We start from the raw sequence: 144179 nt of genomic DNA on the forward strand, positions 1-144179 counted from the left end.
GGAGGTAGTGGAACGAATGCCTCCGGCGATTGAGTCGCTGGCTGATGCCGTCGTCAGTGGCGGATGTGATGCGGGCGCAGACCAGGGCAACAGGGGCACTCACTGCTGCCACACGCGCTGCCTCAGCCAGGCATCGCCAGGACACCCGCCGCGCTGCAGCAGCACAGCGATCCGCCCTTCGGCTGATTGGTGCGGATCGTGCAGTGCGTGCCCGGGCGAGTGCCAGCGTGCGACATCACCAGCCAGCGCCTCCAATACGCCAGCTTGCCCACATTGCGCCATCCGTCGCCGCCACTCCCCCAGTGGAGCGTCAACGGCAAGCGGCTGGAGCTGATGGTGGGCATGCACATGTGCGCCAATCAACAGCCGGCCCCTCGAGGCCCAAAGCCCGTGTAGGCCGCCCCCCAAGGCCATCTGGCGGAAGGACATCTGACCCTCAGGCGCCTTCCCCCAGCCTCGCAGCAGCCACTGGGCAGAGCGGTCCTGGGCGCGCGGAGCGGGGTCATGAGCCAGGTACACAAAGGATAGCCTTTGTCCCCGAGTAGCCATCCTCTTGGGGGAGGCTGTGCCTCGAACATGTCATGCACAGTACTCTGCCGCAGGATAAAGGCATTGTGGCAGCTGCCTGGAAAGCAGGCATTGACAGCCAGGATGCGCTGCTTGTGGTCACACACCAGCTGCACATTGAGAGAATGGTAGCCCTTCCGGTTGCGATACTGCTCGCCATGCTCCAGAGGTGCCCGCAAAGCCACATGCGTACAGTCAATGGCGCCCTGCACCAAGGGGAAGGCCGCGAGTCTTGCAAATCCCACTGCACGCTGATGCTGGCTCTCCAGGGCCATGGGGAAGGAGATGAATTGGCGTCTCCTTCTGAAAAGGGCATCGGTCACCTGGCGGATGCAGCGATGCACGCCGAACTGGGATATGTTAGCTATGTCCCCAACAGCGGATTGGAAGGAGCCGGTGGCATAGAAGTTCAATGCCACCGTCACCTTCACTTCCACCGACAGAGACGTCCTGCATCTGAGCTTTGGACGCAGATCTCTGCGAAGCAGGTGGCAGATCTCTGCAACCACCTCCTTTCGGAATCTCAGCCTTCTTACACATCGCGCGCCACTCATGGTGAGGTAGGAGCGCTGCTGGCGGTATACCCTGACTGGGTAAGGCCTATGTTGCCGACGCCTGTTGCCCCCTCTGCCTCTAGCCAGGGCTGCCCCTCTGACCCCGCGTCTGCGAGCCCTACGCACATGGCGCTGAAACTCCGCGTTGGCACCCCATGCAACCCCCATCAAATGCTGGCAAACAGTCAAATTTCCAACAGGGCACTTGCAGCGCTTTGGCCTGAGTCCAAAAATACCTGAGCTATTGCTGCACGAAACCAGTTAGCTCTCCTCCTTGTGTGTCCAGAAATCCGTTGCACAAGAGTGTTTGCTGCAAAATGGCTGCCCTTTATACTGCAGGGTACGTGCCCTTTAATTTGCGCTCCCCGGGGCCCGCGTCGGCTGTGTTGCGTTCCATTTTACAAACGCTCTGGCCGCCAGCCGCACAATGGGGCGGTCCGACTGAAGTTTGGAATCGGGGCGCGCAAAGGGCGTTGCACGAGGATGTGACGTAATTTTCTGTGCGCGCAGCCGGGCGGGCGCTAAACTTTGCGCCGGTGCTAAGGGTCAACTTAATTTGGGGCGAGGCGCAAACTGCGCTGCGCCCGGGCGCTACACGCATAGCGCCCGAAATTCACTTCTCTTAAGGCGCTAACTGCTGACACAACCAACTGAATTTCTAGGCCCCTGTATTTATGTAGTTGCAGCTTACTGTAATTGATAATCATTTACTGGAAAAACAATGAATCATTGTGAAACTGAAACAAAACTGAAAGATTTTAAAGAAACAAATATATCTTCCCATAATATTATTTAGACTTTTTCCATAAAAAGACTTTGTTTTAATTTCTTTTCTAAAGCCAATTATAAATTAAATTCCATTATTTTTAACATTTTGCAGTGTTTTGTATTAACTAAGACACATTTCATTGGGTGACTCAAGGTTTTGAGCCACTCCCCCTTAGGTAAAAGGAGACTGTCCTCACAGTTCTGAAACAGTTGAGCAGGACATGGCTAGTCAAGATGGTGCTTTTGCTGTCTTCGTTACTGGTTTTTCACATCTTGCAAAAAAAGGACTTGAAAACAAGTTAGTTGCATACTTTCAAAGTAAGAAGAAGTCAGGCGGTGGGGAATGTAATGTTAAGATCATTGAAAATGGAGATGCCCTGGTGAATTTCTACAAAGAAGATGGTATGTTTTATTTTACATTCTATTAATTTTGAATTCTGGAAATCAGGAGCGATTAATGATAAATATATAAAAAATAAACAGTTAGACCCTATATGATGGATTAAATTCATGCGAGGAGGGATTGCATATAATGAGGAGGGGAAGCATGAAACTGAAAGTAAAAAATGAAAGCTGTTCAGCCATTAAGAAACCAAATTAATATCTTTTTTTTAATAAGTCTATATAATTTTGATTAACTTAAGTGTTCTCACTAATATAAGCAGTAACAAAATACTGAAAGTTGCAATTTGTGTATGGAAAGAGAAAATAATTTTAATACAATGGTTTTTCAATTGTTTCTGTGTTGGATTACCCCCTGAAAATATTGGCCCAGAAATTCGGGTCTCCACGGGTGAGTACGCACGAGGTACTCACACGTCGGCCCGATGGAAGTGCCGGTTTCTTGCATGCACTGCGCATGCGCGGGAAACCGGCACTTCCGTTCCTCTGAACGAAGGGATTCAGAGGTCGAACGCGTGCGCGCGGGAGTCTGCGCGTGCGCTTCGAACTTACGTTTTTTTAACAGGTTTCTCCGGGAGGGTAATTAGATTTTAGAAATGTAAAAACCAGGCGTAAGGCCTGCATTTTAAAAGGTAAGTGGTCAATTAATTAAAATTAAAACATTTTTTCCACAGGTTTATTATTTTTAAATATTTTAAAGCAAGGTAAGTTTATTTTTAGCCCCGTTAGAATATAAAAAAAAATTTTTTTAATTTAAATTATTGTTTAAAATAGTTATTTAATGTAATTTATAGTTTATTTAAAAAGTGATGATTTTTTAAAATTTATTTGAAGGTTTACTACTATTTTGGGGCCGTAGTATTTATAAGTTTTGACAGGTCTTCCTGTCAATCTTATGAATGGGCTTTTCCCTGCGCCGATTGGCTGCCCATGGCCCACGTGATCCCAGGGGACGCATCGAACTAACTGCGCCCCGGGACACGCAAGCACTGCGCGCCGGCAGCTGGGCCAGGCCCCGGATCGGAATTCCACGGGGCCCTACAGCTCAACTGCCAGCGCGCAAGATAAGTGCAGGTCAGGGGCTTGCACCCGCGGGAAGCCCCCGACCTGAATTTCTGGGCCATTGTCACCTTTCTGTGGGCCACAGTCCGAACCTCTGAAAGCCAGTGTCAGCTACCCAAAGGGAAACAGTGCTGTTATCGGAGGCAGTATTTATTAGTCTGCAGTAACAAAAATAATGTAAACAAATTCAGAAAAATACAAAAATCTAGGTGTGGGATGGGTGGGGGGGAATTAACCCCCCAAAATGGGTGAATTTGGATCAGGTGGCATGTAAAAATATAAAACCCACCCAACCTGCCCACTTCCGGTTTTAACGGAGGTGGGATAGGGGACAACCAACCAACCCGCTCGCAGCCCAAAGAGAGGCGAGGACTTCTAGATCCAGGATGTAAGTGCCTTTCCACTTACCTGCTGGATCCAGTTTACCTGCTTCACCCAGCCCCTGCAATCGGGCATCCCCGACTCTTCTGATCTTCCCCCCCCCCACCCCAACTCTTCCGATTTTCCTTCACAAGGCCTCCAATCTCCTCCAGCATTGACTCTTCCAATCTCCCCACTGAGGTCCTACCGATCTCCCCCCACCCAACCCTTCCAATCTCCCCCCTGCCCCGACCCTTCTGATCTCCCCCAACTCTTCCAATCTCCCCCAAGGCCCTTCCGAACTCACCTCCCCCCCCCCCCCACTTAAAGCCTCCGATCTCCACCACCGACCCTTCCGACCTCCCCCTGAAGCCTCCGATCCCTCCCTCCCTCCTCTGCGTTCCCTGGCTGTGGCTTGTTGCTGAAGGCCTATCCGCCAGTACACAAAAAATGTTAATCAGGTCCTGACGTTAAGTTCGGCATTACCTGAGAAGGAAACCCATTCTTCCAGGTTTCCCAATGTCAAAACAGCAGCCCCCCTCCGAGCTGATATCCAGCCCCAAATGCCAGATGGACAGAAATCTGATGAGCTTTGGAGCCCCTAGAATTTCCTTCCAAATTGCCTTTTTATCTGAGATTGTTGTTTTGAAAACCTATTACTTACCAGAGACGTAGCTAAAAACAAGAAAGACATGAGTTTCAGTTTCATTTCTCATTGCTTGCCTTGTTTCCCAGAACCAGGAAACAGATCAGCAGAAGAGTAGTATGAAATTTATCAGAAAAGTTGCCTTAACTTTGGATAACAAGGAGCCAGTTCAAACACAATGGGCTGAATGACCTCCTCCTGTGCTGTAAACCTCTATGGTTCTAACATCAGAGCTACGTCAATTACATCAATTAAAGTAAATTAATAGAAAACAGAATTGTTATAGAGCACAGAGAAAATGAAAAATCAGAGGTAAATTTTCTGAGATGCAGCAATGGATGGGAAATTGGGGGCAGCAAGACTATGTGTGACGTCCTGCTGGTGGTGTGGGGTGTTGAAAAATCTTTGGGTAATTTTTCATCTTCACTGCCTGACCAGTAATCTGGTGGAGCAGATCACCTGCTGTTATGGAACCTGCCCAATTTTTCTTCTGTTGATTTGCCCAAACAGTAAAGATGAAAATGCACCCTCTAGTGTCTAATATGGAATTATTTCCAGAAGTGAGTAGGGTCGATTTTGACTTTTGGATGACCAACCGGCAAGTGCACTGGTCAGCTGTCTGTTTCGGCAGCGAAAAACCCCAGCGATTCTGACAACCCGGCCTCATTTAAATGTGACAGGCGAGCTTTGGTGCGGCAAACAGACGTACCGTGCAGCTTGCCACATTGAGGCCTCGAGATCAGGCAGGGGCAAACATCAGCAAGGTATGTTGCCGGGGCGGGTGGAGGGTCGCGATCACGGAGGGTGGGCGTACTGAGGCAGCAGCGGTCCAGATTATTTTTGTGGGTCCAGGAGGCGCTCTCTTGCTCCTCCGGAGCCCACAAAAATAATTCTATGGAACTGGTCAGAGTTTGCACGGCGCAGTTCTGACCTAAAATGGCAATCGGGGGGGGTGCTATTGATGTCATAGGACCCCAATTTCCTTATTAATAGGGGCCTGTTGCCTGAAACAGACAGGCGCTTTGGACACCTGGTGATAGGCCCCTTTCAAAATTCCTTGGAAGGTAGGAAACTAATGGGTAGAGGAACAAAGAGATCAGGGAATACAGAATCATAAATCGCTAAAAGTAGCAATTCAAGTTGATAATGCCTTAAAGACTGCAAACAAAGTACTAGGATTCATTTCTAGAGGAATAGAATCCAAAAGCAGGGGGTAATGTTAAATGTATATAGAACCTTGGTTAAACCACACAGTTCTCTCTGGTCAGAAACGATTTACAAGGAGGTTACCAGAATTTAACAGGCTGGGGCTCTTTTCTCAGGTAAAGGTAAGACTAAGAGCAACACTGATAGAGGACTTTAAAGCTATGAAAGGGTTTGATAGGGTGGACATGGAGAAACGGTTTCCACTTGTGGGTGAGTTCACCACTAGGGGGCATAAATGTACAATAGTCACGAAGATCAAATAGAGAACTTAGGAGGAATTTCTGAGTGGTGAGAATGTGGAATTTTTTTTTAATCGTTCATAGGATATGGGAATTGCTGTCAAGGCCAGCATTTATTGCCCTTGAGAAGGTGGTGGTGAGTCCGTGTGGTGAAGGTACTCCCACAGTGCTGTTAGGGAGGGAGTTCCAGGATTTTGACCCAGCGACGATGAAGGAACGGCGATATACTTCCAAGTCAGGATGGCTTCTTGAGTGTTGTTGGAGCTGCACTCATCCAGGCAGGTGGAGAGTATTCCATCACACTCCTTACTTGTGCCTTCTAGATGGTGGAAAGGCTTTGGGGAGTCAGCAGGTGTAACACTCGCCGCAGAATACCCAGCCTCTGACCTGCTCTTGTTGCCACAGTATTTATGTGGCTGGTCCAGTTAAAGTTTCTAGTCAATAGTGACCCCCAGGATGTTGATGGTGGGGGATTTGGCGATGGTAATACTGTTGAATGTCAAGGGGCAGTGGTTAGACTCTCATTTGTTGCTGCTACAAAGAGTGGTTGAATCAAATAGCATTGACACATTTAAGGGAAGCTTAGCGCTTGCATGTGGGAGAAGGGAATAGAGGATATGGCAGGAAGAGGTGCGAAGAGGGATTTCGATAGAGTAGGGAGAAACTTTCCACTGGCAGGAGGGTCAGTAACCAGAGGACACAGATTTAAGGTAATTGGCAAACGAACCAGAGGGAGATGAGGAGAAATCATTTTACGCAGCGATTCTGTTATGATCTGGAATGCACTGCCTGAAAGGGTGGTGGACGCAAATTCAGTAGTAACTTTCAAAAGGGAATTGGGTATATATTTGAAGGGGAATAAATGTAGGACTATGGGGAAAGAGCAGGGGAGTGGGACTAATTGGCTAGCTCTTTCAAAGAGCCAGCCCAGGCACAATTTGCCGAATGGCTTCCTTCTATGCTGTATGATTCTAAGAGGTAATTAGAATGCAAGGAGGCTCGTATGGAGTATAAACACTGACAGATCAGTCGGGTTGAATGACCTGTTTGTGCTGTTAATTCTATGTAATTCTATGAATGGAGGTATTAGGCACGAGGTAACTCCGGTAATGACACTGAGGAGGAGTGCTCCTCTGGCACTCACAAGGAAACCTTGAGCCTCCCCTGCCCCAGGTTTCCCTCCTCCTCCTCCTCCCCACCCCCCTGCTCGTGAGGCACTCCTGAACTCCGCCCAATCACTTACCCGAGTTCCAGGGTCCGTTACATCAGGTCCCTGGTGGCTGCCTCCTGCCGGGTTTGACTATTTGGTGGGAAATATCAATTGAATGGCACATTTTCTTCCTTTTTTAATGGTGAGACGAATAATAATAGTAAATATTTTCCTCAAAACTTAAATCATTTTTACTGTTCAACATATTTTTCAAATTTTTAAGACAACACAACTTTCACCAAACGTTTGTGTACATATCATTTAATTTTATAGATTACTTTTTCTACCGCTCTACAAACATTGTGATAGTGAAAGTTTTATGACTCAATCTTCACTTTAAAAATAATTTTCTTTTTCTCTTCTGAAAGCAGTGACTCGTGAGGGGGATTGGTTCATTGGGAATCACCAGCTTCCCAGTAATTCACAAAAATGGCCATTCTTTATGTGTGAGCTTCAATAAGGAGCATCTTTAACCCTGGGGGTCATCACAGCATAGCCTGACTGACCCTGTCCTCACCTGATCGTTACACATGCATACTGTCCAGAGGCTTTGCTAGATAATGATCAGGAATGGAAACCCTGGTTGATGCTTTTGCTTCTATAGCCCATGAAGGATGAAGCTAGCTGTTACATCCCCTGCTACTGTAGCTTTCTTCACTTTTCCATCTGGATATGCTATTTGACTGACTGAACTAATAAAATTAAAAGAAACAGAAAATGCTGGAAACACTCAGCAAGTCAGGCAAAAATAACGTTTCAGGTCAATGACCGTTCATCATCAATTTTTAAGCAACTATTAAATCTCTAACTTAATTCATTTCTGAGGAACGGTCGTTGACCTGAAACGTTAACTCTGTTTCTCTCTCCACAGATGCTGCCTGACCTGCTGAGTGTTTCCAGCATTTTCTGTTTTTATTTCCGATTTCCAGCATCCGCAGTATTTTGCTTTTGTTTAAGAATACTTGTCATTTGTTTTTAATTTTCATTTGTATTTTTCTAGATATTCATAAAAGTAATATTCGAATTTTTCTTTACAAATTTAGTACAAAAATCTGTCCTGGAAAGAAAGCATACCATTACCATTAATGGACAAAGCATTCCACTCTCAGTAACTCAGTACACTGGCAAACAAGTGAATTCTGAAGATGTCCAGAAAATTTCCTCAGCAGTAAGTAGACACACCATGTAATAGATATTCATTATGCAGCATTTCATTGTCATTTATTAACAGAATTTCAGATATTTGGTATGCTAATAGATTTCAGTATTGAGTTTCAAGGTATTAATAACTTGATGCGCCATCAATTACTCAAAAGACTGAGGTTAAGCGAGTAACAACCAGGCTTTTATTAACTAAAGAATGAAGGTCTAGTCTCGAGTGGTCGACCCGTCCAGAATACTAAGGGACTGGGAGGTAGTCACTTATATACCTGGAATAGTGGGAGGAGTCAGCCGAGGCATGTCCAGACCTGTACCTAGTGGAATACACATACACATACAGACAGGTATAACCGTGGTTTACCACATTCACCCCTTGTTTAAAAATGAGTCCGGCGGGGTGAAGTGTATTTAAAAGTTCGTGTATTGGAGTCTCTCCGGAGGTCTTGTCTGCCGCTGTGATCGACGTGGCGACGGCAGGGGTGGTGGAGCTTCCGGCGTCGCGTCCCGTGTAGGCTGGGGCACTGGAGTGTAGTCCTCGTGGGTGACGGTCCAAGGCGAGCCGGCTGCTGGGGTTGGATATCGGGTCGTGGGGGGGCGGTGGTAATGGGTAGTGGGTTACTGCGGTCCCCGAGGGTGCGAGGTCTCGTATGGAGACTGTGTCCTCCCGCCCGTCCGGGTACACAATGTAAGCGTACTGGGGGTTGGCGTGGAGGAGGTCGACCCTCTCGACCAGGTGGTCCGTTTTATTGGTCCTCACGTGTCTTCTCAGTAGTACCGGCCCTGGGGACGTCAGCCATGGCGGTAACGCTGTCCCCGATGTGGACTTCCTTGGGAAGACAAACATTTTCTCGTGAGGGGTGGCATTGGTGGCAGTGCAGAGCAGTGACCGAATCGAGTGGAGCGCATCGGGGAGTACCTCCTGCCAGCGGGAGGTCGGAAGGCCCCTAGACTTTAAAGCTAGTAGGGCGGCCTTCCAAACTGTTGCATTCTCTCTTTCCACCTGCCCGTTCCCCCGGGGGTTGTAACTGGTGGTCCTGCTTGTGGCTATACCTCTAGCGAGCAGGTACTGGTGGAGTTCGTCGCTCATAAACGATGAGCCCCGGTCGCTATGGATATAGCTGGGGAAACCGAACAGGGTGAAGAGGCTGTTCAGACATTTAATGACCGTGGCACTGGTCATGTCCGGGCAGGGGATAGCGAACGGGAAACGGGAGTACTCGTCAATGATGTTGAGGAAGTACACATTGCGGTCGGAGGAGGGAAGAGGCCCTTTAAAATCGACGCTCAGGCGTTCGAAAGGGCGAGTGGCTTTTATCAGGTGGGCTCTGTCTGGTCTATAAAAGTGCGGTTTGCACTCAGCGCAGACTTGGCAGTTCTTGGTCATGGTCCTGACCTCCTCAATGGAGTAAGGCAGGTTGCGGGCCTTGATGAAGTGGAAGAACCTGGTGACCCCCGGGTGGCAGAGGTCATTGTGGAGGGCCCTCAGCCTATCGATCTGCGCGCTGGCGCAGGTGCCACGCGATAGGGCATCTGGGGGTTCATTGAGCTTCCCAGGCCGGTACAAGATCTCGTAATTGTAGGTGGAAAGTTCGATTCTCCACCTCAAGATCTTGTCATTTTTGATTTTGCCCCTCTGCTTGTTGTTGAACATTAAAGCAACTGAACGCTGGTCAGTGAGCAGGGTAAATCGTTTTCCGGCCAGATAGTGCCTCCAATGATGCACAGCCTCCACAATAGCCTGGGCCTCCTTCTCGACCGTGGAGTGTCTGGTCTCCGGGCCCTGGAGGGTTCGTGAGAAGAATGCCACAGGTCTCCCCGCCTGATTAAGGGTGGCGGCCAGAGCGAAGTCGGACGCATCGCTTTCCACCTGGAAGGGGATGGATTCGTCCACTGCGTGCATGGTGGCTTTGGCAATGTCCTCCTTGATACGGTGGAAGGCCGAGCGGGCCTCTGCCATCAGGGGAAAAGAGGTGGATTTGATCAGCGGACGGGCTTTGTCTGCATAGTAGGGGACCCACTAGGCGTAGTAGGAAAAAAACCCTAGGCACCTCTTCAGAGCTTTTAGGCAGTGGGGCAGTGGGAGTTCCATAAGGGGACGCATCCGGTCCGGGTCGGGACCGATGACCCCGTGTTCCACAACACAGCCAAGGATGGTGAGGCGGTCTGTGCGGAATATGCACTTCTCCTTGTTATATGTCAGGTTCAGGAGTTGGGCGGTGCGGAGGAATTTCTCGAGGTTTGCGTCATGGTCCTGCAAGTCATGGCCGCAGATGATCACATTGTCTAGGTAAGGGAAAGTGGCCTGCAGCGCGTTTTGATCGACCATCCGGTCCATCTCCCTTTGGAAGACGGAGACCCCGTTGGTAACGCCAAAGGGAACCCTAAGGAGTGATAGAGGCGGCCGTTTGCCTCAAAAGCAGTATACTGGCGGTCTTCGGGGCGGATGGGGAGCTGGTGGTACGCTGATTTCAGGTCAATGGTCGAAAAGACGCGGTACTGCGCGATCTGGTTGACCATGTCAGCTATGCGGGGGAGTGGGTAGGCGTCCAGCAGGATGTAGCGGTTTATTGTTTGGCTGTAGTCGATGACCAGGCGTTGTTTCTCGCCGGTCTTAACGACCACAACCTGGGCTCGCCAGGGGCTGGAGCTGCCCTCAATAATCCCCTCCTTCAGGAGCCGCTCCACTTCGGTTTTGATGAAAACCCTGTCCCCGGCACTGTATCGCCTGCTCTTTGTGGCGATGGGCTTACAGTCGGGGGTGAGGTTAGCAAACAGTGGGGGGGGGTGGGACTCTGAGTGTGGAGAGGTTGCATCTGGTGCGCGGCGGGCAATTTGGAGGCTGCTGGCTGCGGACTGTGAGTGGGGGGAGGGGGCCACCGTACGCCATCGTAACGCTTTTGAGGTGGCACTGGAAATCCAACCCCAGTAGAACGGCAGCGCAAAGTTGGGGCAGGACCAGGAGTTTAAAATTATTGAACACAGACCCGTCTACTACTAGTGTCACCACGCAGTAGCCGCCGATGTCCGCTGACTGGGACTCGGCGGCCATAGAAATCCGCTGGTGCGCAGGCAGGACTGGGAGAGAGCAACGCCGCACCGTGTCGGGGTGGATGAAGCTCTCTGTGCTCCCGGAGTCAAAAAGGCAGTTTATTGCATGGCCGTTTACCTTAACGTCCATTTTGGACCGAGCTAGCTGGTGCGGTCTCGTTTGGTCCAGCGTAACAGAGGCCAGCGTAGGGGTCAGTGTGTCGCTGCGGGTATCAGATGGGGGGGGGTTGGCGGCCTGCTGCGTCCCAGCTGGTGTCCAAGATGGCGGCGTCCATGATTCCCATGTGGCTGGAGTCGTCCAAGATGGCTGCTGCTGCGGTGGTTCGCACATGGCTGGGGAGGCCCAAGATGGCGGCCCGCACGGCCCACGCGGCGCTGTTGGGGGCCCAAGATGGCGGCTCGCACGGCCCACACGCGGCGCTGCTGGCGTTCGGGGTGGCTTTGGCCTTGCAGACGCTAGCGTAGTGTCCCTTTTTCCTGCAGCCCGAGCAGGTCGCATTCTTCGCCGGGCAGCGTGCTCTGGGGTGTTTGGCCTGGCCACAGAAGTAGCATTTCTGGCCTTGGGATACTGCTGTCTGGCTTTGGGACACTGCTGCGGTGGTTGGGCCGTTGTTGGGCTGTGGCTGGGGTGGCACGGTGCTATGGGGCTGTCCTACCGTGTCCCAGGTTGTCGTTCCCCGCGGCGTCCACGGTGCAGAGGAGTAGGCATCCATGCCCCGGTAGGCTGCGTCCAGCGTTAGTGCGATTTCGGAGGCTTTGTCGAGGGTGAGGTCACTCTGCTCCAGCAGTCGCTGTCGGGTGTAGTTGGACCTGTGGCCCGCTACGAAGGCATCCCGGATCAGTTCCTCCGTGTACTTAGTGGGCGTTACCGCCTTGCACCCACAGGCCCGGCCAAGCACGGACAGTGCTTGGAGGTATTCCTCAGTCGATTCCCCAGGTTGTTGCTTGCGACTCCCCAGGAGGTGCCTGGCGTAAACTTCGTTCACAGGGCGCGTGTACTGGGTCTTGAGGAGCTGGAGGGCGGCTGTGTACGAGGTCGCATCCCGGATGACTGAGTACACTCGGTGCTTCACCTTGGAGATCAGGACAGACAGTTTGTTCGCATCCGTTACGACCGCAGTGGAGGCAGTCAGGAAAGCCTCGAAGCACATGAGCCAGTGAGCAAACTTGGTGGAAGCGTCCACTTCCCGACTGTCCAGGTCCAGGCATGCTGGTGTGAGGATCTTCTCCATTATAAAAAATTTAGTTAATAAAATTGATGCGCCATCAATTACTCAAAAGACTGAGGTTAAGCGAGTAACAACCAGGCTTTTATTAACTAAAGAATGAAGGTCTAGTCTCGAGTGGTCGACCCGTCCAGAATACTAAGGGACTGGGAGGTAGTCACTTATATACCTGGAATAGTGGGAGGAGTCAGCCGAGGCATGTCCAGACCTGTACCTAGTGGAATACACATACATATACAGACAGGTATAACCGTGGTTTACCACATAACTATTATATAAAATTTATTGCAGTCCCTTAAGTGCCGATGCTACAATTTGTATTATTCTGTACAGGGAAACAAGTTGGTTCTAGGCCTCAACTATTAAGCGATGCATGAGAGCAGACATGATCACTTGACCCTGGGAGTTGCAGGTTTTCTGATGCCTGACCAACATTTTGAAGTACAATATCAGAAATCTATGACACCACACTGAATTTCTACACTAACATTTGATGTCACTGAACTACTGAAATGAGTTAATTGTGTAGGTTACTGTAATGTATATGTTCACCGCATCAACTTAGACTAAAGTCAAGACGTTGGATTTCCCTTTGGTATACTGGCCAAATTAGATAGTATAGTGGCAAAAAATAAAGAGAAAATGTGTGGGAAGGCCTACTGCTGCATCCCTGTCTTTAACACTAGTGATCTGAATTTCTCTCTACCCTGTCGCATGGAAATATCCTAGCTGAGTCCAGACCACCCTGCTGCATGCAAGTAATGACAGGGAGGTGGGGCCCGGGTAGCTTCCCAATTTCTTTCTTTACATCCCATGCCATCATTGACCATAGGGATTGCCAAGAGAGAAGTGCCGTTCAGCAGAATGTTGGAGGGAGAGAGCCCAGTAGTAGATTTCGTTTTATCCCTTAAGGCCCTGTACCTCTTCCCAACCAATCTGCTCATAGAAAACTTTCTTGAAATTTAAAAAATGAATTATTTGGGGCTCTTCTGCCCTCCTTAAGATGCCTCCTCCTCTGCACTGACTTTTTCCACCCTTCTAGTGGCAGGCCCACACTGCATGCAAAATTAGCCCTGATCCAGGAAAAAGGGTCGACCATTTCTTACCTTTGATGGCTCCATCCTTAGTCCTTCTTCATCTGTTAACATTCTAGGTCTCACTATCTCCTGTGATCTCAGATGGAATTCCCACATCTCTTCCATTGCTAAAATTGCCTCCAAGAAGCTGAGTTTCCTTTTTTGTGCCAAACATTTTTTCCTCAACTCTTACTCAATTCTCTGTAAAGTTGAAGTGAAGGACTTCCAGCAGCTCTCTTGCATTCTTATATGGATGTAAGTAAAAGTTTGTCATCAGATTGGCGATTCCCTCCTTCACCTCTAGTCTCCAATCTCTTTCTCCACTGCACCCTTTCATGTCTTTCTCTGTTTTATTGTTACTACTAAAGTCTGCACATCTTGAACTTTACTCTCTTATTCCATTTTAACACCAAATACACCATCTTATAAGACATTGTTCTTCCCTACTGTGTTAGGATCAAACATTGGACAGTCTCCTATTCTAACTCATTCTTTCCTAGGAAAACTGTTGACTGGTTTACCTCCTCCCTCCTAGTTAAGACTTTTGAAACCAATGTTTGCTGACAACCAATTGCTACATTCTGATTTACCTCATCTTCAACTGCAACTGGGGCCTGGACCCTCGAAGATCAGGGAAGGGAAACTTGTAAAAATAATTTTTAAGCGTGCAGTGAAGTTATTTGAGAGTTAAGTGAGAGAACCAATTCCTATTCATTTCTCATTAGTTTGTCTCTCCAGTCTGCTGTTGAACATTGCAGATTGAACTGTGTTTTTAAAGGCTGCACGGGAGTTTCCACGCAGTTCAGATGCTTACACTGCTTTACATGGGTTTTATGCCACTATCTACTCCAATGGGCATGCAAATTAGCTGATTCAGGAAACCTGCGTGTAGCTCCCTCTACAGGACACTGGCGGGCTCAATCATTTTTTCAAAGATGCATAAAAGACTTTTTTTCAGATCATAACCTCGTCCCCTATCACATATATATATTTTCTTTTTTTTATCCACACTTTTTGTTTGGCCCTTTTTTTCTTCCCTCCCACATGGCAGCTGTCCTTCATTCTACCAGCGCAATTTACACATCATCTAGAGCCATCCGTTGTTCCTTAACCTGTCCCATTACCACCTCCGCTTGCCTTGAACATCTCTTAATGTCTCTTACTCTCTCCTGTTTTCTATCCTATCACTGACCTTCCCTTTTGTTCTTTCATCCCCTCCCCATTTTCCCAGCCCCTAAACTTGCTTTCCATTTCCTGTTTTTTTCCAGTTCAGACAAAAAGTCATCGACCTGAAACGTTAACTCTGTTTCTCTCTCCACGGATGCTGCCTGGCCTGCTGAGTTTTTCCAGCGTTTTCTGTTGTTATTTAAGACTTTTTTAAAAATTAGTTTGTGGGATGTGGGCATTGCTGGCAAGGCCAGCATTTATTGCCCATCCCTAATTGCCCTTGAGAAGACTTGCATTTATACAGCGCCTTTCACAACCTCAGGATGTCCCAAAGCGCTTTAAGCCAATGAAGTTTTTCTGAGGTGTAGTCTCTGTTGTAATGTAGGAAACGTGTCAGCTAATTTGCACACAGCAAGGTCCCACAAACAGCAATGTGATAATGACCAGATGATCTGTTTTAGTGATGTTGATTGAGGGATAAATATTGGCCAGGACACTGGGGATAACTCCCCTGCTCTTCTGTGAAATAGTGCCATGGGATCTTTTACGTCATCTGAGAGAGCAGACAGGGCCTTAGTTTAGTGTCTCATCCGAAAGACAGCAGCTCCGACAGTGCAACACTGCCTCAGTACTGCACTGGAGTGACAGCCTAGCTTTGTGCTACAAGTCCCTGGAGTGGGATTGAACCCACAACCTTCTGACTCAGAGACGAGGGTGCCATCAAGTGAGCCACAGCTGACACCGTGCAACAGCAGTGCAACTCACTTTGAAGATATTTTCCCCCAAGTACCAGGGTCAGCAGTTTTCAGAAGGATCCAGCAACCTGGCCACACCACCCCGCGCCCCCCCCCCCCCCCCCCCGACCACCACCGCTGGCCTGCAAGCTTATGCTGGCGTTTCCAGCTGTTTCAGACGGGGGTTGGGGGGGGAGGGGGAAGCCTGCTCCTCAGGATCCTTCCCCCTAACCCTGTGTAATTTAGCTGGGTCAATGACAGAGTTCAGCAGCAGACAAGATCCTAGCGTCACTGTCAGGATCACACTTTCGTGGAAATTCTGGGCCAGTATTACTTTTACAGAATATACTATAATTGGCCTGTTTTACTGTGCGGAACAGTTTCTTTAAAACTAGCATCTAGAAGTTTTTCTAGTGACTATTTTTAATTTACAGGTCAAAGAAGATTCTACCTGTAGATCTGAAGGTAAGACAGGACATTCATCAGTGTTCACTTCACAATGCTTGTCAATCCACATCAACTATAGCATTGATGTTTTTGGAAATCAACGAGGCAGAAGAGAATTTCTAAAATGTGTTACATTATAGAAACATAGAAACATAGAAGATAGGAGCAGGAGTAGGCCATTCGGCCCCTCGAGCCTGCTCCGCCATTCAATGAGATCATGGCTGATCATCCAAATTCAGTACCCTGTCCCTGCCTTCTCCCCATATCCCTTGATCCCTTTAGCCTTAAGAAATATATCCAACTCTTTCTTGAATATATTTAATGAATTGGCCTCCACCGCCCTGTGTGGCAGAGAATTCCGCAGGTTCACCAATCTCTGGGTGAAGAAATTCCTCCTCATTTCGGTCCTAAATGGCTTACCCCTTATCCTTAGACTATGACCGCTGGTTCTGGACTCCCCGGCCATCAGAAACATCCTTCCTGCATCTAGTCTGTCCAGGCCTGACAGAATTTTATAGGTTTCGATGAGATCCCCACTCAATCTTCTAAACTCCAGTGAGTATAAGCCCAATCGACACAATCTCTCCTCATACGTCATTCCTGCCATCCCAGGTATCAGTCTGGTGAATCTTCGCTGCACTCCTTCCATGGCAAGAACGTCCTTCCTCAGGTAAGGCGACCAAAACTGCACACAGTACTCAAGGTGCGGTCTCACCAAGGCCCTGTACAACTGTAGCAAGACATTCTTGTTCCTGTACTCGAACCCTCTTGCTACGAAGGCCAACATACCATTTGCCTTCTTAACCGCCTGCTGCACCTGCATAAGATAAGGTCAGTGGGGGTTTAAAGCAGGCTAGTGTCTGAGTCATTTTACCTCCAAACATCACTTGGACACAAGTTCCAGTAAAGATGGTATCAGGAAGTCATTAAGAGATTCTGCCTCACAAATCTGCTATAATTGTTTTGTGCAGATAAGTAAATTTGTAGATGACTATCCAGTATATGTAATATTCTTTGATTTTTGGCAGGCATTTGATAAGGCTCCACTTCTCAAGTTCTTAAGGGAGATAATGGCCCCGATATTGACAGCAGCGGGTTTTCCGAGCCGGGAGTGTGGAGTTTCAGACGGGGAACCCAGAATGCTGTGGAGTTTTAATGCAGGGAGTCTGCAGCTGCTGGGGGGGAGGGGTGGGGGGGAGGGTGGGCGGGGGGGAGAGGGGGAGGGATGGGTCCGATCCACAACCCTGGGGGTCCAATCCCTGATCGGGGCTGATTCTCTGGATGGGGGCGGGGTCTGATTCCAAGGAAGCAGGTATGTTTGGGGGGCTGGGAGAAGCACTCTTGCTTCTCCTGGCCCACAAGCAGTGCTATAAGGGCACTTACATTTTCTCCAAAGCTCTCCTTGCCTCTCTTGAGCTGTCGTGTTTCCCGAAGCTTGGGAAGCCCGGTCGGCCAGGGTTAAACTGGTAATGGAAGTTAAACGTGAGGCTCCCAGTTTCATTATAATATTTAACTGGCCAACCTGCCTCCTGGGAGCGAGTTGGCTGCCCGCCCGCTGTCCCGCCTCCGTTAAACCCAGAAATGGGCGGGTTGAGGTCGGGTTTGAGGTTTAAAAAATTTTTACATCTCACCCAACCCCCAATTCGCCCATTTTTGGGGGTTAAAATTCATGGGAAAGTAGCTAGAAGAAAATAATTGGGAAGGAGGGGCGATCGGGATTGGGAGGGAGGGCAGGAGATCAAGAGGGAGGGAGAAGGTATGGAGGAGGTTGGGCGGTGGGGAGGTGATCGTGAGGGAAGGGCGTGGTTGTAAGGGCCGAAGGCAATTCTGCTCCTCCCAGCTCCATATTCAGATAATTATTTTTTAACAAACGTACCTTTCTAGTGGCGGCCTCCAACAGTCCCTTTAAAGACCACTGGTTAGGCCGAATGCACGTAACTTTTTCCTGAATGCAGCCAGCCCAATGCTGGTTCAGGGCAGACTAAATTTGTAAAGGGGGCATCAAACAGGCGCGAGGCCCCTTATTTGCATATGCAAACGGCCTGCCTGTTTGAGGCACGGGCCCTGGATGGCTCTTTTACTAATATGGCACATTGGACACCTGCACCTGCAAAACGGGCACAATATCAACCAATTTCTTTTTTTTGAATACCAACCCCAACCCACAGGAAGATCTAAAGTTCATGCCCCTTCAGCATCACCCCGAAGACTCTGATACCTTCAGCTGTGATCTTCTTTCCTGCCAGATTTTCAGGCACAAGGTTCAGCCAGGGAATGGGCCTGTGCTGGTAGTGCACCTGGCCTGTGCAAATGATGTGGGGCAGGAAAAGTCCTGGATCCTGCTTCCTCACCGACTACATACCAGGAGTATACATTTGGACTATCATACCTTTTAATGTTTTGTTTTAACTGTTACTTTTCTTTTTCTTTAAACTACTAGTAGTTTTACCCGGTAAGGTACAGGATGAAAGTAACAAGCAAAGTGATCTTATCGACTCATCTCGAATTTGTATTAAACTGCAAACTGAGAAGTTTGATCCTGAAGTCTTCAGCTTTTACATTGCATGCTGCAGTGACACTGACTCTTTCCAGGTTTTACACACCAATGAAACTTCAATTTTTATTGTGGAATTTACAGCTAACATAGGTAAGGTTAAAGTGTGTAAAGGGCTGTTGCACAGTTTAAATTACTTACGTGATGAAAATTCCCGTTGAAGCTATTAGGTCAGGTCATTTAAATGTTTTGCACTTGTAAAGGGTATATTGGGCAGGGAGGCCCGTGGAATCAGGAGAATGCTGCTCACAATTAATGGGATGCAGTCATTTAAAGGTAAGAGGCTGTTTATGGGGTAAGAATGTTGAAGGCTAAAAATAAAATGGAGGCAGCCGGTTTCAGCAAAAGCAATAGGTGGGAGGGGTGGATAATTGGCGAGTGAGGTTGGAAAGACAGACAACACAACATGGAGGCACAAAATGGAGTCTGAGCAGACAACAGCATGGCACTGCCCTCCATACCCTGTTTGATGGAGTCTTGCCCTAATTGGCACTCCAGGATACCCACTCCCAGAGGTCAGCAGTGCGCCATGCCTGTCAGGAAGTGTAAACCAGACTGAACGCTGTCAATGGTATGTGCAGTACTTGAAAACAAATGTAGGAGAAGATGGCACATTTTAAGGAATCTCTCAAGATAAGACTACAGTACCATGTACCAGTTGGATGGAACATGCCGCAAAGTATTTCTTGCAACTTGTTCTACGTTTACCACTTGCCTATGCAAAGCCCTCATACAACCTCACAATTCTTTCATTGTTTCCCATGCATACTCTACCTCAGCAGGATACACAGACAAGATGCAATCAAAGCGTCATAGTTTCACATCTTCCAAGGGCTTCAAATTGGACACATGGCTGCAATCAGTAGCCTCTGCACCAATTAACCAATGTGGTGACATTGGGCATGCTTGCCTTGGTGCTGGGAAAGGGTATAAAAGTGCTGACCAACATATCAATCACCTTTTTGATGCATATATAGTCATCATGTTACCTGTTATTGCAGAACTGAGCCACTGGCACTACAGTTGAGGGCAATGCTAATCCTGCCAACTGCTGGTAGTGCCATTCCTATGTAACAAGTTTGCTTGAGGTGTCTTTGCTGTGCATGACAATGCTCTCTCATGATCTGGAGCAAGCTGAGGCAGTTGTCCTGCATATTTGGCAAGTAGGTGCGACAAAGAATGCAAGATGGTCTGGAGTGTGGCGATCTCCCTGGCACTTGGCAGGGGGTTGGGGTACAGAGTGGAGCTATAGTAGGGGGTGATTTACAGCCAAATACAGAGGGGAAAAACAAGTCAGCTGGGAAGGCAGAGCAAATATGTGAAGGCAAAAGAGAATATGGCAGGGCTGGAAGGCATTTATTTTAATGCAAGGAGTCTTGCAAATAAGGTGGATGAACTGAAGTTGTTGTTGAACGATATTGTTGCTATCACGGAGACATGGTTGAGGGAGGGTCAGGACTGGCAGCTCAATATTCCGGGGTATAGAATCTTCAGGCGAGACAGAGGGGGGTGTAAAAGGGGAGGGGGTGTTGCAATATTAATTAAGGAGTCAATTACTGCTGTAAGGAGGGATGATATATTAGCGGGTTCCTCTAATGAGGCCATATGGGTAGAACTTAAAAACAAAAAGGGGGCAAGCACTTTGCTGGGCGTGTACTATAGGCCCCCAAACAGTCAGGGGGAGATAGAGGAACAGATATGTAGGCAAATCTCAGAAAAGTGCAAAAATAATAGGGTAATAATAGTGGGGGATTTCAACTTCCCCAATATAAATTGGGACAGTCAGAGTGTGAAAGGCTTAGAGGGTGCAGAATTCTTAAAGTGCATCCAGGAGAGCTTTTTGAGCCAACATGTAGAAAGTCCTACAAGAGAGGGGGCGGTACTGGACCTAATTCTGGGGAATGTAGCCGGGCAAGTGGTGGAAGTGTCAGTAGGAGAGCATTTTGGCGACAGTGACCATAATTCGGTGAGATTTAAGGTGGTCATGGAAAAAGACAAAGACGGCCCGGAAATAAGGGTTCTAAATTGGGGGAAGGCCGATTTTAATATGATAAGGCAGGATCTGGCCAAAGTGGACTGGGAGCAGCTGCTTATAGGAAAATCCACATCAAAACAGTGGGAGACTTTCAGAAGGGAAATAGAGAGAGTACAACGCCAACATGTTCCTGTAAAGGTCAAGGGTGGGACCAACAAGCAAAGGGAACCTTGGATGACAAGGGATATACAAAAATGCATTAGAAATAAAAGGGGGGCTTTTGGCAGTTACAAAAGACTAAAGACGGAAGAAGCCCTAGAGGAGTATAAAAAGTGCAGGGGCATACTTAAAAAAGAAATTAGGAGGGCGAGGAGGGGCCATGAAATAACACTGGCGAGCAAAATAAAGGAAAATCCTAAGATGTTTTATAAGTATATTAAGGGCAAGAGGATAACCAGGGAAAGGGTAGGGCCCATTAGGGACCAAAGTGGCAATCTGTGTGTAGAGCCAGAGGATGTAGGCGGGGTTTTAAATGAATTTTTTGCATCTGTGTTCACTATGGAGAAAGACGATGCAGACATAGAAATCGGGCAAGGGGACTGTGACATACTTGAACATATTAGCATCGAGAGGGAGGAGGTGCTAGCGGTTTTAGCAGGCCAAAAAGTGGATAAATCCCCAGGCCCGGACGAGATGTATCCCAGGCTGCTGTGGGAGGCAAAGGAGGAGATTGCAGGGGCTCTGACACAAATTTTCAGAACCTCTCTGGCCACAGGGGATGTACCAGAGGACTGGAGAACAGCTAATGTAGTACCATTATTCAAGAAGGGTAGCAGGGATAAACTAGGGAATTACAGGCCAGTGAGTCTAACATCTGTGGTGGGGAAATTATTGGAAAAAATTCTGAGGGACAAAATTAATCTCCACTTGGAGAGGCAAGGATTAATCGGGGATAGTCAGCATGGCTTTGTCAAGGGTAAATCATGTCTGACAAATCTGATTGAATTTTTCGAGGGGGTGACTAGGGGGGTGGATGAGGGAAATGCTGTGGATGTGGTTTACATGGACTTCAGTAAAGCTTTTGACAAAGTCCCGCATAGGAGACTGGTCAAGAAGGTAAGAGCCCATGGGATCCAGGGTGCCTTGGCGCGTTGGATCCTAAACTGGCTGAGTGGCAGGAGGCAGAGGGTGATGGTCGAAGGTTGCTTTTGTGACTGGAAGCCTGTGTCCAGTGGGGTACCTCAGGGATCGGTGCTGGGTCCCTTGTTGTTTGTGATCTACATAAATGATTTGGATGAGAATGTAAAAGGTATGATCAGTAAGTTCGCAGATGACACGAAAATTGGTGGGGTGGTAAATTGCGAGGAGGAAAGCCTCAGGCTACAGGACGATATAAACGGGTTGGTCAGATGGGCGGAAAAGTGGCAAATGGAATTTAACCCTGAAAAGTGCGAGGTGATGCATTTTGGACGGACAAATAAGGCAAGGGAATACACAATGAGTGGTAGGACCCTAGGAAGTACAGAGGGTCAGAGGGACCTTGGTGTACATGTACATAGATCCCTGAAGGCAGCGGAGCAGGTAGATAAGGTGGTTAAAAAGGCATATGGGATACTTGCCTTCATTAGCCGAGGCATAGAATATAAGAGCAGGGAGGTTATGATGGAGCTGTACAAAACGCTGGTGAGGCCACAGCTGGAGTACTGTGTGCAGTTCTGGTCGCCTCACTATAGGAAGGATGTGATTGCTTTGGAGAGGGTGCAGAGAAGATTCACCAGGATGTTACCTGGGATGGAGCGCCTCAGCTATGAAGAGAGGCTGGACAGGCTGGGGTTGTTTTCCTTGGAGCAGAGAAGGCTGAGGGGGGACCTGATTGAGGTGTACAAAATGATGAGGGGCATAGATAGGGTAGATAAAGAGGAACTTTTCCCCTTAGTGGGGGGGTCAATAACAAGGGGGCATAGATTCAGGGTAAGGGGCAGGAGATTTAGAGGGGATTTGAGGAGGAACTTCTTCACCCAGAGGGTGGTTGGAATGTGGAATTCAATGCTTGAAAGGGTGGTAGAGGCAGGAACCCTCACAACATTCAAGAAGCATTTGGATGAGCACTTGAAATGCCATTGCATACAAGGCTATGGACCAAATGCTGGAAAATGGGATTAGGCTGGACAGGGATGGATGGGCGGCGCAGACACGATGGGCCGAAGGGCCTCTTTCTGTGCTGTAAAACTCTATGACTCTATGACACTTTATATCACATCTTCTATGAAATATAGGTGCTTTGAAAACAAGCTTACCTTAAGGAAAGAGCAGAAATGGGCATTAATACTTTTATACAGATTTCAGAAATGTGGAAAATAAATGTCTCACCAAAAACATTGCACTAAAAGGATAATGTAAACATTGCAAAATAACTCTTCTAAAGGCTATGCAAGCACTCCATTGCCTGTGAAGATTCCCTTGTGCCCATTCAAAATGGATACGCAAAGAAAAAAAGCAAACCCAAAACAAATCTTGGGGAATTGTGAGTGGTGTTAGTTTAAATATTTTTGCATTAATCTAGGGCCTTTATGAAGCTCACACATGAAATGGGCCCAGTCACCTCAGCTCATTAATAATAAGAGTGGGAAATTGGCGCTGGGCTTCCACTCCCAATTCCATGCTCCCACTACCCAAATTGTACTCCTGCTCTCCCAGTAGTCCTCATGATTCAGAGTTCAGTGTCAGTATAAACTTTAATCTTTTTTGCAAGTAGTCTATATATATATATATATATATATATGTTGGTTAAAATTGTTCACAATTTCATTATTTCTGTTACTAAGTGGAGCTAATAATAAATAATGTAGAATTTATTAAAATAAAATTCAGGTTTGATGTATACTTTTATGCTTGCTAAATATTTGGTGTGCGATTTAATGAAATAGTCAGCTATGGATATCCTGAATTCTGGGAGATGTGTTTGTGGGGGAGAGGAAGACGCTCTTTTTCTAAATCTGAAGAATTTCAACAAAAATGGATTTCATGAATGAAACTGCTTGCAGAATATCTGCCAATTGAAAATTTCATGGATGTCATATGATCTTTATTTCCAACTAAGAACTATAGTCATTTACTAGGATGTGTGCATCGGCAGCCCAAGGGAATGACTGCGTGATTTTTCTTCGATTCCCTTTTGGATTGATCTCAATCCAACCACCTCACTTTCTTATCTTTCAGTCCTTCTCTCTAGGTATCACTGAATCCATTTATTCAATTTGCCTCAATATTTAATTTCCCAATTTTTAATTTGCATCCTCTGGTCTTAGAGCACTTTGTCATAGTGAAGAGTTTGCCTGGATTTACACTAATGTGATTGATCAAATTTTATTTGTTATTTTATCACTCATGAACTAGTATTCATTATAAATTTTCAATGTTTTTTCACTTACAAATTTTCTCTTTCCCCCATCTAGATTTGAATAAAGTTGTTCAAAATATCAACTGTAAAAAACTTCATGGCCTGAAACTGGTTGCAGAGCCCTTGCTAAGAACATGCTGTCTCCGAGTTACTCAATTCCCTGAGTCGATTGTACAGGATCATCTTGAATTGTATTTTGAACGTTTCCTAAAAGATGATCTCAATATGGAGGTTAATTTAGACAGAGCTGCACAATCTGCAATAATCATCTTTCCAAACCCAGAAGGTAATTATTTTCAATGTATATATAGATGATTTGGACCTGGGTACAGGGAGCACAATCTTGAAATTTGCTGATGGCACAAAAGTAGGAGGACTGTAGAAAATGTCAGTAAGACAGACAGGTAAGTGCATTGGGCACACAGGTGGTAGATGCAATTCAGTGTGGATAATTGTGAAGTAATACATCTTGGATTAAAACAAGGAATGGGAGTATATACTTAATGGGAAAACATTAAAGAGTATGGATGAAAAGGGAGACCTAGGGGCTGAATTTTAATCTGCACAAGCGCATTGGTTTGAGTGCAGGTGGTGGGTTAAAACCTGCAAAATTGACAGCGCGTCAGGAAGCCAGCTCTAACCCACCGACTTCCGCATTTCACTTGAGCACGTTGGGCTGCGTGAGCGGGTTGTCAATTACCATATGTTAATTGCTCAATTAGCAATATTTCAACACACTTTTAACTTTAACATCAGGTCCATGGATTACCCAGGCTTGCCAGTGAAAGTAAGGGGAGTATACAGCGGCAATTGAGGGGGCTAAATCAATCTTGGGGAAAAAGGCCAATAAGTGCTCAGTACGCACAGCTGCTTTCTTACCTGCTCGTGGGAAAGGGTTTCTTCACAGCACCTTTGCTGAGAGGTTACTTCCTGCACTTTGGAAGTTTGCCCAATCACATGGGCGCTCCTTCTGCTACTTTAGATTGGACCTCAGATGACATGAATTAGTCCTGGCAAGGGAAGAATATTGCAAGTTATCATGATGAAGGTGATTATATTTCACTCGCTGTATACATGACTGAGGGTCTATGGGTGGCTTTTATTTAATTGTGTCACCAGGTAGCTGGGGGCTCCCCGTCTCCCCATCTCTGACAGCCAGGGACTCCAAAACTCCACTGATCTCCAGTGCCTCCTCCTCCTGCAGTCGTCAGCTGGGTGATCTGTGGAGGGCCCCCTCCGGTTCTCTCCCTCTCCCTGGTGTTTTTTGCTCTTCTCCTGCAAGGAGGGAAAGAACAGACCCATGAGTGAGTGTAATGGCATGTGTTCATCCGATGGATGGAGTGCATTTGGTGAAGGTGACTGTGAGGGAAATGGATGGCATTGCATAAAGATAAGGGTGGGTGGGAGTGGGGGATGGATCGATGCGGATGTGAGGAAAGCGAAGGATTGGTGCAACTGCAAGGTAAGTGGGTATGAGGAGTGATGTGCTGGAGTAGGCTTGAGAAGGCAGAGTGAAAGGGTGGGTGATACGCACAGCAGGATGTAGGTGAATGTGCCACTCTGCTCACTTTTCCTGACCTGCTTAGATCATTAAACTGCTTTCTGCACTGAATCTAGGAGCCTGGCACCACGCTCCTGCTGCTGACCTCCTCCACAACGTCCAACCATGCCTTCTTTGTCTCAGCTGCAAGCTTCTTCCTCCTGTTCTAGGGAAGAGTATTTCTCTCCTACTTCTCACAGCCCCCAGCGGCACATCCAAGGAGGCACCAGTGAAGCAGGGACACAGCCTTTGCAATGTCTGGACTCCATTCTGACACTTCCTGCTCTCTGACAGCCAACTCCAATTCCTTCAACTTGCATGTTTGGATTGTCCCTTTAAATACTGGAGTTGAGATCACATCATGCGGGTCCACATCACGCCCGCAGCCGCTGATTGGACGGGAAGCCCGGAAGTAAAATGACAATGAGCTGGCTGAGTTCAAAAACCACTGACAGACACACTGCACTTACTTCCGTGTTTCCCGCTCGCAATCGGATCTCTCCGCCCCCACCCCCACCTTGCTTCCAGCGCATCACAAACTTAAAATCGGGGCCCTAAAGGCTCAAATGTTTCATTCCCTGAAAGTGCAAGTATAGGTCAATCAGTAAAAAAGCCAATGGAATTTGGGATTTTATAAGTGGAGTAATTAGTACAAGAGTAAAGAAATAATGCTTTTACAAAACATTGGTTAGGCCACAGTTACACTATTGTGTGCATTTCTGGGCACCCCATTATAAAAAAGACATTAAAGCCAGAGAGCATGTACTGTATTGATTAACCAGAACGATGCCAGGGATGGTAAACAACATTTATGAGGAGAGACCTGAAATGCTGGGACTATTTCCACTGGAGCAGAGAAGGCTATTAGGAGATTTAATAGAGGTAACATTATGAAGAGTTTTGATAGATAGAATAAGGAAAGACTTTTTCCTTTGATTGGGGAGTCAGTGATAAAGAGTCATCAATTTAAAATGATCATTTAAGAGAACAGAAGAGTGGTTAAGAGAATGTCTTTATACAGAGGATTGCTGGAACATGGAATGCTTTGATCCAGGGATTGCTTGAGACAGTGACCATTGCCGTTAACTGAAAATTGTCTAAATATTTGAAGCAGAGGAAGATGCAAGGCTATGGAGGAAAGTGGGTAGTGGGATTAGTTTTGAATTGCATTAGCAAAAAGGCAGCACAGACACGATGGACCAAAACAACCTCGTGTGCTGAAAACTTCCATGGTTCTAATTGTCAATTATTTATTATTTTGGTACTCTGTATTCAGTTTATTTTTCTATGTATGAAATAACTTTTGATTTTTTTAAATTCAGCTGTTGAGCGTGTTCTATCAGAAACACACAGCATAAAAGGTCATACTTTGAAAATACACCGTTATTATGAAGGTGAGAAATTAACGGAATTTAAATCCGAGCAAGACAGAAAAGACTCTGAATCATTAAAGGAGGACAAAGAAGACTCTGAATCATCAAAGGAGGACAAAGAAGACTCTGAATCATCAAAGGAGGACAAAGAAGACTCTGAATCACTGACCCAAAGGAGTGAAGATGAAACCAAACTTGCAAGCAGTTTTGTGACGGAAGAATGTCAGTTCAAAAACAAATATCATGTACTGATTTTGAAGAACCAGGATCTAGACAAAGAGTTTCCTCGTGTTCAGTTGCATTTTGACATGTCACAAAATTTAGTGCAAATTACAGGGATGGAAACGGAAGTTTTAAAAGCTCAACTAAAACTGTTAAGTAAGGGAAACCAAATATCAAGCAAAATCATCCACTTACCAAAATATTTAAGAATATTTTTGACACAGTTAGACAAGGAAGGTTTCCTTACAGAAATGTTTTTGGATTCAGGAATTAATGCAGCATATTCGTATAATGAGTCTGAAGATACAGGAGTATTGTATGCAACATCAGAAAATTGCCAACAAAAAGCTGAAAAGAAACTGAACATGACCTTTGCAGAAGTAACAATACCAATTCCTGAAAACTTTCACTTGGACAGTGCAAATGATTTCAATCTGCTCATAGAGGAAACCACAACATCTGTGAAAAGAGCTCATTTGGAATTAAAAGATATAAAAGAGAAGTACTTACTGCAGCACTACCTGGAATCAAAAGCTAATTCAGGCCAATCTGCCTGTGTCATCCTTGCTGGGTACAGGATCATTTCTGAAGAAGTAAAAAGATGCATTGAAAATTACATGAACAAAAACTGCATAGAGGAATTTTTTATTGAAGTTCCATCAATGGGTGCCTTTGAATATTGCCAGAGGTTTATAAACTTTTCAGACACACTCCAAGATACAAAGATAGAATTTGTGAAGAATGAACAATCATTGAGACTACAGATTAGAGTGAATATGAAAAATGCAACACAAACAAAAGCTATAATAATGGACATGTTGAAACAAATTAAAGTGCGAACTGAACAACTGTACCAACCTGGTGCTGTTCAGTTTTTTGATAAAAACCAGGACCTTCTGAAGAAACTGGAGAATCCTTACCAATGTGTAATCTATATAGAAGATCAAGAAGGGCAACAAACAAATCTCGCTCTTTCAGAAAAACCGGAAATAGTATCAACGGCCATGTTTCTGAACGAGTTTAAAATATCAGTCATTAAACATAATTTAGTGCTTCATGAAGTTGATGCAATTTTACACCTGACGAATGAGATGCTGGATTGTTCCAGTGGATTGTCAAAAACACTTGTAGATGCTGGTGGTCCTGAACTGAAAGAAAATATTAACAGACTGAAAAATAAAATAAAACTCATGAAAGCGGGTACTGTGATTCCAACCATCGCTGGAGAATTGCCATGTGTTATGATCTTTCATGCTATGTGGACAAAATCAGATAGACAAGATGTGGAAGAAGAAAATGAAGATCTGAAGAAGATGATATTAACAGCTCTGAGTGCTGTAAATTCTCACATTTATACATCTATTGCAATTCCTCTGTTTACTTCAGGAGCGTCTAAGTCCTCAGTATATACTATGGTAAAGGCCATCAAGCAATATTGTGAGGAATTCAGAAAATCTGATCCAAAACTGACTGACATCAGACTTGTGAGTACTGATGATGCCTCTATTAAAGCAGTGAAGAAAGCTGTTAAGGAGTTAATGGAACCCGAAGCTAAACATTCAAAGATGTCAGCTGTGCTGAAATTAAGCATCAAATATGGGAAGAAAAACTCATCTGCCAACACAGGCCTGGAGTTACAGAAAAAAGCCAGCAAACCGTCTAACATGTCTGAAATGCAGCCTTATACCTCCAAGCCTGAAGTAGTCCCAGACAACTCAGCTGACATGTTTAAAACACCTGCGGGATTAAAGGTGGTTCTGGTGAAAGGAAACATTGGAGAACAAAAGGTAAAACAAATAATAAGCAATTTAAGTCTATGTAAATTGAGATTAATAGACTTTTGGACTCTAGGGGAATCAAGGGATATGGAGATTGGGCGGGAAAGTGGATTTGAAGTCGAAGATCAGCCATGATCTTATTAAATGGCGGTGCAGGCTGGAGGGGCCTACTCCTGCTCCTCATTCTTATGTTCTTATATATTCTTCTGGGAATATTACAGTAATTTACATTATGTGAGCCCCCAAATATGTTAACCATAAATAAATTATGAAATCATATTAAGAATAATTTACTCAAATTACATGCATTTTAATATTCCAGTCATATAAGTTTCGATTTTAACTTACAAGGAAACAAGGCACATGGCCTTTAAACTGAAGCATTCTGCCATGCCTCTGCCTCCCCGTTCCCACTGGTGACCATTTTAACTGCACCTAACCGCTGTTAGGTGGTTGAGGTGCTTGCTAGAAGCAGGCGGTAGCCTCATGAATTAATGTAAATCGGGGTCTCATTACATCAGTGAAACCACAATTACATATTAACCCAGGCCTGAGCGGGGAAGTTGTCGTGACTTTCCTGCCAGATGAAGGCAGGTCAGCAGCTGACAGGAGGAGAGTGAAGCACTCTAAGGTAAGTGAAAGACTTTCCTTTGTGAGAGTGCTCCTCCCGGTCCCACAAGGAAAGTCACGGCCCACCCTGGCCCAGATTCCCCTCAACTCCTCCCAACTTCTGTCCCGCGAGACCCTTCTGAAACCCCTTCCCATGTACCTGCTTGCTGGTGAACATTCTTTCGGGATAGCTTGTGGCATTTGGCCACGTGAACTTGCTCTGCCACCCACCGGCCAGTTGCCACTTTCTGCCCATTTCAGGCGGACAGCTGAGCGGTGGCATGCAGATGAAGCCCTGGGGTTCAAATATCCCAGGCCTCAGGCCAGCAAGCCCATTTTACACTTGTCCTGCCGGCTCTTTGTGAACGGCAGACGAATCGTAATGGCCCAGTATGTTTCTATGTTCCAATGAGATTAATTAGATGGAATGAAGTCCATGGTGGAGTAGATTCTACATTGCCTTGCTTGATGGGCTGAATGGTGTTTTCTTGTTCCACGATATTTTTATGTCACTGGGGTCCCCTTGATTCCATTACAGAATATGGAAAATACAGATTGAGAATCACGCACAGGGATCTGATAAGATAAAAATGGCACTGTTGGATTCAGCTTGTGACTACTATTCTATTATACGAGCAATAAATAATCTTGAAGGAATTTATTGTTTTGATAGCTGTAAGGGAACATAATAAAATGTAAGCGATTAGCAGTTATTGCATGCAGTTCTTATATTCTGTAATTGGAATGCAATGTATACTGGTAAGATTTGATCAGTCTGACTGACGTGCTAAATTATATAACATAGGTTTTGATTTATACTTTCTACAGTATTTTTGAAACAGTGTTTTCCATTAAAATAAAATTACCTTTCTGTTTAAATATCTTTTTTAGTCTGATGTCATCGTGAATACAGTATCTACTGATATGAATCTTTCACAAGGACCTGTATCTACAGCAATTCTAAAACAGGCTGGGGATCAATTACAAACAAACACGGACAAAGCCAAAGGCTCAAAAACATTTCAGGCTGGAGATGTTTTACCTGTTGCCACCACAGACTGTGAGTTGCATTGCCACGAAGTGTACAATGTAATCTGTTGTTACTGGAGTGTGGATAAAGCTTCTCAAGCTGAAGGAGTAAGTTTATTTACTAGAATTATATTTTCTGTCAGTATGACTGCCTTCATTGCTTTGATTTATGGAAGTATTGCATGTTGAACTAATAAGTGTCTAAACTGCAACTAGCTTATAGACTGATTCTCCATCATTCAAATCAATATCTTACTTTTTCTACTCTAACCTTTATATCCAAAGGAAATGTATCTGCTTATATTTGTGCTAGTCTCCTTAAACTTCATTGTTCCCTTGATCCAATTGATTTCAGTTTCCTATGGCTGTCTATACCGACCCTTGGGGACAGTCTCCGGCAATGGGGAAGCAGAAAGGTCGGCGTTTGGGGCTTGGGGGAGGGGCCGGGGAAGTCGGCCATGATCGGCAGAGAGGTTTCCTTGAAGGCCACAAGGAGTGCTGGAAAAGGCACTTACCTTGTAGAGCCGACAGCTCCCAACCCTGGGAAACCCACACAGCATCTGTAAAATTTAAATCGGACTCCCAATTGCACTGTGGGAGCCTGATTTAAATATGCTAATGAAGTGCCTCGCCTCTTCATGGCAGGACACTTGGACACCATGAATCTCGCATCAGTGACATAAGGTATTGGAAAAAAATTCTGTTACTTATTCTCACTCTCCAGCTATAAGGCCTATAGTTTTAATGGTGTTTTCTGTTCTGCTGCAGATGGTGGATATCCCTCCCTCCTATAGCATTCTTTTGTCTTCTGTTGCTGAAGAGCAAGAGAAGGAAAGAGAAAAGGTCTGACTAGGAATTAGCAGTACTGTCCATGCAAGTAGGACAAGCAGGACAATTGTGAACGCTTGAGAGGTATAATTAGTACAGTGAATGATGACTTTGTTGAAGCTTTCAGAACTAGTGGGGCACAACCTTGATTTAATCGTGAGTAGATGGATAAATGGTGAAATATGAGCGAGATCAAAACAGACCGTGCAGGTCTTGACTGAGAATCTAATAGGACATGGTAACTAGGTTTAAGGACCTTTTTATCATGTTGACCTTGTTATTTGATCTAAAATATTTTGAAAAGCTATATCACAGTATATTTAAAATAGAACATAACAGTATGCAATCATTTTTTTATTAAACAGTTGCTTCGAACAATAATCCAAGAATGCCTAAAAAATGTGCAAAAAAGCCAATACAGATCGATCAGTTTTCCTGCCATTGGCACCGGAAATCTGAAATTTCCAAAAGACATTGTAGCACAAGCGTTTTTTGAGGAAATACAGAAATTCAGCACTGCAAATCCCACATCCACACTTACAGAAGTGAAATTGATCATATATGAAAAGGACTTAGCTGTTTACTTGGTATGTACGTTCTTTTATATTTTCTATTGTATACTCAGCTTATTACAAGCTGAGTAGCATCAAACTATTACTTTTGATTTAAAATGAAAATGAAAAACTTCAAATGCTGGGTCACCTGGGTGACAGAGAGAGACCTGGAGAAACACCATGGAATTTCTGGGTCTCTTGTCTGTTCCACACGTTCCAACCATAGTGCTGTCCTGCACTGCTTTACCTTTGATCTTGGTTTTTCAATTAAAAAATATGTCCCATAAATATTGTGGTAAACCACTTTTATCGTTCACTATTGTTACACTATGGTTATCACTGTTTATATCGTTACACTATGGTTATCACTGTTTACACTGTTGTGTCACTACACAAGGTCACCTCTTGTCACGCTGTTATACCTGGGCTGACCACAGCTGACTCCGCCCATGGCTCCGCCTGCTTGCCCAGGTATAAAGGTGGTCGACTGGCTGGTATTCCTCCTTGTTGGACCCGATCGCCCACGAGGGTGGGCTCTGTTATTTAGCCAATAAAAACCTATAGTTACTATCTTAACTCGTCGCTTTTCATTGGATGAATTGATAGGTATATCAATTTTATTGGCTAAATTTTGAAATGAGTGGATCGGAGCAGCAAAACGACCAGCCAAACGGCCAGCTACAACAGCCACAGCAGCCGGCCTGGCTGCGAGCCCTCCGACCGCCGTACCTGGATCTAAACCCACAGGCAGCGAACTCAGCCCTCGACTTCAAACACTGGCTGAGCTGTTTCGAATCCTACCTGGGAGAATCCGGCGTGCCTCAGAGATCCAAACTAAGAGTTCTGACCGCCCAAGTGAGCCCTAAAGTATTTGCATTCATCCAGGACCTTACTACATACGAGGACGCCCTCAACTTGCTGAAAGAGCAGTACCGGAGCCCGGTAAACTCTATGTATGCCAGACATCTCCTAAGATCCCGCTCGCAACAGCCAGGAGAGTCTGTAGATTAATTTTTACGGGCGCTACAAACACTCGGCAGGGACTGTGACTTTAAAGCTGTAACGGCTGCAGAAAATACTGAAGGGAATATCCGCGATGCCTTCGTGAAAGGCCTTCGGTCCGACTACTCACGGCAAAGACTGCTCGAATCAAAGGACCTCGACCTGAATACAACTGCAGCCCTCGCTCGCTCTCTGGAAGTGGCCCATCGGGACCTCGAGGCGTACTCCAGGTACTGTGCTGCGCGACCCTGGGACTCCGGCCCGACCCCGGCCGCAATACCCCTCGCACCGCCGCCTCTGGGACCTACCTCAGCGTCGGCGTCCCAGAACCGATCGGGACCGCCACCCCCGGTACCGGCTGCGACATCGGAGCCCCACGATCGGGCCGCCGGCTGCTTCTTCTGTGGCCAGGCGAAACACCCGAGGACGCGCTGCCCTGCAAGAAACGCGACTTGCTCTGATTGCCACAAGAAAGGCCACTTCGCGAAGGCCTGCAGGGGGAGAGCCACAGATGCCAGCAGTGCCTCATGCGAGTTGTGGGGGCGGCCATCTTTCATCAAGGCCACAGATGCCAGTATCCCCTCGTGTGAGTCGTGGGGGCGGCCATCTTTGATCAAGGCCACCGACGCCAGCAATGCCTCATGTGAATTGTGGGGGCGGCCATCTTCTCCGCCATTTTATTCAACGTCGTGGGCGGCGCCATTTTGCCCACCACACTCGACCGCCACCTTGTCTCCAGACCCGACCACCGCCTCACCCGCAGACTACAGCAGCTCGCTCAGCCATACACTAGCCTCCGTCACACTGGACCAAGCTCGCCCGCATCACCTGTCCAAGTCCATGATGGACATCAAAGTAAACGGCCACGCCACGACCTGCCTGTTTGACAGCGGAAGCACGGAGAGTTTCATCCATCCAGACACGGTGAGCCACTACTCCCTCACTGTCCGGCCAACGCGCAACCGGATCTCGATGGCGTCGAGGTCCCATTCTACAGACATCAGCGGCTACTGTGCTGTGACCCTGTCGGTTAGGGGCATGGAGTATAAAAATTTTAAACTCCTCGTCCTGCCCCAGCTCTGCGCTGCCGTCCTACTAGGGCTGGACTTCCAATCCCACCTTCAAAGTGTCACTTTGGCATACGGTGGACCCCTCCCTCCACTCACAGTCGACAACCAGCAGCCTTTAAACCGCCCACCGCGTACCACCTGCGGCCTATCCACCCTCAAGGTCCCGCCCCCCTCCCTGTTCGCTAACCTCACCCGCGACTGTAAACCCGTCGCCACCAAGAGCAGGCGGTACAGCGCCGGGGACAGAGCTTTTATTAGCTCTGAGGTGCAGCGTCTCCTGAAGGAGGGCATCATCGAGAGGAGCAACAGCCCCTGGCGTGCCCAGGTCGTAGTCGTTAAGACCGGCAATAAAAACCGCCTGGTCATCGACTACAGCCAAACCATAAACCGGTACACCCAGCTGGACGCATACCCCCTTCCCCGCATATCTGATATGGTCAATCAGATTGCACAGTACCGGGTATTCTCCACCATCGACCTTAAGTCGGCCTATCACCAACTCCCTATCCGCCCAGAGGACCGCCAGTATACCGCCTTCGAGGCGAATGGCCGCCTCTACCACTTCCTTAGGGTTCCCTTCGGCGTCACCAACGGGGTTTCGGTCTTCCAAAGGGAGATGGACCGGATGGTTGACCAGAACGGGCTGCAGGCCACGTTCCCTTATCTAGATAACGTCACCATCTGCGGCCGCGACCGGCAGGACCACGATGTTAATCTGGAGAAATTCCTCCGTACGGCCGAACGGCTGAACCTCGCTTACAATAAGGAGAAATGCGTGTTTAACACCTCGCGTCTCGCCATCCTCGGCTGCGTAGTAGAGAACGGAGTCATCGGCCCCGACCCCGAAAGAATGCGCCCCCTCATGGAGCTTCCCCTCCCCCACTGTCCAAAGGCGCTGAAGAGAACCCTGGGGCTCTTCGCCTACTATGCCCAATGGGTGCCGAATTATGCGGACAAAGCCAGACCCCTCCTGAAGTCAACCTCCTTCCCCCTGATGGCAGAAGCGTGCGCAGCCTTCTCCCTCATAAAGGGAGACATTGCTAAGGCCACAATGCACGCGGTGGATGAGTCCATCCCTTTCCAAGTGGAGAGCGATGCATCCGACTTCGCCCTAGCAGCAACCCTTAACCAGGCGGGGAGACCTGTGGCCTTCTTCTCAAGGACCCTCCAGGGCTCTGAGATCCGACACTCTTCGGTCGAGAAGGAGGCCCAGGCGATCGTGGAGGCAGTAAGACGCTGGAGGCATTACCTGGCAGGCAAACGATTTACCCTCCTCACCGACCAGCGTTCGGTCGCTTTTATGTTTAATAACAAGCTGAGGGGCAAAATCAAGAACGACAAGATCTTGAGGTGGAGAATCGAGCTCTCCACCTATGATTATGATATCTTGTACCGGCCGGGTAAACTGAACGAACCCCCAGATGCTCTATCACGAAGTACATGCGCCAACGCGCAAATTGATAGACTGCAGACCCTCCACAACGACCTCTGCCACCCCGGGGTCACCAGACTTTACCACTTCATTAAGGCCCGCAACCTGCCCTACTCCATCGAGGAGGTCAGGACCATGACCAGGAACTGCCAAACCTGTGCCGAATGCAAACCGCATTTCTTTAGGCTGGACAGAGCAAGCCTGATCAAGGCCACCCGCCCCTTCGAGCGCTTGAGCATCGATTTTAAGGGGCCCCTCCCGTCCTCTGACCGTAATGTGTACTTCCTCAACATCATTGATGAGTACTCCCGTTTCCCCTTTGCCTTCCCCTGCCCAGACATGACCAGTACCACGGTCATCAAATGCCTGAACGACCTCTTCGCCTTGTTCGGGTTCCCGAACTATATACATAGCGACCGGGGCTCATCCTTCATGAGCGAGGAACTTCGCCAGTTCCTACTAGCGAGAGTCATTGCTGCAAGCAGGACCACCAGCTACAACCCCCGAGGGAATGGCCAGGTAGAAAGAGAGAACGCGACTCTCTGGAAGGCCGTTCTCTTAGCCTTAAAGTCTAAGGGCCTGCCAACCTCTCGCTGGCAGGAAGTCCTCCCGGCAGCGCTGCATTCCATCCAGTCACTGCTTTGCACGGCCATTAACGCCACCCCCCATGAACGAATGTTTGTCTTCCCCAGGAAGTCGACTACGGGAACCTCGCTACCAACATGGCTGACTCCTCCGGGGCCCGTCTTGCTGTGAAAGCACGTGAGGGCCCATAAAACGGACCCCCTGGTCGAGAGGGTGGACCTCCTGCACGCCAACCCCCAGTACGCCTATGTGGCATACCCAGACGGGCGGGAGGACACAGTCTCCTTACGAGACCTTGCACCCTCGGGCACCCCTGAGACACCACCGTTACCCCCCGCCCCCCCAAATCCAGCCCAGGTAGACGGCATGCCGGAACCCCACGAGCCTTCGCCGACCACGCAGACACCAGCATTAACATCGGATACTGCATCACCGCCGCCGCTGCTGCGCCGATCAGAAAGACTTACGAGGCCTCCGGACAGACTGACATACCCGAACTGGTAGTACACTTCACCCCGCCGGACTCAAATCTAAACAAGGGGTGAATGTGGTAAACCACTTTTATCGTTCACTATCGTTACACTATGGTTATCACTGTTTATATCGTTACACTATGGTTATCACTGTTTACACTGTTGTGTCACTACACAAGGTCACCTCTTGTCACGCTGTTATACCTGGGCTGACCACAGCTGACTCCGCCCATGGCTCCGCCTGCTTGCCCAGGTATAAAGGTGGTCGACTGGCTGGTATTCCTCCTTGTTGGACCCGATCGCCCACGAGGGTGGGCTCTGTTATTTAGCCAATAAAAACCTATAGTTACTATCTTAACTCGTCGCTTTTCATTGGATGAATTGATAGGTATATCAAATATTTTCTAGTGTTTAAATTTTCTATGGTCTCAACCTGTAGAGCAAAAATCTGTGCAACATTTTAAACAGAGACTTTTCAAAATATAAGAATTTTTTTAAGTTGAACATAATTACAATGAGTGATATACTCTGTAAGAAGAACTTGTTTTTTGCTATTGTACATTTAAAGGGAAGATGCTTGTAACATTGAAGTAATCTGAACACTTTACTTCACCTAAAAAAAACAAATGACAATCATATATGCATTATTAAGTATGCATTCTCAACAATAAGATTTGGAGATCAAATACTGATTAAAGATGCTTAAATGTTTGAATTTTGCTTGCATTCCTGTTTTAATATTTATCAAATAACAATGCTTTGGAATATTTAGACAAAAATAACACATACAAAACATCTTAAATTTACAGGCATTTGAAGACGCATTGCTGATAGCTGATGGAATACCAACCGTTGAGCTCCTGCACTATAAAGAGATTAGAAATACTAGAAAAGTAGATTCGCAAACAGCAAATAAGACAGGTAATTAAAAATATTATCTCAGTATTTTTAAATAAATCAGTTTTTAAAGTGCTAGACATGTCTTGTGCTTGTAATAGTAATATTAATTAACATTATTATACTGTACTTATAAAACGGAATTTAATTGAAGTGAAATCAGGATTTTTCTTCCTTTGGTATCCTTCATGTACCAATGGGTTTACCAGAATAAAAAATAATCTTTTATTCATGCACGAGATGTGAGCTTCGCTGGAAAGGCCAGCATTTTATGCCCATCCCTAATTGCCCTTGAGGTGGTGAGCCGCCTTCTTAAACCGCTGCAGTCCATGTGGTGAAGGTCTTTCTTTGTAGCAGTTTGGTACAACTGAGTGGCTTGCTAGGCCATTTCAGAGGGCAGTTAAGAGTCAGCCACATTGCTGTGGGTCTGGAGTCACATATAGGCCAGATTGGATAAGGACGGCAGATTCCCTTCCTTAAAGGACGGGAACCAGGGTGGAAGCAGTGTCCTAGCGGAATTGGAATTGGATGTAATATATCCAAATTTGCAGACGACACAAAGCTGGGTGGGAGGGTAAGCTGTGAGGAGGATGTCGTGAAACTCCAGTACGATTTGGACAGATTGGATGATTGGGCAGAAACATGGCAAATGCACTATAATGTGGATAAATGTGAGGTTATCCACTTTGGTGGCAAAAACAGGAAGGCAGATTATTATTTGAATGGCAATAGATTGGGAGAAGGGGAAGTGCAAAGAGACCTGGGTGTTCTTGTGCACCAGTCGCTGAAGGTAAGCATGCAGGTGCAGCAGGCGGTTAAGACGCCAAATGGTATGTTGGCCTTCGTAGCAAGAGGGTTCGAGTACAGGAACAAGGATGTCTTGCTACAGTTGTACAGGGCCTTGGTGAGACCGCACCTTGAGTATTGTGTGCAGTTTTGGTCGCCTTACCTGAGGAAGGACGTTCTTGCCATGGAAGGAGTGCAGCGAAGATTCACCAGGCTGATACCTGGGATGGCAGGAATGACGTATGAGGAGAGATTGTGTTGATTGGGCTTATACTCACTGAAGTTTAGAAGATTGAGAGGGGATCTCATTGAAACTTATAAAATTCTGTCAGGCCTGGACAGACTAGATGCAGGAAGGATGTTTATGATGGCCGGGGAGTCCAGAACCAGGGGTCATAGTCTAAGGATAAGGGGTAAGCCATTTAGGACTGAAATGAGGAGGAATTTCTTCACCCAGAGAGTGGTGAACCTGTGGAATTCTCTGCCACAGAGGGTGGTGGAGGCCAGTTCATTAAATATATTCAAAAAAGAGTTGGATATATTTCTTAAGGCTAAAGGGATCAAGGGATATGGGGAGAAGGCAGGGACAGGGTACTGAATTTGGACGATCAGCCATGATCTCGTTGAATGGCGGAGCAGGCTCGAAGGGCCGAATGGCCTACTCCTGCTCCTATCTTCTATGGAAAGGGTAAATAGAGCTGTCGATAGGACTTTAAACTAGTAAGAAGGGGGGAGGGATCTGGTGAAAATGACATTAGTCTGAAGACAAAAGAATTAGGAGGTGAGGGTAAAGGTCAAACCAAGGTAAGGAACAAGGGTTACATAAACGGTCAGATAATACAGTTAAAAAACAGAAGTATAATAGGACTGTTAAAATAAAGTAAAAGGAACAACTACTAAAGACAAATTAAACTGCCCGTACACAGCATCCAAAATAAAATGGGAGAACTGGAGGCAATAATCCATAGTGAGAAACCAGATGTAATAGGAATAACTGAAACATGGCTACATAAAGAACAGGACTGACAATTAAATATTGCAGGTTATGACATAATCAGAAAGGATAGGGATGGAAGAAGGGGGAGGGGTAGCTCTACTAATTACAGATAACATAATGGCAGTAGAAAAAAGGGACATAACTAACAGACGGTGAGAAACAGAATCTATATGGATTGAAATAAAAGACAAGAAGGAATCGATCATGCTAATAGGGGTATACTACATACCACCTAGTAGTGGAAAGGAGGTGGAGGACGAAATATGTAAGCAAATATGTGAAATGAGTAAAGGACATAGAATAATAATCATGGGAGATTTTAACTACCTCCAAATAAACTGGCAAGAAGAGGCAGCAAAAGGCGTGTGAGTGAAAGGATTACTACTAGACCTAGCCCCTTTAGGGCTACCCCGGATCAGGTGTATTCCCCAGACGTTCACTTTCAACTAAAGGTAAAGGTAGCCGAATCCTAAAGACGCTTAATTGGGTCTAAAGGTCCAGACTATCTCTCCCTAAAGGAAAGGAACAACCTGAAGATGTTACCATCCTCCAGATAGCACTTTTAATAAGTTTAGCTAGACTGTAACCTTCCGGATATTATGAGGGTCCTGAAAACTCCCCCAGAATTCTGCAACTCCTCACCAAAGAGCGTACAGAGATTGAGTTGGATACAGAAGTACTATGTGAGACAATTCTAAAAATATATAGATTTATTAATGAACCAACATGTAATTTACAGTTGGTGTTTCAATCGCAACATTAACAGTTCCAAATACAAAAAGCTTACAATTCTATTATCAGAGATCCTTATTCTCAAATCTTAACTTCGTTACATTTTTACATTTCTTAGTCTTATTCCAGGATATCCACCAAAATCAAATACAAGTACCTTGATCCCCGAGATACAAAGAGTTGAAGACTTACAGAGCTTGCCTCTGAAGCCGAGAATCGCTTTGCCCCTTCAAGCGAGTCTATCTTCCCATTTGAAAGTTCAATTTTTATACCCTTTCCCAGTGGTATTTCCTTTGAAGTTTTTTGCTGATGTAAACTAATTATCTCTAATCATGTTTCTGCTATTCTTACAGTCAGTTCAGCTGGTAGCATTAAGAATTATGTCTCCTGTGTAGGTGTCTCAAGCTTAACACAAAAACAATGCGATGTCTGGTGCATCTATTTGATGTCATTCTTACCAAGGTCTTCTGTTTGTATCTTTTGCATTTAGAACACCTCAACCGGGTGCACCATTGTCTTCTTAGTTACCTCAAATGGTTGTAACACAGACTCGTGTCTCCCGTGTTTCATTTGATGTCATTTTTACGAAGGCATATGTTTCTTTAATTTATGTGATTCTTTCCGAAGTGTTGGTTTAAGACATCTTAACAGAGTATACTATTGTGTTCTTTCCAAAAATTCAGACTTTCAGGAACCTTCAACCTCCTGTTTCAATAAGGCTATTGATTCAGTGTCAACAACTTATCTCAATAGCCTGTATGCTGTTTACAGCTTTTCCATTGTTAGGTTTTTAGATTTTCAAGCCCAGTTTGTCATGTTTTAATAAAGTCAGAATTCTTTTATAGAATGGTGTATTTTTCTGAATAGGTATATTGCTTATTCCATCACATGAGTGCAAGACTCCTTTCTTACCCTGTATGTAAAAATCTCAACAAGAGAAGGAGCACTGCTGGATCTAGTAATGAGAAATGAACGAGAACAGATAAGAGAAGTAAGTGTAGGGAAACATTGAGGCAACATCAATCACAACATAGTAAGATTTAAGATATAGATTGAGAAGGACATAAGTAAGACAAATATGATAATAAATTTGAAAAAAAGCTGATTTTAAAGGGATGAGATTGGAACTAGGGAAAATAAACTGGAAAAATTTACTGATAAACAAATAAAAAAGCAGTGGGAAACATTTAAAACGGTGATCAATAGAGTCCAGGAGAAATATATCCCACTAAAAAACAAGAACAAACTAGCCAGTAATGACTCACCATGGATGGAAATAAGGGCAAAATTGAAACGAAATAAAAAGCCATACACTAACTACGTAGACAACAAAGGAGAGGATGACCAAAGGGAATACGAAAAGGTTAAGAAAGAAGATTAAAAAAATTAGGAAGGCAAAGAGAAACTACAAAATTAAATTATCAAGGAATACAAAAGGAAATAGTAAAGTATTCTACAGACACATAAATAACAAAAGTAAAATCAGGATAGGGATATGACCACTAAGGGATACACAGGATAAACTCACCGGTAATCACAGCAAAATATTAAATAATTACTTTGCTCCAGTATTTAGCAGAGACACTAACATGGTGGACATGAGATTAGAAGAAGAGATCAAAAAGCATATAAAGACATTTGAGATAGAAAGGGGGGGAGATATTTGATAAACTAATCCAACTTAGAGAGGATAAAACTCCTAGTCCAGATGGATATATATATAAATTCACTAGAAAAGGGAATAGTGCCAGAGGACTGACAGACAGCTAATGTGACTCCTATATCTAAAAATGGAGATAGAACAAGCCCAGGGAACTATAGACCAATTAGCTTAACATCAGTGGTAGGAAAGATGATAGAATCCTTAATCAAAGATGTAATAGAAAAAACATCTAGAGACTGAAAATATAATAGAGTAGTCAGCATGGATTCCAAAAGGGAAGGTCATGCTTGACCAACCTTATTGAATTATTTCAAGAAATAACAAAGGGTGGATAAGGGTAATGCAGTAGACATAATGGCCTAGAAATTCAGTTGCTTGCGCCACCAGTTTGCGCCCAAAGAAGCCACTCAGAGGCTTTAGCGCCACTGGCCACAACCACCGCAATATTTAGCGGGGCGTTAATGGCGACGTTAGCCTGTTGCGCTGCGCCGCCGCCGATGACGTCATCGGTGTGCGCAGTGCCCCGCTACCGCCCCGACCGCCATATTAGGTCGCGCCCGCCTCTTTCGCGCCGGCCGCAAATAGCAACCGGTACACAGGGGCCAACCTGTGGCGGTAGTGGCGCGAGTTAAGGTGGAGGTGCGGCCGGCCGCTTTTTCAGCGGCCGCCTGCCCGCACCTCCGTCCCCGGCCTCCTACGCCCCCCCCGCGGCATTGCCGGCTGTTTCCCGAGAGCCCGGCACTTCTCCTTGGTGCCGGGCTCATTTGCCGGCACTCGCGAGCGGGGATCGCGCTGTTGCAGCCACCTCCCCCTTAACAGTGGGAGGAAGGCCTGCAGTACCGCAGCATGCTGTGCCGCAGCGGGTGGCGCTGTGGCACTTTGCGCGCCGATATCCAGTTTCAGCGCCCCAAGCGGGGCGCGGGAAGCCTCGTTTAGCGGCTGGCTTCCACTTGGGGCGCAGAAACTGAATATCCCGATGGCGCAAGTGGCTCCGCGCGCAGCGGTAATTCCGGCGCCCATGCGAGCTTGGCGCCCCAAACTGAATTTTTAGCCCAATATATTTGGATTTCCAAAAAGCCTTTGATAAGGTACTGCATAATAGACTCATGACTAAAGTCAGAAATTGTGCAGTCAGGGGAAAGTATCAGAATGGACAGTAAGCTGGCTACAAAACAGAAAACAGTGTAAGGATTAAAGGTAATTACTAGGGTTAGCAAATGGTGGGAAGAAGTGTTGCACAAGGGTCGGTGCTGGGACCACATGGGAATCGGAAATACCATTTCAAAATTTGCAGATGACATCAAGTTGGGGGGCGTAGTTCATGCGGAGAAAGGACTGCGCCAAAATACAGGAAGACTATAATAAACTTTCATAATGTGCATGTAATTGGCAAATGAACTTCAGTATAGATAAGCGCAAGGTAATACATTTTGGTAGGAAGAATAAGGAGGCCACATACTCCTTGGAAAATAAAGGGGAGAAATTCAGTTGCTTTGCGCCTCCCGTTAGCAACGGGGCACAAAGCAACTAGCACCTGAGCGCAGCGCCGCCAACACCTCCCGTGAAATTCAGCGGGAGGTTAGCGGCGGCGGTAACAGTTAGCTATGTCCGGCAGGGTCAGGGGGGCCTATCTGCGGCCGGGGCGCTGCTAATTAAAGGCGAGGTACCGGGTGGCCATTTTTGTTGCTGGCCGCCTGCCAGCACCTGCTTCCGTTGCCGTCCCTGGCCTCCTGTGCAACCCCCCCGCGGAGTGCTGGCTGCGCTCCATTTGCCTGGCACTTCTCTTGAGTGCTGGACTCTTTTGCCAGCACTCCGATCCCGGTGGCCCAGCTGGGCCCGGGGTCACGCCGTGCAAGGCCCCTCCCCTTTAAGAAGGAGAAGAAGGCCTGCAACACCACGTCTGCCATATTCGCTCGCACCCAAGTGGGAGGCGGGGGTGCGCTTCCAGTAGCACCCCGCTTCCCTCTTGGGGCGCTACTGATGAATTTCAGCTGCGGGGGTGCTAATTTTTTCGGGGCGCTAAAAGAAGCGCCCTGGCGAAGTTAGCGCCCCAAAAGGGGTGCGAATCAATTTTCCCCCCTAAGTGTCTAAATGGGGTAGAGGAACAGAGGGATCATGGGGTACAGATAGACACATCACTAAAAGTAGTGATGCAGGTTAATAAGGCCATAAAAAAGCAAACACAGCACTGGGGTTCATTTCTAGAGGGATAGAATTGAAAAACAAAGAAGTTATGTTAAACCTGTAGAGAACCTCGGTTAGACCACACTTGGAGTATTGTGAATAGTTCTGGTCTCCATATTATAAAAAGGATGTAGAGGTACTGGAGAAGGTGCAAAAAGATTTACTAGAGTGATTCCAGAACTGAGAGGTTATAACTATCAGGAAAGATTGAATAGGCTGGGGCTCTTTCCTCTAGAAAAGAGAAGACTGAGGGGTGATAGAGGTCTTCAAGATTATGAAAGGCTTTGATAGGATAGAGAAGATATTTCCACTTGCCGGCAAGACAAAAACTAGGGGCCATAAACATAAGTTAGTCACTAATAAATCTAATAGGGAATTCGGGAGAAACTTCTTTACTCAGAACTCGCTACCACAGGAAGTAGTTGAGGCGAATAGCATAGATGCATTCCAGGGGAAGCTAGATAAGCACATGAGGGGGATAAAAAAGGATATGTTGATGAGGTTAGATGAAGAGTTGTGGGCGTAGGCTCATGTAGAACATAAACAGCGGCATGGACCTGTTGGGCCGAATAGCCTGTTTCTGCGCTGTAAATACTTTTTAATTAGTTATCTCATATGTGAACTTCCCCTCCTTCTCCAGCTTCCAACTATTACAAAGTACCCTGCCCCCAGAATGCTAATTTCATTGATGTTTCTTGTGCTATCTTACTTTAAAAGTGACTTTCTTGTGTCCGCATTTGTTGTATGCAAAACCCCTTTGAGTATCCTTGATTGTTTGACAATTTTCTTAGATGTTCAGTTTCTTTCCGTATGACTGACATCATAAATTCTGCTTTGTATTTTTCCAGTTTCAACAATGTTCCCACTATGTGAATTTAAAAACTAGAGGTTAATTTGAAATTTTGCTCCTGAGGTTCAGTCCATGATTGTAGCCTGGATTCCTCTTCCGCTGGTTGTCAGCAAGTTACTCAGCTGACCCTTCATTGAGTCCCATTGAAGTCTGGAAAAGTGGAAACTCCTGATGTAAGGAGTCGCTGCCCCCAGCTCACACGCCCCTGGCTCGCTCACCACTTGCACCAATGACATTCTTTGGAGTCATGGAGGCTCAGTCTCCAGAAGGCCATCCCAGAAATCGCAATGCATGGCCAACACTCGGCGTATCCAAGTTCTAGCTTAATTTGTGCCCCTTGTGGTGAGATTCTGCCAAAGTTATGGCAGGACTACACCAGATGGGCCACGGATTGTTGGGGCTTACGATTCTAGAATTGGTGGAAACTTAGAGGGAGAAATTCGGTACCTTAGCACCTCCAGTTAGTGCGTGGCGGGGACGCTAACGAGACGCTGAGGCAGTAGCGCTGAGGCGCGGTGAATCCAGTGGGGCACACCAAATTCAGCCCCCCCCGTACGAGTTAACGCCAGGGACTTTAGCGCTAAGCAGATCGTGATCTGCCAAACTGAGTATCGTCCCCTGCCTTAGCGCCTCGCCCCGACAGCGAAAGGGAGAGGAGGCGTGAAGCAGTTGGTAGCCGGCTCCAAGGGCGCTAATATACACTTAATGGCACAGCTTTAAAGAGTGTACAAGGACAGAGGGACCTGGGAGTTAATGTGCATAGGTCCCTGAAGGTGGCAGGACATATTGAGAGAGTAATTAGCAAAGCATATAGGATCTTGGGACGCAGACTTGAACGGATATGGCGGACATTCACCGCCACATCTGGCTGGACCACATAAAGCACTATCGGGCCCTGCTCTCGTCTGCCAAAATTGCTCACTATTCCAGAATCATTCTGGAATGCAAAGATAAACTCCTATTCTCTACTGCTAACTGTCTTCTTAAACACTTCTCCCATCTCTTCCACCCTCACCTCCGATAACAAGTGTGAAGAGTTCATGGACTTCTTTGTCTCTAAGATTGAGGCCATCCGTTCAGCTGCCTCTGCCACTTCCCTTCCTTCCCCTAGCCCACTGGGCCAAACTTCCTCTAAGGTTCCCCCCTGCCCTAGCCCTGAACTCACATCTTTCTCCAGTTTCTCTCCAATCTCCCCTCATGATCTCCCTGCGTTCATCTTGTCTATGAGACCTACTTCCTGCTCCCTCGACCCTATTCCCACCAAACTGCTGACCACCCAACTTCCTTTTCTGGCTCCCATGTTAGCTGATACTCTTCAGGTACTGTGCCCCTCTCCCTCAAATCTGCCGTCAGCACCCCTCTCCTCAAAAAAACAAACCTTGATCCCTCCGTCATTGCAAACTACCGCCCCATCTCCAACCTCCCTTTCCTCTCCAAAGTCCTTCAACGTGTTGTCGCCTCCCAAATCTGTGCCCATCTTTCCCGCAATTCCATGTATGAATCCCTCCAATCAGGTTTCCGCCCTTGCCACAGTACCGAAATGGCTCTCATTAAAGTCACAAATGACATCCTTTGTGACTGACAAATGTAAACTATCCCTCCTCACCCTTCTTAACTTATCTGCAGCCTTTGACACGGTTGACAACTCTATCCTTCTCCAACGCCTCTCCACCGTCGTCCAGCTGGGAGGGACTGCACTCGCCTGGTTCCATTCTTATCTATCTAAGCATAACCAGAGAATCACCTGCAACGGCTTCTCTTCCTGCTCCTGCATCATTACCTCTGGTGTCCCCCAAGGATCTATCCTTGGCCCCCCCGATTTCTCATCTACATGTTGCCCCTTGGCGACATCATCCGAAAACACAGCGTCAGTTTCCACATGTACGCTGACGACACCCAGCTCTACCTCACTACCTCTTCTCCCGACCCCTCCATGGTGTCTAAATTGTCAGACTGCTTGTCCGACATACAGTTCTGGATGAGCAAAAATGTTCTCCAATTAAATATTGGGAAAACCGAAGCTATTGTTTTCGGTCCCCGCCACAAACTCCGTTCCCTAGCCACTGACTCCATCCCTCTCCCTAACATCTGTCTGAGGCTGAACCACACTGTTTGCAACCTTGGTGTCATATTTGACCGTGAAATGAGCTTCCGACCACATGTCCGCAGCGTAACAAAGTCCGCCTACTTCCACCTCTAACATCGCCCGTCTCCGCCCTTGCCTCAGCTCATCCGCTGCTGAAACCCTCATCCATGCCTTTGTTACCTCTAGACTTGACTATTCCAATGCACTCCTGGCTGGCCTCCCACATTCCACCCTATGTAAACCTGAGGTCACCCAAAACTCAGCTGCCTGTGTCCTAACTCGCACCAAGTCCCATTCTCCCATCACCCCTGTGCTCACTGACCTACCCGGTTAAGCAGCGCCTCAATTTCAAAATTCTCATTCTTGTTTTCAACTCCCTCCCCTTCCTATCTCTGTAATTTCTTTCAGCCTCACAACCCCCCGAGATATCTGCGCTCCTCTAATTCTGTCCTCTTGATCATCCCTGACTATAATCGCTCAATCTTTGGTGGTCGTGCCTTCTGTTGCCTAGGCCCTAAGCTCTGGAATTCCCTCCCTAAACCTCTCTGCCGCTCTACCTCTCTTTCCTCCTTTAAGACATTCCTTAAAACCTACCTCTTTGACCAAGCTTTTGGTCACATGCCCTAATTTATTTTTATGTGGATCGGTGTCAAATTTTTTGTCTTAAAATACTCCTGTGCAGCGCATTGGGATGTTTTACTACGTTAAAGGTGCTATATAAATAAAGTCGTCGTTGTTGTTGACCTTGGGCTTCGTAAATAGAGGTATTGAGTACAAAAGTAGAGAAGTTATGCTGAACCTTTATAAAACGCTGGTTCGGCCACAACTGGAGAATTGCATCCAGTTCTGGTCACCACACTTTAGGAAGGATGTGAAGGCCCGTGAGATGGTGCAGAGGAGAATTACTAGAATGGTTCCGGGGATGGGGGATCTTAGCTACAAGGACAGGTTGGAGAAGCTGGATTTGTTTTCATTAGAGCAAAGGAGGTTGAGGGGTGATTTAATAGAGGTGTACAAGATTATAATGGGTTTGGATAGGCTAGACAGGGAAAGGCTGTTCCCATTAGTTGATGGTACAAGGACTAGGGGACACAGATTTATGGTTTTGGGCAAGAGATACAGGGGGGACATGAGGAAAATCTTTTTTACACAGCAAGTGGTGAGGACCTAGAATTCGCTGTTGATGGAAGTGGTGGAAGCGAAGACACTCAGTGTTTTCAAGGGGAGACTGGATCGGCACTTGAGGGAAATAAACTTGCAGGCCTACGGGGATAGAGCAGGGGAGTAGGACTGACTGGATTGCTCTACAGAGAACCAACACGGACTTGATGGGCCAAATGGCCTCCTTTTGTGCCGTATGACTCTATGACATCCCCATCATTCCATCCCTGTCACAGGCCATATCATAGTGCACAGCTGAAATGAGGGACAGCACAAAATTATCCAAAGTGAATTAATAAATTTATCAATAATCAGTGAACACATCTCTACAACAACAATATTTACTATTCACCCTTGTGCAATCCCTTAGTGCCTTGCGTTACTGTGCCTTTGCCTACTCTCGTGCTCTACAAAATGTTGGCCCAGTGCCTACAGCACGGCTGGTGGAAGGTTTCTTAGTGTCCGGGCGGGAGACTTCAGATGGCCTTGAAGGATGGCCTCGACCAGCTCTGAACCTGGAAGGCCCGGCCGTAGATTGCAGCACCTCCGCATGGGTGACAGCATTCTGGACTGGCTGGAAGACAGGCAGCGACAAGGGCAATGGCGGAGTGCCAGTGGTGGGAGCAGGAATGCTGTCATCCTGAGAGAGGACAGCAGCTTCCTGCTCCATTGACCCATTGCCACTTCGACGGGGCAACACCTCAGCAAACCTAGCAATCTGTTGCAGCACAGATTGCTGGCCTGCGGCTACACTGTGAAATCCTCAGTCAACGGTGGTAGATCCAGCCACGATGGCAGCAGTCAGAGCTTGCGTGGCATCAAACTGAGACTGCATGAGAACAGTCTGAGATTGAATGGCACCAACCACAGTCTGCATTACAGCACTAAGACATTGCGTCGCTTCCGCTTGTGCTGCAATGCAAGCTGCCAGATTGCCCATCATGCGCGGCATGAGGTCTGGGTTGCCACGGTCTCTCTGAGAGTCGACCATCCTTTCCAGACTGGAAATGATGGGCTCCATGGTGTGCACAGAACTTTGTGCAATGTTGGAGGCGGACTCCTCCACACTCCTTACCATTGGCAACAGGCTCTCGGGCACCCTTGCCATTGCTCCTATGATCTCCATGTGCATGCCCATCACCCTTCTTCTAAAGGCCTCCCCATCGAAGTCTTCATCTGAGTCCTGTGCAGCAGAACTCACGCGTGAACTCACCCTCCGGGGAGCTGGCCCCCGAGCTACCCTTTCCCCCTGACCTTGCTGCAGTCTGCTCGTTCGCGGTGCATCCCGCTACTATACTAGCCTCTAAAGAATGCTTAGTGCCAGTATCTGAGCTGGTGCCTGTGGGTGAGACATGCAGTGACGCGGTGTGTTCTTCCTCCCCCTCTTTTCCCGCCTCGCTCTGTACGGTGCCCTCGGGGACGGGCTACTCTGGTGCTTGCTCATTATCTGAAAGCATAAAGGCAGAAGAGATGGATTAAGGTGAGGGGAGGGGGCCAGGAACGGAGAAATGCATGCAGACAGCATGATTAGCTGGGAAGTGCGAAAGGCTTGTGGGGTGAGGGGGAAGTGGGATGTGAGAAGAAGGAATAGGGATGAACATACCGTTGTTGTCCCCAAGGGGGTCAACGTCACCGGTGGCCACGGCACCCACCACCTGGCACCCAATGATCTCCAGTACTCTATCTTCCAACGCAGGCAGTAGTTGGGTGTCGGCTTGTCTTCCGCTTGTGCGCTCCTGCTCCCTCCTGAGAATGGAAAGTGTGTGAGTGAGTGTGGAGCAATGTGTTTGGGTGATATGCCTGCTATATTTGAATAGCTGTCATTGTGTGCAAGATGTGAGTGCGAGTGTTGGTAGGTAGAGATTGTTGGTGGGTGAGTGCTGGGGGGTCTGGTGCTTCAGCCAGTGTGTGCAGTCTGTGCTTCAGACGGTGGCATGTAGCATTTGTTGAGGCATTGACTCACTCTGACCACCTGAGTGAGGTTGTTAAATTTCTTCCTGCACTGTATATGGTTCCTGGGGCCCACAGTGCTGCCGGAGACCTGATGGGCAACCTCCCTCCACATAGTGCGGAAAACTTGTGGTGAGGGCTTCCTGCCACTTGCCGGGTAGAGCTCCGTCTCTCCACAGCGGACTCCAACTCCTCCAATGCTTGCCCTGAAAATCTGCGGGCTCTCTCCCTGGGGCGTGGATTTGCCATCTTGAAACCTGCTTAAGTCATCCAGCTCCTTGGGCTTGGCCTGCTCCTGCTTGCTGACACAGGTTCACAGCCAGCAATGCTGAGAATGAGCATTAATGAACATTAATGCAGCATTAATGAACCTCCCCTTTAAGAAGTGGAAAGAGCCTGTGGCAATAATGGCTTGCGACTAGACTGCACTTGATATTGGTTAGAGCTTTGAGTGTAACGTCACTGAGCTAGGCCGTTAGCGCTTGATTTAGTGCTCCCATCCTTTCTTTGAGCAATGACACTGAATTTTGCGTGCTGTGAAATTCATTAGCGCCTGCCGCTATATCTCAGAGGGAGAAATTCGGTTGGTTAGTGCCTCCCATTATCGGCTCCGGGGGGCGATAATGAGGCGCTACTGACTTACCAATCGAGCCTGGCATGACAAATGACTCCCACTAACTTGGCCAAGATGTTTGTGGCAACGATAACACTTTGCGCCACGATCTCCTGCGCCCCCTGCAGCATCGCCAGGCGACAGCACCGACTGCTGCAGGAGGCGTTGTTCAGGAGGCCGGGAGCTTCGGAGGCGCAAATAAAAGGGGATGTTGGCGCGGGTAGGTGAAAAATTTTAACAACGCTTCAAGTAATTTTTCTCGATTGCTCCTGGGCCGCAATCGATCAGCCCGGCACTCTGCTGGAGTGCATGAGGCTGATCGGGCCGGATCACGGTTGCCGTCGGGGACCGGCTAACTGGTCCCAATGCAGAGCCTGCAGTGATGGCCCTTCCCTTTAAGGGAGGGCAAGAACCTCGGATCGCGGCAGCACTGCACGGGACATTGTGCAGCACTGCACCACTACCGCCCTGCCTGCGTTCTTCAGCGCTCCAGGAAGGAAGTGGAGTGCTTGATTTAGTGCTCCACTTCCGTCCTGGAGCGCAATCACCGAATTTTGTAAAAGCTGGGAATCATTAGCGCCTGACGCTAAGTTTCCCAGCTTTCAAAAGTTAGCGGCCCAAACGGGGCGATACTGAATTACTCCTCCTGAAATTTTTCCGAAGTTAGCGCCCATTCCTGGGCGATAATGAATTTCTCGCTCTATGATAGTGCTTTGCAAGATCCACTAGGCAGGATTTACCATCAGTGGCTTTCTGGCTTCAGGCTGTGAGGTGGACCACCAGAGATTCCATGATAGAGTTTTCCCTTACCTTGTTCGTGGACCTTTTACAAATTGCTTCACTGTAGCAACAGGCTGTGGTGCAGGTCCTAGACATAGCAGCATGATTGATTGTCCAAGGAAGCTCAACTGCACCATTATGCGTGAACTTAAGACATGGGCATCCATTTCTTGAATGTTACCAAGGCACAATCAAACTTACTGTTTTTTCTAAATTCAATATCTACCAATGAGGGAGAAAATTGGACCAGTGTTTTCTTTGCCACTGATCCCACCACATTTATAGCCAAGGCCAGTTGTAGTGTTGACTGCTCTGTTTCTCAGTTTTACGTTGATTGGGAGTTACAGATACGAGTCACATTGTTGCTGGAGAGTAATGCAGGGGCCTACAACAGCATTTATACTATACAGTTATGCCAGGTTAGGAACACGTACAAGCTCTATCACAGCCTCTCTTCATAGCTGTTTGTGAGTAGCTTAAAGAGTTTTTTTGTTTACCATTATGCTCTATCGAAAGAGGAATTTCTACATTTTTATTGAATCCTTCATCCAAGTCTCTATTTGTGGCATAGTAACAGTCTAATCATTAAGATAATAATTTTGAGTCCATGCTACAAAAAATGGTTTCACTACAACAACAACTTGTATTTGTATAGCACCTTTACAACAACAACTTATATTTATATAGCACCTTTAACGTATTAAAATGTCCCAAGGCGCTTCACAGGAGCGTTATCGAACAAAATTTGACATCTAGCCACATAGAGATATTGGGCCGATGACCAAAAGCTTTGTCAAAGAGGTAGGCTTTAACCAGCGTCTTAAAGGAGGAAAAAGAGGTAGAAAGGCAGAGAGGTTTAGGGAGGGAATTCCAGAGCTTAGCGCTTTGGTAGTTGAAGGCATGGCCACCAACGGTAGAGCAATTAAAATCAAGGATGCTCAAGAAGCCAGAATTGGAGGAGCGCAGATAGCTCGGTGGGTTGTGGGGCTGGAGGAAATTACAGAGATAGGGAGGGACGGGGCCATGGAAGGATTTGAAAACAACGATGAGAATTTTAAAATCAAGGCGTTACTTAACCGGGAGCCAAAGTAGGTCAGTGAGCACAGGGGTGATGGATGAACGGGACTTAGTGTGAGTTAGGGCATGGGCAGCCGAGCTTTGGATGACCTCAAGTTTACTAGTGCTTTATACAGCTTCAGTATAACCTCCTGGATTTATTTTTATGGGTCTACTTAACTACCATAACATTCTGTGTGCATTGGCTATTGCTGTCACTCAAGACCACACTTAGCGGACCAAATTACAATCCTGCTGTATTTCAACTAATGATACACTTTACATTATGTAATACAGTAAACTCTTTTGTATCCGGCACCTATGGGACCAGGATGGTGCCGGTTGATGAAAAATTCTGGATAACCGAGAGGTCTACCTACCAAGGCAATTCTTAACACAAACAAAAATAAAAACCACTGACTAACTCGGCCACCGCGGGAGACTCGGACTCGGCAAAACGAGTGCTGGATGGATTTGGCAATATTACCGGTTATCTATTTTCAAATCAAATCAAATCAACTTTTATTGTCATTGTTAGTGCACAAGTGCAGTACAACGAAATGTAGGCTTGCGGCTCCCGAGAGTGTACATTTGGATTAAGACATTTAAACATTCAACATACATTTGGCTTGTAGTATATTAACATAACATAACCATAATAAAGTGCATTGGCAGATGTGCAGGTTTTAGAGTTTATTTGTGGAGTTCAGTAGGATGACAGCCCTGGGAAAGAAGCTGTTCCTAAATCTGGTCGTACGGGTGCGAATGCATCTGTAGCGTCTCCCAGATGGCAGGAGGGCGAACAGACTGTGGCCGGTTATTAAAGTATTCCAGATGATTACGTGCCGTTTAAACAAGAGTTTACTGTATTTCTTGCATCAAAATTCACTTGCATTTCCAATATTAAATGCAATTTTTTATTTTGTATTCAGTTGTTTATTGATAAAAAAATCGCTCTAAAATAGATCCTCTGTTCAGAAATCCTGATTTTCCATGTACTTTGAGCCATTCACAGACCGAGATCTTTAATACTTTTGTGGAGGTTATTAATAATATTAAACGGACCACATATCCTAGATTTGATACCTGGAGGACTACTGTATTAACATTGATATCTCATTAATACTACTGTATTACCATTGACTAATGTATATTTACACAGTATTGCTAACATTTTCAGTGAAAATATGTAATGGGGAAAAATACTGTGGTGTTCAGTTTACTGTGATAATGATTGCTTTTATTTGTTGTATATCTAGGAAAGATTGAGACTCCCCTGCACCCTCCTTTTTTGACGAATATTGGGAATGTAACTTTGGAAGTGTGCTGTAGAGACGTTTCGAAAATAGACAATGTTCTAGTGGTGGAATACGTTGGTAAGATTAAGGTCATTTTAATTAATTTTTTTTTTAATTTGATACCGCAGAGGTATGAATAATTATGTTTTTTTTACAGAAAACAAAGCAAACTGTGACATTAAAGAAAAAGGAGGGAAACATTACATTCTTGTTAGAATAAAGGCCAACACAGACATTGCAACAGCTATGTTCAATGTCTTGCAGAAGTTTACTGATCGTCCATATGATTTATTGTGCATCCCTGTCCCCAAACACCTGCCCTCAGGTAATTATTTGATTCTTCTATTTAGTAATTTGGAGTAAACTGTTTCACTGTGTAATAGCAGCAATATAATTTAGCCTCTTGCAAACCACTAATTGCTCCTCCTAGCAGTGTACCTAACTACAGAAAGGGCAGTGATCATTATTAATGCACTGCTCTACTAACAACAAAAGTCATCTTTAGTTGGAGTAAGTAACATAGAGATTAAAGGATAGACGGGTATAGAATTTCCACACCACTTTCAGCATAATTTCAGTGTATAATCAGGGCAAGTGTCTTTTTTGGCAGCAACAACAACTTATATATTTATATAGCACTTTTAACGTAATAAAACGTCCCAAGGCGCTTCACAGGAGTGTTATCAAAAGAAAAATTTGACGTCGAGCCATATAAGGAGTTGTTAGAGCAGATGACCAAAGCTTGGTCGAAGAGGTAGGTTTTAAGGAGCGTCTTAAAGGAGGAAAGAGCAGTGGAGAGACGGAGAGATTTAGGGAGGGAATTCCAGAGCTTAGGGCCTAGGCAACAGAAGGCACGACCACCAAAGATTGAGCGATTATAGTCAGGGATGATCAAGAGGACAGAATTAGAGGGATGAGAACTTGTGGCTGTATGGTTCTTCACAGGGATGACACGTTGACAGGGCAGGTGTTCAGTCACTAACCTGACATTGGCAATATGCTCCCGACCTCACCATCTCCTTTAGTAAAAGCAGAGATCCCCCACATGAGCATCATGGCCTTCTCCTCGTAGGCCGTGAGGTGTTTCAGGTTTGTGATGCCCCCTCAATTGAAGGCTAGCAGTTGAGGTGTGTGGTAATTGGCATGGGAGAAATTAAGAAATGCTTAATGGTATCGCAATGTTAACATGAAGGAAGGCGTTTTACGTTGTGCATGAAAGTAATAGCTGTGAGCGGAGATAATTAGCCATACTGTAAGATCCCGAGTTAATGCCCCCTTAACCAGAGTACATTTGTTGTACAGGTATTTTTGGAGGGTGAAGAATGTGCTGGTACCCAGGTTTCCCGAGGGAAGAAATTGAGAATGGCCAGCCCTGGCCCGGTCATTTAGTTTTTGCAGCACTGATGTTTAGTCCTGGGAGTGAGAAAATTGTCACTTAGTGCCATCTTCCTCCACATAAAAGGGAACCCAAAAGTCTTTTATAAACACATAGGGGGAAAAATTCAGTTGTTTGCGCCTCCCGTTAGCGCCTTAAGAGGGCGCCAATTGGGGCGCAAGCAACTAGCGCCCAGGCGCGGTGATATTTGCGCCGCTCGCAAAATTAACTAGACATTTTGCAGTGGCGCTAAACACTACCGCCACGATCTCCTGCGCCGGCAGATCGTGACGTCAGTCGAGTGCGCAACGCCCCGGTAGCGCCCGGGACCGGATATTGAGTGGCGCCCCCTGCCTTACTGCCTGCCGCTAGCAACGACAGGTTGAGGGGAGCGTTTTGCAGTCGGGAAGGGACTGGGGGAGCGTTATTTAAAGGTGACCGCTTCCTGCCTTTTTTTGTTGGTGACATTTTTACAGCGCGCATTCTGAGAGAGAGGGAGAGAGACTTCTGGAGAGATTCAACGCTGTCTGAAGGGGTTTTGGGTACTGAGCAGCACTTTGCAGGTTCATTTTGATTTGCCCTTCCTTGCTTCGCCAGCGCTCTGAGGTAGCACCTCGTTCCTCGGCCTTTGCGCCTTAAGACAGGTGTGAAGCGCCTGATTTAGCGCTCCAATCACCTCCAGGGGTGATAAAAGCCAAGTTTGCCGTCGGAGGCGATAATTAGCGCTAGGCACTAAACTTTGTGCACGGCTGATAATGGCGTCCCAAATGGGGCGATACTGTATTTTTCCGCCATAAATAGTAAAAGGGTAGTCAATGGAAGGGTGGGGCCAATTAGGGACCAAAAAGGAGATCTTCTTGTGGAGGCAGAGGGCATGTTTGAGGTACTAAATGAGTACTTTGCATCTGTCTTCACTAAAGAAGTTGTTGCTCCCAATGTCACAATAAAGGACGAGGTAGTAGAGAAATTGGATAACATAAAAATAGATAAAGAGGAGGTACTTAAAAGGTTGGCAGCGTTCAAAGTAGAAAAGTCACCCAGCCCAGATGGGATACATCCTAGGTTGCTGAGGGTGGAAATTGCAGAGCCTCTGGCCACAATCTTCCAAGGGGACTGAGGATTGCAAATGTTTTACCCCATTCAAAAAAGGGGAGGGGGATAAACCCGGTAACTACAGGCCACTCAGTCTAACATTGGTGGTGGGGAATCTTTTAGAGACAATAATCCGGGACAAAATTAATTGCACTTGGAAAAATAGGAGTTAATAAATGAAAGCCAGCAGGATTTGCTAAACTCAAATCTTACCTGACTAACTTGATTGAGTTCCTTGATGAAGTATCGGAAAGGGTTGATGAGGGTAGTGCGGTTGATGTGTATATGGACTTTCAAAAGGCATTTGATAAAGTACTATATAATAGACTTGTTAGCAAAATTGAAGCCCAGGGAATTAAAGGTGCTGAAATAAAAGTCACCACAAAGCAAACTTTTTGTTGTGTATGTCCCTTTAAGGGAATAACTGGTCTCAGACTGCAATACCGGCAGTGACCACCCCTGTATAAAAGGCCCTAGCAGGCTTCTGTAGTTTCAGTTTCCAGGTTGTCTCCATTCAGTAAAGACTTGTTATAATCAACTCCTGCAGTCCGTGTCTCAATTATACACGGACATAATACTGGCGACGAGTAAGAAACAAACTTACCTGCAACTCGGCAGCACCTCAGACGACGTTATTGAAAGTCGGAGCCAGAAGAAAAAAAAATAATCCAAAGAAACTCCAGAAACAGGCGTCGACCGTGGGCAACCGCCCTCCAAATCATCGAATTGAAAAATTGCAGGAGAGACTGTCGAGAGCCAGGCTTGGTTCTCCAGTCTGTGGTTTCCCAGCTAATCGGGCTGGTGGCAGGTAGTGCACTGATCCTTCCTGGGCTGCGGCGGGCTAGAGCTCGATCGGGTGGCTCTGCAACGAGGCCGGGCAGCGAGTCGGGAAGCAAAGAGAAAGAGAGAGGGTGGAGCACACAGGGCGCGGCCGGTGCTTCGAAGCCGGGCAGCGTTCGGACCTAAGAAGAGGGAGGGAAGTGTCCCAGAGGGTCCGCTCCACGACGGGAACGGTTCTTCAATTAACGGAGCAAATATTGAAGCGCGATAGAAAAATAAAGATACTGCGGAGAGCGGCGTTGGCAGCAGCGATCGGGGAGGCGCGAAGACCATAGGGCGTCGCCATTACATGATAGTAAAATAAATATAATCGCCAGCAACAGCATTGGCAGCGGCGGGAAAGCGCGGGAGGCGCCATCTTAACTCGGCGGGGAAGAAGGAAAAGCACGGGAGGCGCCATTTTGATCCATCGGGGACGAAGGCAAAGCGCGGGAGGCGCCATCTTAGATTTTCAAGATGCCAAAGACTGGCGATATCACTGCCTTCGATAATGCAATAGAAGACTGGACCACGTATGTGGAAAGAGTCGAGGTATATTGCGAGGCAAACGAAATAGCCGATGAGAAAAAGGCATCGGTATTGCTAAATTTAATGGGCGCAAGAACGTACGGCCTATTGCGGGACCTGATTACTCCAGCCAAACCGAAGGCGAAGAGTTTTAACGAAATTGTTGCTATCCTACAGGAACACTTAAATCCTACACCGCTGCTGATAGCAGAAAGATTTAAATTCCACAGGAGAAATCGGCATAAAAAAGAGTGCAATGCTGATTACCTTACGGAACTATGCAAGCTATCAAAGCACTGCCAGTTCGGAGCAGGACTGGCAGATACCTTACGGGACAAATTTGTCTGTGGACTCCTGAGTGAAGGAACCAGAAGAGGTTACTCTCAGAGAAAGAGCTGACGCTAGATAAGGCTTTCAGCGTGGCAGTATCGTACGAAGCAGCAGCAAGGGGAGCTGCGGAAATACAACAAAAGCCACAGGAATACGGCACCCACGAAATGACACGGGGATTTGCAAAATGTTATCGCTGCGGCAGAACAAACCATGACCAGAAGGACTGCTGGTCCAAGGACAAAATATGCAGGCAATGTGGAAAGATGGGACACATTGCACGAGTTTGCAGGTCTGGGAAGAAGACCAACGACAACAAAAAGGCTACTAAGGAACCATACAGGAAAGTACAAAAGATGATGGACAGTAGTTCCGAAGACCAGATGAGCGATAGTGAATCCGGGAACAAGAGACTAAGCTGTCTCAAACTTCACAACGTAATCGCAAAAGAGGATCTCCGAACCATTTGGGTCACCCTCACGATAGCAGGGTCCCAAGTCAAAATGGAATTGGATACAGGATCAGCTCTAACTGTCATGAATCGATGAGACTACGAGCGGCTATTCTCACACATACCTTTGAGAGAGACATCCATTGTCTTGAGGACGTATACGGGGCAAAAAGTAAACCCCAGAGGAAAAATAAGGGTGCCTGTCGAATACAACGGCAAGAAAATACGGAAATTGTATCTCTACATTCTGCAAGATGGTGGACCACCGTTATTGGGACGTGAATGGATCAGAAAGATAAGTTTAGACTGGCACTCCATTCAGGCACTGACGGTGGCTGGTAAAAAGGAGGACGACGTCACTCCTGGACAATTGCCAACAATCTTAGCCGACTCCAAAGAGGTATTTCAACAAGAACTGGGCACTCTTAAAGGCGTAACCGCCTCAATAAAAATAGAGGAGAATGCAATTCCCAAGTTTTTCAAAGCAAGACTGGTACCATATGCAATTCGCCCAGCCGTCGCGGCAGAGCTGGAGAATCTGGAGAATGCAGGCATGTTATCTAAGGTAGACTGGAGCGAGTGGGCGACACCCATCGTTCCTGTCATGAAGAAAACATTAAACAATAAGTCTGAGGAGCCAAGGAAGGTTCGCATCTGTGGGGACTTCAAGGTGACGGTGAACCCAGTCCTTCACACAGTACAATATCCTCTTCCAAGGATAGAAGATATCTTCGCCACACTATCTGGAGGGAAGCGTTTTACAAAAATTGACCTAGCACAAGCATATTTGCAGATGGAGGTTGAAGAATCTTCTAGGAAGTATCTCACGATAAACACTCACAAAGGTCTTTACCAGTACAATCGACTGGTATTCGGAGCAGCATCAGCTCCGGCGATATGGCAAAGAACGATGGAACAAGTCCTGCAAGGGATTCCGGGGACTCAGTGTTACTTGGACGACATCCTAGTGACAGGTGAAGATGACAGTGAACACCTTGCCAACCTAGAGCAGGTGCTCACTAGACTACGTGAACATGGGCTACGAGCCAATCGCCCCAAGTGCGAGTTTTTTAAGAAACAGATATCGTATTGTGGCCACGTGATTGATGAAGAGGGGTTGCATAAGTCCCCTGACAAAATTGAAGCGGTAGTTAAGGCTCCAGCGCCTGAAAATGTGTCGCAACTGAGGTCATTCCTCGGATTGGTGAATTACTACCATAAGTTTTTGCCGAATTTGTCCACAATTCTGCATCCACTGAACGCCCTACTACGAACGGGAGTAGCATGGAAATGGAGCGATGAATGCAAGCGGGCCTTTCAGAAGAGTAAGGACCTAATCACTTCAAGAGAAGTATTGGCTCACTACAACCCATCACTACCGATAAGAGTGGCGTGTGATGCGTCTCCCTACGGCATTGGGGCGGTACTGTCACATAAATTCCTTGATGGATCAGAGAGGCCGATAGCTTTTGCGTCACGCTCGTTAACTTCAGCCGAGCGTAACTACGCCCAGATTGACAGAGAGGCCCTCAGCCTGGTGTGGGGGGTGAAGAAGTTCAATCACTACCTGCACGGTCAGAAATTTACCACACTGACTGATCATCAACCTCTCGTCTCCATTTTCAACCCTCAGAAGGGCGTACCGATAATGACGGCACAACGGCTACAGAGGTGGTCCATTTTCCTAGGGGCTCACCAATATGACATCGAGTACAAAGGAACTAAACGGCATGGGAATGCTGATGGATTGTCGCGCCTACCGTTGCCGACGGTGGAAGAAGAACTGGCAGTGGATCCAGTGGAGTTATTCCACTCGACTATAGTCGAATGTCTCCCTGTGACGAATGCAAACATAGAAAAGGAAACACGAAATGACCCGACACTCTCTTGGGTCTATGATTTAACAGTGAAGGGATGGCCAGCACATGGCGAACCACTGCTGCCAGCATTCTCGCCGAGAAGAGAACAGCTGTCAGTGTGCAGAGGAACCTTGATGTGTGGATCCAGAGTAGTAATTCCACCCAAATTGAAGGATAGAGTGCTGAATGAGCTTCATGAGGGTCATCTGGGAGGGGTAAAAATGAAGAACTTAGCCAGAGCGTTTGTGTGGTGGCCGGGAATCGATAGAGAAATCGAAGAGATGACCAAGAGCTGTACAGGACGCCAGAAGGTCCAAAACGCCCCACCACAAGCCCCTCTACATCCATGGGAATGGCCCTCATCTTCATGGCAAAGGGTGCACATTGATTTTGCTGGTCCCTTTATGGACTCGATGTTTTTAATTGCGGTGGATGCACATTCAAAGTGGCCAGATGTAATAAAAATGTCCTCAACCACCGCAGAAAAAACTATCACAGTCTTACGAACCATATTCGCCAGGAATGGGCTGCCTGAACAGATTTGCTCTGACAATGGACCACAGTTTGTGTCTGAAGAGTTCCGGAGGTTCATAAAGAACAATGGTGTTAAGCATTACACATCTGCCCCATATCATCCAGCCACTAATGGATTGGCCGAGAGGTTTGTTCAAACATTCAAGAAGGCTATCAAGGCAATGTGTAATGAAGATATACCCCTACAGCACAAGGTGGATAACTTCTTGTTTGCCTACCGGAATGTGACACATGCGGTTACCAACCAAACTCCAGCCATGATGTTCTTCAATCGAAGACTACGATGCCGCTTGGATTTGGCTAAGCCAAACGTCAGAAGAGATGTGGAGAACAGGCAGTTTCAGAATATGAATGAAAGGCCGACCAGGAGTTTTAAGATGGGTCAACCAGTTTTGGCCCGGGACTACCGCACAGAGAAATGGCAGCCAGGAACGATCTGTACACGGCAAGGACCTCTAATGTATACCGTGGACGTTGGGGAGAGCATTGTAAGACGCCATGCTGACCAGATTCTAGAGTCACTGGAAAACGTCAACTCAACACCACGATCTGATACACCTGACGATGAAACCGAAGTACCAATTGCATCTACCGCAGAATCGGTGATATTGGAAGCAGACGAACCAAACAACGACATTGATCCCGACTCAACCTTGCCAGAAGAACCTGATATCCCAAAGAGGCGTTATCCAGACAGAATCAGGAAGCCTCCTCAAAGACTGAACTTATAATTGCTTAACTTCAACCAATGTATCTAGCAACCGTAATTGTAATTGTAATTAGTTATTATTTAGTTGTTAAATGAATGTTATGTACTGTTTACCTAAAAGGGGAGGAATTGTTGTGTATGTACCTTTTAAGGGAATAACTGGTCTCAGACTGCAATACCGGCAGTGACTACCCCTGTATAAAAGGCCCTAGCAGGCTTCTGTAGTTTCAGTTTCCAGGTTGTCTCCATTCAGTAAAGACTTGTTATAATCAACTCCTGCAGTCCGTGTCTCAATTATACACGGACATAATACTTTTCAATGCAACTTTATCCATATATGCATCCGATATTAGATCGAAAAATCAACTAATTACCCTTGTGCATTCCCTTAGAGACTGTCTTAGTGAAAATGGAGATAGAAAGAGATTTGGCCATTTTAGTGCATACATCCTTAAAGATACACGAGCAATGCCGTGAAGCTATTGCTAGAGCAAGTAGAGTGTTGGGGTGTATCCATAAACAATTGAGTATAAAATGAGGCACACTATTTTGTCTTTGGACGAGATCTTAGTCAGGCCGCACTTGGAATACTGTATCCAGTTTTGGTCTCCTCACCTGGTGGGTGATATTGAGGCTTTGGAGAGGGTACAGAGGAGGGCCACGAGACTAATTCCCAGTCTAAAGCATTTTAGTTATCAAGATAGGCTAAAAGAGTTGGAACTCTACACTTTAGAGAAGTGTAGATTTATAGGTAATCTGATTGAGGTTTATAAGATAATGAAGGGAATAGATTGTGTTCCAGTTGACAGTTTGTTTCAAATAAATAGGTTAGGGAGGACCAGGGGTCACAAGTTTAAGTTGTATAAGTTTAGATCTAGGTTAGATGTCAGGTGGTGGTTCCTAGAGAATATTGGACCTCTGGAACAGGCTGCCGTCTCGTGCGGTGGATGCTGTTTCTGGCTGGGGCAGAGATCACCTCTTACAGAAGATAGGTACTGCAGGGAGTTCAGGGCCAGAGTGATCTCCTGCACTAGTTTCGATCGCCTAGTTGGGTCGGACAGGATTTTCCCAGATTTTTTCCCCAAATTGGCCTGGGTTTTTTGTCCTTTTTTTGTCTCTCCCAGGAGATCACATGGTTTTGGGTGGGGTGCGGAGTGTATATATTGTGATACACAACGTATCGCAATTGTGTGGGACAGGCTCAATGGACCATAGGGTCTTTACCTGTCATCATTGTTCGTATGTCTTGCATGTGCATTTGCCTATCCTAGTGATGTTATGCAGTGGCTGCAGCCTGGCTGGTGGAAGGCTGCTGACTTTCAGTGGGGGACACTGCAGATGGCCTTGCAGGACGACCTCGAGGAGCTGGTGGATGGGAGTGTAAAATTCAGTGACGGTGTTTTTTCTTCTTCTTCACTCCTCTCCCTCTTCTTGGTCAACCACTGGCTGGGCAGGCTGCAGTTCTTGGGTGTCTGAAATGAGGAAGGCACAAGGGTAGGGTTGTGGTGAGGGGAGGGTGGGAAAGCAAGAGGTGCATGCTTACACCATGTGCAGCTTTACATCAGAAGAGATTATGGGATGAGGGGGAAGTAGGATGTGAGAAGGAGGATAATGTATGAGGATACTGGCATCTTGTATTCTTTCAGCCCTGCCGCTGGCCAAGGGCTCAGCCATGCATCTGCCAAGAGTGGCCAGCTCCGTCTCCTCCAAGGGTGTGAGGTGAAGCTAGGACTGTGAGGTGTGCCTCGTGTTGGGTAGAGATTGTTGGTAGGTGAGTGATCGGGGGGGGTGGTGCTTGTGCATTGAGCAGTGTGTGAGGCTAGTAGTACAGTTGGTAAGAGACAGCTTTTGAAGATGTATTCACAGACCTTGACCAATCGTCTGAGTTACTTCTTTGGGCACTGGAGTCAGGTCCGTGGGACAGCACTGGAAGAGAGGTCAATGACTGCCTCGGCGATCTGGTCCCACATCCTTCTTTCTGGAGGACCTCCTGGCCCCCTATGGTATAGGACCTCTCTTCCAGTGTTGACCCCCTGCACAAAGCTGGAGTGCTGCGTCCAAGACCCTGAGTGCCCTTTTCCTGACCTATTGAGCCACTTGTGTTATTGCTGAAGCACTTTAGCATTTTATGTGCAGATGGCAGCTCAGTTTTAAGAGATGCAGACTGCCTTGAAGAGGAGCAGGCTAGCTTTAAGTAAAACTAGCCTCACTCCAGCGATGCAAACTTCGGCCCCCTGCTGAGGGCGCGGCCTATCAGCAGCATGTTCCTCGCTAGGCGGTGTGCCTATCATGGTATTTAACAGGCAGCACCAAATTGACGTGCTGCCTACACTTTCTGAACAGGCGCGGGCATATCTCGCATCGCGGCACCCGCGCCCGTTTTTTTGCGCCATCGAATTTCACCCCCTGTAAATGCTAGAATTCTGAAGCAAGAGCGCAAAATGCTGGAAATCACAGCAGGTCAGTCAGTATCTTTAGCGAGAACAGACAGATTGATGTTTTAGGCAGGGCCATTCTGAAGTGTGTGTGGGTGCGTGCATCCAACTAGAAAAAAATAGTGCACAATTATAAAGCTTCAGACAATTAGAGTATTGGAGCCGAGAAATTACTTTTGGGGATGTCATCAGTGTTCCCTCTCTGCCGGTCCCGCGCAGCTCGGGACCGGCTTTTTCAATGTTAAGTTTCCCGCCTAACTGTGAATGGGCCGTGCAGCCACTTAAATGGGCCGCACACCCAAAACAAAATAGGGGGAACATTGGATGTTGTCATACAGCTTTAGTGGGCAATTATCAAATTTCTTGCTCTGCTATTTTAATAGCAACATTAGCCTGTTTATTTTAAATTAGCTATTCTGTAAAATAGCAGAGGGGACTTTAACATGAGCAAATTAAGTGTTTGTACAACATCGCCAACAATAATTTATAGCCTTAAAATTGATAAACTATTAAGATTTATTGCAAAACCTGACCCGAATCCATGCAATTTGATTTTTAGATGGTCAGAAATAAGTGTAAGAGTCTTTGGCCCCGATATTTACGGGGAGTCGGTTAAGAGGTGGGGGTTGTAGTGGCCAAGAATCCTGTAACTACGGGTAACGCAGAGGTCACAGAAACACAGAAAAATAGGAAATAACAACAGAAAATGCTGGAAAAACTCAGCAGGTCAGGCAACATCCGTGGAGAGAAATTTGAGTTGACGTTTCGGGTCGAACCCTTCTTCAAAACTGGAAAGAAAAGAAACTAGATCGAAGGCAGGGCTGCGATCGGACAAAAGAATAAAAGAAACAAAAGAAGTAAAAGAGACAATAAAAGGTATTAGAAGCTAGATGAGATGGTAATAGGCTGAGATTAGGTGTAAAGTGTACTGGCAGGGCAAGAGATAGCTACCAGGTGTGAGAGAGAAACAAAAGGAAAGGGGGGGTGGTGGAAAGGAGTGGAAAAATTACAAGAAAAAATGAAATAGGGGCCGAGGTTATGATCTGAAATTGTTGAACTCGATATTGAGTCCGGAAGGCTGCAGAGTGCCTAATCGGAAGATGAGGTGCTGTTCCTCGAGTTTACGTTGAGCTTCCGTGGAACAATACAAGAGGCCAAGGACGGTGAGGTCCGAGTGGGAATGGAGCGGTGAATTAAAATGACAGGCAACCGGAAGCTCGGGGTCACCCTTACGGACTGAACGGAGGTGTTCCACAAAGCGGTCACCCAATCTGCGTTTGGTCTCCCCAATGTAGAGGAGACCGCATCGTGAGCAGTGAATACAGTATGCTAGATTGCGAGAAGTACAAGTAAATCGCTGTTTCACCTGGAAGGGGTGTTTGGGGCCCTGGACAGTGGGAAGGGGGCAGGTATAGGGGCAGGTGTTACATCTCCTCCGCTTGCACGGGAAGGTGCCAGGCGAAGGGGAAGGGCTGTTTGGGGTGATAGAGGAGTGGACTAGGGCGTCTCGGAGGGAGTGGTCCCTACGGAATGCTGAAAGGGGAGGGGAGGGGAAGATAACGTTTGGTGGTGGGATCACTTTGGAGGTAGCGGAAATGCCGGAGGATGATCCGTTGAATGTGGAGGCTGGTGGGGTGAAAGGTGAGGACAAGGGGAACCCTATCGTGGTTCCGGGAGGAAGGGGCAGGGGTGAGGGCAGAAGTGCGGGAGATAGAACTGACACGGTCGAGGGCAGTGTCAACCACGGTAAAGGGGAATCCTCGGTTGCGGAAAAAGGAAGACATGTCTGAAGCACTGGTGTGGAAGGTGGCATCGTCGGAGCAGATACGGCGGAGACGGAGAAACTGGGAGAATGGAATAGAGTCCTTACAGGAAGCGGGGTGGGAGGAAGTGTAGTCCAGGTAGCTGTGGGAGTCAGTGGGCGTGTAGTGAATATTGGTCGACAACCTATCCCCAGAGATGGAGACGGAGAAGTCGAGGAAGGGAAGGGAAGAGTCCGAGATGGACCATGTGAAGGTGAGGGAAGGGTGGAAATTGGAGGCAAAGTGAATGAACAGGAAACGGCACCGATACAGTCATCAATGTATCGGAAAAAGAGGTGAGGGAGGGGACCCGAGTAGGACTGGAACAAAGATTGTTCCACATAGCCCACGAAAAGGCAGGCATAGCTAGGACCCATGTGGGTACCCATGGCAACACCTTTGATTTGGAGGAAATGAGTGGAGTTAAAGGAGAAGTTGTTCAATGTGAGAACAAGTTCAGCCAGGCGGAGGAGGGTGGTGGTGGATGGGGACTGGTCAGGCCTCTGTTCAAGGAAGAAGCGGAGCGCCCTCAGGCCATCCTGGTGGGGGATGGAGGTGTAGAGGGATTGTACGTCCATGGTGAAAAGGAAGCGGTTGGGGCCAGGAAACCGGAAACTGTTAAAGTGGCGGAGGGCGTCCGAAGAGTCGCGGATGTAGGTGGGAAGAGACTGGACAAGGGGAGAAAAGATAGAGTCAAGATAGGAAGAGATAAGTTCCGTGGGGCAAGAACAGGCTGAAACGATGGGTCTACCAGGGTAGTCCTGTTTGTGGATCTTGGGAAGGAGGTAGAAGCGGGCTGTGCATGGTTGGGGAACTATGAGGTTGGTGGCAGCGGGGGGAAGATCTCCCGAGGAGATGAGGTCAGTGACAGTCTTGGAAACGGTGGTTTGATGTTCGGTGGTGGAGATAGGAGGAGGTGTCGGAGAGTTGGCGTTCAGCTTCCGCTAGGTAGAGGTCAGTGCGCCAAAATAGGAGCAGGAGTAGGCCATTCGGCACTTCGAGTCTGCTCCGTCATTCAATACGATCATGGCTGATCCTCTATCTCAATATCATATTCCTGCTCTCTCCCCATACCCCTTGATGCCTTTTGTGTCAAGATTTAATGGCAGGACCTCATTTGAGTCATTTTTCTCCATTCTCTGGCCGGCAGCCAGTCAGATTGAGAGGCTAGCTGTTGGACGGGAAGGCCTGTGCTGGATGTCCGCAGCTGGGGAGCAGAGGGAGGAGGGAGAGATCACGGGGGGGGCCGGGGGGATTTGAAGAGATCGCAGCTTGTGGGGGAGATCACGGGGAGGGGTTGAAGAGATTGCGGGTCGGGGGGGGTGGAGTGATCGCGGGGGAGTTTGAGGGATTGCGGGGAAACTGAAGAGATTGTGGGTTGTGAGGGAAATCGTGGGTTGGGGCAGCGATCGCGCAGGTGGTTGACGAGATTGCGGGTCAGGGGAATCTTGATGGGGGTGCTTTGGATCGTGAGGAATGTGGCCGATCATGTGGAGGGAACCAGGTTTGCTTGAGAAGCCGAGGGTAGCGCTCCTCCTGGCCCACAAGTAGTGCTTTACCTGCTGGATCCAGCCATTCTCGCCTTCCTTCAACTTTTGGGTTTCCAGAGCCATGGGAAATCCGGCCCACAGCCGTTAAATCTAGCAGACTGTTAAAAATAAGGGGTACGCTGCCTCATTAACGTATTTAAATAACTGACCTGCCTCTCGAGAGCAGGTTAGATGCCCGTCCCCAAGGCACCTCCGTTAAAACCAGACATGGGCACGTTCAAGGTTTGGGTTTCAGATTTCTGAAAGGTTAACCTACCCTCCTGCCAGTCGTGGGGGGTTAAAATTCCCCCCATTGTATCTGTAACTATAAATTTTTTAATTTCCTTTTTGTATCTAACAGGGCTATAGCTTTTGTCAACTTAATCCAGGTTGCACCCTCAATTTTGGCAGCAAAATACCTTTAAAGTCTTCCAGCTTTTCTGTAGGGAATTCTGATTTATAACTTAGTAAATTTAGTTTTAATTATTTGGAGCTTTCTCAACAGGATACCCGCTTCGAGATATAAAGGTATTTGCGGCAGGAGTTATTGATTCTATTCATCAGTATGCAGAGACACAACTAACGTCGCCAATACATGTGATAGTGAATGACTCCTCACCTGCTCACATCCCAGTATTTCAAAAGGAGATGGCGAAGCTTCAAACGGAAAAAAGTGGAATAATAACAAGTATGTTATTTCTTAAAATGTATAAGTACTAAATATGCAGCTGTGAAGCACCTCATCTTGAATATCATAGGCCCCGATTTTCCTGGAGCCGTCGGGCGGGGCTGAAAATCGCAGAAATAGGGGGTCACGACCCCCCCGCCCGATTCCCTGCCCCGCCCGACTTTCGCCCCGGTGTTTCAGCGCGACCCGAATCAGTCCCGCCCACAGCCGGTGGGACTGGTCGTCGGGAGCCTAATGAGCAATAATTGGCAGCTGTAATCCAATTTTAAGGGGCCCTTGCAATTTTCAGCCTTTCCCCACGTAAACCACGCCTGGTGGGAACACCGCTGATGAAACCTGGCGTGAACAATGTTGGCTTGCTTACTTTCAGCTGCAGGTCAATCAGGAATGAAGAGATTTAATCAGACAGCATTTGCAGGCTGCAGGACCTTGTTGCTCCAGGCTTGGGGCAACTTGTTGAAGGCTTAGGCACAGCTGTGGAAGGTTGGAGCCTCACACACTTCTCCAGTGTGAGCTCCTGGGAAGCCCCTCTCACCACCCTCACTCAGTGCTTCCTCAACAGAGGCATCTGCCAGAAGCATGGGAGGCCTTTTGTTCCTTCCCTTCTTGGCATTAGAGGATCTCCAACAGCAGAGGAGGCTGACGCAGATCCAGCAACAGCAGTACCAGCAACAGCAGCATCAGCAGGAGCGACAGGCTGCGGCTCAGCCACCTGAGGCAGCACAGGCCAGAAGGGGCCAGCGCATGGAAGGCCGTCGGCGCAGGAGATACCCCCCAAACAGGGTCTACAGACACAGGCTGAGCTACCTCAACATGACTGAGCAGCAGTGCCAAAGGTGGCTTCGACTTTCGCGAGAGGTAGTGACTGACATCTGCGCAATGCTGCAGCAAGACCTGGAGCCCAGAGCACCAGGTCGACACTCCATACCAGTGGCCATCAAAGTCACCAACGCACTCAACTTTTATGCCTCAGGCTCCTTCCAGGGATCAGCAGCATCTCCCAGGCGGCCGCACACACTTGCATCAAACAGGTCACCGATGACCTCTTTGCCCTCGTGCACAATCACATCCATTTCACCCGGGATCGCGCAAGTGTGAGGGCGCGAGCGCTTGGATTAGCTCAGCTGGCAGACTTTCCAAGGGTGCAGGGCGTCATTGACTGCACACATGTGGCCCTTAGGGCACCCCACCGCAATCCAGGAGTTTTTGTCCGCTCCCTTAACGTTCAGCTGGTGTGTGACCACAAGAAGGTGATTTTGCATGTTTGTGCCAAGTACCCTGGCAGCTGCCATGACTCCTTCATACTGCGCCAGTCTACTGTGCCTCCACTATTCAGTCCGCCAAACGAACTTCAGGGATGGCTACTTGGAGACAAGGGATATCCCCTGCGGTCTTGGCTAATGACGCCGTTGAGACCAGCCAACGAAGCTGAGGAGCGCTACAACTCCAGCCACATTTCCACCAGATGCATTATCGAGCAAGCCATCGGATTGCTAAAGATGCGCTTCAGATGCCTCGATAGATCAGGTGGAGCCCTGCAGTACTCATCAGCCAGGGTCTCCAAAATCGTCGTGATATGCTGTGTGCTTCACAACATGGCACAGCGTCGTGGCTTGCCGATTCCGCAGGACCAAGAGGCTCTTCACAGAGCCGCCTCGGATGAGGATGATGCTGAGGAGGAGGAGGCGGAGGATGGAAACGAGCATCCTGCAGAGGCCCGTCAACCAGCGGCACCAGTGCGTGAGAACATTGCTGGGCGGAATGCAAGGAATGCACTCATCTTGGCCAGATTTGCGTAGCCTGGTACATCAAACACTGTAGCCTCGCTGCTTCTTAACTGACCATGGACAATGGCCCATGCCTGCGCATTTCTACCTATTTGACCAGCTTGCTGACATCTGCAAATAATCCTAAGGCCTCAATGTGATATCCCCATTCGCCAAATGACAGACGCCACAACTGCAGCAGTTGCCACCAGATTTTTTATGTTCAGGAAACTGATGGCATTAAAACTATATACAAGACTTTTCACCCAAGTGACTACCCTTGTGATTAGTGGTGCTTTATTTTTCTCTTACGCGTGCTCCTACGTAGTGGTACCCCTGTGGCTTCAGCAGATGTGGAGGCCCCTTGCTCACTTTCCTGTTACTCCTGTCTCGACAACTTTGGCGGGCGTCCTCTGGGGTAGCGAGCCTGTGAGGGCTCGCCAGCAGTCTGCTGCTCCTGCAGTTGTGCAGGGGTTGAGACTCCTATCTCACTTGGGTGTGGACTCCAGCGGGGCTCTGACCGAGGGCTCTGAAGTGGCATGGAAGTGTGAGCGCGTGGAGAGGAGCCCCCACTTCCTTGAGGTGTGCCAACAACCTCCCTCTCATGGGTCAGCTCCCCCTCAGTGCCTGCAAGTGGCTGGAGAGCACCTTGCTGCACATCAAGGGGGCCTTGGGGACCCGTCTCTGCACTGGAAGTCCTGCTCAGAGGGATTTCCATGAAGGTCTGGTTTCGGTGCTCAATAGATGCCCATCGCTCCTCAAGAGATGACATTCTATTCTGAGCACTCACCATGTTTTCGATACCCTGGCGACTAAGCTCCTCCTCGGCCGCAGCCCTCCTCTCCTCGGCCGCAGCCCTCCTCTCCTCGGCCGCAGCCCTCCTCTCCTCGGCCGCAGCCAGCCTTACCATGGAGGTAGCCATCCTTTCCGTGGTGATGCTTTCATGCGCCAATGACTCCAATAAGACTGTGCTCATGCTCGCCATGGACTCCTCCATTCGCTCCACACTCGCAGCGACCCTGGAGCCAAAACCTGCCCGAGACTCCTGCATCTGTGCATGGAGATCCATCACCTCTTCTCTTGCGGATGGACACAGAGGCATCGGGTCGACATGCAGCTGAGCTGAGCTGGCAGAGGCCTGCGCCCTCTGACGAGGACTCTCCACTGCTGTCCCTGTCTCCACAATCTGCTGATGCTCACTTGTGAGCTGTGAAACACCAGGTGACAACACCACTCTATGTCCCGAAGGCCCCCCCGAGGTGTGAGTGTCTGCGCTGGTGCTGGGTGCGCTTACTTCTGCTGACGCTGCGCCCTCAGAGGCTGCAGCTTCCTCTGAGGAGTCTGGCTGCAAAGCCTCTTCCTCCTCGGCAGTGGCGACGGGGGCTCCGGATGGTCCTGTGGGGGAGTAAAGGAAAGAGTTAGAGATGTGATGCCAAGGCTACTTGCGCATTGGATTTGGTAGATGCTCGTAAGTCCAAATGATGTAGCTTCAGAATCATATCAGCGACTCATGCTATGTCAGTGAGAGAAATGGGAAACTATTCTGTCACCAGCTTGCAGGCTTGCTCCTGTCTCTCCTGCCCCAGCTTCCGCAGCCACGTCAGCCCCAGCAATCTCCATCACTGCTTCCTCCCAGGGGGTCAGGTGGGCGATTGAAGGTAGTCCTCCTCCAGCCCTCGCTCGCTCTCTCCTATTGTGAGCTCTCTTTTCCTGAAATGAGGGAGACAAGTGGAGTTTGAGTGAGAGTGCAGGAGTGAGTGTAGAGATTGCATAGCATAGATACTTAGAAGGAGACTAAGATGGTGTGAGGCTGCAAGACCAATGGCCCTCCCTGTGTGTTGTCAGTTGTGTTCCAAGCATCAGAGTGAGAGGCAGTGTGAGGGCTGCATGGTGGAATAGTTATGTGAATGTGAGCATAGAGAGAGAGAGGGAATGGGTAAGGGTGCATGGATGTGACTGTGAAGTGGGATGTGGAGGAAGTGATTGCTGAAGCTGAGTGCTGTTGGGGAAAGGCAATGGGGATCAGGTTGAGGGTGATGGAAACGTCATACTTACTTTTCCTGTACGGTGAAGGTCATGGAAGCGCTTCCTGCACTGCATCCAGGTCCAACGGGTGACTCCCTGAGAGTTGACCTCTGCAGCCATCTCCATCCATGCAGCCTTGGTCTCTTTGGGAGGCCTCTTCCTCCCTGAGCTAGGGAAGCGGACCTCCCTGTGGGCCTTAACCCCATCCACCAATGTCTGCAATGAGGTCTCATCAAATTTGGCGGCAGCTCGGCCTCTGCCGCTGGCAGCAGCTGGTGCAGGCTCCTCTGCCATTCGGTACAACTGGTTGGGAAGCCTGCAGAGGTTGAGAAGCTTGCTGGAGACTTTAAAAGCACCACGAATGATGACATCATACTGTGGGGCTTTCTGACTGGAAACTTAGCAAGGGTACCTACACGCTGGAAATTAATTGGCCAATTGAGGGAAAATTGCGTGCAGCTGGCTGACCCATTTAGATTCGGGTCGGAAGCCGACATTTGGGGAACCCGACAATTCCCCGCACCTTCGGGAAAATCGGGGCCATAATGTGTAGCCACAGGGGATAATGGCCTTTTTTGCAGTCATTTTTGATTCCCATCAAAATGGTTCAGACAACACACGTCGAGCACAATATTTCACATATAGATACTTGGGCAAAGCTTTACTGCCTTGAGGCCTGCTGCAGCCCATCTCCGCTCTCCTTTAAGCGACTCTCTCACATAGAAGAACTGTAAAAAGAGACCTGAAACTTCAGGCCCATTATCCAGCCTTCAAACCAATCTGTAATCTTGGGTCGCTATACTACAGTGGATTGAAGACCGAAGTGCCTGAAGTCCCAGTCATGGCAGTCATTATGGAAGCAATGGGAGAGCTTAGGACCGCAACCTTGGGGTAAGTGGGGGTGGGGAATAATGTGCTGTCCTGGAATGTTACACTCTTCATGGTGGCCCGCAGCTTGATCGGGTGATCTTTTGTGATAGTGTAGCATGGTTCTAAACATAGGAATCAGAAGGTCGTGAGTTCAAAATTATTCAATTGAACTTAATAAATCCGGTCGTAGATGGATTAACATCAGAAAAAAAATGACCATGAAAGCAACCAAATTGTTGTAAAATTCCAACTGCTTCACCAATGTCCTTCAAAAAAGCGAACTTGCCACCACTACCCAATCTGGCCTACAAGTGACTCTAATCCATACTATGTGCTTGATTCTTGAAGCGTATGAGAGCATGGGCCTTACACTAAACATCCGTAAGACAAAGGTCCTCTACCAACCTGCCCCCGCCACACAGTACTGCCCCCTGATTATCAAAATCCATGGCAAGGCCTTGGACAACGTGGACCACTTTCCATACCTCGGGAGCCTACTGTCAACAAGGGTAGACGTCGACAACGAAGTCCAACACCGCCTTCAGTGTGCCAGTGCAGCCTTCGGTTGCCTGAGGAAGAGAGTGTTTGAAGACCAGGACCTCAAACCCGGAACTAAGCTCATGGTCTACAGAGCAGCAGTGATACCCGCCCTGCTGTATGCCTCAGAGACATGGACCATGTACAGCAGGCACCTCAAAGCACTGGAGAGGTACCACCAATGCTGCCTCCGCAAGATCCTGCAAATCCATTGGCAGGATAGGTGTACCAACGTCAGTGTTCTTGTTCAGGCCAACATCCCCAGCATCGAAACTTTGACCACGCTCAATCAGCTCCGATGGACGGGTCACATTGTCCACATGCCCGATACGAGACTCCCAAAACAAGCGCTCTACTCAGAACTCTGACACGGCAAGAGAGCCCCAGGTGGGCAGAGGAAACGCTTCAAGGACACCCTCAAAGCCTCCTTGAAAAAATGTAACATCCCCACCGACACCTGGGAATCCCTGGCCCAAGACCGCACAAAGTGGAGGAGAAGCACCCAGGAAGGCGCTGAACACCTCAAGTCTCTTCGCCGGGAGCAAGCAGAAGCCAAGCGCAGGCAGCGCAAGGAGTGCACGTCAACCCAAGCACTCCACCCACCCGCCCCTTCAACCAGCGTCTGCCCCACCTGTGACAGAGACTGTAGGTCCCGCATTGGACTCATCAGTCACCTGAGAACTCATTTTTAATGTGGAAGCAAATCATCCTCGGTTCCGAGGAACTGCCTAAGCAGAAGAAGATGTGCTTGATTCTTAATGCCCTATGAAGTGGCCTAGCAAGCCACACAGTTGTAAAAACAAGTTCTACAAATGGAAGGGCCATCACCACTGGCTTAGGGCAACGAGGGAGGGGTAATAAAATGCAGGTTTCTTAATGCCACCCATAGCCCAAGAACAAAGTTTTAAAAAATGATACATATTACTTTAAAAAAAATTTAAATCGGGTTCGTTTATTTTATTCTAACGATTGTTAGTTGTTTGTAAATGTTTTGTTTCAGAGTGTATCAATTGGCTCCGTGGAAACCAATCCTCTGAAGATACTACTGAGATGCCACAGCACTCCGTGAAGCCAGTGAAGTTTCAAATTTACTCCATGAAGGAAGAAAATATTCAAAAAGCCTGGGCTGATATTCAAAAACTAGCAACTAAAGAACACTTGGAAAAAATAATGCCCGTGGGAATACCTTTTGAGAAATTTACTGAAGAAGACCATGAAGAAATAGCAGAGTGTTGCAAATCCATGCATGTATTCTACCATTTTACAAAAGAGGGAATATTTTTATCTGGATGTGTAACTGATATATGTTCTGTTCAAGATGTTATTTTTAAGGTGTGTCATAACATAGGCGAAAGAGAACTCGCATTGCATGAAGGTATGCTTATTATGGAAAAGGTGTGCTGGAAATTCAAAACGGAAGATCATTGGGAAACCTTCAATCCAACAGTAAATGCTCACCTTGAAAAGGCTTACAATGGGAAAGAAAATGAAGTAAAATTGAAGATGGAAGGAGGAGATTATTGTGTGATTGACTTTCAGAAATTGACATTAACTGACTCTGATGGAACTTCTTTTGTCATCTATCGCAGATTATGTTCTGAGGGTAGGTAACCACCATTTAATAGATATTTTGATCAACAATAAGGGTAACTTACAGGTATAACTTTTTTAACAGTTAATTTAAATGTATAAACTATAGGCTACTTTTATAGATCGCACACTAGTGATCTAAATGTATATTTAAAAATTAAAGTGCGTTCATCATTTGAAACTTTTTAATACAAAATACAGTAGTCAGATGAAGATAAAAGTATTTTCATATGTAAAAGCTCTTGACAGAATTTTAATACATATTCTATGAAAGTGATGCATTCAATTTTACAAAGAATGTATGAATGTGAAAATAATTTGCTTTTGAAATGGATTGATAAATTGTTTTGCTATAAATATCGGTTTCTTGCATGAATCACAAACATGCCAGAACACAACATCTTGTTTACCAGATGGCGTGAATGTAAGGAAAATAAAAGTTGTTACTAGAAATTAACAAAGGATCATAGGACCATAGTAAGGAACCCATTCAGTCCACTGTGTCTGTGCCAACTCTTCACTGGAGCAGGTTTGATGTTTTTTTCAGACCAGAGCATAATTTCTTCCAGTTGACCTGTTAGTGCAGATTGGCAGTCTTGGGATGTTACTAGCTCAAAACTTAGTAATGTTATACTGTGAGCTGTACCAGAAATTTGCAGCAGATATGCAAGGCATACAATTTACAATGCTGTAGGAATAAAAAGTGGTACAAAGGGATCAATTCTTTTTTTTATACTCTTTACATTAATTTCATCTTTTGTGTTAAACAAAGCATGGTCTGCTGCATGTGTGTGTCTGTGATTATGTAGAACAAGTACATTTAAAACTGTATTTATGTAGCTCCAAAGTATTGCAGTTTTTAATCACACAATGATTGGCTGCATATATAAAGACCGATGCTATTTGTATGTGTATATTCAGCAAGTGAGAAAGAATGTTAGATTACCTACAGCACATGTAGTCTTCATTCTTTGAATGAATTTCAACCTCCACATTCAAAGCTACCGCTTGTACCTGAGGTGATCTGTCTTAGAGCAATTCTACTTTTTTATTGAATTATTATATTTTAGGACTTTGATATTTCTTGAGGACCTCACTGCTGCCTTTCCTCGGCAATGAAGTAAGAGCAGAGCTCAGTACAAGGGATTTAAAAAAAAAAATTGTTCACGGGATGTGGGTGTCACTGGCAAGGCCAGCATTTATTGTCCACCCCTAGCCCTTGAGAAGGTGGTGGTGAGCCGCTGCAGTCCATGTGGTGAAGGTACTCTCACAGTGCTGTTAGGGAGGGAGTTCCAGGATTTTGATCCAGTGACAATGAAGGAACGGCAATATACTTCCAAGTCAGGATGGTATGTGACTTGGAGGGGAACTTGGAGGTGATGGTGTTCCCATGCACCTGCTGCCTTTGTCCTTCTAGGTGGTAGAGGTTGCGGGTTTGAGAGGTGCTACCAAAGAAGCCTTGGCGAGTTGCTGCAGTGCATCTCGTAAATGGTACACACTGCAGCTACGGTACGCCGGTGGTGGAGGGAGTGAATGTTTAAGGTGGCAGATGGGGTGACAATCAAGCGGGCTGCTTTGTCTTGGATGTTGTCGAGCTTCTTGAGTGTTGCGGAGCTGCACTCTTCCAGGCAAGTGGAGAGTATTCCATCACACTCTTTACATGTGCCTTTTAGATGGTGGAAAGGCTTTGGGGAGTCAGGAGGTGAGACACTCGCTGCAGAATACCCAGCCTCTGACCTGCTCTTGTTGCCACAGTATTGATGTGGCTGGTCCAGTTAAGTTTCTGGTCAGTGGTGACCCCCAGGATATTGATGGTGGGGGATTCGGCAGTGGTAATGCCGTTGAATGTCAAGGGGCGGTGGTTAGATGCTCGCTTTTTGGAGATAGTCATTGCCCGGCACTTGTGTGGCATGAATGTTACCTACCACTTATCAGCCCAAGCCTGAATGTTGTCCAGGTTTTGCTGCATGTGGGCACGGGCTGCTTCATTATCTGAGGAGTTGCGAAAGGCACTGAACACTGCGCAGTCATCCCCACTTCTGATCTTATGATAGAGGGGAGGTCATTGATGAATCAACTGAAGATGGTTGGGCCTAGGACACTGCCCTGAGGAACTCCTGCAGCAATGTCCTGGGGCTGTGATGATTGACCTCCAACCACCACAACCATCTTCCTTTGTGCTAGGTCTGACTCCAGCCAGTGGAGAGTTTTACCCCCGATTCCCATTGACTTCAGTTTTACTAAGGCTCCTTGATGCCGCACTCAGTCAAATGCTGCCTTGATGTCATAGGCTGTCACTCTCACCTCACCTCACCTCTGGAATTCATGTTTGGACTAAGGCTGTAATGAGGTCTGGAGCCGAGTGGTCCTGGCAGAATCCAAACTGGGCATCAGTGAGCAGGTTATTGGTGAGTAAGTGCTGCTTGATAGCACTATCAACACCTTCCATCACTTTGCTGATGATTGAGAGTAGACTGATGGGGCGGTAATTGGTCGGATTGGATTTGTCCTACTTTTTGTGGACAGGACATACCTGGGCAGTTTTCCACATTGTCAGATAGCTGCCAGTGTTATAGCTGTACTGGAGCAGCTTGGCTTGAGGCGCGGCTAGATCTGGAACACAAGTCTTCAGCACAACAGCCGGGATGTTGTCGGAGCCCACAGCCTTTGCTGTGTCCAGTGCACTCAGCCGTTTCTTGATATCACGTGGAGTGAATCGAATTGGCTGAAGACTGGCTTCTGTGGTGGTGGGGACCTCAGGAGGAGGCCGATATAGATCATCCACTCGGCACTTCTGGCTCAAGATGGTTGCAAACGCTTCAGCCTTGTCTTTTGCATTCACGTGCTGGGCTCCACCATCATTGAGGATGGGGATATTCATGGAGCCTCCTCCTCCCTTTAGTTGTTTAATAGTCCACCACCATTCACGACTGGATGTGACAGGACTGCAGAGCTTTGATCTGATCTGTTGATTGTGGGATCACTTAGCTCTTTTGATAGCATGCTGCTTCCACTTTTTAGCATGCATGTAGTCCTGTGTTGCAGCTTCCCCAGGTTGGCACTGCATTTTTAGGTACGCCTGGTGCTGCTCCTAGCATGCTCTTCTACACTCCTTATTGAACCAAGGTTGGTCCCCTGGCTTGGTGGTAATGGTACAGTGAGGGATATGCCGGGCCATGAGGTTACAGATTGTTGTGGAATACAATTCCGCTGCTGATGGCCCACAGCGCCTCATAGATGCCCAGTTTTGAGCTGCTAGATCTGTTCTGAATCTATCCCATTTAGCATGGTGGTAGTGCCACACAGGTAATGTCCTTAGTGTGAAGATGGGACTTCGTCTCCACAATAACTGTGCAGTGGTCACTCTACCAATGCTGTCATGGACAGATGCATCTGTAATAACTAGATTGGTGAGAATAGGCTAGATAGGTTTTTCCCTCATGTTGGTTCTCTCAGCACCTGTCGCAGGCCCAGACTGGCAGCTATGTCCTTCAGGACTCGGCCAGCTTATATGCCGAGGGGGGAGGAGTGGAGGGAGGGAGAGAGTCACTGACTGTACAAGCATGAATTTCTTAAAGGGTCAGTGTCCCCAGCCATTTCTGTATCATGTGAAGATGTCAATATTCTATTTCTATGTTTAGGTTGAATTTATTTCACAAAATTAAGATTATATGTAAACCTAACATTTTTTGTTGTACACTAGAAACCCATGAAGTAGAAGTTCTAGTTACAAATATGTGCCCTTGCTACCCACCATTAGCTTTTTACTTTCTGCTGAGTGTCACATCGCAGTAGAAAGTGAAAGGGCAACAATAAAAGAAGCAATGAGTACATGTGACTATAACCTTTATCATCAATTTCTCATGATAAGCATTCAATTATATTATTTTCTTTTCTTGAATAAACTGACTCAAACAAACTAAACATATACTACAGGACTTGTATCTAGGTAGTTGAATTGAAGAATGTTAAACTAACGGTCCTGTTATAGTAGTGTTCGTTATTACTTAAGATAAGCATCTGCTCAAATAGAATGCTTTTACCAAACTCTACTGTCATTTCAGATGAACTTCCAAATACCTGGGAGATTGGAGAAAACCAAACCACGGTCTCTGAAAAGAATCTGAAACCTGACTCCTCAGAATACCAAGAAGTAGCTGATGGCTTTGTGAACACATTGGGAAACTTGGCAACCACACCAACATTTAAAATTGATGCAGTAAGCATTGATATCTTTCCTAAATACAATGTTAGCAAAAATGATTTAAAGGTACAAATATAGCCTCTCTGAATCTAACCTTTACAGTTGGTCTCAGTATCCATTGGCTAGAGAGCGGGGGAAATTGGGTAGGGTTCTTACTACTAATGAAGAAAAGACAGACTTGCATTTATATAGCGCCTTTCATGACCACCAGACATCCCAAAGCGCTTTACAGCCAATGAAGTACTTTTTGAAGTGTAGTCACTGTTGTAACATAGGAAGTGAGTGACCTCTACTGGAAAATGCATATTATTTAGCTTATGATTTAATTAATATTGTGATTATTATTGATTCATGTCAACTTGATGTGCAGAAAAATTAGGCTATTATTTCAATTTGATAATCCAGAGAGATCTGGATAGGCTAGGTTATTAAACACAGTTAAGTGTAAAATCATGAGTTTAAATAAAATAAGTAGAATTGTGGATTACATATTAATTGACAACATGAGGTGATGGAGCAAGAAGGAGATCTGGGATTTTAGTGGATAGCTTCCCTTTGAATGCTTGCAGCAAATCCACACTCAGCACATCTGCCAGCAACTTATTCCAGAGGTCAACGACTCTGTTAAAAGTGGTATGTTCTAAGCACCTAATTCTATGTTTACATAACTTATACTCATGTCTCACTGCCCGTATTCAGATTTGGATGTGCACTGGTCTGCCAGTTGTTAACTTCATAATATTATAGTTCTGTGTGACATTAGCCGATGGCTTTTCACAAATATACTACTAAAACAATCACTGTATTTGATTGACTGCAGATCACACGGATTCAGAATCCCACTCTTTGGCGACTGTATGTTGCTAAAAGAAATGAAATGAACAGACAGAGACCACATCAGCAGAATGAAAAACTTCTTTACCATGGAACTTCCCCAGACCTATGTTCTAAGATCAATGTAGATGGTTTTAACAGGAGCTACTGTGGTTTAAATGGTAGGTATTTCATACACCAATGGCTAGATAATCTTGGGCTGCACCTGCATGATATTCTAGTATGCGCTCCGGCAGGTGAAACGCTGTGCCAGGAGCACAGAAGCAGAACCTTTATTAATGCGTATGCTTATCAGGGTTACGTTGGGTTTTGAGAAAGATCGCTTATTATGTTTCCCCAAACCATACAGTAGGTTCGCTTGGACTATAAAAATTAAACATTCCGGCCTAGAAATTCAGTCGCGTTTGCGCCCACTTATGGGCTATAGAGTGGTTTGCGCCGGAAGTTTTTTCGCGCCCGAAATTCAGTTGGTCCGTAACATCGACGTTAGCCGGTAGCGCTGCGCCGGCACCGATGACGTCATCGGTGTGCGCAGCGCCCCAGTTCCAATGCAATTCCGGTCCGACCGCCAAATTCAGTTGCGGCCGCCTCTCCCGTGGCGGCCGCAAACAGCGTTTGCAAAACGGTGCCTTGCAGCTCCGAGAGGCCGGCGCATAAAGGTGGAGGGGCGGCCGGCCGCTTTCCCGGCGGCCGCCTGGCCGCACCTCCCTCCCCGGACTCCTGCACCACCCCCCCGCGGCATTGGTGTGTCACTCCCGCGAGCCCGGCACTTCTCCGTGGTGCCGGGCTCATTTGCCGGGGGAATCCAGCGGTGATCTCACGGCTGCAGGCAGCTCCTCCTTAAGAGAAGGAGGAGGCCTGCAGTACCCCAGCCTGCCGCACCGCATCGGGTGCCGCAGCGGCAGCTGGACGCCTGAAACTGACATTCTTCGCCCCAAACGAGGCGGCCAAACCCTCCAATAGCGCCTGCCTCCGTGTTGGGGCGGCGCAACTGAATTTCAGGCGGGCGCTATGGGAATCCGGCCGAGCGCTAAATTTCGGGCGCTAAAGACCTGGCGGGGCTATACCTAATTTCTAGGCCTCCATTTCCACTGCTACAAGATCCCTAAAGAGTTGGATTTTTTCTGATCCATCTAGTATTCTTCAAGAGGGCAAGTTCAAATGTTACTGCATTTCATTGAAGCAGTATGCCTTGGAAATGGAAATGAGCTCGTGTTGATAGACCTTTATATAGCCATCAGGAATTCCCCATGAAGATAAATGTGACTTGAATTTTATGGGGCTGATTTTCTAGACCCCGTTCAATCCCAGCACTGTACAGGAGCAGTGCAATCAAAGTGGGCTTTACCAGTTGAGGTCTCGGTGTTCCTGAATTTACTGTCCTAAGCCATTAAGTCCTAAACCCTTGGCACATGTCTGTCCCAAACTGGGGTCAGCACTGGAAAGCAGGGCAGAAAGCTGAAGTGCAGCTGATAGCCTGATAGCCCTGCAGCTTCATTCTGGGTGCCTGCATCAGGACTTTCTGACTGCCCAAGGCTCAAACATCTTGGAAACTGCAAAAAAAACTTTAAATGTACCTTAAGCATCTTCCTCAGTTTATGGTGAGGTGGCCTCAGATGCTCCAATCTAAGGAGGTTTTGATGCCATAGAGTCATAACAGCACAGAAGGAGGCCATTCGGCCCATCGAGTCCGTGCCGGCTCTCTGCAGAGCAATCCAGTCAGTCCCATTCCCTTGCTCTATCCCCGTAGCCCTGCAAGTTTATTTCCCTCAAGTGCCTATCCAGTCTCCCCTTGAAAACATTGTGTGTCCGCTTCCACCACTTCCGTCGGCAGCGAGTTCCAGGTCCTTGCCACTCGCTGTGTAAAAAAGTTTTTCCTCACATCCCCCCTGTATCTCTTGCCCAAAACCTTAAATCTGTGTCCCCTAGTCTTTGTACCATCAACTAGTGGGAACAGCCTTTCCCTGTCTAGCCTATCCAAACACGTCATAATCTTGTACACCTCTATCAAATCACCCCTCAACCTCCTTTGCTCTAATGAAAACAAATCCAGCTTCTCCAACCTGTCCTTGTAGCTAAGATCCCCCATCCCCGGAACCATTCTGGTAAATCTCCTGTGCACCATCTCAAGGGCCTTCACCTCCTTCCTAAAGTATGGTGACCAGAACTGGACACAATACTCCAGTTGTGGCCTAACCAATGCTTTATAAAGGTTCAGCATAACTTCTCTACTTTTGTACTCAATACCTCTATTTATGAAGCCCAAGATCCCATATACTTTGCTAACCACTCTCTCATTTTGTCCTGTCACCTTCAGGGTCAAACGCCTTCCTAAAATCCATGTAGACTGCATCCATTGCATTCCCTTCATCTATCCTCCCTGTTACTTCGTCAAAAAATTCAATTAGATTAGTCAAACATGATCTCCTTTTACAAATCCGTGTTGGCTGTCCCTAATTAGCATAAACCTCTCCAAGTGCCCATTACTTTTTTCCTTGATTATTGTTTCTAAAACTTTACCCACCACTGATGTTAAACAGACCAGCCTGTAGCTACTAGGATTGTTCTTGCACCCTTTCTTGAACAATGGTGTCACATTTGCCACTTTCCAATCCTCAGGCAGCTCCCCCGCATCTAGGGAAGATTGGAATATTATGGCAAGCGCTTCCCCTATCTCCTCCCCCAATTCCCTTAGCAAACAGTGTAAGCCCCCAATACCAGCTTCATGATGCACACCTGCATCTGGGTGCTCCGTGGCTAAAAGGACAAGCTGAGGGAAGAAGGCTGGGAACTCCCCTTCCCAGACCATTACCATGACATCATGGAGCCTGTGCCTATTGCAGTGAACACCCTGCTTCACACCCCCTCCAGGGAAACCCAGAAATCACACTGCAACATAAAGAGGGCACTTTGATTGAAAATAACTATGAAGCGGAGCAAGGAAACTTTGGGAGTTGCGGTAAGGAGGGGGGGAATGGTAACACTATAATGTGAATCTATCAAAATGCAAAATTTTAACGGTCTCACTTATTGGGTGCTTTTTAATCACTGGATGATGGACGAAAGTAATAGAATGTGAAAGATGACATACATTCGTAGAGTGAGGAATTGTGAAATATAATTACAGAATGAAGAGTAAATATTAGGAAGATCAAAGCCATTGTTTTCGGTTCCCGCCACAAACTCCGTTCCCTAGCCACTGACTCCATCCCTCTCCCTGACGCTGAACCACACTGTTCACAACTTTGGTTTGACCCTGAAATGAGCTTCCAACCACATATCTGCAGCATAACTAAAACCGCCTCGTTCCACCTCCGTAACATCGCCCGTCTCCGCCCTTGCCTCAGCTCATCCGCTGTTGAAACCCTCATCCATGCCGTTGTTACCTCTAGACTCGACTATTCCAATGCACTCCTGGCTGACCTCCCATGTTCTACCCTATGTAAACTTGAGGTCATCCAAAACTCAGCTGCCCGTATCCTAACTCGCCCCAAGTCCCATTCGCCCATCACCCCTGTGCTCGCTGACCTACATTGGCTCCCGGTTAAGCAACGGCTCGATTTCAAAATTCTCATCCTTGTTTTCAAATCCCTCCATGGCCTCGCCCCTCCCTATCTCTGTAATCTCCTGCAGCCCCACAACCCCCCGAGATATCTGCGCTCCTCCAATTCTGCCCTCTTGAGCATCCCTGATTATAATCACTCAACCATTGGTGACCGTGCCTTCTGTTGCCGAGGCCCTAAGCTCTGGAATTCCCTGCCTAAACCTCTCCGCCTCGCTACCTCGCTTTCCTCCTTTAAGACGTTCCTTAAAACCTACCTCTTTGACCAAGCTTTTGGTCACCTGTCCATATTTCTCCTTATGTGACTCGGTGTCAAATTTTTTGTCTTAAAATACTCCTGTGAAGCGCCTTGAGACATTTTGCTACGTTAAAGGCGCTATATAAATACAAGTTGTTCTTGTTTAATAGCTGGGCAAACATCGAGATTGTTGTCATTGTAGGACTGCACTTACAAAGGCAAATAAGATGATAGGTTATGAGGAGATTATAGCGTCTAAAATTGTTTACTCTGGAGAAGAAAAGATCCAGTGGAGATTCTTCAGGGGACAGATAAATTGAACTCTGCTAATATAGTCAAGATTATCACAAACTCTAGAATCGGACTCAAATCTTAAAAGGGGGTAGCTGCACAGAGTTTATATTTAACAACTTTATGCAGAGAATAGTGAGTGTGTGGCACTATTCCCTCGAAAGCTCTCGCACACTTCATTTGAAAGGTTGCGCAGAGGACTGGACAGCAGCTGGAGGGGCCTAATACACAACACTGATTATACACACGAACATTTTCGCGACCTTCTGTGCATGTGCGCTGTTAAAAAACATAGAAGATAGGAGCAGGAGTAGGCCATTCGGCCCCTCGAGCCTGCTCCGCCATTCAATGAGATCATGGCTGATCATCCAAATTCAGTACCCTGTTCCTGCTTTCTCTCCATATCCCTTGATCCCTTTAGCCTTAAGAAATATATCCAACTCCTTCTTGAATATATTTAATGAATTGGCCTCTACTGCCTTCTTTGGTAGAGAATTCCACAGGTTCACCACTCTCTGGGTGAAGAAATTGCTCCTCATCTCTGTCCTAAATGGCCTACCCCTTATCCTTAGACTGTGACCCCTGGTTCTGGACTCCCCGACCATCGGGAACATCCTTCCAGCATCTAGTCTGTCTAGTCCTGTTAGAATTTTATAAGTTTCGATGAGATCCCCTCTCACTCTTCTAAACTCCAGCGAGTACAAGCCCAATCGACTCAATCTCTCCTCATACGTTATTCCTGCCATCCCAGGTATCAGCCTGGTGAATCTTCGCTGCACTCCTTCCATGGCAAGAACATCCTTCCTCAGATAAGGCGACCAAAACTGCACACAATACTCCAGATGTGGTCTCACCAAGGCCCTGTACAACTGCAGCAAGACATCCTTGTTTCTGTACTCAAACCCTCTTGCTACGAAGGCCAACATACCATTTGCCTTCTTAACCGCCTGCTGCACCTGCATGCTTACCTTCAGTGACCGGTGCACAAGGACGCCCAGGTCTCGTTGCACTTCCCCTTCTCCCAATCTATTGCCATTCAGATAATAATCTGCCTTCCTGTTTTCGCCACCAAAGTGGATAACCTCACATTTATCCACGTTATATTGCATCTGCCATGCTTCTGCCCAATCACCCAACCTGTCCAAATCATACTGGAGTTTCTCGGTATCCTCCTCACAGCACACACGCCCACCCAGCTTTGTGTCGTCTGCAAACTTGGAGATATTACATCTAGTTCCCTCGTCCAGATCATTAATATATATTGTGAATAGCTGGGGTCCAAGGACCGATCCCTGCGGTACCCCACTAGTCACTGCCTGCCACTCGGAAAAAGAGCCGTTTATTCCAACTCTGCTTTCTGTCTGCCAACCAGTTCTCTATTCAAGCCAATACCTTGCCCCCAATCCCATGTGCCTTAATTTTACACGCTAATCTCTTATGCGGGACCTTATCGAAAGCCTTTTGAAAATCCAAATACACCACATCCACTGGTTCTCCCTTATCTATTTTACCAGTTACATCCTCTCAAAATTCCAGTAGATTAGTCAAGCACGATTTACCTTTTGTAAATCCATGTTGACTTTGTCCGATCTGGTCACTTTTTTCCAAGTGCTCTGCTATTACATCTTTTATAATAGACTCTAGCATTTTCCCCACTACCGATGTCAGGCTTACCGGTCTGTAATTCGCTGTTTTCTCTCTACCACCCTTTTTGAACAGTGGGGTTACATTAGCTACCCGCCAATCCATGGGTACTGTTCCAGAGTCTATCGAATTTTGGAAGATGACCAGCAATGCATCTACTATTTCTAGGGCCACTTCCTTAAGTACCCTCGGATGTAGATTATCAGGCCCTGGGGATTTATCGGCCCTCAATCCCATCAATTTCCTTAACACCATTTCCCTACAAATACTGATTTCTATCAGTTCCTCCCTGTCATTAGACCCTATGTTCCCCAACATCTCTGGGAGGTTATTTGTGTTCTCCTTTGTGAAGACAGAACCAAAGTATGTATTTAATTGGTCGGCCATTTCTTTGTTCCCCATTATAAATTCCCCTGATTCTGACTGCAAGGGACCTACGCTTGACTTCACAAATCTTTTTCTCTTCACATATCTATAAAAACTTTTACAGTCAGTTTTAATGTTCCCTGAAAGCTTACTCTCATACTCTATTTTCCCCCTCTTAATTAATCCCTTTGTCCTCCTTTGTTGAATCCTAAACTGCTCCCAGTCCTCAAGTTTACTGCTTTTTCTGGCCAATTTATATGTTCTCTCCTTGGATCTTATGCTATCCCTAATTTCCCTTGTTAGCCATGGTTGAGTCACCTTTTTGTTTTATTTTTAAGCCAAATTGGGATGAACAAATTCTGTAGTTCATCAATGCGATCTTTGAATGTTTGCCATTGCCCATCCACCATCAACCCTTTGAGTGTCATTCCCCAATCAATCCTACCCAACTCGCACCTCATACCATCGTAGTCCCCTATATTTAAATTCAGGACCCTAGTCTCTGAGTCAACTATTTCACTCTCCATCTTAATGAAGAATTCTATCATATTATGATTGCTCTGACCCAAGGGGCCTCGCACAACAACATTGCTAATTAATCCTTTCTCATTACATAATACCCAGTCTAAGATGGCCTGATCTCTAGTTGGTTCCTCGACATATTGGTCCAGGAAACCATCCCGTATACACTCCAGGAATTCCTCCTCCACAGTATTGTTACTAATTTGGTTAGCCCAATCTATATGTAGATTAAAGTCACCCATGATAACTGCTGTGCCCTTATTGCACGCTTCTCTAATTTCCCTTTTAATGCCATCCCCAACCTCCGCCTTACTGTTTGGAGGTCTATATACCACTCCCACTAACGTTTTCTGCCCCTTGGTATTTTTCAGTTCTACCCATACAAATTCCACATCATCAGAGCTAATATCCTTCCTTTCAATTGTGTTAATCCCCTCTTTAACCAGCAATGCTACCCCACCTCCTTTTCCTTTTTGCCTATCTTTCCTGAATATTGAATACCCCTGGATATTGAGTTCCCAGCCTTGGCCACCCTGGAGCCATGTTTCCGTAATCCCAATCATATCATATTCGTTTATCTCTATTTGCACAGCTAATTCATCCACCTTATTACGAATGCTCCTTGCATTAAGACACAAAGCCTTCAGGCTTGTTTTTTTAACGCTCATAGATCTTTTAGAATTATTATTTACTGTGGCCATGTTTGATTTAAACCCTTGATTTCTCTGCCTGCCACTTTTGTTTTTCTCCTTCCTGTCTTTTGCTTTTATCCTTGTTTCCCTTTCCTCTGTCTCTCCGCTCAGGTTCCCAACCCCCTGCCATTTTAGTTTAAACCCTCCTCCAGAACATTAGCAAACACTCCCCCTAGGACATCGGTCCCGGCCTTGCCCAGGTGCAAACCATCCATTTTGTACTGGTCCCACCTCCCCCAGAACCGAAGCTACACATGCGCACTACCCCTCAGTTGCGGTGTGCACCGCCATGCTTTCCTCAGCTCCGTAAGGGGAAGGTCACTGGATCCGTTAGTGGCTGGGGGAAAAGCGAGAGGATCAAAAGAGGAGAGAGAGAGAGAGAGAGAGAGAGAGACTGGGGGAGAGAGAGAGAGACTGGGGGAAGACAGATTCCCTGTGCTTCTTACAGTAGCGTCTCTTCTGAAACCTGCAGGCAGTTATTGCTCAGGATTACACTGAGCTGGGACACTAAGGGTATTCAATTAATTGCGAACAGGTTAGTGGAGCTGGTGTCTGATCATAGAATCATAGAAATTTACAGGGCAGAAGGAGGTCATTCAGTCCATCTTGTCCATACCGACCGACAAAGAGCTATCCACCCTAATCCCACTTTCCAGCACTTGGTCCGTAGCCTTGTAGGTTACGGCACTTTAAGTGCATATCCAAGTACTTTTTAAATGTGATGAGGGTTTCTGCCTCTCCCACCCTTTCAGGCAGTGAGTTCCAGACCCCACCACCCTCTGGGTGAAAACATTTCTCCTCAAATCTCCTCTAAACTTCCGACCAATTACTTTAAATCTATGCCCCCTGGTTATTGACCTTTCTGCTAAGGGAAATAGGCCCTTCCTATCCACTCTATCTCAGTTGCTCATAATTTTATACACCTCAATTAGGTCTCCCCTCAGCCTCCTCTGTTCCAAAGAAAACAAACCCAGCCTGTCCAATCTTTCCTCATAGCTAAAATTCCCCAGCCCAGGCAACATCCTCGTAAATCTCCTCTGCACCCCCTCTAGTGCAATCACATCCTTCCTGTAATGCGGTGACCAGAACTGCACGCAGTATTCTAGCTGCAGTCTAACTAGTGTTTTACACAGTTCAAGCATAACCTCCCTGCTCTTATATTCTATGCCTTGGCTAATAAAGGCAAGTATCCCGCATGCCTTCTTAACCACTTTATCTACCTGTCCTGCTACCTTCAGGGATCTGTGGACATGCACTCCAAGGTCCCTCTGATCTTCTGCACTTCTCAGTGTCCTACCATTTATAGTGTATTCCCTTGCCTTGTTAGCCCTCCCCAAATGCATTACCTCACACTTCTCCAGATTGAATTCCATTTGCCACTGTTCTGCCCACCTGATTGATATCTTCCTGCAATCTGCAGCTTTCTTCTTCATTATCAACCACACGGCCAATTTTTGTATCATCTACAAACGTCTTAATCATACTTCCTACATTCAAGTCCAAATCATTGATCTATACCACAAAAAGCAAAGGACCCAGTACTGAGCCCTGTGGAACCCCACTGGAAACAGCCATCCAGTCCAAAAAACACCCTTCGACCATTACCCTTTGTTTCCTGCCTCTGAGCCAATTTTGGATCCAACTTGCCACTTTGCCTTGGATCCCACGGGCTTTTACTTTCGTGACCAGTCTGCCGTGCGGGACCTTATCAAAAGCCTTGCTAAAATCCATAGAGACTACATCAAATGCACTGGCCTCATTGACCCTCCTTGTTACTTCCTCAAAAAATTCAATCAATTAGTCAGACAGGGCCTTCTATGCTGACTGTCCTTGATTAATCCGTGTCTTTCTAAATGAAGATTTATCCTGTCCCTCAGAATTTTTTCCAATAATTTTCCCACCACCGAGGTTAGGCTGACTGACCTGTAATTACTCGGTCTATCCCTTTCTCCCTTTTTAAACAACGGTACCACGTTAGTAGTCCTCCAGTCCTCTGACACCATACCTGTAGCCAGAGAGGATTGGAAAATGATGGTCCGAGCCTCTGCTATTTCCTCTCTTACTTCTCTTAACAGTCTGGGATACATTTCATCCAGGCCTGGGGATTTATCCAATTTCAAAGATGCTAAACCCCTTAATACTTCCTCTTCCACTGTTTATTTCATCTAATATTTTACACTCCTCCTCCCTGATTGCAATGTCTGCATCGTCTCTCTTTTGTGAAAACAGACGCAAAGTATTCATTAAGAACCATACCCAAGTCTTCCGCCTCCACACACAGGTTACCTTTATGGTCCCTAATAGGCCCTACTCTTACTTTAGTTACCCTCTTGCTCTTAATGTATTTATAAAAAATCTTTGGGTTTTCCTTGATTTTACTTGCCAATATTTTTTACACCACTGATATGAGCACCTTCATTATCACAAGAGCACAAATAGGAAAGCATTGTCAAGAAGCATTTCCCCTAAGAGGGAAAGAATTCTGCTCATTTTCCAACTTTGACTGGATTCTAAATGTTTATAAAAATGGGAGGAAAGCTCTCTCCTGAACCGACACTGATTCGTAGAGTTAGAGAGAGAGACAGAGAGACGAGGACAGAGAGAGACAGGGGCAGAGGGAGAGAGAGAGAGACAGGGACAGAGATAGAGAAACAGAGGGAGAGAGAGAGAGAGACAGCGAAAGAGGGAGAGAGAGATAGGGGTGAGGGTCCAGACGCGGATAGTCCATTCCCGGGGACTGAGCGGCGGCCGCACTTTTGAACAACACAGATGGAATGCAGCACGTGTACAATGGCCGCTGGAAGGAGGCTAAAGCAAACAAATTTAAGGCCAGTGGGGAAACAAAAATATGAGAATTAAAAAAAAAAAAAAAAAATTTGGAAAATTGTTTCAAGCCAGAAAAAAGTATGGGAAAGTGATGTTGAATGTCCAGTTAAATTTTGCCAGGTTTTGTCCCCTTTTTGAAAGCGTTTATCAGGGTTATTTAAATCATGCTATGAGAGGGGGAAACGTTTGTGCCCCTGTTTGTACCTCGAGGCCTGTGAGAGATGAAGGGAACAACAGCAGAAAAAGAGGAAACAACTTCTCCAAAACTGATCCCAACTCATTGCCAAGGCTGGGGATAGATAACCTCACCTCCTTCTTAGGACGTTTAACCACTTTATTCACTTTCTTATTTGAGCTCCATTTGGAATTAGGGTTTTTTTTTGTTGTATGTTTAACAACAGCGTTGAAGAGGGGAAGAAAAACTTGGAGCAACTTCTTCTGTCAAATCTGCAACGAGACTTGAAAGAATTTAAAGATTTTGAATTAACTTTTCACAAAAAATGTGTTAACACTTTTTTCCCCCTAAGTTTCAAATATGATTTTGGAAGAAACAGAAACAAAAATCAATTTTCCCTCATCTGAACAAGTTTCAACCAGGTCTTGAAGCCCAAACAGTTTTAAAGAGGCTCTAAAATGCTTAAAACATTTTAAAATTGAAATTTCTCAATATTTGATTTTGAATGATCAACTGAAGTGAGTAACTTTACAGAAACATGCAACCATGCTGTTGAGGAGGGCGGGAGGATTTGTAGGAGTTACGTATTACTTTTTATTGATTTAAAAAATATCATTAAGGCCTAGAAATTAGGTATAGCCCCGCTTGGGGCGTTGGAATTGGCGCAGCGCAAAGTTTATAGCCAGACGCAACTTATCGCCACCTGGCGCAATATTGGGTTGCATCGCCCCTAAAGGTGATTGAGGCGCGAATTCAGGCATTACACGGGACTGCTAAGGCGCTAAACTTCCAGCGCAACTCGATATCGGAGCCGACGGGCGCAGCGCAGGTGCTCTCAATTACCGATGACCACGAGACTTCCAGGTGCCGGCCATCTCTTAAAGGGGTGGGTCAGTCAGCTTCAGCATCCACACTCTGCGCCTTGCAGGCCTCAGAATCGGCGCAGGCCCTTCTCTGGCGCTAAAAACTTGGACCAGATGGAGAAGGTGAGACAGAGAGCAGAGCGCTTCACCAATGAGGCTCTGGAGCAATTGATGGCCGCTCTGGAGCAATTGGTGGCCGCAGTGGAGCGCCGGCGAGATGTTCTCTACCCAGACAACGGCAGGAGGCCGAATCATAAGGACTACCGACGAGCTTGGAGGGATGTATGCCAGAGGGTCAACTCCAGCAGCATGGTGACCAGGAGCCCTGTCCAATGCAGAAAGAAATTCAACGACCTCACTCGGGTCATGAGGGTGAGTGTTGTTTCTGCAAACTTCTGCATCCCTTCATTTGCACCTGACTTTATGGCTACAGGGTGGGCTGTGCCCCATTGGCCATCTGCCAGCAAGCACCCATGGCCCTTTCTGGGCACACACATGCACATTTGACTCAAGGCATCATGTAAGGGCTCTTGCACCATGGGGGGCATGAGATGATCACTCAGGGCATCATGCAAGGGCTCTTCCACCATGGGGGGCATGAGATGATCACTCAGGGCATCATCCTTTCCCCTGCAGTCCAAGCTGGCGAGGATTGGCAAAGACCAGCTTCGCACCAGTGGAGGACCTCCACAAGTGGTCACTCTCATGGATCTCAAGGAGAGAGTCCACCAGATTCTTGGAGGACGTCTGAGTGGTCCTGTAACCACTGCAGCTGCCGACCCCATTGTCGACAGCGATGATAAGGTTCTCACCTTTTACAACTGTCCCCTTCCCCTTGTTTCCCCCGCCAGCATGCTTTCTCACTGTGGACCCATGTCATAGCCTTGCCGCAATCTGGCATCCCTTGCTGCCAAGCTGTCCTTTTGCTAAAGCCACTCTTCCACCTCCCTGCTTTCAGATACTGCATCACCAGCTCGGGAGCCGGGCCCTCAAGCTGCCAGTGCCAGTGCCTCCGAAGGCTCAATGAGAAAATTACTGTCCAACAGAAGGTCAAGAACTCTCTCCAGCAACGATCAGAATGGCCAGCCCAAATGGCTGCAGCTTTTATACTAGTGCTGTCCCCTTTAAATAGCGCCCCCCCAAGTCCGAGAAGGGCCTGGGAATGCTCAATCCAACTGTCACTAATAGCGCCAGGCGGAAAGGTTGCGGGCGCCACCGAATAGCCGGTCCGGGGCGCCAAAAAGGCGTTGCACACTGAAATGACGTCATGATCTGCCTGCGCCCGCGGGCGCGTGCAAAGAGTTAGCGCCGGTGCTAAAAGGATACTCAATATGGGAGGTGGCGCTATATTCACAGCGCCCACCTGAAAATTGGGTAACGCCCCAATTCTCGAGCTCTTTAGGCGCTAATCGCTGGCGCTACCAACCGAATTTCTAGGCCTAAGAGTTTAGGAAGCGAAGCAAACCAAAAAAGGGGAAAATCACAAACCATTTTATTTTGTCTGCCGTTCTAAAGTTCTAACAAGCCCCAGGAATAATCTAAATATAGATTTTCTCTTAAACGTTTAGTGGATTGTTAATAGAAACAAGAGTTATGTAATTATGTTACTTTAGAAGAAACCACTATTTGGTTATTGAGAAAAACACAGCAAATACTTTGATTAAACTGATAATGTACAATTTCGATTTGGTATAAATGTTTGAAATAGGAGATAAAAAATTGAGAGTACAATGAAGTTTGTGTCCCGCTATTTAATTACAAAGTACCTAAAATAATTCAACACTTTTTGTGATGAGAGCAGGGATTAATATTGTGGAGAATGTTGAGAGAAAAACATTAGAAGTGAAATTCATAAATTAACATCTTTACGTCAACATATTAGTAAATATTTCCAAGTCAGTCTGATTGGTTCTCCTGTCCAGGAAGGAAGATGAATGTTTATTTCTGTTAAATCATAGCTTTCCTGCTCTTTGTTTTTAATTTGGTGATGCAAATTGTGTATGTGTTTCTCTGAGCTTGTGAATAAGTGCACGTTTACTAATGGAAGTGATTGAAGTTGGAAATACGGATACCCGTTTTTGTTCAATTCTTTTGAATACTGTGAACTAAAGAACTACAGCACTTTATATTTGTTGGTTGTCTGGTTGCATTGTGATTAATATTCTAATTACTCTGTGGACGTACAGCACGTCAGTGCCATGGGAAACCCGCTGCTCCTGCTGCTTGTGCAGCCACTGCTATAGTGACATGAGGGATGGGCTAAAACGTTGAAAAATTAATACAAATTGCACGACTAGATATGCCTCTTTCAGCTCACCTTGGGATTTTGGATTGTTTGTCAATGCATAACCGTGTAACTGAGTGACGTTTCTGAAGTGTTAATGCATTATTATGCAGTTCTTTTATATCCCAGTCATTTCTGACAAGTACTTTTCTTTTAAGTAGAGTTTGTACATGACGAACTAAAAGCTTTTAATTAATTCTACCGTAAAGAAACTTGCAGAATGGGCATGTAAATGACAAATGAATTTCAATATCGATAAGTGTGAGGTGGTTCATTTTGGTAGGAGGAATAAGGAGGCGACCTACTCCTTGGAAAATAGGAGTCTAAATGGGGTAGAGGTGCAAAGTGATTCACAAGTCATTAAAAGTAGCAACGCAGGTTAAAAAAGCCATAAGTACAAATAAAGCACTGGGGTTTATTTCTAGAGGAATAGAATTCAAAAGCAGAGAAATTATGTTAAACTTGTATAGAACCTTGTCCATGATTTGAGACGGTGGGGTGGCAATATGACATTACTGTATATGTGGTTGCTGTCGTTGTAAAGGTTGTTGTTGTAAAATTTGCCCACAGACAAAAAGGAGTTTGTGGCCCGTTCAGTACAAAAAAAAATTAGAGGGAACATTCGTGTGGCCAGGGAGACAGTGGAGGGAGATTGTGTGGAAAATTTGAGAGATTTGGATTGACGTTTGAGGGCAGTTATAAAGGCTAACAAGGGATATTAGTTTCTGACACTGGCCAAATGTACTGCAGTGCCTTTTTAGTCCTGACTTTCCTCTACGCTCATAGGTGTATAAATAAATAGTAGGAAAAATAGAATAAGGATGTGATACTGAAGCCAATAACTGGAATGGATAGCCACCTATGGCAGTGGATATTGATTCAGTGAATTTCTAATTCAGCAAAGAGCAAAGGAATTATGAGTTTATTGTAGAGAAGAAGAGTGGTTGTATTAAATCCTAAAACCAGATCTGGAGGATGGAATGAGGTGAATGGCATTTCTCCTTACTACAATAAGGAATCTTCAGATAAAAGAATCCTCCCCCGGCTAGCCCCGCTTTGTGCTATTTGTTATGGAATCTGAAATGGTCAAAAAAATACTTTTGTAAAATAAAATGTTATCTTAGCTGCAATGGTTGGACTCTGCTTGCTTTGGATAATAGAACTAGTGATAGTGCAAAAGTGTCTTTATATTACTGTATATAAGCAAAACCACTTTTGTGCTGTCATTAGTTCTATTTTTGAAAGTAAGAAGAGTATATTATATAAGGAGAGTCACATAGGACAACTTAGTAGCATCAGGACATTTTAATATGCCTTTACACTGCAAGTTTAGTGTTGCTGAGAAGCACTTTTTGCTTCTTACCATTAATAAACTTTTATATTATTAGTCAGGCATGAAGTCCTGCACTGACTCCCTCCTCCATTCTGCTTTCCTCTGGTGTCAGGTTGGACTGGATTCAAGCTGCATTTCCACTAGAACTGCAGCATCAGTATGAAGGAACATAGTTTAGCACTGAGGCTTCAGTTGTAATGTAAATGTACATGAAGTGTAGCAATATCGTTGGCCTTCATAATCTAGGTTTACTTCTGCAGAGAGTGGAGTGTTTTTTAAAATTTGAATAATGGAGAAAACCATTAAATAATAGACCTAAATTAAACAGGTGGTACATAGTATTGTAAGATATGTATCGCCTGGACAAGATGATTGTTAATGCTAAAGGGAAAAAAAAACTGTTGTAATAATTCCATTGTGACAAAATGAAAACTATTATAATTGCATCAGCATATGTTGCAGATAGAACTCTATGTGCAATTAACATTTAGTAACTAACATCTGGCACACTTTTTTCCCAGCTGTTGTTTATGGATGTGGAACATATTTTGCCCAGAACGCAGAATATTCTGCACGTGACACGTATTCAAAACCTGACTCAACAGGAAGCAAAGTGATGTACAGAGCAAGAGTTTTAACTGGGGAATACTGTGCAGGGAAACGAGACCTGAAGGAGCCCCCACTCAAAGGTCAAGAAGGAAGCAGCAGAGACCGGTTTGACAGTGTCACAGATACAACGCAGTCCCCTACAGTGTTTGTTGTGTTTCAGGATAATCAGGCATATCCAGAATACCTTATTAGATTTCATATTAAATGAGTATTTTTAACACAGTGAGCAGAAACTGAAGCAGTGTCGATCGCTTGCTGATAGCCATTGCAACTTCATTCTACTGTGTCACCTATGCTATATGTAAAGGTTTAATTTTTTAAAAGTGATTTTTTTTCCTGCAGCTGTAAAGAATTGATTTTCCACAAAGAACAAGAGTAAAAATATCCCAAACCACAACTTTTCCTTTAGTGGAACTTGAACTTCAGTTGTGCTGCTTGGCTCCCTGGACTATACAATGACTGGTCAGGCTCCCTGGACTATACAGTGACTAGTCAGGCTCCCTGGACTATACAGTGACTAGTCAGGCTGCCTGGACTATACAGTGACTGGTCAGGCTCCCTGGACTATACAATGACTGGTCAGGCTCCCTGGACTATACAGTGACTAGTCAGGCTGCCTGGACTATACAATGACTGGTCAGGCTGCCTGGACTATACAGTGACTGGTCAGGCTGCCTGGACTATACAGTGACTGGTCAGGCTGCCTGGACTATACAGTGACTGGTCAGGCTGCCTGGACTATACAGTGACTGGTCAGGCTGCCTGGACTATACAGTGACTGGTCAGGCTGCCTGGACTATACAGTGACTGGTCAGGCTGCCTGGACTATACAGTGACTGGTCAGGCTGCCTGGACTATACAGTGACTGGTCAGGCTGCCTGGACTATACAGTGACTGGTCAGGCTGCCTGGACTATACAGTGACTGGTCAGGCTGCCTGGACTATACAGTGACTGGTCAGGCTGCCTGGACTATACAGTGACTGGTCAGGCTGCCTGGACTATACAGTGACTGGTCAGGCTGCCTGGACTATACAGTGACTGGTCAGGCTGCCTGGACTATACAGTGACTGGTCAGGCTGCCTGGACTATACAGTGACTGGTCAGGCTGCCTGGACTATACAGTGACTGGTCAGGCTGCCTGGACTATACAGTGACTGGTCAGGCTGCCTGGACTATACAGTGACTGGTCAGGCTGCCTGGACTATACAGTGACTGGTCAGGCTGCCTGGACTATACAGTGACTGGTCAGGCTGCCTGGACTATACAGTGACTGGTCAGGCTGCCTGGACTATACAGTGACTGGTCAGGCTGCCTGGACTATACAGTGACTGGTCAGGCTGCCTGGACTATACAGTGACTGGTCAGGCTGCCTGGACTATACAGTGACTGGTCAGGCTGCCTGGACTATACAGTGACTGGTCAGGCTGCCTGGACTATACAGTGACTGGTCAGGCTGCCTGGACTATACAGTGACTGGTCAGGCTGCCTGGACTATACAGTGACTGGTCAGGCTGCCTGGACTATACAGTGACTGGTCAGGCTGCCTGGACTATACAGTGACTGGTCAGGCTGCCTGGACTATACAGTGACTGGTCAGGCTGCCTGGACTATACAGTGACTGGTCAGGCTGCCTGGACTATACAGTGACTGGTCAGGCTGCCTGGACTATACAGTGACTGGTCAGGCTGCCTGGACTATACAGTGACTGGTCAGGCTGCCTGGACTATACAGTGACTGGTCAGGCTGCCTGGACTATACAGTGACTGGTCAGGCTGCCTGGACTATACAGTGACTGGTCAGGCTGCCTGGACTATACAGTGACTGGTCAGGCTGCCTGGACAGTGACTGGTCAGGCTGCCTGGACTATACAGTGACTGGTCAGCCAGCTTGAATCATTGGAGTTCTTGTTATTTGTTAATTGTGTTTTATTTTGGAAATGAGTCACTAGTCTGATCATTGCCAAGCACAGGACTCTTGTATTGTAGCAGAGAAGTGCTGAGGGCATCTCTCAACTATCCCACTTTAATCACGATGTCTTGGCAGTAAAGACTCCCCAAGGTGATTAAATCAGTTGATCTTTCAGCTCTCCAGAAACCCACATTGGAAGTGCTGACCCAAATACTACTCTCTTAACACAGTGCAGAGTAAGAGAACATGTGCTGATTTAGGGGAAACAGCTGAGATGGTTGCTTTTGCCTTGACTAGGGTGGACTTGTTGGCCTGTTACTCACTTGTCTACTTACCTTCGCTGTGTAAAATTGCTTGGTACCTTCAAACTACCACAGGAGAATCTGATCTGCCAAATGACAGAAGTCTAGTATGCTCAAGCAGACAGAAATGCTCAACTTGCCTTCTGTTTTAAGCCTGACCGCCCCTTACACAAGATCCAGACCATTTCCTAGTTTGAGCATTCATTATCGGTTGAAGTGAAGAGAGGACAGTGGGTTTCTCCAAGGAATTATCAGTGGTTATACTTACACATTAAATTCAGCAGATTCAAATTTGTTATGGTCTGGGAGCCTTGGTGACAGATCAGGCAGCTTCCTGGAGCTTGGTAAATCTGAATCCACTGATTTTAGTGCATTGATAACTCCCTGAAGACATCAACCTATGAATGATGGAACCTGGGGAATAATTTATTTGATGCAAAGCATAAACTGGCTTTTAAAAGAACAGTGAGCTTCTGAATAGTTTCCAACTGCTTGAGGATTGAAGCAGCTCAGAACCAAGCCCTTCCTGTGACTGAATAAAGGGTGTAAGCAGCTTGCCACCAGTAAGGTGAATGGAATAAAAGACAGAAAGGCTTCTGTCATTGAAAGCACTTGGAATAAACAAATTATCCTTCAGGAACTCTAGAAATATCAGTCAGTTAGCATCAGTCCTGCGACCGCCCCCAAAGTTACACACAAGTTCATGCCTGTAGCAGAGATGGGGGGCACAGAATTGCACTTTGGTACAGCAGAGAATAACAGCAACCAACTTCCACTGGCAGAACCATTCACCTAAATCTGTTGTGCCTGCTTTCCTAGCACCAGTGGAGCTCCTTATCGCCAGCAAATGGTGAAAATTGAACAGTTGGCGGTAATAGTTTCATTGCCAGCTGCAGCCATTAGCTGATTATCCCACTGATACCAGTATTCTTAGCTACTGCTGCTGAGAAATTCCCCCTATAAACACAATGTAAAATTTAAGTTGTTGAAATTAGAAAAGATTGTACTCATTTTTTCTCTTATCAATGTTGCTTAAATCAAACTTGTTATGCAATAGTTCCAGTTATGAATATTAAAGCTTTATAGAAGTACATTAAAAGCATTTTAATTTTCAAAACATTTACATATTATCTACTTTTGTAGTTAGTTTTACGAGTGCAACTAACAAAATTACAAAAAAAAAACCCGAGGATTTGAGGTCTTTACAGAAAATTTGAAATGTGACACAAGCTTATCAAATCTGTCCAGAATATATATATATTGATAAACATGTGTATGGTATTCTGTGCAGAAATGGGAAAGTGTTAATATTTGCAGTTTATTATACCAAAACTGATTTTAGTAGATAATATAGGGCAAGAATTGTTCTTGTTACTACACATGCAGTTATATTGTGTAGAGAAATTTTGGCCATGTTCACATTGTGCATACACACACAGCGACCAGAGCATTTCCCCCAACTGTGATGTTTCACTGTGGTTGGAAGTAATGGATTTCCTAGTCATGGGACAGTAGAAATAGCCATTACCTCCCAAGTCACCAGTTTGCATTAATGACAGCAGAATCTTAACTTAAGCATATATTGCCTACTCAATAAATTGAATTGGCGTACAGCAATTGTACACTCCTTCTGTGAATACACAGGCTGTCTGAGCAGTCAATGTTGTGTATGTCATTTGGTTAATCCTGCGAACATTCTCCTGTAACACTTTCAGCTTCTTTACTAATAAACTATAATTCAATAATCACAAATGGATTCAGCTTGTAATTTCTCTTATCAGTGCTTTTTATTACTTAATGTGATTCTTACTTCCTAAATAAAACAAACTTTCACGTATTTGTTTTCTATTACAAGTCCTATGTATGTGTGTGTAACATGGCATCGTTGGCCCAGAATTTGCTGGAGCAGGGCATCTCATGGTGTGTCCCATTAGTTGGATTTTTTTCCCTCACCCTTCAGCTAGAAAATGTAGTGCGCCGCAAATTGCTGGAAGTTCAAGCTGATAACAGCGTGGCAAGGTCAACGGGACATCTGGGACCTTGGTGAACGACAGGACCAATTAATTAAAGGGGATACTAGCATCTAAAATCGGGCAGAGGGTGTCCATAACTAACAATAAAAAATTTAATTAATTACATAGAATGGAGCAGGCGATGTGTTACTGTTGTGAGATGTGGGAGCCGGTGGACCCCATTGAGGCTCATGGTGATTATGTCTGTGACAAGTTTCTGCTGCTACAGGAACTCCAGCTCCGTGTTGATGAGCTGTAGTCTGAGCTTCAGACACTGCGACACATCAGGGAGGGGGAGAAGTACCTGGACTCTGTATCAGGAGGTGGTCACACCTATGAAGTTAATTAATTCAGATGTAGCCCATGGTCAGGGACAGGATGTTGTGACTACGAGTGAGGCAGGTACGGGGATCCAGGAGGTAGAGCTGGAGGAGCCTCAACCCTTGCTCTTGTCCAACAGGTTTGAGGTTCTTACTCCCTGTGGGGACAGGAGCAGGGACTGCAGGGAGGATGAGCAACTTGGCCATAGCACCGTGGAACGGGGGGCCATTCAAGAGGGGAGTAAATAGAAATGTTGTAGTGGTAGGGGATAGTATTATTAGGGGGCGAGAGCGAGAGTCCCGAAGGCTGTGTTGCCTACCCGGTGCCAGGGTTAAGGACATCTCCTCTGGGCTGGAAAGAAACTTGCAGTGGGAGGGGGTGGATCCAGTTGTCGTGGTCCATGTTGGTACAAACGACGTAGATAGGACTAGGAAGCCGGTTCTGTTAAAGGAGTATGAGCAGCTAGGGGTCAAATTAAAAAACAGAACCTCAAGGGTAATATTACCTGAGCCACGAGCGAATTTGGCTAGGACAAATAAAATTAGAGAGTTAAATGCGTGGCTCAAAAACTGGTGTGGGAGAAATGGGTTTTGCTTCCTGGGACACTGGCACCAGTACTGGGGCAGGAGGGAGCTATTCTGTTGGGACAGGTTTCACTTGGCCAGTGCTGGGACTAGAGTCCTGGCGGATCATATAACTAGGGCTGTAGAGAGGGCTTTAAACTAACTAGTGGGGGGGGACAAACAGGGGGCTAAAGGGGGGGAGGAGCTAAACACGATCAAAATCACTAAGGAAGTGGTACTCGGTAAAATAATGGGACTCGAGGCGGATAAATCACCTGGACCTGATGGCTTACATCCTAGGGTCTTGAGGGAAGTGGCGGTAGAGATTGTGGATGCATTGGTAATAATTTTCCAAAACTCCCTGGACTCGGCAAAGGTCCCGGCAGACTGGAAAACTGCTAATGTAACACCCTTATTTAAAAAGGGCAGTAGACAGAAGGCTGGAAACTATAGACCGGTTAGCCTAACATCTGTGGTAGGTAAAATTTTGGAGTCCATTATTAAGGAGACAGTAACAGGACATTTGGATAATCATAATTTAATAGGACAAAGTCAGCATGGTTTTATGAAGGGGAAGTCATGTTTGACAAATTTGCTGGAGTTCTTTGAGGAAGTAACATATAGGGTGGGTAAAGGGGAACCAGTGGACGTAGTGTATTTAGACTTCCAAAAGGCATTTGACAAGGTGCCACACAAAAGATTATTGCTTAAGATAAAAAATCACGGGATTGGGGGTAATATTCTGGCATGGATAGAGGATTGGCTATCTAACAGAAGGCAGAGAGTTGGGATAAATGGTTCATTTTCAGACTGGCAATCAGTAACTAGTGGTGTTCTGCAGGGGTCAGTGCTGGGTCCCCAACTCTTTACAATCTATATTAACGATTTGGAGGAGGGGACCGAGTGTAACACATCAAAGTTTGCAGATGATACTAAGATGGGAGGGAAAGTAGTGAGTGAGGAGGACATAAAAAACCTACAAGGGGACATAGACAGGCTGAGTAAGTGGGCAGAGATTTGGCAGATGGAATACAATACTGGAAAGTGTGAGGTTATACACTTTGGGAGGAAAAATCGTAGAGCAAGTTATTATCTTAATGGCAAGAAACTGGAAAGTACTGAAGTACAAAGGGATCTGGGGGTCCTGGTGCACGAAACTCAAAAGGTTAGTATGCAGGTGCAGCAAGTGATTAAGAAGGCCAATGGAATGTTGGCTTTCATTGCTAGGGGGATAGAATATAAAAATAGGGAGGTATTGCTTCAGTTGTACAAGGTATTGGTGAGACCGCACCTGAAATACTGCATACAGTTTTGGTGTCCATATTTAAGAAAAGACATACTTGCTCTCGAGTCAGTGCAAAGAAGGTTCACTCGGTTAATCCCAGGAATGAGGGGATGGACATATGAGGAGAGGTTGAGTAGATTGGGACCCTACTCATTGGAGTTCAGAAGAATGAGAGGCGATCTTATTGAAACATATAAGATTGTGAAGGGGTTGGATCGGGTGGATGCGGGGAGGATGTTCCCGATGATGGGTGAAACTAGAACTAGGGGGCATAGTCTTAGAATAAGGGGCTGCTCTTTCAAAACTGAGATGAGGAGGAACTACTTCACGCAGAGGGTGATAGGTCCATGGAATATGCTGCCCCAAAAAGCTGTAGAAGCTACATCATTACATAAATTTAAAACAGAAATAGACAGTTTCCTGGAAGTAAAGGGAATTAAGGGTTACGGGGAGCGGGTAGGAATTTGGACATGAGTCTAGGTTCGGATCGGACATGGCCCTGTGGGTAGCGGAGCGGGCCCAGGGGCCGTGTAGCCTGATCCTGCTCCTATTTCGTGTGTCTAATTCTGTTAGATTCAGGAGATGGTTCTGTGATAGTGGATTGGCGGTTAGGATCAGATCAGCCATGATCTGATTAAATGGCAGAGCAGGCTCGAGGGGCCGATTGGCCTACTCCTGCTCCTATTTCTTATGTTCTTATGTCTATGGAGAAACAGTGGAACAACAGAAAGACTTGAATTTATATAGCGCCTTTCATGACCACCAGACGTCTCAAAGCGCTTTACAGCCAATTAAGTATTTTTGGAGTGTAGTCACTGTTGTAATGTGGGAAACACGGCAGCCAATTTGCACACAGCAAGCTCCCACAAAAAGCGATGTGATAATGACTAGATAATCTGTTTTTGTTATGTTGATTGAGGAATAAATATTGGCCAGGACACTGGGGATAACTCCCCTGCTCTTCAAAATAGCGCCTTGGGATCTTTTACATCAACCTGAGAGAGCAGATGGGGCCTCGGTTTAACCTCTCATCCAAAAGATGGCACCTCCGACAGTGCAGCACTCCCTCAGCACTGCACTGGAGTGTCAGCTTAGCTTTATGTGCACAAGTCCCTGGAGTGGGACTTGAACCCACAACCTTCTGACCCAGAGGCGAGTGTGCTACCCACTGAGCCACAGCTGACACTGTGTGAAACAGAGAAGGAAATAGGATAAATTAGAGTCAAATTAGGTACAGAAAGAGAAATAAAGAGGGAAAGAAAGATTGGATTGAGAGAAAAAAAGAAACAAAGTAAAAGTAGATACAAAGATTAAAATTTTAAGAAAACTTCCAAGAACAATTTGCTACCTGCAGGAATGAGATCCAGTTTTAATTGTTCCCTTTCTGGGTCAAAGCGGTCGAGTGGTATTGCAGGAATATTAATCAAGTCAGATGCCTCAGAACTATTGTCAGCTGACAGAGTGACTCTCGAGTTCAAAGGAGGTGGCTGTAGAATTAGACACAGGAGCAATGCTTCAGAAACTCTAGTCTAGATTTTTCTCTCTGGCAGGATCACCAGCAGAAGTGTGAAATGACAGCACTATTTTTAAAAAATTTGTTCCTGAGATATAGGCATCGCTGGCAAGGTTGGCATTTATTGTCCATCCCTAATTTCCCTCGAGAAGGTGGTGGTGAGCCACCTTCTTGAACCGCTGCAGTCCATGTGGTGAAGGTACTCCCACAGTGCTGTTAGGGAGGGAGTTCCAGGATTTTGACCTAGCAACTATGAAGGAATGGCGATACATTTCCAACTCAGGATGGTGTGTAACTTGGAGGTGGTGCTGTTCCCTTGCACCTGCGGCCCTTGTCCTTCTGCCTGCCTGATGAATTTGGTGCTGAAATCAGCCAATTTTCTCGGGTCAGCTTCCTTTGATTATTTCAGACGGGGCCCAGTGGTGTTGCTCCTTGCAATTGGGAGCTTACCACTGTGTGTAGGGAAGGGAGGCAGGAATTGTCATGCCTCCCTCAATGTTGCACCAAGTTGAATGGCCAGATATTGTTGTGACCAGTTTTCTTACAAAGGAGAAAAAAATCTTTTGCCAAATGTCAGGAAGGGGAGCTTCAGGATACAGAATCACAGAAATTTATGGTACAGAGGTAGGCCATTTAGCCCATTGTGTCTGAACCAGTCGAAAAAGAGCTATCCAGCCTATTCCCACTTTCCAGCTCTTGGTCCGTAGCCTTGAAGTTTAGGGCACCTCAAGTGCATATCCAAGTACTTTTTAAATGTGATGAGGGTTTCTGCCTCTCCCACCCTTTCAGGCAGTACGTTCCAGACCCCCACCGCCCTCTGGGTGAAAAAAGTTCTCTAATCCTTCTGCCAATTACTTTAAGCCTACGCCCCCTGGTAATTGACCTCTGCTAAGGGAAATAGGTGCTTACTATCCACTCTACCTAGGCCCCTCATAATTTTATACACCTCAATCGAGTCTTCCCTCAACCTCTATTCAAAAGAAAACAACCACAGGCTATCCAATCTTTCCTCAGAGCTAAAATTTCCCAGTCCTAGCAACATCCTCGTAAATCTCCTCTCTAGTGCAATCACATATTTCCTGTAATGTGGTGACCAGAACTGTACGCAGTACTCTAGCTGTGGCCGAACTAGTGTTTTATACAGTTCTAGCATAACCTCTCTGCTCTTATATTCTATGCCTCAGCTAATAAAGGAAGGTGACATGAATCAGTCATTCATGCAAGAAAGACTTATGAAATAATACTGAGCGGCCTACGGGTGGCGCTGTCCAGGGAGAGTATAAATACTCTGGCGCGGGCCCAGCTTGCGCAGGACATTCTTAACAGGAACTAGTGAAGGACACAACTAGACCTCCATGTTGTAAAACAGTTGATTAAAGCTTTGTTTAACGCTTAGACCAAGTGCCTAGTAGTTTTCTTGCGTCAGGTAGATAGGTATCCCGTATGCCTTCTTAACCACCTTATCTACCTGTCCTGCTACCTTCAGGGATCCGTGGACATGCACTCCAAGGTCCCTCTGCTCCCCTACATTTCTCAATACCCTACCATTTATTGTGTATTCCCTTGCCTTGTTAGCCCTCCCCAAATACATTACCTCACACTTCAGAAACTCCAATTTTTTTTTTAAAACCTAAAATTAAGGTCACACTAGCCTAGATCAGGATGATGTTGCCATTCATAAGTCAAGTTGAAGTCAAAGGCAGACTAGGCCGTAATTACAGGCCGCACGAGGTGCGTACGTTACCATAGGGGCCCCGCAAGTTCCGGGTTTAGGCATGCGCTGAGTTCATTTTTAACCCTTTTAAAACATGTAAATTTATTTTTCAAAAATTAAATTTTTGTTTTAAATATTTAATTAAATGCAATTTTAATTCATTTTAAATGTGATTTTTTAAAATTTATTTGATGTCTAGGTGTATTTTTTGGGGTATTCCCATTCATACTTATGGGAATTCTGTTCATACGCAATTCCCATAAGCATGAATGGGGATCCCCTTCGGTCATTCGTTTGGCCGGCCCATGTGATCCCAGGGGCGCTTGCGAACCACCTGCGCCCCGGGATACGTGGGCCTCTGCCCGCGGGTACCCGGAGAGCCCCAGGACCGCATGTCTCTGTGGATCCAGAGGCCCCAGGTACGTGGGCATTTCATTTGCGGATCGGAGGCATTTCCCCGCGGGAACCCTCCCACCGCAAATTCAGGGCCAGTATCGATACACTTATCCACAATAAAATCACATTTGGTAAGGGCCTTCGTAAATGAATGGCCATTCTGGAAGGAAATAAGGAGGACCGGTGATTGTTGATCCACTGGCAGATTCCAATGGTGCAGTGGTGGATGGGGGGTGGGGTCAGTGGGACAGGAGGGAGGGTGGTAATGTTAACTCTTAGCCGGTGCACTGGGCAAAAAAGTTGGAGAGAGGGTGGGGCTGTTGCTGTAAAGGAGGCAGTGACACATGCCTTGATGGGCCCTTTGGAGAATGCAGTGGGCTTACTTAAGAGGGATTTAAGCCTGTGCTGACAGGTGCATTGGAAGGCAGAAGAGCAGTGAGGGTTTGAGTTAGGGATAATGGAAGAGGGGTGGACGTGTTGGAAGATACCCGAGAGAGAAGAAATGTAAGGTGGCAATTTCTAGTGAAAGGAAAGAAGAGAAAAAGACCCAAGAGAAGCAGAGGATTTTTAAAAAGGGGATAGAAAGAATGGGCTCGAGGCCAGAGTGGGTGAAAATATGTACGCAAATGGAAAGAGGGAATCTAAGTTGCTTAGAAAGTAAATATGTTACATTATACAAGGAAACACATAAAGCGAGTACTGGAAGTTACACATCATTTGAGGATTGCTAAATATAAGAACATAAGGAGTAGGCCATACGGCCCCTCGAGCCTGCTCCACCATTCAATAAGATCATGACTGAACTTCTACATCGACTCCACTTTCCTGCCCTATCCCCATATCCCTCAATTCCCTTAGTGCCCAAGAATCTATCGATCTCAGTCTTGAACATATTCATCGACTGAATATGCACCAGAAAGGTATCTAGCTATGTAAAAAGTAGATGGAGGGTTGAAAATCCAAGCGTGGAAATATTGTAGGTCATGAGTTATGTGTGGTATGCCTGCCTACAGATCTGGATGTAAATAACTATCGTCATTCGCTAGGATTCTCAAGGCACCTCTGAAAAGTCAGGGCTCTCAACATTTCTCGTATCCAAAGAAAGTTCAAGCAAAATTTAAAAGTACTGAAAGTATTTCAACTTGAAAGAGCTTCTCTGGGTTTGTAAATGCTTTAAACTGCTTTTAAAGGATGAAAACACATCAATCTCCAATGGCCATTTTTTTTGGTGGTCAATATTCATTTTTAGGAGCCCTTCAATTCAATCTTCTATCCAAATAAGCAACCACGTCCTATTTTGTAAGTAGCGTTTGAGCATCAACTCTAGACCCCATATGGTAGTCCTAAGCAATGTCCAGTGGCCTTCCCCTCTAATACATATTGTATCACAGTTGGGGTATTGTGTAGAGTTTAGGCCACCCTATTCTAAAGGAGATATACAAGCAATGGAAAAAAATAGGATGTTGCCAGTTATGAAGAGACTTCAGAAGTTTAGTGTTTTTTTCCCCAACTGGATCTGAGAATAAAAGGTAACTTAATAGTTTGCCATGATTGTGAAAGGTTAAAAGGTAAATAGCAAATAAAAATACATATACATACAATCACCAAGTTTCACAATGCAATGTGAAACTTAAAGGACAAGCAAATAATAGCCTCCGTGGCTACTGCCGACTACAGAATCCAACCCACAGTGCTGGAAGGAGCACAAAATTAAGGAGAATGGAGCTGCTTCAAAGATTATCAACCTTCAAGTGTCAGTCATGACTCAGTTAGTAGCACCCTCGCTTCGGAGTCAGGTGATTATGGGTTCAAGTCCCACTCCAAAGACTTGAACACAAAAATCTAGGCTGACAGTCCAGTGCCGTACTAACGGAGTGCTGAACTGTCAGAGGTGCCATCTTTCGGATGAGACGTCAAACTGAGACCCTGTCTGCTCTCTCAGGTGAATGTCAATGATCCCATGGCACTATTTCGAAGAGCAGGGGAGTTATCTCCGCTGTCCTGGTCAATATTTATCCCTTAATATCAACATCACTAAAAAAAATAATCTGGTCATTATCACATTGCTGTTTGTGCGAGCTTGCTGTGTGCAAATTGGCTGCTGCATTTCCTATGTTACAACAGTGACATCATAAAGTACTTCATGAAAGTGGTCGTGAATGGCACTATATAAATGCAAGTCTTTCTTTATGTTACATGGGTTCACAACAGGCTGCAGGACTTGAGCGCATAATCTAGGCTGGCAGTTCAGTGCAGCACGAGAGGCATGCTCCATCGTCATGGGCGCTGTCCTGTGGATGAGATGTTAAACTGAGGTCCAATCTACCTGTTCCAATAGTCCAGGGAGATACTAAAGAGCCCATTCAAAGAATAGGGAGTTCTCCCAGTATCCAGGCCAACATTCTTCCCTCAAAACTATCAAAGTAGCAGATTAATTAGTCTGTTACATCACGGTTCTTTGTGGGGTTTTGTGTAAGCAAAATAACTGCTAAATTACAACAGTGATGCATTGTATTTGAGGTACTTGGAGAAATTTGAGACACATAAATTGTTATTCAAGTCTTTCTTTATGTTTACAGACGTTAGTTCCTTATTTCAACTTTTTTTGAACTGCAAAAGAATAAAGCAAATCCATTTTCTTAATTTTATTCACTGTACATGGCTGCCTGCATATACAGTTGACGTAGAGGACAGGATATCAAACACTGGATGCTGCAATATAGTCAACAAAAACTGAAAAGAATTACATTACAATGAAGACACCAGGGCCAAAAATCTGAAAATTTTCAAACAATGATAAATGGACTTTGGCTTTGTATCTTTTCTGTCAGCATTGCAAAGCGGTTTCACAATACAAGATATAATCTCAAGCAAGCCAATGCACAGCTAGCACAAAAATATTCCATTGCACACCCCAGGCCAACAGATTTTTCTTTTTTTGATGGTGAAATGTTTTGAACTTTCTTATTTGTTGCTGATCCTCTATTTGTACCAAGAAACCCACCTAAGACAAACTAATGACCCCTAATTTGGCAGCCCCAATAAATCATTGTTTGGCACTGTGCAAATATAGAGAAAAGAGAATGCCATTATCATTAGGGTAACACACAGGGGTACCCTTGATGCTGCTGAACAAGTTCTTAGTCTTGTAACCAGATAAGAAAGAAAATATTTCATCTACAGCACCGACAATTCTGCAAAGAAAATGTCATAAATACGACTGCTTAAAAACCAAAAATCTATGAAGTAGAACTATCCTCAAATAGGAATTGGTTTCCATAATATCTTAAAACATTTATATTTAAGGCACAGTAATACCTGCATGGAGCAGACAATGGTAGCTTGAACCAATAGACGTGACTGACTTGGCTGCAGTACTCTAGTTCTTGAACCAAATACTCAACATTAAAGCATTAACACAAGTCACAGACTGCACTTTTCAGGGAAATTGTAGGAGAGAAAGCTCAAATAGTATTTTGTATTAAATTGGAGAGATTCATGTTGTGTGAGCAAGGATTGCTGCACCAGTAAATTCCAATTTGTTGGATTTTATGTTTTTCTGTTGTTTGTTTCTGAATACGAGTCCTCATTACCTGAAGAATGACTTTCACTATCAATGTCAGGGGGCAACTGTCTTTAAAATATGATAGTAATGGACAATATACAACTATTGTGTTGGCATCACAAAGTATAGTTTACTCCTGAAAATTCAGTCGTTGTTTGCAATATTTTTTTAAAATCAGCAGATAATTTGAACTAACTTTAAATTAAAAGTAGACTAGAAGCCAGTCTTCATATAAAAGGGAAAAGCTTTTCATCCATTTGGAAATATTGTCCCAAGCAGAATAAAACAATTATGAACTGCATCTTTTAAGGTACAATGACCTTTTGCTTTATATAAATGACCTAGATTTTGTCAATATAACTCAATATTTGACTTCAGATTCAAGTCTCATTATTTTCTGCAGTCCCTGGGTCACTAATACTAACATAGTTTACTACTTTTGCCTCGAACACTGTACTTATACAGCAATAATTTAAATACCACAGGATCAAGTTAACTATTCTGTCTGAAGATGTTCGAGAATGAAGAATGTGTTTAGCTATATGGTTGCTTAAAGTAAGAAATAGCAGTACATAATATTTATAGCACATGATTATAGTTGTGGTTAAGTAAAACAAAATATAAGAGAGAATTTAGAAGTTTTTTTGAAGTTTGAGATTTAATGATAAAATCTGAAAATATTTTGCTTATAAGGCTCAAACCTACAATACCTTCTAACAAAACAAAACAGGATCGAAACAATCTCTTTTAAATGTCCAAAATCAAATAGCAATAACCTACTCAATGATGGGTTTTTGAACCTTACTATAACTCACCTTTTGATTGACTAGGGTTCATGCACTGATGGAAGATGTCAAAAGCAACCAATAAAATCAGCTCGTCTGAATTTAAAAGGAGGCCAATATCTGAAATATTATGAAGTTTCGACAATATTATATTATGTATAAATATATAAAAATGTATTATTTATCAGGGACGGTGCCATAAAAGAGCGTGCTAGTACTCCAACAGTGTGCCTGGCAGTGTAGAATGTGGTTACTCTTCCATGATTTCCTACAGTGAGGTTCTGATCTCAGTCATGCCTACAGGGGAAGAAAACTGAGCACACAATCCTGGCATCTCCCATCAATTCAATCAAGAACGGGATTGGCGGAGATCTTGGAACAGAGCAGTTGTCTGTGCTGTCAGTCAGTGTATGGTGAGTGTGCACAGGGAGTTTCCCAGCGAGAAGCAAAATTACAAATATGGGTCTGGGGGAAATAATGAATGGGCAAAGGACTTACTTTAAATGGTGCTCACATCTCTACAGCAAAAAGGTCAAAACTAAAATAAATAATCAGCACTGAATCCCTGTAGTGATTACTGGAGATTGCTGATTGTAAAGTGCAGGTTTCCTCCTCCATAGCTTGTATCTCTTCATTATTTCACTGGTAAGTACATTGCGTAACTTGTATTAGATGACAAGTCAGTAAGGCCTACATATTTCACATCATAGCGCACGCTTCTAATGCCGAACTCTGCACTGCAAGGCTACTGTAAAAAGCATCAGGCGATTGCTCAATGAGACATGCACATCTTGTTACTTCAATAAATGGAAGAGTCTCCCTTCTGTATCCTTCACAAATATCTGATATCGTATACTCAAAACAATACACAAATCACACTTGCTGTATTTACACGTTATACATTGCAAACTTACAGAAAACAAGGCTGAAGTAATCCTGGATCAACATTCTGCCTCACACTGTATTTTACAGTCTTGTACAGTAAAGATATTTTCTTTTGACCAGCGCGTACACCACAGGTTATCCATTTTACTACCATAAGAGTCACACCAGTAATTGTTTTAATAAAAAAAACAATAAAATAAAAAACTTACTTCACTAATAAAAGTGTGTTTTTAAAAAAAAATGCAACAAGCAGTGCCAAAACTCAGTAAAATATATACTGGGACGATGAGGTTATCTGTAAAATCTGTGGTGCATTCATTGGCACGTGTGCAAAGCTTTAGGTGTGATGCTGGTGCTCCTGGGATAATTTTTTAAAAACTGCTAAAAGCCTTGGTGACCAATGGTAACGACACTGGTTGGTGCTTCCTCTAGGTCTGGGGCTGGTGCCTGGTACCATCCTCGGTTAAATCATACCTGGAAGATGATTACAGATAAAATTACAATGTACAGTAAAAGCTACATCGGAGTGTGTTACAAGACAGGAGGTTCTCAAATACTTATTGAACCCAGGACAGATTATGTATTTTCTTCACTCTATGTAATGCCACAAGACTTCAGGAGAATTTTGATTTTTTTTTGGTCAATCTGAGAATTCGAGCTGAAGCTGACTGGAATCAACAGCAGGAGCCTTTTCATAGTGTGGGAGCAGATAGTGTCCACAACACAATGACAGGCAAACTGAACAATGCCTCAAATGACAGGAGTATTCCACACAGAGGTGGACTCTAACATAGGCAAAACATAGCAGCTATATGAATAAATGCCTATCAGAAGTGTCTACTAAATAAATGTGCACTACATTACTGCATTTTAACCACAGAATACAGAAAAGTGAAGACACTGTGTGACTGAGTTAGCACACTGCCCTTTCACCTCAGGGACCTGGCTTTAATCCCATTAATCTAGCGTAGGTTTAAAGTCTCTTCTATCTGCAGTTAATAAAGGTCCCCTATGGAACGAGTTTAAACAGTCTCAATCTAGTTTCTTAGACAGAGTGTGGGCTTATGACACAAAGCAAGCTACAACTCAGGAACATAACATATAACGGGAGCAAGAGTGACCGTCAGTGGTTGGGTCTAAGGAACATTATTGGTTTTGAGCAGTCTGAGCTTCATCTGCATTGCCTTTTGCTCTGGCTGATGCTGCACAATACACAAGAAGTAAGAAAATGTTACCGAGAGACGGTGGCAAGGAGTGTTTGTGGGGTCTCTTCAGACACGATGTTAAATCCATGTTTCATGCTGTCATGTATTGATTGCGAGTTTGACACCAGTCAATATGGTAATGTAATGTGCGAGTTTAACACCAGTTAATACGGTAATGTAATGTGCATTGCATTATGGGAATTACCCGGGAAAGCAGCAGTCAGCCATTTTAGAGAATAAAGAGAACATCGTAGTTGTAAGCTTGTCTGCCTGGTTCTATGCTTGAATGCGTTCATACAACATTGGCGACGAGGATAACGAAAGGAATCATTTTAAATAGGTAGTTGCCCAAGTTTTAGTTAGCTAGGATGGAGAAGACCGGCATTCAAAATTTTGCTTGCTTCGCCGAACCAGCCACGTGGGATCCAAGATGGATGAGGTGGTTAACGTCTTTTGAGCTTTATGTCGATGGCAAAGGACTCGTTATCGACGATACCTCTACAGCTGCCACAAAGCAGAGAAGAGCAGCTCTACTTCTACACCTAGCAGGACCAGATGTCCAGGATATCTTTTTGACTCTACCGGACACAGGAGAGCCAGCAGACTACACGGCGGCAGTTAGTGCTTTGAATCACTACTTCGTGCCCCATGTCAACGCAGCATTTGCTAGACAGACTTTTCATAAGTTGTCCCAGAAGACAGGTGAGACTGTGCAACAATTTGCTACTCGCTTGCGGCAGGCTGCTAAAGACTGTGCTTTTGGGGGGGGATGCGGATAATCAAATAAGAGACGCTATCCTGAGTAGGTGCACGTCAGCCTATGTGCGGAGGAAATTGCTAGAGGAAGGGCATGGTCTAACGCTCGCCCGCACATTACAATTGGCCTCACGATGTGAAAATGTCGAGGAGCAGATGTCATCCATGTCATGTACAGAGAAGGCGGAGACAGGTACTGTTCGTCGTGTTACACAGAAGAGGGTATTATGCGAAAAGCTCAACAGAGAAACCAAAGGGAAATGGCAATAGGAACGAAAGGAAATGTTACAGATGTGGACACACAGACCACATGGGCAGAGATCCGAAATGCCCAGCACGCGGACAAACGTGTCATAAGTGCAAGGGAAAGGATCATTTCTCCAAAGTATGCCTCACAAAGGGTACAAAGAAACACAGTGTGAACAATGTAGAGGAACAGAATGACTTTGCATTTGCTGTTACTAGAAATAACGTGACAGAGAGACTTACCTTTTGTGTGGGGGGAGTAAACTTGAGAATGTTAATTGATTCGGGTGCAACTAATAATGTGATAGATGAGAATACATGGGAAGGATTAAAGTCAGAACACATTAAGTGTCAGTCACATGTCCCTAAGACAGAGAGAAAGTTATTCTCTTATGCTTCTAGCCGACCACTGTCAGTTAAAGGTATATTCACAGGTGGGATTACAATAGGTAAGAGAACTGAGCAGGCGGAGTTCATTGTGGTTAAAGGCCATGGAGAGCCATTGCTAGGAAGGGAGACAGCCATGAAACTGGGAGTTTTAAAAATAGGTGCAGATGTCTCAGCTGTGATAGATGTAAGACAGCTACTAGAACAGCAGTATCCAAAGGTGTTCCAGGGAGTAGGAAGGCTGAACACAAAACAGATCAGTTTGTATGTCGACCCACAAGTGAAGCCTGTGGCCCAGCCACTCAGGCGTATACCATTCAACTTAAGGGGGGCAGTAGAGGCCAAAATAAAACAATTGAGGGACATGGACATTATCGAACCTGTAACTGGTCCCACCCCATGGGTAAATCCTGTGGTTATTGTACCAAAAGCGGATAAGGATGTAAGGTTATGCCTAGACATGAGATGAGGAAACCAGGCAATAGTGAGGGAACGATATCCAATCCCCACCGTTGATGAGATACTCCAAGGTATGAACGGCTCGACGGTGTTTAGTAAGCTAGACCTGAAATGGGGTTATCACCAGCTAGAACTGACCCGAGTCACGAGAAATCACAACGTTTGCAGTACATAACGGAGTATACAGGTACAAGAGGCTGATATTTGGTGCATCTTCAGCTAGTGAGCAATATCAGCACGAGATAGCTAATGCCTTAGCTGGAATAGAGGGTGTTGAAAACATCTCAGACGACATTATCGTGCATGCACACGACCAGGAAACGCATGACAGACGCCTGCACGCTGTCATGACCAGACTAATGGAAAGTGGACTGACACTAAACTCAGAAGTGCCAATTCAACATGGACCGATTGATTTTCATGGGAATCCTGTTGTCTGAAAAGGGCATCGGACCAACAGCAGAGAGAGTGCGAGCGGTGGCAGAAGCTCGGGAACCAGAGAATGCTAGAGGTGAGGAGTTTCTTGGGACTCGTTGGGTACAGTAGCAGATTCATCCTGCAGTTTGCAATGCTATCAGAGCCACTGCGACGCCTGACGAGAAAAGACACACCATTTAAATTTGGATCACAACAGAGACAGTCATTCAGTGCACTCAAGGAAGAGTTGGCCAGAGCCGGCACTTTAGCATATTTTGATAAGGACGCACCAACCAAGGTGATAGCAGATGCCAGTCCTGTAGGTTTAGGCGCAGTACTAGTTCAGGACCAACAGGGACAAGAGGTGCCAATATGCTATGTAAGTTGTAGTTTAACAGACTGAGAGGAAATACTCTCAAACAGAGAGAGAGGCCTTAGCTCTTGTATGGGCTTGTGAGAGGCTGCATCCATATGTGTATGGCCGAAAATTTAACTTGGTAACTGACCATAAGCCATTACAAGTGATATACGGCCCACACTCTAAACCCTGTGCCCGTATAGAGAGATGGGTACTTAGATTACAGACGTATGATTTTAAGGCGATACACATTCCAGGCAAGCAAAACATTGCAGACCCACTGTCACGATTGCTGGGGGAGACAGCAAAACAGGAGAGACATTCTCATGGCTCAGATGAATACGTGAGATTTGTAGCTGTGAGTGCAACACCAAAAGCACTCACTACTAGAGAGGTGGAGGAAGCTTCTGCTACCGACCCAGAGCTGATTGAGGTATGGAAGGCAATCACAAACGGACATTGAGAACTGTAAAGCTTATGCAGCAATTGCAAACGAGCTGTGCGTAGTGGGGTACCTAGTTCTTCGGGGAACACGCATCGTGCTACCCACAGTGTTACACGCACGAGCCCTGGTGTTAGCACATGAAGGACACTTGGGAATAGTTGGAACAAAGCAACATCTCAGAACCAAGGTTTGGTGGCCTGGCATGGACAAGGCAGCTGAAAAACACTGTAAAGCGTGCCACGGCTGTCAGATAGTAGCCAGATCGGACCCACCTGAACCGTTGAGACCAACACCATTACCGGAGGGCCTCTGGCAGGATGTAGCTATAGACTTACTGGGACCCTTGCCATCCAACCACTCCATTCTTGTGGTAGTTGATTATTATAGTCGCTACTTTGAATATGACATCATGACCTCCACAACAACAGAGAAGGTTATTGATAGTTTAGAGTCAATCTTCAGCCGTCATGGTTTGCCAATCACCTGCAAATCTGATAATGGTCCCCAATTCAGATCTGAATTATTCAAAGAATACTGTGAAAACAACGGGATCAAACACCTGAAAACGACAGCAAAATGGGCTCAGGCTAACGGAGAAGTCGAGCGCCAGAATGCATCGCTCATGAAGAGAATCAGAATTGCTCAGTCAGAAGGACTAGATTGGAAACGTGAACTTAGAAAATATGTGACTGTGTACAGGAGCATTGATCATGCCACGACAGGAAAGAGCCCGGCAGAGCTGCTCTTTAAATGGAAAATGAGAGGAAAGCTGCCAGACATCACAGAGTCACGCGGAGACATGGAAGTACGTGACCGGGACGCAGAACAAAAAGGCAAGTCCAAACTGTACGCAGATGAACAGCGGAGAACACAATACTCAGAGGTGGAAGTTGGCGACACGGTGCTGGTACGGCAGGACAAAGTGGACAAGTTCACCACTCCTTTTAATGCCACACCGCACAAAGGTTTGAGTAAAACAGGGAGTCAAGTAGTAGTGGAATCTCCAGAAGGAGCACGCTACTCGAGAAACACTACGTTTGTGAAGAAATACAGAACCAATGGACCAAAGGAGATATTCCATGAGCAGGAGGAAACACAAGGGACTGAGGACGGTATAGTAGACCCTGACACACATACCACTGTGACACAGGCAATACCCACTGACACCAACATGTCAGACATACCCAATACAGCCAGACCTCAAAGGGTTAAAAGAAAACCCCAAAGACTGTCTGATTATGTCACAACATAAACTGTGCGAGAACTGCATGGGTGATGTTAAATGTTTAAATCTGGGAATTATTTAGTTGTGTGGCAAGACACAAGTTTGTAAAAAGTTTATAAACCAAATAAGTTATGTAGTGTTAGTGTAATAAACTGTTTGTAAACTGCAAGTTTGTTTCCAAGGAAAAGGGGGATGTCGTGTATTGATTGCGAGTTTGACACCAGTCAATACGGTAATGTAATGTGCGAGTTTAACACCAGTTAATACGGTAATGTAATGTGCATTGCATTATGGGAATTACCCGGGAAAGCAGCAGTCAGCCATTTTAGAGAATAAAGAGAACATCGTAGTTGTAAGCCTCTCTGCCTGGTTCTATGCTTGAATGCGCTTATACAACACATGCCTGTTCAGATAGACCTTAGGAGACACTATCCAAAGAAAAGCAGAGCTCTCCCGGCATCAATATTCCTTCCTCGACCATCAAAAACAGATCAAGTAGTCATTTATCTGATTGCTGTGCACAAAATGGCTGCCATGTTTATCCACATAATTAAACTTTCGGCATTCTAAAAATGAATTCATTACATGAAGTGCTTGGAGATGTTGGAGAGATACGAGAAGGAATAATATAAACACAGCATAACATCGGGAAGACCAAAGCCAGTGTCTTTGGCACTCGCCATAAACTCCATACCTTTGCTACTGACTCCAGTCCCCTCCCAGCCACTGTCCCAGGCTGAATGAACCAAACTGTTCACAACCTCAATGTCTTATTTCGCCCTGAGCTGAGCTTCTGACCCCATATCCTCCCCACCACCAACACCATCCACATCACTGCCTCCACCCCACCTCAACTCAGCCGTCACTGAAACCCTCATCCAGCCCGCTGACTATTCCAATCCTCTACGCGCTGACCTCCCATTCCCTTTAGCTGATCCAAAACTCTGCTGCCTGTATCCTAGCCTTCACCGAGTCCTTCTCCATCACCCATGTCCTTGTTAACTTAGACTGTCTCCCGCCCGCCGACATTTCATATTGAAAATTCTCATCCTTGTGTTTAAATCCCTTCATGGCCTCCCCCTTCCCCTTCTCTGCAACTTCCTCAAGCTCCACAACACCATCCCTCAAACTCTCTGTTCCTCTGTCGCCTGCATCTCTTCCCACCCCCACTGCTTCATTCCACCAGTGGTAAACATGGCTTCAGCCACACAGGCCTCATGATCCGGAATTCCCTCCCTCTTCTCTTTTAAGACCCTCTGTAAAATCCACCTCTGACCAAACTTTTGCTCACCCCACCTAATAGCTCCCTCTTTGGCTCAGCATCCATTTTTCTTTATGCCTCTGTAAAGTACCTTGGAGCGATTTTCTATATAAATGAGAGGAGTTGTTGAAAAGCTCAACATCTCACTTGTAGCTACAAGTAAGCTGCATTTCGAAGTTAGGTGGTGTTCTAGCTTTATTGTTTCTTGATTTCAGGTGTCAATATTTTGGTACTTACCACTGTGTAGAGCCTTTAGCCACCTCCTCTGTCAGTTCTATTAGGAGCTACAATGAAAGAACAGTACAGATATATAGGGTTACAGAGCATCTTAGAGTATAGACCTGAACGGTTACCCTATCTTCCTCTTTCAAATGTTGATTGATCTGCTGTACATTTTAAGCACATTCCCTTTCACTTAAAGGTAATTAATAAAGAGTGGAGAACAATAATTCACTTTAAGGATTTAAAAAAATTAAAATTATGCAACAGAAGCGCCGATCCTTTAATAAGTTTGATATCTCAAACCCTTTGCTTCCCCCTCCCCCACGTTTTGTATTTTGCCCTGTGCTGGCTACATCACTGACCTACCACTATGTACAATGTTCCACTCTCCATCACCTCAAACTGTGTGTGATACAGCCACTGAATGCCGCAAACCATTTAAACTGGCTCTTTACTTAATCTCAGCCGTACGAATTCTAATGCAGCAGTCAGGATACAATCCATTTTTTCCACTCCGTTAATCAGAAAGTTACATAGAATTATATAGAATTGAGAGCACAGAAACAGGCCATTCGGTTCATGCTGGTGTTTAGGCTCCACAAGTAACTCCTCGCACTCTATTTACTTCATCTCACCCTATCAACATATCCTTCTATTCCTTTCTCCCTCACGTACTTATCTAGCTTCCTCTTAAATGCATCCATGCTATTTGCCTCAACCACTCCATGTAGTAGCGAGTTCCACATTCTCATCACTCTCTAAGAGGCTTCTCCTGAATTCCTTATTAGATTTATTAGTGACTATCTTCTATTTATGGCTTCTAGTTTTCGACTCCTCCACATACTTCCTGTAAAATGAGTTCTGCTTGTTAATTACAAAACACAACCTGGCCCATTTCATTTTTATGTTCATAATCAGGATTCAGAGGTCATTTTCATTATATTCCTGCCTTGGCACCATACCACCATCACCCTGCACCCTTTTGAATCAGGAATCCAGCCATTTCTTTTTATTTTATTGCTAATAGTGCTGTTATTGGACAGTATCACTCCTTCCAAGTTTAACAACGAACGATTAAACAAACGTGAGATAACGTCACACTGTTCCCCTCTTAAAGAAGACGGGAATCCTTAGACACTCTTACTCACCACTGCTCTATTAGTCTATGCAGCACAACTCAAGCACTAAAGCAGGTGCAAATCCTGAACAACCGGGAAGCCGTGTCGTGTCAGAGTAATTGTGATGATGTCACTAGAAGACCAACGCCACATTCCCAAAAGCAGCAAAAGTCTACCTATTTGTATTGGGTACACCGAAGCTCTTATCTTCAGTCCCCGCCTCAAACTCTATTCCCTAGCCACCAACTCCATCCCTCGCCCTGGCCACTGTCTGAGGTTGAACCAGACTGCTTGCAACCTTGGTGTCATATTTGACCCTGAAATGAGCTTCCAACCACATTTCCACTCCAACACCAAGATCGCCTACTTCCACCTCCGTAACATCGCCCAACTCTGCCCCACCTCAGCTCATCTGCTGCTGAAACCCTCATCCACGCCTTTGTTACCTCTAGGCTTGGACTATTCTTACGCTCTCCTGTCTGGCCCCCCAGCTTCCACTCTCCATAAGCTTGAGTTCATCCAAAACTTTGTTACCCGTACCCTAACTCGCACCAAATCCCATTCACCCATCATCCCTGTGCTCGGAGACCTACATTGGCTGATGGTATGGCAATGCCTGAACATTAAAATTCTCATCCTTGTTTTCAAATCCCTCCCTAGCCTCACCCCTCCCTATCTCTGTAACCGCCTCCAGCCCCACAACCCTCCGAGATCTCTGCGCTCCTCCAATTCTGGCCTCTTGCATAACCCCTATTTTAATTGCTCCACCATCGGTGGCCGTGCTTTCAGCTGCCTGGGCCCCAAGTTCTGGAATTCTCTCCCTAAGCCTCTCCGCCTCTCTCTCCTCCTTTAAGACCTTCCTTAAAACCTACCCCTTTAATTAGGGATGGGCAATAAATGCTGGCCTTTCCAGCGACGCCCACATCCCATAAACAAATTTAAAAAAACAAAGCATTAGGTCAAAATAACAACAGAAAATGCTGGAAATACTCAGCAGGCCAGGCAGCATCCATGGAGAGAGAAACAGAGTTAACGTTTCAGGTCTGGTACCCTTCATCAGAACTGGAAAAAGCTGGAAATGTAACAGATATTAAGCAGGTGCAGAGATGGGGGCTCGGGGGGGGGGGTTTAGGAGGGGAGGAAGGAATTGAAAGAACATACTGTGAAAATGTTGCAAATGGGAATGGCAAAATCATACAGCATGAAAAATGGGGGCAGGGATTATTATCTGAAATTGTTGAACTCAATATTGAGTCCGGAAGGCTGTAAAGTGCCTAATCGAAAGAGGAGGTGCTGTTCCTTGAGCTTCATTGGAACAATGTAATAGGCTGAGGACAGAGAGATCAGAGTGGGAGTGAAGTGGTGAATGAAAGTGACAGGCGACCGGAAGCTCAGGGTCACCCTTATGGACTGAACGGAGATCACAGAAACCCCACAGTGCAGATAGAGGCCATTTCGGCCCATCGAGCCTGCACCGACACATATCCCACCCGATCCCCGTAACCCCTACACCAACACATATCCCACCCTATCCCTGTAACCCCACGTATTTAATCCCCCTAACACTAAGGGTCAATTTATCATAGCCAATCAACCTAACCCGCACATCTTTGGACTGTGGGAGGAAACCGGAGCACCCGGAGAAAACCCACGCAAACACGGGGAGAATGTGCAAACTCCACACAGACAGTCGCCCGAGGCCGAATTCGAACCCGGGTCTCTGGCGCTGTGAGGCAACAGTGCTAACCACTATGCCACCGTTCCGCAAAGCGGTCGCCCAATCTGCGTTTGGTCTCTCCAATGTAGTGGAGACTGCATCGTGAGCAGCGAATACAGTATATTAAATTGCAAGAAGTACAAGTAAATCGCTGTTTCACCTGGAAGGGGTGTTTGGGGCCCTGGACAGTGGGAAGGGAGGAGGTAAAAGGGCATGTGTTGCATCTCCTGCGATTGCACGGGAAGGTGCCAGGTGAAGGAGAAGGGCTGTTAGGGGTGATTGAGGAGTTGACCAGGGTGTCGCGGAGGAAGCGGTCCCTTCGGAATGCTGAAAGGGGAGATGGGGGAAAGATGTGAGAACAGAAGTGCGGGAAATGGAACGGACATGGTCAAGGGCCGTGTCAACCACAGTAGAGGGGAATCCTCGGTTGAGGAAAAAAGAAGACATGTCGGAAGCACTGGTATGGAAGGTGGCATCATCAGAACAGACGCGGCGGAGACAGAGAAACTGGGAGAATGGAATAGAGTCCTTACAGGAAGCCGGGTGGGAGGAAGTGTAGTCCAGGTAGCTGTGGGAGTCGGTGGGCTTGTAGTGGATGTTTGTCGAAAGCCGATCGCCAGAAATGGAGACAGAGAAGTCAAGGAAGGGAAGGTAAGAGACAGAGATGGACCATGTGAAGGTGAGGGAAGGGTGGAAATTGGAAGTAAAGTGAATGAACTTATCTAGTTCAGGGCGAGAGCAGGAAATGGCACTGATACAGTCATCGATGTACCGGAAAAAGAGGTGAGGGCGGTGACCCGAGTAGGACTGGAACAAAGAGTGTTCCACATATCCCATGAACAGGCAGGCATAGCTAGGGCCCATGCGGGTTTGCATAGCAACACCTTTAAATTGGAGGAAGTGAGTGGAGTCAGAGGAGAAGTTGTTCAATGTGAGAACAAGTTTAGCCAGGCGGAGGAGGGTGGTGGTGGATGGGGACTGGTTGGGCCTCTGTTCAAGGAAGAAGCGGAGTGCCCTAAGACCGTCCCGGTGGGGGATGGAGGTGTAGAGGGATTGGACGTCCATAGTGAATCCATAGTGAAAAGGAGACGGTTGGGGCCAGGAAACTGGAAACTGTTAAAGTGACGGAGGGCGTCGGAAGAGTCGCGAATGTAGGTGGGAAGAGACTGGACAAGGGGAGAAAAAATAGAGTCGAGATAGGAAGAGATAAGTTCCGTGGGGCAAGAACAGGCTGAAATGATGGGTCTACCAGGGCAGTCCTGTTTGTGGATCTTGGGAAGGAGGTAGAAGCGGGCTGTGCGAGGTTGGGGAACTGAGGTTGGCGGCCATGGAGGGAAGATCTCCAGAGGAGCTGAGGTCAGTGACAGTCTTCGAAACAATGGCTTGATGTTTGCTAGTGGGGTCATGGTCCAGGCGGAGGTAGGAGGAGGTGTTGGAGAGTTGGCGTTCAGCTTCCGCACGGTAGAGGTCGGTTTGCCAAACAACAACAGTACCACCCTTATCAGCAGGTTTACTGATAATGTTAGGGTTGCATCGGAGAGAACGGAGTGCTGCAAGTTCATCTTTAGGTCGTCTGTCCTAATATCTCCTTATGTGGCTTGGTGTCAAATTTTGTTTGATAAAGCTCCTGTGAAGCGCCTTGGGATATTTTACTCCGTTAAATGCGTTATATAAATGCAAGTTGTTGATAAATACCGTGAATGGTGGTTATATTGTTCTTCAGGTGTAAGGGATTGCATTTTAATTGAAATTAGACAAATGTGAATGTGTTACTTGCCTTTCCCAACAGCCCTTTGTCCCTTGATAAAAAGCCGCCACTGTTCTTTACAGCTACATCCAGAGTTCTTTTCTGTACCTCTGCTTGTGACACAATGAACTCAAACCTATGGAAGAGACAAAGGATTAGGGAGCTCCTTCTCTAGAAAAATTAGTTTTTATAAAAGAAAACATCCATAGCTATTAGAGACCATTAGCTGTCGTTCCACATCACATAACACTCAGGAGATCAACAGTGCCATGCCACTCCCACACATATTTAAAATTCTAACTTCATTTTGAGAGACTACAGCATTAATGTAGCATGTGTCCCACCAGGAAAAGAGACAGCAACTTTAATAATTGGAGAAATCTTGAATAAAGTATGCTGCATTGACACATATACTACTTTATGCCACGGGCTTGGTCTGTGGGACAACAGAGAATCACCATCTGGTGCTCTCACCTACCTCCCTGTAGCTGGTTGAAGACAAGTGTTGGCCAAGACCTGACAGCAGGATGACTGCCTGCTTCCCTTCCTGTCTGGGAAATGCATGATGCTAGAGGGAAGGTAGGAGTCCTAGGTAAGGGAAAAGGGAAGAGAGTTAACTCTACCCGCTTTTCTTATCCTCAAGGCATTGACTTATTTTCGGTATAGTTCTTGGCCCTCCAGCACTTTATCCCAGGTGACCATCCTTCACGTGTGAACCTAACTGCAAGTTCAAGTGGGACAGGCAGCATCACCGAGCCTGATCCAGTCCTCACCCAGCACTCACGTAACGCACTATCCAGCAGGCATCACTAAACAGCAACTGGGAAGAATATGGTTTGATTTTTTTTTTCCATTCCTAGCCCAGGAAAACGAAAGCCAATTGTTAGGATCAACTAACTCCGCACGGAACAGGAATTAAACCTGCATCCTTCCTAATTTGCCTGGCTCAGTCCACATCAGGTGGTGCACTTACTCACTGAGTGGCGAGAAGATGCCAAATTTATATACCGAATGTATTGTCGACAGAAAATAAAAATAGGCATTGGTGAAATACCCGTTCCTATTGCACTGGTGGCGATGGCCCAGACAAATACTTGTACCCTATTGCCAAGTAAAACATTTGGAACTTCAGAATCTATGGGTTGAGAGCGGGTCTGGGTTGAGAATAGGCCTAAAATATGGAATGTCGGGTGTTGGAAGTTGCCAGCTCAATATCTCCTCAGTTACATCTTGCATTGAATTATCCTGCATTTCACAAAGAGACTATGCAGACACCCCCAAAACCACCACCTATGCTTGTGCATATAAATGGACCTCTTTTGGGAGAACTCAATGTTAGGATTCTTACATAGGTAACAGTCTCCAAAAGAAAATAATGTTCCAAGCATTTCAAACACATAAAATTCTATTATACTGGTATGTCTAATTATTTTTGTTATGTCACAAATCTTACTTCAGAGCCTTCAGTTTAGTGGATTAATAATTCCATCACATCCAGGCAATAGCACAATAAATGGCCGTAAGCTGGAATATTTTCAAACAAATAGAAAGGTTTTTCTACCCACGTTTCATCATAGACTGGATTTAGCTGTCTCTTCAGCACAGACGTTTTTCTCCTTCCCGATCTTCTCTTGTCGGGCAGCAAATATAATCGAACGTACGGATCTGAGCCATCCTCAGAAAAAGCTATTAAATTACTGCAGGAGAAAAATTAATGTGAAAGTGTCAATTCAAACTTCTAGTACAAGCAGCCAATAATCTGTTAAGACTACAATCGCCATCTACAGTGTTTTTCTTTACACTGCAGAAGAACTCAGAATCCTCCATTTCCTGGGAGTGAGAAATGATGTAAACACAGATTACATCTTTGCCCACAAACTATCCCAAATTAAAAATTACGTAAGTTGTGTTTTTTTTTAATGTTATGCGAATTTATATATGCCTTTTATTTTCTAGCTTCAGCATTTAATTTTTCTTTACTCCACTGTGGAGTCTATCATCCTGTAACAGCACAATATCTCCTCAATATCATGCTGGGCATGAAGCAAGCAAATCTATTGGCCCAAAAATTGCGGCCCGCGGTGTATCTACAGAGTACGCCATGGATCTGCGAAAAGAATAAGCACCTATCTGATGGCGGCTCGGACGCTGCGTGCCGGAGGGCAGTGTAATGGCCCACGGATCCCAGGGACGCCGCCTGTGCGGAAGCATATCTGGGATCACGTGGGCCTGGTCCTCCGATCAGAAAACAGATTGTCTTTCATTCATTTAAATTACTACATTACTGCAACCTTTAAAATACATACAGATTTAACTTTTATTGTGGGAATCCAATTCATTACTCAGAACTCCAATTTCTAAACAAATACTGTGCACTGTGCAGAAAGTTACGAAATGTAAACGACATTTTAAAAAGACCTGCAGCTTTAACATACACTAGGATCGTTTCTCAAATGTTTCTGGATGTCATTTATTTTAAAATAAGCATTTTCTTTTTCGGGTATCCCCTTACCCTGCGCCTGTTTCCACCAAGCGTAAAATTTCCGTATGTAATTGCTGGGCAGTTGGCGGGCAGTTAGCCCAACTCTGCGCCAGCAATGAGGATTTCGGTGGTGGTGTGAATGGTCTATCACGCGCATGCGCTTAAATCTCAAACTTGTGGTGGATTTCAAATGTGGTATGACGTCGTACCACCGCAAAATCCAGGCCATTAACTCTAAACCCCTCAACCCCTGTTCTCAATATAACATATGAAACTTGGAGTGAAGAAAGGATTTCGGGCAATCAAGGCTGCTCCTTCCAGTCCATGCATGACCACCTTAACGGTGGACTCACCTCTGCCCATCCAAGAAATCTATGCTCTCGTTCTAACTTCCGTAAAGGAACAGGAGTAGGCCATTCAGCCCCTCCAGCTTGTTCCACCATGAAACAAGACAGGAATCAGCTGCTGTTGGCCTTCACCAACTAGACATTCAATGTGTATCTGTAATAAACTTGATTCAGGTTCGTGAGTAGTTCTCATTCCCATTCCACACACCAAATTACAAACTGTTTGTTTTTCAAAACATTTCCCAGCTATTGTCTTTCATCCCTTACTTTACAAATCCCATATGTACGTGTGCGGGCACGTCAACACACCAGTCTGCGGTGTTACCTACCGGCAAGCATGTACAACCACAATCAGCTTGTTTCTTTGAGAACTGTGCCGAAGCGTTAGTTGAATCTGACCTAGTGGTGACTGGCCAAGAGTTGTTCCACTGCAACACATCAAAAGTGCAAAGATTCACTGATTAAGATCTACTCTGATGAAACATTAATGAATCATACCATTAGTCACAAACAAAGTAAGAGGCCAAGTGGCAACAGGCTCGAAAACATTGTACAGACTTAAAACCTACTTTAAAAAAAAACACAAGCCGATATGCTCATGAAGGTGAAGGGTGTCAATGCTTGGGAACTGAAGTAATTTCAGTCCTGTCAGCTAAGGTGTAGCATGGATTGCATGCACAGCAAAGCATCCTCTACTCTGCTCCAACACTACACAAAAGGAAACAGTTCTCCACTACACCAGAAGGAACTTTTCATTTCTTCTTACACTAGCAGTTGCAAGACCTTTAAGTAAGATTGCTAATTAGTGCTGATTTACAAGCAACTTTGCGCTGTAATCTGATGCCCACTGGGACTCAGGGTGTAATCGACCTAAACTCAGTTGGCATAGAGCCAGCAGGGAATGTCTATCAATTTGGACTTGATTCGAACACGGATGACAAGGATAGGAGAATGTTCGGAATCAAATATACTGAATATTCTGAATCAAAAAATGCTCAGTAGTTTTTTTTCTATTATTCATAGAAAAATCCAGTATTGACAACATCATTTTTTAAACTTTACCATGAGCACATTCACTTAATGAAAATATTTTACTATTTCAAAAAGATATACAACTTGCTTCAGAATGAACTCAATATAGAACTGCACTACTGTGACCTCACAGCATTTTGGTCACATCAAGCAGCCAAACATATCCCCCCACCCCAATTTCTAACAAAGGCCCCAATTCAGATTTCCACTGTACCCTGTGTGTTACACAATCAATTCAAGACACAAAACTCAGCTATAAGGAGATTCCCTTAGCACTTTCAATGTAGAAATAATGCAATGCAATATTTACACAACTTGTGGGACCAAAGGGCACAACATCCTCATCACTCAAAGTCCATGGCCAGGCCCTCACTGCATAAAGAGTTTATTGTAGGCACCTGTTCAACTCTCAACTGAGGTGGGAAATATTTCACGTTAGACAGAGAAAGAGTAACACAGAGAGTGTCATCCAACTCTCCCTAGGCTACTTTCAAGTTCCCAATCTGCCTTTAAGATTTAAAAGTAATTGTATTGGCTGTCTAAAACAGAGAAGTAGAAAATTATTTCCTTGAGACATTTTTTTCTTCAGCAAACAAAATCAAGAGATTTGATAATCCCATCCTTCAAACTGGTTGCAACTATATACGGAACACCCCTCCCCTCCCCAGTGTAAAAGTGAGCGGGGACTGTACTTTTGCAGTTGTCGCAATCTCTGGTGCAACTCCTGCGTGGCGAAGGGTAGCGATATATCAGAGGCGATACTCGGGGTTGGTTCTTTAGCAGAAAGGTGTGACGGAGATCCTGTTTGACTGGAGGTGGTGTGAGCTGATGGAGTTTGCTGGAGACTTGCGGGCCTCTGCGGGCTTTGGGAAGCAGTGCTGTAGTTCTCCACCTTCTCCGTCTTCTCAGGCCTTTTGGTGCTGTCGGCAGCAGGAACAGCTGGGGCAGGTTTGTTTGATTCTGTGGGGGCGACCGGTTGCACTTTTGACGCTGGCTTCCTAGCGTCCTTGCTATGAGATGGCTGCTTCTTTAACTGAGCGGAAGAGCGATCTGGAGCCTGGTCTTGCTTTTCAACAGCAAGGATCTGTGAAGAGGGGCACAATACGAGAATTACTTCACGCGTTTCAGAAGGTTATCTGACAATTAGATGGCACTTTAACTACAGGCCTTATGAAGAGAAGTTTAGGACTGATGTTAGGATCAATAACTGGAATGGGTTGCCAGAAAGGGTGGTATTGTTATGATTTGGACATTCAATTAATTTAAGAAATAGCTAGGCACTGTAATGGGAAGACAGTAAAAGCAGTGTTCTGAAAGAATGCTATCGAATGAGATCTTTGCAAGGTTGTTATGGATGAAGGCGGCCATTAAGCCCATCTTTGCAGACGACACAAAGCTGGGTGGGCGTGTGTGCTGTGAGGAGGATGCCGAGAAACTCCAGTATGATTTGGACAAGTTGGGTGATTATACTGCATCTGCCATGCATCTGCCCAATGTGGATAAATGTGAGGTTATCCACTTTGGTGGCAAAAACAGGAAGGCAGATTATTATCTGAACGGCAATAGATTGGGAGAAGGGGAAGTGCAACGAGACCTGGGTGTCCTTGGGCACCAGTCGCTGAAGTTGCAGCAGGCGGTTAAGAAGGCAAATGGTATGTTGGCCTTCGTAGCGAGAGGGTTCGAGTACAGGAACAAGGATGTCTTGCTGCAGTTGTACAGGGCCTTGGTGAGACCACAGCTTGAGTATTGTGTGCAGTTTTGGTTGCCTTATCTGAGGAAGGATGTTCTTGCCATGGAGGGAGTGCAGCGAAGATTCACCAGGCTGATACCTGGGATGGCAGGAATGACGTATGAGGAGAGATTGGGTCGATTGGGCTTATACTCGTTGGAGTTTAGAAGAATGAGAGGGGATCTCATTGAAACTTATAAAATTCTAACAGGACTAGACACAGGAAGGATGTTCCCGATGGCGGGGGAGTCCAGAACTAGGGGTCACAGTCTAAGGATAAGGGGTAAGCCATTTAGGACAGAGATGAGGAGGAATTTCTTCACCCAGAGAGTGGTGAACCTGTGGAATTCTCTACCACAGAAGGCAGTTGAGGCCAAGTCATTAAATATATTCAAGAAAGAGTTGGATATATTTCTTGAGGTTAAAGGGATCAAGGGATATGGGGAGAAGGTGGGGACAGGGTACTGAATTTGGATGATCAGCCATGATCTCATTGAATGGCGGAGCATGCTCGAGGGGCCGAATGGCCTACTCCTGCTCCTATCTTCTATGTTTAATTCATTGTTGGGTTTCCTTGTTTGTGTCGTGCTATCCAACTGCATGTCTTGCTCGTTAGTCCTCTATGATTTTGCATAAAGGAATGCAGACAAGCAAGTTATACCTGTCGTCATTTATCTCTTTGAGCTGTTCCAAATAAAAGGAGAGCCAGTGACCTTTTTAATTTCAGTTGTTTTTCTCATGGTTACGAGTTTGAAAGAAAAGAATGCTTTAACTCCTGCTGATTAGCGCAGCCATTATCCCAGTACTCTTGTCATTAGTTGAAAAAAGCATGCCAAGTGGATTTAGATGGAAATTGGCACAAAAAATCTACCATTTGCCACCAAACAGTATTTGTTAAGCACCACAATGCTGCAGAATATCCTTACCATTGCCAATAATACTGAGGCCAACTGCAGAAATATAGCTTTGCTAGTATAAAGTAGAACGACCTGACTGTCCCCTCATAGCTGCATTTGGTTCTTAAATGATTCCAGGATCCAACTGGAATTAACTCTCCTTTATTTAGAATACTTCAAAGAGGTAAATGACGACAGGTATAACTTGCTTGTCTGCATTCCTTTACGCAAGATCATACAGAACTAACACACAAGACAGTCACATCCAGTTGGATAGCACTACACAAACAGGGGAAACCCAACAATGTACAGGAGTTAAAGCTCATACAGTTGGATTAACAATCATCTGTCTATAGCTCACTTCATTTCCCTTGTCTAGCCTGGGCAACTCCTCTGGAACAAATTTAGCCCAGCCAGAAACTTGAGGGTTAGTAAGTGCAGAACATGTGATCTAGGGCTCTTACTTATTTTTTATTCGTTCATGGGATGTGGGCGTCACTGGCAAGGCCAGCATTTATTGCCCATCCCTAATTGCCCTTGAGAAGGTGGTGGTGAGCCGCCTTCTTGAACCGCTGCAGTCCGTGTGGTGAAGGTGCTCCCACAGTAGGGAGGGAGTTCCAGGATTTTGACCCAGCGACAATGAAGGATCGGTGATACATTTCCAAGTCAGGATGGTGTGCGACTTGGAGTGGAACTTGCAGGTGATGTTGTTCCCATGCGCCTACTGCCCTTGTCCTTCTAAGTGGAAGAGGTCGCGGGTTTGGGAGGTGCTGCCGAAGCAGCCTTGGCGAGTTGCTACAGTGCATCTTGTAGATGGTACACACTGCAGCCACGGTACGTCAGTGGTGGAGGGAGTGGATGTTTAAGGTGGTGGATGGGGTGCCAATCAAGCGGCTGCTTTGTCCTGGATGGTGTCGAGCTTCTTCAGTGTTGTTGGAGCTGCACTCATCCAGGCAAGTGGAGCACATTCCATCACACTCCTGGCTTGTGCCTTGTAGATAGTGGAAAGGCTTTGGGGAGTCAGGAGGTGAGACACTCGCCACAGAATGCCCAGCTTCTGACCTGCTCTTGTAGCCACAATATTGATGTGACTGGTCAAGTTAAGATTCTGGTCAATGGTGACCCCCAGGATGTTGATGGTGGTGGATTCAGCGATATAATGCCGTTAAATGTCAAGCGGAGGTGGTTTGACGCTCTCTTGTTGGAGACAGTCATTGCCTGGCACTTGTGTGGCGCGAATGTTACTCGTCACTTATCAAGCCTGAATGTTGTCCAGGTCTTGCTGCATGCGGGCATGGAATGCTTCATTATCTGAGGTGTTACTGTCAACCAATGTATAGATACAGCATAGATGGTTACTCTGAACACATTCACAAACAGCTTTCCTACATTTCACACGGTTAAATTATATGGCCTAGAAATTCAGTATAGCCACGTTTGGGGCGCTACAGTCGGGCGGCCGCTAAAGTTTGCGCCCGGCGCAAGTACGGTGCCACCTTCGCCGATATTCAGTGGCATCGCCCCAAGAGGTTGCTGCTGCGCTAAAACAGGCGATGCACGACTATCATTAGGCGCTAAGCCGGCGGCCCGGGGCGATACCCCCGAGGGCAGGCGCAGCGCAGGTGTGGCGAGTTGCTGATTGACGACAGACACTCTGGCGCCGGTCAGCTCTTAAAGGGGGAGGGTGGATTTGTTTGCCTGCCACGCCCTGCACACTGCAGCCCTGAAGCTAGGCCTGACCACTTCTGCTTCATCTGTGCAACGCCCAGGGCTATGGAGAAGGCCAGGGAGAGAGCGCAGCGCTTCAGCGACGGTGACCTGAGGGTGCTGGTTGGCGCAGTGGAGCACAGGCGCCATGTTCTGTTCCCTGAAGGTGGCAGGAGGCCGCTGCCCAGCGCCTATCGGAAAGCCTGGAGGGAGGTGTCAAACAGGGTGACCTCCAACAGCGTGGTTGCCAGGACTCCTGTGCAATGCCGGAAAAAGTTCAACGACCTCACTCGGGTTGTCAGGGTGAGTACCCTTTCCAGTGTCCTCCTCATCCCTGCATGTGCACCTCACATTATGGGCAAAGGGACCTGAAAGCCCTAATGGCCAGCCCTCATCCAGCAGCTATGGGACTGTCATGAAAATCACTTGCACATTCAGCACTTTACACACTGTACAAGCTATTCGACCATGGGAGGCAGTACAGCCAAGATCAGGGCTTCACACTGTTAGGGCCAGTCCACCATGGGAGGCAGTGCAGACAAGATCAGGGCTTCACACTGTACTTAGAGGCCGTCCTTTCTCTTGCAGGCCAAGGTGGCGCACAACCGGAGGAAGCAGCGTGAGACCGGGGGAGGCTGTCCTGACCTCAAAGAGCTCTCCGACCTCGACCAGCGTGTGGAGCGCATTATGGCAGGCCGGCTGATTGGCCCCGTCGCCAGTGGAGATGCCGACCCTGTTCTGGGCCCCAATGGTAAGGGCATCACCTTTTTGACCTCTCTCTTTCCACTTGCGCCTCAGAACAGCATCCTTTGCCACTGTCCGACCAATGCAGTGCATGGCAGCACTCATGCCTCCCTCGCTGCCGCCCTGTCCTCACTCTAAAGCAACTCTTGTGCCTCCCTGCTTTCAGATGGTGAATTGCCAGGTGAGGAGGCGGGCCCTCAAGCTGCCACTGTCAGTGATTCAGAATTCGAGGAGGAGGAAGAGGAAGCCGGCCCATCAGTGCCACCCTCAGCCCAGGCAGCCCATGGCGATGAAGGGGACATGTCTTCCCTGGAGGGGAGCCGGGGGGAAGGGTCGGAGGAGAGTGAAGCTCCGGGGCCCAGCGGCCTGCAGCAACGCGGGAGGGGTGGGGAAGCTCGGCGGACTTCTCCCCAGAGGGTGAGTGCGGCCTCCAGTTCTGCGACGGTGAGCGCAGAGGAGGTGCGGCTCCTAGAGGAAATTGCCGTCCAGGCTGAGCGCAGGCACACTGAGCTCATGGCTGCAGTGGCAAGGATGCCTGACTCCACAGAGTCTGTGTCAAGGAGTGTGCAGGAATTCGGAGCAGCACAGGCCAGGAGTCTGCAGGACTTCGCGGCAGCACAGGCGGCTTCTAGCCAAGTGCTCAGTCGTGCCGTCCATTCACTGGCTGGTGTCATGCGGACACAGACCAGGGCCACACGGGCACTAACTGCTGCCACCCTCGCTGGATCGGCCAGGCATCGCCTGCAGCCCAGCAGTCTGTTCTTCAGCAGTTTGCTGCGCATGCTGCAGTGCTGGCCCGTGCGAGTGCCAATGTCTCAGGCGACCAGGGAGTACCTGTGATCTGTCAGGTTGGCACCATTCCTGCAGCCGACACTGCCACTCCTCCATTGCAGCTGCCACCAGCCACTGGACAGACTGCTGCCGCCCAAGCAGAGTTGGAGCAGTCAGCAGCCGGCCCCTCCAGGGCCAGAGCTGGTCCAGGCCGACCCCCAAGGGCATCTGCCGTCTCGCCATCTGACCCTCAGCAGCCTTCCCCCAGCCTTGCTGCAGCCACTGGGGTCCCATTGAGGAGGAGCTGCAGGGCGGGCAGGGGCCAGTCACGGATGCGAAAGGCATCACCCTCGTAGGGCAAAAAGTAGAAGGTCTGGCCAAATGCTTTGTGTTTGTTGAAAGGCCAAGACTGGTGTAGTTGTGTTTTTGGAAAGGCCGAGACTGGTGTAGTTGTGTTTTTGGAAAGGCCGAGACTGGTGTATTTCTTTTTTTTGAAAGGCCGACACTGTTCGTTTTGTGTTTTTTGAAAGGCCGAGACTGTTCGTTTTGTGTTTTTTGAGGGGGCTTCTCTCCATTAGTTTGTAATGTGGGAAGGGCAGAGGTTTCCAAGTAATAAATGTTCTTAAATCGCACTGCCCATGCTTTATTTTGCAAGTCCTGGTTGCCCTGCTCGGCTGAGGGCTTGTGGAGTGGCTACATTCATCTGGTGACATTGGCACAAGCCATTCCCTGAGAGGGGGCCTAGAACCGACGTTCAATAAGCCGCCGATGGGCGGCCCTTGAACTTTCTGCCTCCCTCCTGTGCTGGTCCTCCTCCTCCGGTGGTCCTCCAATCTCTGGTGGCAGTGGCTGAGTCCTGCGGATAGCCAGGTTGTGCAGCATGCAGCACACGACCACGAAATGGGAGACTCGCTCCGGCGAATATTGTAGGGCTCCTCCGGAACGATCCAAACAGCGGAACCGTTGCTTCAGGACGCCGATTGTTTGCTCAATGATGTTCCTGGTTGCTTGATGGCTGTCATTGTATCCCTCTTCAGCAGGGGTGCTGGGCGCACGGAGTGGGGTCATCAGCCAGGTGCACAAAGGATAGCCTTTGTCCCCGAGAAGCCATCCTTGTGGGTGAGGCTGGGCCTGGAACATGTCTGCCACAGAAGTCTGGCGCAGGATGAAGGCATCGTGGCTGCTGCCTGGAAAGCGGGCATTGACAGCTAGGTTGAGCTGCCTGTGGTCACACACCAGCTGAACGTTGAGCGAATGGTAGCCCTTCCGGTTGCGGTAATCCTCGGCATTCTCCAGAGGTGCCCGTAAAGCCACATGCGTGCAGTCAATGGCACCTTGCACCATGGGGAAGCCCGCTAATGCTGCAAAGCCCATTGCACGCTGTTGCTGCTTGACAAGGGCCATGGAGAAGGAGATGAACTGACGTCTCCTTCTGAAAAGGGCATTGGTCACCTGGCGGATGCAGCAATGCACGGCGAACTGGGAGATGTTGGAAATGTCCCCAGTAGTGGATTGGAAGGAGCCGGTGGCATAGAAGTTGAGAGCCACCATCACCTTCACTGCCACCGACAGAGACGTCCTGCTCCTCAGATGTGGCCGCAGATCACCGCCAAGCAGGTGGCAGATCTCAGTGACCACCGCCCTTCGGAATCGCAGCCTCCGAACACACTGCTCGTCAGACATGTTCAGATATGAGAACTGCTGGCGGTATTCCCTGGGTGGGTAAGGCCTCCTTTGCCGAAGCCTGTTGCCCCCTCTCCGTCTGGCCATGACTGCCACTCTCTCACGGCGTCTGTGAGCCCTTTGAATGCAATGGAGAAGGCCAACGTTTGCACCCATTGCAGCCCCCATTATATGTTTGCAATCAATGATATGACACTGAAGGTAAAGACAAGTGGAAAGCTGTGGCCTGAAGCCACAAGTACCTGTGCGAGTGTTGAGCCAAAGCAGAAAGCTCTCTACCTTTGTCTCTCTGCAAAGATCCGTCTCTCAAAAAGGAGTGTTGCAAAATGGCTGCCTTTTCTACTGCAGGAGGAGTGCCCTTTAATTTGCGCCCCCCGCGCCCCGCATCGACTGAGAACCGTTCCCCTCTACCAGTCGCTAGGGGCGACAGGCGCACAATAGGGCGGCGCCACTGAATTTCCGGTTTGGGGCGAACAAAGGGCGTTGCACGATGAAATGACGTCAGGATCTGCGCGCGCAGCTGAGCGCGCGCAAAGGCTTTGCGCCGCCGCTAAATCTTTAGTGAAGTTGAGGAGAGGCGCAGATCGCGCTGCGCCCGGCCGCTAGCCGCCTAGCGCCCAACATCTCCTCCTCCTAAGGCGCTAGCGGCTGGCGCAAACAACTGAATTTCTAGGCCTATATATTTTAAAATGATGTTGATGTGATTCTGCCATTACTTCTTCCACTGAGGTTTAGCTCTATCCTAAGCTGCTTCTTTCACTGCCATCTCCTGGCTACGCTGCAGAACTAACTCCCCAAAGTACTCTAGTACCACCTTGTGGCAGAAATGTTTTTGTGGCCGACAATATATATTATGTATTTTAAATAATTATATTCAGATCCTTAGTAATGACCTAAAATGAACTGTTACTAAGTAGGGATAATCAGACCTTCAGTAGGACACCATACACGGTGTAATATTGAAGGTTACATATTAAACAGGGTGACACTGCTGCATTTGTTTTTCTTTCTCTCAAGTGTAAGGCAAGTTAACATTCCTCTTTGGGACAATGTGTGGGTAAGGGTGTCATTTTATACATTGATAATCTCTGTCCTACTGGGCTGTTTATGATTTTAAAATCAGCAGTGGGAGTCTGAGCTGAACTCAGGACTTGGTATTTAAATATCACAGCGCTGGATGAGGGGAGCATGTTCCTACCAGCTGTGACTGTTAGCTCTTGCTCTGCTTCTCCTGCAGTCCAGCAAGGTAGATGCAAGGAGAGGTGATTTCAACATCAGCAGTGGCTTAAGTCAGAAGGGAGAGCTGCCATTAAAATATCACAGTATTGACCAAATTAATTATTTTGTTCAGGCAGTCAGCATGAGCAGGAATATTCTGATGTCAGTAAAGTTCTGCAGTTGAATAACCAGAAACGTGATTGTTCTCCAGGAACAATTCCATTTTTGCGCGCACTGGTCACTAACTTGAAACGATATCCTTAGCTGGAGAAAACAGGAGCTAGCCTTGTACTAAAAAAGACACAAAGACATTGTTCACACATACTCTAAGCATTATCTTCATCTTGAGAGTGCTGCTAGGACCAGAATTGTTCAACTGGAATCGCTGGTTCATAGTTAGGTCTTCAGCTTCCAGCAACTGTTTAAGAGGCAGGTTAAATGAACCTAGCGAGCATTGGTGATGGTCATCCTTAGCCTGGACAAAACAAACCACATAAACATTGAGTCTTCAAAGTGCCAAGCAACAGGTAATCCTTAAACAGAAACAACAAAATTACGCCCTGATTTTGTACTACAGGCAGTTGGAGGAGGTCAGGCTTTGGTGCTCCAACTCCAGGATGTTGTACACCGGCATTTCCAATTTCTGCAGATACATCAGGAAGAGGAGCTGGGTAGGGGCTAAGCAATTCCACGTAGGGAGGAATGGAGGGAGGTAAGATAAATTGAAAAGTGAGACACCTAAACTCAATACGGCACATCTCCTAGCAACTGGTTACAGAGTGGCACTGACAAAGGTCTGAAGCAGACGGTATACCCTGTATTTTGGCCAGGAAAGGGTGTGTCCAAGCAGGTAACTCAGCTAAAACAATTAAAAACATAATTCCCCTCTTTACGACCCTATCCACCCCAAACCATACCCCAGCTAAGAGATAAGCATTGGCACAAGTCCAGTGTAGTTTTCCTTTCCCTATTTCTCAGGAGGCATGTCGCTTGTATGCGCTTCTCGGCAATAGTGGCAAGATAATGAATTACCATTTAGGGAAACTGCAGGTCTGAATCAGTTCTCTTTCTGACACAGAGTACTGATAGCTCCAGGCATTGGCCAGACCCACCAACTGTCACTCACCAGAAGAAACTATTCATTTTGGTTTAAAAAGATCCCTATTCTGACATATGTTACAAGTTAAAATAAACACCATTTCCTCTGCTTAAATGTGTTTACAAGCCAGCTCATTGTTACTGATCATATATGATACTCCTAATTTTCCCAGCTCCGAATTCTGGTTTAAAATGTCACATTAATAAAATTAATGTTTATATTATGTTTTCAGGTAAACATTTCAAAATGGTTCCCATTCCTCATAGCTATTTTCAACAACAATTTGTATTTATATAGCGCCTTTAACGTAGCAAAACGTCTCAAGGCGCGTCACAGGAGTATTATAAGACAAAGAATTAAACACCGAGCCACATAAGGAGAAATTAGGGCAGATGACCAAAAGCTTGGTCAAAGTGATAGGTTTTAAGGAGCGTCTTAAAGGAGGAAAGAGAGATAGCGAGGTGGAGGGGGAATTCCAGAGGGCCCAGGCAACAGCAGGCATGGCCACCAATAGTTGAGCAATTATAATCAGGGATTCTCAAGAGGGCAGAATTAGAGGAGCGCAGATATCTCGGGGGGGTTGTGGAGCTGGAGATTAGAGAGATAGGGAGGGGCGAGGCCATGGAGGGATTTGAAAACAAGGATGAGAATTTTAAAATCGAGGCGTTGCTTAACCGGGAGCCAATTTAGGTCGACGAGCACAGGGGTGATGGGTGAACGGGACTTGGTGCGGGTTAGGACATGGGCAGCCGAGTTTTGGATGACCTCAAGTTTACATAGGGTAGACGTGGGAGGCCAGCCAGGTGTGCGTTGGGATAGTCAAGTCTAGAGGTAACAAAGTCATGGATGAGGGTTTCAGCAGCGGATGAGCTGAGGCAAGAGCAGAGACGGGTGATGTTACGGAGGTGGAAATAGGCAGTCTTAGATATGCCGCGGATATGGGGATGGAAGTTCATTTCAGGGTCAAATATGACACCAAGGTTGCGAACAGTGTGGTTCAGCCTTAGACAGATGTTAGAGAGAGGGATGGAGTCAGTGGCTAGGGAACGGAGTTTGTGGTGAGGAGCGAAAACAATGGCTTTCGTCTTCCCAATATTTATTTGGAGAAAATTTCTGCTCATCCAGAACTGGATGTTGGACAAGCAGTCTGACAATTTAGAGACCGTGCAGGGGTCGAGAGAAGTGGTGGTGAGGTAAAGCTGGGTGTCATCAGCATACATTAAAAAAAATGTTAATTTGTTCCTGGGATGTGGGCGTCGCTGGCAAGGTCAGCATTTATTGCCCATCCCTAGTTGCCCTTGAGAAGGTGGTGGTGAGCCGCTTTCTTGAACCGCTGCAGTCTGTGTGATGAAGGTACTCCCACAGTGCTGTTAGGTAGGGAGTTCCAGGATTTTGACCCAGCGACGACGAAGGATCGGCAATATATTTCCAAGTCAGGATGTTGTGTGACTTGGAGGGGAACTTGGAGGTGGTGGTGTTCCAATGCACCTGCTGCCCTTGTCCTTCTAGGTGGAAGAGATCGTGGGTTTGGGAGGTGCTGCCGAAGAAGCCTTGGTGAGTTTCTGCAGTGCATCTTGTAGATGGTACACACTGCAGCCACGTTATAAATGTTTAAGGTGGTGGATGGGGTGCCAATCAAGCCAGCTGCTTTGGTGGTGTCAAGCTTCTTGAGTGTTGTTGGAGCTGCACTCATCCAGGCAAGTGGAGAGTATTCCATCACACTCCTTACTTGTGGAAACTGACACTGTGTTTTCAGGTGATGTCGCCAAGAGGCAGCATGTAGATGAGAAGTAGCAGGGGGCCAAGGATAGATCCTTGGGGGACACCAGAGGTAACGATGCGCGAGCAGGAAGAGAAGCCATTGCAGGTGATTCTCTGGCTAGCAGAGCACTTGGAAAACAGTGACAGGATCGGACAAAGTCAACATGGATTTACAAAAGGTAAATCGTGCTTGACTAATCTACTGGAATTTTTTGAGGATGTAACTGGTAAAATAGATAAGGGAGAACCAGTGGATGTGGTGTATTTGGACTTTCAAAAGGCTTTCAATAAGGTCCCGCATAAGAGATTAGCGTGTAAAGTTAAGGCACATGGGATTGGGGGCAAGGTATTGACTTGGATAGAGAACTGGTTGGCAGACAGAAAGCAAAGAGTTGGAATAAACGGGTCTTTTTCTGAGTGGCAGGCAGTGACTAGTGGGGTACCGCAGGAATCGGTCCTTGGACCCCAGCTATTCACAATATAGATTAATGATCTAGAAAAGGGAACTAATATCTCCAAGTTTGCAGGCAACACAAAGCTGGGTGGGCATGTGTGCTGTGAGGAGGATGCCAAGAAACTCCAGGATGATTTGGACAGGTTGGGTGATTGGGCAGAAGCATGGCAGATGCAATATAACGTGGATAAATGCGAGGTTATCCACTTTGGTGTCCAAAACAGAAAAGCAGATTATTATCTGAATGGCAATAGATTGGGAGAAGGGGAAGTGCAACGAGACCTGGGTGTCCTTGTGCACCAGTCGCTGAAGGTAAGCATGCAGGTGCAGCAGGCGGTTAAGAAGGCAAATGGTATGTTGGCCTTTGTAGCGAGAGGGTTTGAGTACAGGAACAAGGATGTCTTGCTGCAGTTGTACAGGGCCTTGGTGAGACCACATCCTGAGTATTGTGTGCAGTTTTGGTCGCCTTATCTGAGGAAGGATGTTCTTGTCATGGAGGGAGTTCAGCGAAGATTCACCAGGCTGATACCTGGGATGGCAGGAATGATGTATGAGGAGAGATTGGGTTGATTGGGCTTATACTCGCTGGAGTTTAGAAGAATGAGAGGGGATCTCATTGAAACTTATAAAATTCTGACAGGACTGGACAGACTAGATGCAGGAAGGATGTTCCCGATGGTCGGGGAGTCCAGAACCAGGGGTCACAGTCTAAGGATAAGGGGTAAGCCATTTAGGACAGAAATGAGGAGGACTTTCTTCACCCAGAGAGTGGTGAACCTGTGGAATTCTCTACCACAGAAGGCAGTAGAGGCCAATTCATTAAATATATTCAAGAAGGAGTTGGATATATTTCTTAAGGCTAAAGGGATCAAGGGATATGGGGAGAAAGCAGGGACAGGGTACTGAATTTGGATGATCAGCCATGATCACATTGAATGGCGGAGCAGGTTCGAGGGACCGAATGGCCTACTCCTGCTCCTATGTTTCTATGATAAGAATGGAACCAGGCGAGTGCAGTCCCACCCAGCTGGACGACGGTGGAGAGGCGTTGGAGGAGGATGGAGTGGTCAACCGTGTCAAAGGCTGCAGACAAGTCAAGAAGGACGAGGAGGGATAGTTTACCTTTCTCACAGTCACAAAGGATGTCATCTGCAACTTTGATGAGAGCAGTTTCGGTACTGTGGCAGGGGCAGTAACCTGATTGGAGGGATTCAAATATGGAGTTGCGGGAAAGATGGGCACGGATTTGGGAGGAGACAACACGTTCAAGGACTTTGGAGAGGAAAGGGAGGTTGGAGATGGAGCGGTAATTTGCAAGGACGGAGGGGTCAAGTGAAGAGATCGCAAAGTCTCTGTTTGAAGAATGGACTCAGTCGAGAATATTTTTGTGGACTTTATGGGCTGAGGGTGTTTTCCCTGTGGTGGGATCGCCCTGTGCAGATGCATGGGGGACTGGTTTGTTAAAACTCCAGAGAACGCATGGCAGTTGGCTGTGACAAAAGAACTGTCAGTCATCCAGAATGTATGGGTTCGCCCGACAGTCCTGGAAAAAGGGGGCCATTGAACTTGAACTTATTAGAAAGCCACTCTAATATGCAAAAGCACTTCTCACCTCCATCTCAGAAAAGAAGCAGAACAATGAACCCACTGGCCTCAGCCAGCCGAAGAGGAGCCAGTTTTTCCCAACACAAAGACCGAAAGATATGTCCCAGACTTAGAGCCATTAATCCAATCATGGAATACTCATGGGTCCGATGATGACCCATCACTGATTAAGCACTGGCGTGCTTAGAAACAAAAGGATTTTAAAAATTGGCGCAAAAGATAGGGGTAGCCAGACTCTTTTAAAGATGGATTCTTTTCCACCATTCTTTCTCTCTCTCCACCAAGATCGGCCTAACAAGCAGTACCAGAGGAAGAAGCCGCTAAGCGAAGCGATCGAGACCGACAGTGTGTGGTGGTAAGCATAGTCTCGAGTGTCACAAGCCGGTAACCAGATATCCCAGGCAAGCTGAGTGAGGTCTAAGGGGCTCAGGGTTTTCCTCAGAAGTGAAGCTTTTGGGCTGTTCTGGGGCAGGAGCTTTGTTTGGTTCAGCCAGGCGAAGGGGCTTATGCGATTGGGTAATTCGTTGGTAGGGGTGGAATTAGAGTCCACCATAGCAACAAGAGAATTACTGCTCGTTATAGTCCCCAGTTGTGTACTGTATGTATGTTGTTTGTAACCTGGATTTTATTCTCCACAGAGACAGTGATTTCGTTTAGTAGTGCATGTTTTAGACAGTGTATGTTAGACCAAATAAATATAAGTCTGATTTTTCACCGAAGCATTCCTGTCTGTGACTTGTTTCATTTACACTCTGAATAATAATTCCCGGGTATAGAACTTTCGTAAGGCAGGGGCGATTCGAACCGTCCGTCTAGCAATTGGGCTAGGATGAAAAACTGCTTACACAAGGGTTGGTTTTTTGAGGAGGTGGTGATGACGGCAGATGTGAGGGAGAAGGGGACAGGACCTGAGGAGAGAGAACTATTAACAATGTCAGCTAATATGGGAGCCATAAAAGAAAGTTGGGTGGTCAGCAGTTTGGTGGGAATAGGGTCGAGGGAGCAGGAAGTGGGTCTCATGGACAAGATGAGTGCGGAGAGAAACTGGAGAAAGATGCGAGTTTAGGGCAGGGGGGAATCTTCGAGGAAGTTTGGCTTGGTGGGCTAGGGGAAGGAAGGGAAGTGGCAGAGGCAGCTGAATGGATGGTCTCAATCTTAGAGGCAAAGAAGTCCATGAGCTCCTCACTTGTCGGAGGCGAGGGTAGAGGAGACAGGGGAGAGGGGTTTAAGCAGACAGATAGCAGTAGAGAATAGAAGCCGGGTTTTATCTTTGCATTCCAGAATGATTGTGGAATAGTGAGCAATTTTGGCAGGCGAGAGCAGGACCCGATAATGTTTTACGTGGTCCAGCCAGATCTGTTGGTGAATGGTTAAACCAGTTGTCCGCCATATCCGTTCAAGTCTGCGTCCCTTGGACTTAAAGGAGCGAAGGTGGGGGCCGTACCGGAGGAATGGCCAGGGTGAGAGTCATTGAAACATACAAGATTCTGAAGGGGATTGACAGGGTAGATGCCGAGAGGTTGTTTCCCTGGCTGGAGTGTCTAGAACTAGGGGGCATAGTCTCAGGATAAGGGGTCAGCCATTTAAGACTGAGATGAGGAGGAATTTCTTCACTCAGAATGTTGTGAAAATTCTCTGCCCCAGAGGGCTGTGGATGCTGAGTCTTTGAGTATATTCAGGGCTGAGATAGATAGATTTTTGGACTCTAGGGGAATCACAGGATATGGAGATCGGGTGGGAAAGTGGTGTTGAGGTCGATGATCAGCCATGATCTTATTGAATGGCGGAGCAGGTTCAAGGGGCCGTATGGCCTACTCCTGCTCTTATTTCTTATGTTCTTATGTTAATAGGGACTAGGGCATCAAAAGGGTGTGGTTGAGCAGATCGGTAGCTGCAGAAATGTTGTGGTGAATGGCGGGCCAGAGGCTGGACAGTTGGGATTTTGTAAGTGCAGTTGTAAGAGAGTTGGGAGAGTTTTTTTTCCAGGGGCAAACACAGAAGGAAGTAGGGTGGCGGGGTGGGGAAGGAGAGAAGGGGTTGTGGGTGGAGAACGATGCGAGGAAGTGGTCAGAGATGGCCTTATCTGCGATTGACACGATGGGACTAATGAGGCCACGAGAGATGGCAAAGTCGAGGGGGTGGCCGTGAATATGGGTTGAGGAGTTTACATGGAGGGAGAACAAACGTTCTCCAATTACAGCATAAATTCACAAGAAAATACTCAAGTAAAAGCAAATAACTTGTACTACTGTGTGACGCTTCGTATGGACTCACTGTTTCAATGCTCTGTGTATACACTTTACTGGGTAAGGTGTACACCAACAATAGCAGAGGACAGATATGTGAGAACGTGACTAGCTGTGGTAGTGATACAGAAATTTGCATTTATTAGCTTAAATAAAAACAGAAAAGGCCATCGACCTGAAATGTTAACTCTAGTTTTTCTCTCCACAGATGCTGCCTGACCTGCTGAGTATTCCCAGCATTTTCCTTTATTTCAGATTTCCAGCATCCACAGTATTTTGGTTTATGTATTTATTAACTTTAGGCACAGCAGGCTATTTAAATGAAATATAAAATGTTATTTTCCTGTACATATAGAACGTAGCTCTCCTACAATATATGCATTCATGCAACCTTTAGATGCCATAAATTGGAAGTAATTCCAAAATGTTTAACTTGGTTTAAAATATTATTGGAAATGCTAGTATCCAGATTTCCTCTTTTGGGAGGGAGGGGTGGAGGGGAACTGTAGCTGTTCTGAAAAGGTTCAATATACAACTGAATTTCTAGCCTACAAAAATCTAGAAAGAATTACCTTTACTTAAATTTTGTTTCCTGCTGCAAACTTCAACAGAAATCCCGAATGTGCTGGTTCCAATAGTTGGTTAAGATAAAAGGTAACGTATTACAGTAAAAACCCTTCCGTTAAACAGCTTGCTCTTAAGCACTGTACCTCAATATCCAGGTCCACAGTCTGTGGATTATGGATGCGGAAAGTAAACGCCTCTTCCCAGACAGGTTCCGTGGTCCGATATCGGATCTGCAAATCGTGACAAGCAAGTCAATGTGATAAATAAACCAGCACCTCACTGATGGCAAACCCAGAGTATATGAATGGCAGACAATTTTACTGTAGGTCGCGGTTAATAAATAACCACCTGGCAACACACTTTCAGAACTAGTTCGATAAAATAAACTGTGCGTAAGTCAATATAAGGCATCGTCAAGTCGCTGGATTCAGATATCAATGAACCACTCAGGCTTTGAGTGTGAGCCTTCAGATTCAATTAGTGCGTGTAAAACACTTTGAGGAATCCCCGATTCTATGTAATAGACAACTCAACGTAATTTGTTTTTGTCACGAATCAGGTGGTCATTCCTCCAGACCGCTCTGCAGTTGAGCAGAGACAGTCACGCTTTGTATATTGAGGAAGGGCATATCTCATTGCTGGCCACATAGCGACCAAGGAGGATGGAGTCATTGGCAAGGTAACGTACTAAAACGTCCCAAGGTGCTTCACAGGAGCAGTATCAAACAAAATTTGCCACCGAGTCTCAGAAGGAGATATTAGGTCAGGTAGGTTTTAAGGAGCATCTTAAAAGGAGGAAAGAGAGGTAGAGAGGCGGAGAGGTTTAGGGAGGGAATTCCAGAGCTTAGGGCCGAGGCAGCTGAAGGCACAGCTGCTAATAGTGGAGCGATTAAAATTGGGGATGCGCAAGACGCCAGAATCTCCCTATCTCTGTAAACTGCTCCAGCCCTACAACCCTCAGATAATATCAGTGGTTAAAACATCAGAGATTGTGAGGCTCTGAGATGGCAAAGCCACTTAGTGCAGAAACTTAGGGAAGGAAGATCTCAGTGAGGAGGTTATCTGGGCATTTGAAAGGGCAATAAACAGCAAAAATTTGAAATAAGAAGCAGGAGGTATGAAAGAGGGTCAGGTGCTTGAAGGTGGAAAAGGAGCCAGAGGAGTGGGAGAGGAAGCTGAGGAGGGACTTGGTGATGAGAGCCATGCCGTTGTGATAGGGTCTTGTTGCTGGAGACATGGAGCATGGAATACAGAGGCTGAAGAGGGTAGAGTGGGACCAGGAGATGGTCAATGGGGAAGTGGGATTAGAAAGGGGGCTCCTAAGATCCAGAGAAAAAGGGGCCAAATTGTGAAATACCATAGAAGTTGACTTAATTGGTCATCATAAATAGAGGCCCTGATGATAACTAAAAGTGGGCTCCATGATAGAAAGATAGTTGCTTACCTTACTTTCATATGTGTTATGTCCCACTGACAGCTGGACAAATGGGTTAGGCTCACTGTTCATTTTCTTCCCAAACTGTAATGGAAGATGAAAAACTTTGGAAGTCAGCCAAGAAATCATAAATCCTTACCTGTTTATTAGTTGACACACACAAGGTATTCTATTTAAGCTTTGAAACTTCCCTCAATTTTCCCTCCCCTTCCAAGAATCTGAAATGGAATGGGATGGTGTAGTTGGAAGCATTAATGGGCTACAGAGGTAGTTGTCATGTTATTGGGTGGGAATCAAGATGCTGGACAACTGCACCAAACTGAAACATTTCCAACATTATATTTTTCACTTTATTTGTTCCAAAGGGGGTGGGGAGAGAAGAGCTTACCCCATCTTCTTCAAGGCCACATACCACATATGGAAAGAGCTCTGAATTGGCCATTAGAAAGTGTATGAGAGCAGACCACGTGTGACTCTCCATGAACTGAGCCTCCCCACAGCAGCACGCCCAGGTTTGGGAACACCACGGAATGAGAGGAATGGAACTAGAGCTCCTCCATTCCTCGGCACTGCCTGTTGGTGCTCCAATGCGGTGCATTAGTTAGCAATTACATTACTTGAAATTTGGTTAAAGGGTCTGCAACCAGGGCAAATGACACTTCATTTACAGGGCTGGTACGGTTTCCTTTTTTGTAATTGCAATTAATTGCTTATCAGAAGGAAAAGAAAGTTTGCAAAATCAGTTCTACATTAAATAAACCTGCATTTAATGTAATCTAACTTCAATTCTGTGGTCTCATGCCAATCTGAGGTAATTTCGAGTTAAGTAGTGTGAAATTCAAGTGAAAATTCATTGTA

General features: G+C 46.2%; 2 protein-coding genes across 5 annotated transcripts in view; one reads left to right on the plus strand and one right to left on the minus strand.

The window, feature by feature from the left end:
* Positions 1–2109: 2109 nt before the first annotated feature.
* On the plus strand, positions 2110–98780 carry LOC147117011 (protein mono-ADP-ribosyltransferase PARP14-like). The gene is made up of 16 exons (XM_085987561.1): positions 2110–2291; positions 8058–8182; positions 15861–15891; positions 18314–18520; positions 23858–24088; positions 26665–28724; positions 30216–30461; positions 31547–31768; positions 37107–37218; positions 53312–53428; positions 53508–53675; positions 67319–67501; positions 73700–74302; positions 78354–78508; positions 79314–79488; positions 94645–98780. The coding sequence occupies exons 1-16, from the start codon at positions 2111–2113 to the stop codon at positions 94938–94940; spliced, it is 5112 nt and encodes a 1703-aa protein (XP_085843687.1). The 5' UTR covers position 2110; the 3' UTR covers positions 94941–98780.
* An 8597-nt stretch (positions 98781–107377) lies between these two features.
* The window catches only part of LOC147117012 (extended synaptotagmin-2-like), a 274396-nt gene continuing 237594 nt past the window's right edge, over positions 107378–144179 (minus strand). For all 4 annotated transcript variants that reach the window (XM_085987566.1, XM_085987564.1, XM_085987563.1 and 1 more), the window contains 9 exons: positions 143331–143405; positions 142030–142116; positions 134480–134629; positions 126099–126490; positions 124704–124802; positions 123111–123242; positions 121576–121681; positions 116979–117025; positions 107378–110456 (listed from right to left, as the gene is read on the minus strand). In XM_085987566.1, coding sequence (XP_085843692.1) covers positions 110411–110456; positions 116979–117025; positions 121576–121681; positions 123111–123242; positions 124704–124802; positions 126099–126490; positions 134480–134629; positions 142030–142116; positions 143331–143405 — 1134 coding nt within the window. In that variant the 3' untranslated portion in view covers positions 107378–110410. The remainder of the gene's footprint in view (positions 110457–116978; positions 117026–121575; positions 121682–123110; positions 123243–124703; positions 124803–126098; positions 126491–134479; positions 134630–142029; positions 142117–143330; positions 143406–144179) is intronic.

Source organism: Somniosus microcephalus, chromosome 5 (genome assembly GCF_052327205.1).
Source record: "Somniosus microcephalus isolate GS21.2 chromosome 5, FLI_Smic_1.0, whole genome shotgun sequence".
Classification (NCBI taxonomy): domain Eukaryota; kingdom Metazoa; phylum Chordata; class Chondrichthyes; order Squaliformes; family Somniosidae; genus Somniosus; species Somniosus microcephalus.

Bases quoted from the DNA above. Each gene is read 5' to 3' on its own strand.
- LOC147117011 (XM_085987561.1), top strand. From the start codon at position 2,111: ATGGCTAGTCAAGATGGTGCTTTTGCTGTCTTCGTTACTGGTTTTTCA. The intron at 37,219-53,311 runs GTAATTAAAAAT...TTGTATATCTAG, and splicing joins GCAAACAGCAAATAAGACAG to GAAAGATTGAGACTCCCCTG. The intron at 53,676-67,318 runs GTAATTATTTGA...CTTTCTCAACAG, and splicing joins CCCCAAACACCTGCCCTCAG to GATACCCGCTTCGAGATATA.